General features: G+C 35.0%; 1 protein-coding gene across 1 annotated transcript; it reads right to left on the bottom strand.

Moving 5' to 3' along the window:
• Window positions 1-75,699: 75,699 nt before the first annotated feature.
• LOC131803215 (uncharacterized) lies at window positions 75,700-78,598 on the bottom strand. Its single transcript, XM_059124325.1, has 3 exons — window positions 78,479-78,598; window positions 76,041-76,284; window positions 75,700-75,976 (listed from the first exon to the last, which is right to left on the bottom strand). The coding sequence occupies exons 1-3, from the start codon at window positions 78,581-78,583 to the stop codon at window positions 75,870-75,872; spliced, it is 456 nt and encodes a 151-aa protein (XP_058980308.1). The 5' UTR covers window positions 78,584-78,598; the 3' UTR covers window positions 75,700-75,869.
• Window positions 78,599-144,179: the final 65,581 nt, after the last annotated feature.

Genomic DNA, 144,179 nt, shown 5'->3' on the forward strand with positions numbered 1-144,179 from the left:
TAGATGACCATTTAAAACCTCCTCCTCAGACAGAATAATTTGGGGGAAATAATTTAATCTACTAATATTATAAGCATAATTTTCATTATGATTGGATGAAGGCTTAGAATAAGTATTTTGAAAGAAGTCACCAAACAAATTTGCTATTTCAAGGTGATCCCCTGATTCCCTGCAACCAAGTTTCATGCTACCAGGAAATTCGCGGACTTTACGTTTTGAATTTACAAATTTATAAAAGCTTTTAGGACTCTTCTGAAAGTTATTTTTCATTTTTCTTAAATAAATCGAATAAGACTTTAAATTTTCAATGTCATATTTACTTCGAGCTTGTGAATATATTGTATAATTTAAAGTGGTATTACATTCTTTAAATTTTTTAAATAACCTACTTTTTATGTTGCGCAAGCGTCTAAGATGTGGGGTAAACCAAACTGGTCCTGAGTCAGGATAGAACTTCAATAATGGAACTAATATAGTTAACGCATTTTTAAGTACGCTATAAAAATTTGAAATTTGCAATTCAATGTCACCTTCATGAGACCAACTTGAATTGGACAATATAGAACGAAGGAGATCAATATTAGTCTTAGAAAAATTTAATTTGTGAGGCTTAGTTTGTGGTTTTGCATAATTTGTTTGAATATTAAGTTCAAGGTCTATGACAAGTGTTGGGTGATATTTATCTTCCGGTTCTACAAAAGGTGAACATTTACTTAATGAAGTATTAACGGATGAAGAAAACATTAAGTCTAATATTTTACCTTTAAAATTATAAATATTATTGATTTGAAATAGACCTTGGTCAAAAATATTTTGCCAAAAATTGTCCACATCGTTAGACTGTACTGTTGACGAAACAGGTACATAATGTGCCGTGTCATCATCAAGGATCCCACGATGTATTTGGTAAGTTAAAATCTCCAAAACAAATTAATTCAGAATTTGGCGAGTGAATATGTGAAACGTGTTTAATTAATTCAGAATGTTTTAAATAAATGTTTGAATGTATGAAATTTGAATTTGGAGGAATATACGAACATGTTATGTAAATAGTTTGGTTAATGTAAGATAATTTCACACATACAAATTCAACATCTTGACTATCAGTAAGCATAACACGCTCAGAGGAAATGGAATTGTGAACTGCTATGAGTACACCTTCACCAACTTTATTTAATCTATCATTTCTAAAAAGTTGGTATTGATCGGATAAGATTTCAGTATCACGGATATCCGGTTTAAGCCAAGTTTCTGTAAAAACGAGAATTTTAAGATCTGATTCAAAAGACTTTAAATATGTATTTTTAAGTTTAGTGTTTAGGCCTCTAACCTTTTGATAAAGCAAAGATATATATTTATTTAGTTTTTTGGGACATTCGAATCAGAAGGTAGCGTTGTTGGTTTTACAAAATTTCGCCTTTTTCTAAATTCAAATTCTTTTACCAATGTACCGTCTGGCCAAAAAGAATCTTTTAACATTAGATCATACAATTTAGAATGAACCGTTATTTTAAATGATGATAAATCACGTGGTATAGATGAGTTAAATTTCAAAATGTTATAATCATTATCAAGAACATTTTGAATTTTGGACTTGATATAATTACTAATGTTATCTACAGAATTACTAGGATGTAGTCTAGAAACAAATATACTTTTTCTGGGAGCAACTACGATTAAATCGTTATTACTAGTAGAAGGAGCATTTTCTGGAGCACATATGATTATTGAAGGCGGAATCTGTGGATTATTTGGGGTAACTTCTGAAGATTGGACTTCAACCGGAGTCTTTACACTAGGACTCGAAGCTGTTACAGGATTTAGATTAGAGCATACAGATGAGTATAGCGTCGGAGGCGCGAGTTGATTCTCTGTGTGTAAAGTTCCCAGGTTTTTGCGTGGCGGAGCCACAGATGGTGAATTTAAAGTTATTAAATTTTCACCAGAAGCAACTGCCTAGGACTTTTTACGTTTTGGGGAACCATCAACATACTCAAAGTTCATAAAAAGCTTTTCAAAATTTTCAAGCCTTGTGTGAACTCCGTTGAAGTCCTTCTTCATGGCAGCTTTTTCATTTTTAGACTCTTTGAAAAGACGATAAAAGTCAACTTCTAGAGACCTACAATTGATACATGCCCAACGTAGCCCATTTTTACGATCAGTTATTAAGTCAAAAATATCTACCGGTAAATCCTGCACATTTTAAATGACCATGTTTGTCACATAGCCAGCAGGTTAATACTCTTTTGTTTAGGTTTGTTATGTTACATTTGTAAACACACTCCATTTTAATTGTGCCTTAAGTTATGCTTTACAGGTGTGAAATTATTTAAAGAAGATTATTATAAATTTACTTAGCTGCCGAAAAGTATGCTTTAATTTCAATTATTTAAATCAAATTTTAATTGTTGTTTTCAAACTGTATAGGGCAGTATTAACAACAATGAATAACAAACTGTATAACACAAACGACACGACAAAGCAAAGCAAGACAAAACAATAAGTAAACACACTAAGCTAACCAAAAAATTCTAGTTGCTTATTTATTTAAATAACACGTCTTATCACTGATTATCACAATGCACTTGTAGGGTGACTCAAAAATTCACAAAATTTCACAAAATCACTAACAAGTCACTATTGACAATGTTAAAAACACTTCTAAACACAATAATAATTTTGCAAAAAATTTAGCAATTTTAAAATTTCAATTACACCAATCGATGGGGAATTTGATTCACATTAAAATGACACTGCACAACAATATTTTATTTTCAACAGAAATTCCAAAAAATACACTTTTATACCCTCCACCATACTATGAGGGTATATTAATTTTGTCATTCCGTTTGTAACTCCTCGAAATACTCATGTCAGACCCAACAAAATATATATATATATTCTTGATCAGCGTAAAATTCTAAGACGATTTAGCCATGTCCGTCTGTTTGTCTGTCTGTCTGTCCGTGTGTCCGTCTGTCTGTCTGTTGTAATCATGCTATCTTTCGAACGAATTGAGATAGAAGGCTAAAATTTTGCACATATGTATATTTTGCCAGTAGGCAGGTTAAGTTCGTAAATGGGCCATGTAGGTCCAAGTTATCATATAGCCCCCATATAACGGTACCTCCCTATATTCGGTATTTTGATGATTAAAGCGACATTATTCACCGGAATTGTTTCCAATTTGGCATTTGAAGTTCGTAATGGATACTGTAGCATAAAAAAGAAAATGGGCCATGCAGGTCCACGTCTTCGTATAGCCCCTATGTACCGTGCCCCCCGATATTTCACATTTGATATACCATGTTCGTAATGGATGCTACAGCCTAAGACAGAAAATTATCTGTACAGGTCGACGTCTTCGTATAGCCCCCATATAACGGTACCCCCCGATATTCCGTATTTTGATGATTTTAGCGACATTATTTACCGGGATTGTTTCAAATTTCGCATGTGAAGTTCGTAATGGATACCTCAGCCCATGCCAGAAGATTGTCTGTGCAGGACCACGCCTTCGTATAGCCCCTATATAACGGCACCCCTATATTCGGTATTTTAATGATTTTAGCTACATTATAAACAGATTTGTGTACAAGTTTCGCATTTAAATATTGTAATAACTTATGACAAAAGTTGCCTATGCAGGTCTACGTCGTCGTATAGGCATTCGGTATTTTTAAGATTTTAACAGAATTTTAAACGGATTTTATTTTTTTTGGAAATTGGCAAATTTGTACCAAATGGTGGATGGTATTAAAAGTTCGGCCCAGCCGAACTTTCAGCTTTTTTACTTGCTTTTCAATTATTTTGATTTTTCTTTATTTTCAATTTGCCGTCGGCAAAACAATATTTGCAAACTATACGGAGGGGCGGGGTAAGCGACGCGTTGTAATACGGCCACAAAGAATATCAACGACGCGGTTGTTGTTTTAACATAATTTGTTTCGATTTTTCTTTTCTCTCTTCAATAATATTATTTATTTTAATTCACCGGCACTTTTTTCACTGTACGTACCTGATTGTTTTTGATGGAAACACGATGATGATGTTTAGCTTTGCAGTTAGAAGAAAAAAAGAAGAAAACGATTACTTCTTTTGCCAACAGCTGGTTCGTAATCCGGTACGAATGGACCAATGTTTGCGCCAACGCGGGGAAAGATGCAAAGCTCAAACCAATAAATAAATAAAAACACAATAGGGGGTTTTAGTTTTAAAAATAATGGCAAAGGCCGTATTTATTAATAATAATAATAATAATAAATAATTGGTAAGACAGATTACCTGATTTGCACAATAGCGGGGGAGCGCGACTTCGTATCGAGAGATAGAAGAGACGAGTGTGAAACCAACGATCAAAACATGAAGGAAGGTGGAGGCTTTGGCGCCACTCGTTGAAATCTGTTTACATTTACGTTGACAGATCTAAACGAGGTTAATCATTTACAAATTAATTATGCGTTAATAATTACCATTCTAAATTAAACAATCATCAAAATACCGAATATCGGAAGGTACCGTTATATGGGGGCTGTACGACGACATGGACATGCACAGACAATTTTCTATCTTAGACTGTAGTATTCATTACGAATTTCAAATACCAATTTTGAAACAATTCCGGTGAATAACGTCGCTAAAATCATCAAAATACCGAAAATAGGGAGTTACCGTTATATGGGGCTATACGAAGACATGGACGTGCACAGACAATTTTCTGTCTTAGGGTGTAGTATCCATTTTGAACTTCAAATACCAAATTTTAAATAACTTCCGGGAAAAAGGTCGCTAAAACCATTAAAATACCGAATATCGGGAGGTACCGTTATAGGGGGGCTGTACTAAGACATGGACTTGCACAGACAATTTTCTATCTTAGGGTGTATTATCCATTTGGAACTTCAAATACCAAATTTGAAACAATTCCGGTGAATAATGTCGCTAAAATCATCAAACTACCGAATATAGCGAGGTACCGTTATATGGGGGCTATATGAAAACGTAGACCTACATAGCCCATTTACGAACTTCACCTTCCTATTGGAAATATAAACATGTGTGCAAAATTTTAGCCATCTATCTCAATTCGTTCGAAAGTGATTACAACAGACAGACGGACAGGCAGACAGACAGACGACGAATCGACTTAGAATTGTATACTGATCAAGAATATATATACCTTGTTGGGTCTACATATATAAATTTTTTCCCCGCTTGTTTGCTTTCCACGTACGCTCCTCTATTCTGTGGGGGTCGCCTCCTGTATTTGCGATGCTTTAGATGGATGCATAATCTTGCAGATCATTAACGCAATTAGGAAATTTTCCCGATTTAATTTGCCCATAATTTTGAACAAACCTTTGGTTTTACAATAAATTTACAAAGTTGTCCAAGTGTGAAGACCATCAATGTCCAAAAAAAAGTGTTTTTATGTTATCCAGACAAAAAAACAGCGATAAATAAATTATGCAAAATTATGGTAAATCTCTTTCGTGTTGCTCTTTAACACCGACAAAATTTCAAAACAATATATGAATTTCAAAATTATATATATTTTTTAGGTTTATGTCAAGTATTTTGAGTAACGGATTCAGCCAAAATAGTGATATCCCAGCAAACAGTTTCAGTATTAAATCATTTTGGGTCCAAAAATTTCCTAACTGTCCAGCACAAATAATTTTCAAGGGTCGTAAAGAACAAAAAAAGTCCTTAGAAATATGATGCAAGTGCAAAATGTTCAGCAAACTTTTGTAAAACATGCGCAGAAGAAAAATTAGATAAAAAAAAATTGCATTAAAAACGCTACAAGTTAAAAATTTTTTGTAAGAATTGACAAATTAAATGTGTTCGGAATACTTTTTTAGTGTGATAAGAATGTTTTGAATAAACATTTTGAGGTTACTTAAAATTCAATTGTTATCGCACGCACATCAAATTCTTGGATATGGAATGTATATGTATTGTTGTTGTTGTTTTTTTAGTCCCAAATACTATGTATTTGGAAGCAAATGTGGCGTTAATGAAAAAATAATGTACCTTATACATTTCACAAGATGATAATAAAATGTTGAGGTAGAATTTCAGGGTTAGCTAACCCTAATTTTTTTGGCGTCTGTTCACCAACAAAACAGCAACGGACTTGACAAATGTTTGAACCAATTAAAAAACATTTATGATGGCAAACAATTTTGTTACTATTTTTTATTCAACATTAGAGAAGAAATATCAAAATATTTCAAATTAGTATATCAGCCAAATAAAACGCCGAAAATTATGATACGTAAATTTTATACAATATTTTGAAAAACGCAGAACAATGTCGATATCACTGGCAATTTTTTTTTTTTAAAAATCAAAATCAAATGAATCAATACCAATTCTTAAATATGGATCTCTTTAGAAATGTTCGAAGTTTTTTTTTCAATTTCTAAGTTTTGTAAATTTCCCAAAGTAATATGGCGATAATATCATGTATGTGTTTGTGTTAGAATGAGTTTCGCTGTGAAGTTCTAGTTTTTCCAAAAAAAAAACCTCCCGATTTTTGCCCAAGTGTTTGATGTTTTCCGTTATATTATTGTGTCTGGAGCATTTTGGAAAGCGCTTGCTTGATGTGACCGACACTTTGGTATTTTAAGTGTCGGTCACATCAAGCAAGCGCTTCGCCTGGACGGTTTCATTGGCCGTTTGAAGGCCATAATTCGTGCCAAATTCCAATTCAAACAAATCTAAACGTATTCTAAAATTTGATGCTAATTCCGACACGTTTTGCTTTCATTCAATAAATTTAAAACAATAAATAAAAATTTAGGCGTTTGACTTTGTTGTAGTTACTTTAACTCACCCTGTATATATATAGAACGCGAAACTAAGCAATGTTTAAAAACTCTTTCATTTGTCACAAGACTGACCACGCCTACTTTTTAATCTGTATATAAACCAATTGTTGTTCGTTGGTAACTGGTAATCAGTTGAGACCGGCTGGCACCATTTGGATATTTTTTTAAATGTTAGGACGAACATTTAGGTTTAAGTTTTTATGCAAAGAAATAGTGTCCACGCCCAATTTTGAGCCCATTTTTCGATTTATCTAAAATCATTATATTTGCCAAAATCATGCAGATATCTGTTACACATTTAGTATACGACGTAATCTTTATTCTCCCTCCAACCCTAGGTATCTGTTTGGGGTCAGAGGAACTGGCTACACCTACTTCTTTAAATATATATGTAAAATATTTGAAAAAGTATAGTAACACATCAGTTGAGTTGGCTGGACCGATTTGACTCAAATTTTCTTTTGGTATTTGGAAACGTTTTCATTAAAGAAAATTGAGAAAAATCGCGGGATTGAAAACATTGACTGTTCTATTATGATGTGGAATTTTGTGTAGAATAGTTTCAGAATGCCTTTTGGAATTAAAAATACTTATTGAAAAAAAAAAACCGAAAAAATCGAGAAAGTTTGCATATGTTCTATACATGCTGTTATATGGTTGCCATACCCAAATTTTCGATTTTGATTAGATATGGAAGTAATCCATCCCATGAGAATTCAAAATGCAAAATTCATTGGAACTTCAATCAGTGAAATATGAAGAAGCATTGTAATATGCGGACTGTACAAAATAGTGGAGTGAATTGAAAATATAGCATGAAAAGTATTCATATGCTCGGAAAATTCTTCCGAACCCTTAATTACACAGCGCCGCAGACAATCTTGGGGTTAAGAAATTTTTTGGTTGGTAAGTAAAAATTCCAAAAGAGGTTCCTGGATCTAACATTTTTAGGGTATATTTTATATAGCTTAATCATACACAAAGGGCCGCAAATATTTTGCCCCATACTCCGCAAAAGTTACGATAAAGTTTAAAATTTTATACAGTCCTAGGGGTTACATCAGAATCATTTGTATAAAATATGTATCAGGTTGGTCTACATTATGATATCAGGTTGGTCTACATTCGTGTCAATTTCGAATTCAAACAAAACTAAACTTATTCTAAAATTTGATGGTTTAAATTGGCTTTTTGATATTTCCATTTGTGTCTCTTATGAAGTTCACTTAGAATTCATCTGTGCATCTATAACAAAATTGTTGGTAAGTAACCTTGAGCTGTTTCCAACAATTTTATACGAAAGTTCAGAGTCGGAAATGCCTGGTTTAGCTGGTTCAAGCAGAGGTCCAATGCGAAAATGTTCTGGTGCAACTGAGGAATTTCATTAGCGTCGTCACTAGCAGGGCTCAAATTAAGATTTGCCAAGGTTTTTTTCGTAAAGAGTTTTAAAGGCTTTAACACGGGTGTACCAAAATCCACCCACGGGCGGAGAGCCAAGAAAGGAATAAATTGTCAATCTAAATTGTGATGGACATTTTGATTAACAGCTCGAGTTCTAAGCTTTTTGAAGAATTCTGCTATATAATTTTTTGAGGATTTAGCGGCACATGCAAGGCCCTGCCGTTGTCTGAATATGCCTAGGAGGAAAATACTCTTCGACATTTAAATCCAGTGAAAGCGAAACCATTCTATGGAAACATCACTGGTTGCTTCTAAGTAGATTCCCTTTGTGGCTAAATATATAAAAATACATATGTATCTTTTGTAATGAGGCAAGCGCGGCCTGTGAAGTTGTTGGATCTAACAAGACCATCTGTGTCTAGATACGGATTTAAAGATACCAGATAGCAGCTAGATGGTGCGGCAAATAATAATTTAGGGTCTGATCTATTTACTCAAGTGAAAGTTTTCTCCTATGTCAAAAATCTAGGTATTCTAATATCGCCTTGTCGTATGATTCTTTAATTTTAGGAGTCTTTTAAATATTTATCACCTTTCTAAAAAGAGGGCTATGTGTCGAGAAACTCCCTCACAGTTGTCAAAAAATATATATCACCCATTTTTATTTATCTTTGCTGTTTCTAGGTAGTTTTGGTCACTAATGGAGTCTTATTCTGACCTCAAAACTTTTTTGAGAGCTCTTCCACATTTAACGTCATTATGAGCATTTCTATTTAGTTTTGAGCATTTCTAAACGATTTTCTAGCAGTCTAATGTAGGAATTAAGGGTCCTATATACATCCCTATGAGAAGATCGACAAGTTGACTTATGTGGAATTTAGAGTCTGCTATTATATATTTGTAAGTTAAGTCTCTTTAATTTTTTGTGTTGGTAAATTAGACGGAAGGGTTTTCAAAACTGTCGCCCATATATCTAAATCAAAACTAAGTCCTACTAATTTTTCGGTTTTACTGAGATAAATGTAGATTGAGATCCAATGTTTATAATTGCTCTGGCATCATAAATGTAATGTTGTGCTAGGATTGTTTTCAAAAAGTCTATATTCTTGTAGGGTTAGGACTGTGATATTTGCGGATTCTGTGGACGGTATTGTTGTGTTGAGAACTGAATCACTAGTAATAGGGCGCACTTTATGATGGTTCTCTGTTAACTTATGTAGCATGAAGAAAGGCAATTATAACAGAGGTGTGGAACTGTCATTCACTGACTATTTTATAAAATTGTTTGCTTTACATAGTCGACAAATCAGTGTAACATGAGTCCCTTGCGATTGATTCGAAGTTTTTTACTCCCTGTGCCTGAGAGTTAGACCATGTGTTGGTCTGTAAACTATTGTAAATTTCAACTTCACTAAATTCCGTTTTTTGTGAAGTATATTCTGGTTTAATGTGTCTAATATTATCGCAGATTCTAAGGATTTGAATTTGTGAATCAAATAATTGTTCAGCTGATCCTAATTTTCATGTTTTCTAAAGAGTTTTGAAATGTTTCTAAGAAAGTTCGTGGTAATTTGAGGGACAAAGATAAATAACGAGCGGGTCCAAGCCCTTTACAACAACTTCTAGACTCTATAAAGCCCGATTGCAACTATTTACGGTACGTTGTAGTTTTTGTATTATGCTACTTGAATCATATGTTACCTGGAGTAGTTTAGTTTAGAATTTTCAGTTGCCCGTTTACCTGAATTCTTTTGTTTCTATAACGGTCTGTAAGATTTGTGCACACCAAATCGAAACCATCATGACTGATTACATTTCGCGTGTCTTCTGCCGTATTAGATCCAGGAACTCCTCTTTTGTAATTTTTATTTACCAACCAAAAAATTCCTAACCCCAAGATTGTCTGCGGCGCAGTGTAATTAAGGGTTCGGAAGAACTTTCCGAACACTTTTCATGCTATATTTTCAGTTCACTCCACTATTTTGTATAGTCCGCATATTACAGTGCTTCTTTATATTTCACTGATTGAAGTCCCAATGAATTTTGCATTTTTAATTCTCATGGGATGTATTATTTCCATATCTAATCAAAATCGAAAATTTGGGTATGGCAACAATATAACAGCACGTATAGAACATATGTAAACTTTCTCGTTTTTTTTTTTCAATAAGTATTTTCAATTCCAAAAGGCATTCTAAAACAATTCTACACAAAATTCCATATTATAATAGAACAGTCAATTTTTTCTGACAACGTTTCCAAATAACAAAAGAAAATTTGAGTCAAATCGGCCCAGCCGTTCTCAACTGATGTGTTACTATACTTTTTCAAATTTTTTACGTATAAATTTAAAGAAGTAGGTGTAGCCAGTTCCTCTGACCCCAAGCAGATACCTAGGGTTGGAAGGAGAATGAAGATTAGGTCGTATACTAAATGTTTAACAGATATCTGCATGATTTTAGCAAATATAATGATTTTAGATAAATCGAAAAATGGGCGCAAAATCCAATACATATACATTCCATATCCAAGCGTTTGATGTGCAAGCGGTAATAATTGAATTTTAAATAACCTCAAAATTTTTATTCAGAGCATTCTTATCACACTATAAAAAGTATTCCGAACACATTTTGTTTAGTTTTGTAGAAACTGTACATGTTGCAAAAATAGTTTGTGTGTTGAATGTTCTTCTTTAAATTCTATTCTTATTATGTAAATTAGTTAAATAAAGAAAACACTTAAGATGTATGTGTTTTCCATATGCTATGTTTATGGTCGGTAATAAATAATGTAAAAAATGTCACGGCCATAAATAGAAGATAAGAAAGGGTCGATCACAAATTAGGTACGTTTCATTTTCTCCCGCAACGTAATGTGTGCGTTAACGCACAGCGTGCATTAGTAAATAAAATGCATGTGTAAATGTATGAGATGTAAGCGTTAGTTTTAAGAATATGTTGTAAATAAATTGAGTTCCCTTCCAGCCACGGAACGAGAAAGATCATCTCGCGGCGTTTCTTTTTCTTTCGTTAGTTACATCGCTTTGTGATGAGGTTAGGAGTCGACCTCATCACATTTAATTTGTCAATTCTTACAACAAAAATGCAATTTTTTTCGTATCCAATTTTTCCTCTTCGCATGTTTTACAAAAGTTTGCTGAACATTTTGCACTTGCATCATATTTCTGAGGACTTTTTTGTTCTTTAGGACCCTTGAACATTATTTGTGCTGAACAGTTTGAAAAATTTTGACCCAGAATGATTTAATACTGAAACGGTTTGCTGGGATATCACGATTTTGGCTGACTTCTTTACTCAAACTACTTGACTTAAACCTAAAAAATATATTGTTTTGAAATTTTGTCGGTGTTAAAGAGCAACACGAAGGAGATTTAGCATAATTTTGCTTAATTTATTTATCGCCGTTTTTAATTTTTCTTGTCTGGATAACCTAGAAACACATTTTTTTTTCGATTTATTTCTGGACATCGATTGGTCGTCACTCTTGGACAACTTTGTCAATTCATTGTAAAAGCAAAGGTTTGTTCTAAAGTCAAACAAAATTATGGACAAATGAAATGGGGAAAATTTCCTGATTGCGTTAACGATCTGCAAGATTATGCATCCATCTAAAGCATCGCAAATACAGGAAGCGACACACATAGATTAGAGGGATAGAAAATTCAGGTCAAAAGAGCGTACGTGGTATGCAGTGATAATTTTCCTCAAGAAGGAAAGAAACCTGTAATTTTTCTCCACTTGTTTGTTTCCTTCTTGTACAAACGTACAAAAGCATTATGGTGAGAATTTCCCAAAAAAAGGCAATCCTTATGGAATTCAAGCGTCATAGTGTGATTCCTTTATTTTTGGCTTATGTCTCGTTACCGTGATACTGGTAGTTTACCCCAACGTCAAGGAAATGGACGGAAAATACAGCAGCTTCAGCAGAAATTGTTCGAAAAGTAGAGAAGAGACTTGCTCGAAACTCGCGTCGCGTGAAATTCCAAAAATTGCAAGAATTTACACTGCAACTGAAAGCAAATAGACTCAAAGAGCTAAAGAGTTACTTCGCTTGACCGAAAGTGGTGAACTGCCTAATTTGTTTTTTTTTTTTTCGATGAGAAAGCATTCGTTGTCCAGCAGTTTGTAAAGAAAGAAGATGATCATGTTTACTACCCAAAGAGGTCAGCGGAAAATTTGTACCTTCGGTTGGCCATCAGAATAAATGCCGAATATTATCGTGAAAATATTCTAGAGGGTGAATTAAAGCCTTGGGCATGCAAACATTTTGAGCGCAGACCTTGGACATTCCAACAGGACTCAGCACCAACGTACTCAGCATGCGCCACCTAAGAATGGTTACAAAATGATATTCCTCGATTTATTTCCAGCGCACAATCGCCCCCAAAATTCCGGATACCAATCCGTTGACTATTGTGTCTGGTGTATTTTGGAAAGCAAGGTTGGCACTAAAAATAACAAAGTGTCGGTCACCTCAATCAAGCGCTTCGCCGGGAATGGGCCAAAATACCGCAGAGCAACATTCGGACTGTGTGTGACGGTTTCAGTGTCCGTTTCAAGGCCATAATTCGTGCCGAATTCCAATTCAAACAAATCTAAACTTTTTGCTTTCAATCAATAAAATTAAAAAAATATAAACGGGCAACTGAAAATTCTCTGTAAATTACTCCAGGTAACATATGATTCAAGTAGCATAATACAAAAACTACAACGTTGTAAAGGGCTTGGACCCGCTCCTTATTTATCTTTGTCCCTCAAATTACCATGATCTTTCTTAGAAGCATTTCAAAACTCTTTAGAAAACATGAAAATTAGGTTCAGCTTAACAATTATTTGATTCACAAATTCAAATCCTTAGAATCTGCGATAATATTAGACACATTAAACCAGAATATACTTCACAAAAAGCGGAATTTAGTGAAATTGAAATTTGCAATAGTTTACAGACCAACACATGGTCTAACTCTCAGGCACAGAGGGGTAAAGACTTCGAATCAATCGCAAGGGACTCATGTCACACTGATTTGTCGACTTTGTAAAGCAAACAATTTTATAAAGGATACTCCGCGATTTATTGAATAGTCAGTGAATGACAGTTTCACACCTCTGTTATAATTGGCTTTCTTCATGCTACATAAGGGAACAGAGAACCATCATAAAGTGCGCCCTATTACTAGTGATTCCGTTCTCAACCCAACAATACCGTCCACAGAATCCGCAAATATCACAGTCCTAACCCTACAAGAATATAGAATTTTTGAAAACAATCCTAGCACAACATTGCTTTTATGATGCCAGAGCAATTATAAACATTGGATCTCAATCTACATTTATCTCAGAAAACCGAAAAATTAGAAGGACTTAGTTTGGATTTAGATATATGTGCGGCAAAATCGTTTAGAAATGCTCAAAACTAAATAGAAATGCTCATAATGAAGTTGAATGTGGAAGAGCCCTCAAAAACGTTTTGAAGTACATAGAAACAGCAAAGAGAAATAAAAATGGGTTATATATTGTTCGACAACTGTGAGGGAGTTTCTCTACACATAGCCCTCTCTTTAGAAAGGTGAAAAATGTTTAAAAGACTCCTAAAATTAAAGAACCATGCGACAAGGCGATATTAGAATACCTGGATTTGTGACATAGGAGAAAACTTTCACTTGAGGAAATATAGCAGACCCTAAATTATTATTTGCCGCACCACCTAGCTTCTATCGGGTTTCTTTAAATCCGTATCTAGGCACAAATGGTCTTATAAGATCCAACAACTTCACAGGTCGCGCTTGCCTCATATGTATTTTTATATATTTACCAGAAAGGAAATCTACATAGAAGCAACCAGTGATGTTTCCATAGAATCGTTTCGCTTTCACTGGATTTAAAGGTCGAAGAGTATGTTCCTCCTAGGTATATTCAGACAACGGCGGGGCCTTGCATGTGCGGCTAAATCCTCAAAAAATGATATGGCAGAATTCTTCAAAAATCTTAGAACTCGAGATTGACAATTTATTCCTTTCTTGGCCCTCCGCCCGTGCGTGGATTGTGGTACGCCCGCGTTAAAGCCTTTAAAACTCTTTACGGAAAAGCTTCGCAAATCTTAATATGAGCCCTGCTAGTGACGACGCTAATGAAATTCCTCAGTTGCAACAGAACATTTTCGCATTGGAGCACCTCTGCTAAACCAGACATTTCCGACTCTGAACTTTCGTATAAAATTGTTGGAAACAACTCAAGGTTACTTACCAACATTTTTATTATAGATGCACAGATGAATTTTAAGTGAACTTCATAAGATACACAAATGGAAACATCAAAAGGTCATTTTAAAGGTTGATTATATAGTGGTCATAAGGGATAACTGAGAACTGAGACCCCAAAACAGGTGCGAACAACAACAGCAAGTAACTCCAACCAGGCGTAACAATCAACAGACACAACATCAGCAGGAACATCAAAAGCTAGATCTCAAGAACAATGACGACAATAAAAAAACAGATCTGGGCGGCGGGAGAGTGCTCGAGTTTCCGGCAGTAGGTATGCCGACTCTGTCAGAAGACCGCCATCATGACATGACCCAAGTTTAGAGAACAATTGAAAAGCTTTTACATCTTGTAAAATATAACGATCTTAACTTATGTTATTACAAACGGGCCTTTGAATTTTGGCATACATTTTTTAGACGTCCCTATGGTAGCGTCAATATTTTTATCACGACATAAAAGACGTATCATAATACGTCTGTACATTATTGGTTGTTTTCTTTTTCGGTCTGTATATATTTTTTATATTGTATTGTTGTGCGGCACATTGCTTGTCATCTGCATGTTGTCTTATTAAGTTCAAATCTCTATCATCTTCGTTTATATTTTCTCTAATTAGATCTGGAATTTTCCCTTTTTGATTTACACCAAATAACATTACGCTTGGGTGTTCTTTAATCATTCTGTGGCAGGAATTGTTTAACGCAAACTCTACTGTTTCTAATGTTTTCACCCACGTAATATTAGTTTTTGCGTCTACAAGTTAAGCATCATTGGACCTAAACTTCTGTTAACCCGTTCTACTTGACCGTTTACTTGTGGGGAGAACGATACTATTTTAATGTGTTGGATGTTACAGTCTTCTAGGAACGTCTTGAAGTCATTAGAAGTAAAACAAGACCCTTTGACAGAAACAATATATCGCGGTTGGCTGTAATATCGGAAGTATTCTTGTAATTCATTTATGACTTCTTTAGTGGCGGTAGTTTTAGTAGGGTATAGATTGACAAACTTGGAACAAGCATCAATAACAACAAATATATGTTTTTTTTAGAATTGTCTCTATCTACGGGTCCATAATGATCTACGTGTCTCATTTTGAAAGGTTTCGTTGGTTTTTGAATGTTGTGTAAAAATCAGCTCTATAACGTTGTTAATTCAAATGTGTCCCATTTCATCGTGTTACTTAAAGAGGACATGGAATTCCATATGGACTGGGACGACAAAAAGTAATTTTCCGTTTTTAAATTTTCTGTACAGCACAAAATTTCTCATTTCATAATATTTGTGATTTGTTGTCTGTAACATTTCTTTAAGCTTAACGATGTCGGTATCTTTATTTTGTGCAAAAATCAGATTTTCTTCAAAAGGATAGGTATCTACAATCAAAATGTCTAACGACCTGCTTAACGCATCTACATGTTGCATTCTTCGTCCTTTTCTGTTTTCGCCCTAGGGTTCAGACCCTTTTTGTTAAATGTTAAAGTTAGCGAGTTGCAATCAGTAATTATTGTAAATATTTTTAACAAGCAAGTAAACCCGAAATCTACGAAGTGCATAAACTATAACTAAAATTTCCAACTCATAGCTGTGAAACTTGGACTCAGCCTCTGACGCTCTTTTAGAGAAGCAAAATACAGGATGTCATCTATTGTCCTGCTTCTTTTGCATAACCATAGCACCGAAACCTAATGCGCTAGCATTGCAATGTAATTTTGATTCTGCGGAAGGATCATAACGAATTAAAATTGGTGATTCTAGAAGTTTACTCTTTAACAATTCAAATGTTTAGAGCTCAAGTTTTCCGAGCGAGAACTTTTTGTCTTTTCTGGTTAAGTCATAAAGTGGTTTAGCGAGAATTGAAAAGTCTTTAATGAAACGTCTAAAGTAGGAACAAAGACCGATTAAACTTTGTACGGACATTACTTTTGGAACAGGGAAATTTTGCCTAAACGAAGTTCTAACTTGCCTGAACGAAGTTCTAACTTGTTTTGTACCAATTACAACATAACTTTTCTTAATATATGTTGTTGGAAGTCAAACGTCGCAATCATTACATCATCCAAATATATTACTTCGTCTCCCGTTCTAATTAGGTCTTTGAAAACAATGTTTATAAATATTTGGAAAATTGCTGGGGATTTTTTAAACCAAAAGGCATACGTACGAAATCATGTGTCATGTCTTCATAAGTTTCTTTAAACTATGCATAAAATTGAAATTGTAGTCTGTAAAATTCGAAGAGGCATCTATTGTCAGTATATCGTTTTTTGTTCTAACCTGTTCATAATTTCTTTTGATTCTGTAGGTATTAATCTTTTTTCCAACTCCAATTTGTTCGCAATTTCTTTTGATGTACTAACTATCAGTTTGTTATCTGGCTTTAATTTGTTTGAGTTATGTTGGTGGGGTTATGTATCAATTTCAACACCGAACAACAGTCTGCCTGGTCTATTCCAAAAAATCCCTTCCCAACAATACTGAGTACTTCATAGAATGTTTGTCTACCACAAACATTTTTAGATGAAAACATTTGTTTGAAAATTTCAAAAATGAAAAGCAATATCGAATTGCTTTTAATAAAGTAAAGTTTAAACCATAAAAAATTGTGTTTTGAACGGGAAAAATTTGTGTTCCATGTGGCAATGCGTCCTCTCTATTGAGCTACCCGAGTCCATTACGCTTTATTTAAATTAAAGGATTAAAATTATTTCTGAAATTAAATGCATAGGTATCTTATATATCTTACATAAGGATTCTGTTATTTTTTATTATTTTGTTGGCAGACAGACACTGTGTGGTCGCTGCCACCACAAGCATAACACGTTCCAGGCTGTCCACAGTCAGCAGCCAAGGCTGTAACAATTTTAATAGCGGGCATCCAACTTGGTGGTTGAAGAGGCGCTGCCACTGTCACTCGACTTAGGCAACGGAATTGCTGCCAATGTTTTGCACATCTCCGTCACACTTTTGTATAGCTGCAACATTGCTTGTCGTCGAAGCTGAATGTTGGTATGTCCTCGATGACATATTCTAACAATTCGTCTTCCTTTAATTTTATTTTGCTTGCCAAACGGACTTTATCATGGCAGTAGTCATTGAATTGTTTATCAGACTTCCAAAGTCGACGTTCAAATTTTTTACGCAACTCCAACTTGCTTTCGTTGAAAACGAAAACCAAGCAAAATTGCTGAAGCATTTCAGTCACTGTTTCTGTTATGGTCTACCAACTAGCTTCTTCGCAAAAGGAACACGAGACATTTCATCGGTCAACTTGTATGTTTGCTGCAAATCTCTCAGCTGCTTTACCCAAAACTTTGCGTCAGTCGTACCGTCGAATTCTGGCAAGAAGTTTCTGATCAGAGACAAAGAAACACCATTGTCTGCCGGTTGTGCGTTGTTGTTGTTACCTGAGAATAGTTTTAGGAAATTATTCTCTCTCTCTCGCCAACAATTCTCTCTCCTTTAATAATTTATTTCTTTTCGTAACAACTGCTCCTCTCGTTCTCTTATTTCTGCCGCTGTGCTGGAGCGGTAATTTTTTTTCGGTGTTTTATTGTTTCGGTAAATGTAGATTTGTTTCACATCAGGTGGTGTCAATATATACATATATGTAGATTTGTTTCACATCAGGTGGTGTCAATATATATATATATATATATATATATATATATATATACATACATACATATATATATATATATATATATATATATATATATATATATATATATATTAGGAAATTACATATTTTCCAGCCTCCATAAAATACTACATGTGAACAATTCATGATCTTGTGCGTGACGCATACGATAATGTGTGAGATAATAAAGGTTATAACTCGGTGAATGCACAAGACACTTGAATGAAATAACAAGCAGCCCTGCAATGTTCTCCATTCAGTATTAGAATAGATAAGAAACATTGTGTGGCTGCGATCAGGTTAAGTTTGATTAGTTTTTGTTGTTTGCAAAGATAACTTCGGCCCAAGAGACAGCAGCCATTCAACGTTTTTGGATGTGTCAATCTTTGTTTTATTGACGAATAAGGTATATTTATTTGACAAGTTGTGGTTGTTTAAGTGAGTCTAGTTTGTGGATGTGTACGGATTTCTGTTTTGTGCTTTGAGAGTAGGAAATGTTATTCTCACTTTCTATGTGTAATGCTAAGTCGCTTTTTCAAAGTGGTCCATAAGTGTAGCTTTAATATTTGTTTTGCCTTCTTCTGCTCAAGTACTTTTGGAATTGGAATCACGACGTTTTTAGATTTGGTGTTATTTGCTTATTCGTTTTAAATATGAAGCATACATTCTTTGTTTTTTGGGAAATACAATTTTGGATTATAAAATTGAATATGTATGTCAAACAACTACGTTTCATTATGTATCGAATCCAAACAAACATTCCACCCAATAACACATCATACGTCGTGTATAAGATTAAATGTGAAGGAGGTCCAACGTATGTCAGAAGACATACGTTTGCAAAAAAAAATCTAAATTTCAAACGAGTATTAGCTCTTATAAATCGAATCAAAAGTAAAAAACAAGCCCATTGTTTAATGTTCTATTCTGAATGATTCTGTTGCTTTATCAGTTATTGGAAATGATACATTATCTACGTTACTATGTATGTCCCATGTTGTATGGTGATTACGTTTTGTAGTAGATTATTACAGGTTCATGAGTTCTTCCACCTATTATTTTGATTCCTATTGTAGAAATTATTATAATTATTAATTATAATTATATATTGTTGCTTCCTATCATTGGTATTGCATAACTTAGAAATGTAACCAATTCTACTCATGAGTGTAAGAAGTGACTCTGAATTTCCGTCAAACTTTTCTATATTCCAGAATTGAACATCAACATGAGACATTTAGTTTGGTTCAGCTTTTATTTCTGTATTTCACAAGGTTAATTTGGAATTTTATAACCTGTGTAACTTCGTAGCTTGATTTGTTCTGTTTCAATTATAGTAGTTTTGTATCTTGTGCTCCGATATGTTATTTTATAAGTTTTTGTAACTAATTTTTTAGTTCATAATTTTTTCATCAAAAAAAAATGTTGATTACTATATTTAATTTTTACTTAGTTCTGCAACTTAGTTCCCTAAGTTTTCGTTGACAGCTTGAATTTGATTTAGTTAGAATTTGTTTCAATACTTGATGATTTTATGAATTTTACAACGAATTTTTATACCCTCCACAATAGTATGGAGGGTATATTAAGTTTGTCATTTCGTTTGTAACACCTCGAACTATACATTTTAGACCCCACAAAGTACATATAATCTAAATCAACATAAAATTCTATATCGATTAAGTGATGTCTGTCCTTCTGTGGAAATCCCTCTAGCTTCCGAACGAAATGAAGTAGGTAGATAAAATGTTACTCAACTGTGTACTGTGTCTGCAGGACTTTTGGTATTGAAAATGGGTGATATAGCTCCAATCCGGTACACCAAATTTGGAATTTGAAGTTCTTAATGAATACTGCAGCCTAAGACAGAAAATTGTCTGTGCAGGTCCACGTCTTCGTATATCCCCCATATTACGGTATCCCCGATATTATGTATTTTGATTATTTTAGCGATATTAATCACTGGAATTGTTTCAAATTTCGTGCTTGAAGTTGTGGTAATGGACTACACAGCCTATTACAGAAAATTGTCTTTGTAAGTCCACGTCTTCGTATAGCCCCCATATAACGGTACCTCCCTATATTCGGAATTTTGATGATTTTAGCTACATTATTTACCGATTTTTTTATTCAACTTTAGCATTTAAGTATTCTAATGGTTTATGAAACAAGTTGCCTATGCAGGTCCATGTCGTCGTATAGACCCTAATATAATGTCTACATTCGGTATTTTTAAATTTACCAGGATTCTTAACGGATTTATTTATTTTTTTTTGAAATTGCCAAAATCATTCTGAATGGTGGAAGGTACTCAAAGTTCGGCCCGGCCGAACTTACTGCTTTTTTACTTGTTACAACATAGTTTCGTTTATTCTATACCAATTGTAGTTGTTGTGCTCATGTATGTTATATTATAACTTGTTTGAATTTATTAGTTCATATTTTTTTACATAATATATGGTTTACTGTTTTTTAATTGACCTTTATTATTAAACTAAGCTAATGTGTTCTCTTACATCAATTTTTTCGTGTTGTCCAGAGATATACGAATTGGATTTAAAACTTCGCGCAAATTCTGTGGCGTAATGCCGAATTTTGCCAGGTTTTATTTTTCCAAGGCAGGTTTTCTTCGATCTCGCTATTGGTGCACACTTAATTGGATGTGCGGCTAAATCCTCAAAAAATGATATGGCAGAATTCTTCAAAAATCTTAGAACTCGAGCCGTTAATCAAAATGTCTATCACAATTTAGATTGACAATTTATTCCTTCCTTGGCCCTCCGCCCGTGGGTGGATTGTGGTACGCCCGCGTTAAAGCCTTTAAAACTCTTCACGGAAAAGCTTCACAAATCTTAATATGAGCCCTGATAGTGACGACGCTAATGAAATTCCTCAGTTGCAACAGAACATTTTCGCATTGGAGCACCTCTGCTTGAACCAGTTAAACCAGACATTTCCGACTCTGAACTTTCGTATAAAATTGTTGGAAACAACTCAAGGTTACTTACCAACATTTTTGTTATAGATGCACAGATGAATTCTAAGTGAACTTCATAAGATACACAAATGGAAACATCAAAAGGTCATTTTAAAGGTTGATGATATAGTGGTCATAAGGGATAACCGGTTAAAGAACTGAGACCCCAAAACAGGTGCGAACAACAACAGCAAGTAACTCCAACCAGGCGTAACAATCAACAGACACAACATCAGCAGGAACATCAAAAGCTAGATCTCAAGAACAATGACGACAATAAAAAAACAGATCTGGGCGGCGGGAGAGTGCTCGAGTTTCCGACTCTGTCAGAAGACCGCCGTCATGACATGACCCAAGTTTAGAGAACAATTGAAAAGCTTTTACATCTTGTAAAATATAACGATCATTTTCTAAAACTTATGTTATTACAAACGGCCCTTTGAATTTTGGCATACATTTTTTAGACGTCCCTATGGTAGCGTCAATATTTTTATCACGACATAAAAGATGTATCATAATACGTCTGTACATTATTGGTTGTTTTCTTTTTCGGTCTGTATATATTTTTTATGTTGTATTGTTGTGCGGCACATTGCTTGTCATCTGCATGTTGTCTTATTAAGTTCAAATCTCTATCATCTTCGTTTATATTTTCTCTAATTAGATCTGGAATTTTCCCTTTTTGATTTACACCAAATAACATTACGCTTGGGTGTTCTTTAATCATTCTGTGGCAGGAATTGTTTAACGAAAACTCTACTGTTTCTAATGTTTTCACCCGCGTAATATTAGGTTTTGCGTCTACAAGTTAAGCATCATTGGACCTAAATTTCTGTTAACCCGTTCTACTTTACCGTTTACTTGTGGGGAGAACGATACTATTTTAATGTGTTGGATGTTACAGTCTTCTAGGAACGTCTTGAAGTCATTAGAAGTAAAACAAGACCCTTTGACAGAAACAATATATCGCGGTTGGCTGTAATATCGGAAATATTCTTGTAATTCATTTATGACTTCTTTAGTGGCGATAGTTTTAGTAGGGTATAGATTGACAAACTTGGAACAAGCATCAATAACAACAAATATATGTTTTTTTAGAATTGCCTCTATCTACGGGTCCATAATGATCTACGTGTCTCATTTCGAAAGGTTTCGTTGGTTTTTGAATGTTGTGTAAAAATCAGCTCTATAACGTTGTTAATTCAAATGTGTCCCATTTCATCGTGTTACTTAAAGAGGACATGGAATTCCATATGGACTGGGACGACAAAAAGTAATTTTCCGTTTTTAAATTTTCTGTACAGCACAAAATTTCTCATTTCATAATATTTGTGATTTGTTGTCTGTAACATTTCTTTAAGCTTAACGATGTCGGTATCTTTATTTTGTGCAAAAATCAGATTTTCTTCAAAAGGATAGGTATCTACAATCAAAATGTCTAACGACCTGCTTAACGCATCTACATGTTGCATTCTTCGTCCTTTTCTGTTTTCGCCCTAGGGTTCAGACCCTTTTTGTTAAATGTTAAAGTTAGCGAGTTGCAATCAGTAATTATTGTAAATATTTTTAAAAGCAAGTAAACCCGAAATCTACGAAGTGCATAAACTATAACTAAAATTTCCAACTCATAGCTGTGAAACTTGGACTCAGCCTCTGACGCTCTTTTAGAGAAGCAAAATACAGGATGTCATCTATTGTCCTGCTTCTTTTGCATAACCATAGCACCGAAACCTAATGCGCTAGCATTGCAATGTAATTCTGATTCTGCGGAAGGATCATAACGAATTAAAATTGGTGATTCTAAAAGTTTACTCTTTAACAATTCGAATGTTTAGAGCTCAAGTTTTCGGAGCGAGAACTTTTTGTCTTTTCTGGTTAAGTCATAAAGTGGTTTAGCGAGAATTGAAAAGTCTTTGATGAAACGTCTAAAGTAGGAACAAAGACCGATTAAACTTTGTACGGACATTACTTTTGGAACAGGGAAATTTTGTATTGCCTCTAAGCCTTTGTCATCAGCGCGGATTCCTAAATGATAAATCATATAACTTAAGTACTTAATTTTGCTTTGCATAAACTCGCACTTGCCTAAACGAAGTTCTAACTTGTTTTGTACAAATTACAACATAACTTTTCTTAATATTTCTAAATGTTGTTGGAAGTCAAACGTCGCAATCATTACATCATCCAAATATATTACTTCGTCTCCCGTTCTAATTAGGTCTTTGAAAACAATGTTTATAAATATTTGGAAAATTTATGGGAATTTTTTAACCCAAAAGGCATACGTACGAAATCAAGTGTCATGTCTTCATAAGTTTCTTTAAACTATGCATAAAATTGAAATTGTAGTCTGTAAAATTCGAAGAGACATCTATTGTCAGTATATCGTTTTTTGTTCTAACCTGTTCATAATTTCTTTTGATTCTGTAGGTATTAATCTTTTTCCAACTCCAATTTGTTCGCAATTTCTTTTGATGTACTAACTATCAGTTTGTTATCTGGCTTTAATTTGTTTGAGTTATGTTGGTGGGGTTATGTATCAATTTCAACACCGAACAACAGTCTGCCTGGTCTATTCCAAAAAATCCCTTCCCAACAATACTGAGTACTTCATAGAATGTTTGTCTACCACATACATTTTTAGATGAAAACATTTGTTTGAAAATTTCAAAAATGAAAAGCAATATCGAATTGCTTTTAATAAAGTAAAGTTTAAACCATAAAAAATTGTGTTTTGAACGGGAAAAATTTGTGTTCCATGTGGCAATGCGTCCTCTCTATTGAGCTACCCGAGTCCATTACGCTTTATTTAAATTAAAGGATTAAAATTATTTCTGAAATTAAATGCATAGGTATCTTATATATATCTTACATAAGGATTCTGTTATTTTTTATTATTTTGTTGGCAGACAGACACTGTGTGGTCGCTGCCACCACAAGCATAACACGTTCCAGGCTGTCCACAGTCAGCAGTCAGCTGCCAAGGCTGTAACAATTTTAATAGCGGGCATCCAACTTGGTAGTTGAAGAGGCGCTGCCACTGTCACTCGACTTAGGCAACGGAATTGCTGCCAATGTTTTGCACATCTCCGTCACACTTTTGTATAGCTGCAACATTGCTTGTCGTCGAAGCTGAATGTTGGTATGTCCTCGATGACATATTCTAACAATTCGTCTTCCTTTAATTTTATTTTGCTTGCCAAACGGACTTTATCATGGCAGTAGTCATTGAATTGTTTATCAGACTTCCAAAGTCGACGTTCAAATTTTTTACGCAACTCCAACTTGCTTTCGTTGAAAACGAAAACCAAGCAAAATTGCTGAAGCATTTCAGTCACTGTTTCTGTTATGGTCTACCAACTAGCTTCTTCGCAAAAGGAACACGAGACATTTCATCGGTCAACTTGTATGTTTGCTGCAAATCTCTCAGCTGCGTTACCCAAAACTTTGCGTCAGTCGTACCGTAGAATTCTGGCAAGAAGTTTCTGATCAGAGACAAAGAAACACCATTGTCTGCCGGTTGTGCGTTGTTGTTGTTACCTGAGAATAGTTTTAGGAAATTATTCTCTCTCTCTCGCCAACAATTCTCTCTCCTTTAATAATTTATTTTCTTTTCGTAACAACTGCTCCTCTCGTTCTCTTATTTCTGCCGCTGTGCTGGAGCGGTAATTTTTTTTTTCGGTGTTTTATTGTTTCGGTAAATGTAGATTTGTTTCACATCAGGTGGTGTCAATATATACATATATGTAGATTTGTTTCACATCAGGTGGTGTCAATATATATATATATATATATATATATATATATATATATATATATATATATATATATACATATATATATATATATATATATATATATATATATATATATATATATATATATATATATATATATATATATATATATATATATATATATTAGGAAATTACATATTTTCCAGCCTCCATAAAATACTACATGTGAACAATTCATGATCTTGTGTGTGACGCATACGATAATGTGTGAGATAATAAAGGTTATAACTCGGTGAATGCACAAGACACTTGAATGAAATAACAAGCAGCCCTGCAATGTTCTCCATTCAGTATTAGAATAGATAAGAAACATTGTGTGGCTGCGATCAGGTTAAGTTTGATTAGTTTTTGTTGTTTGCAAAGATAACTTCGGCCCAAGAGACAGCAGCCATTCAACGTTTTTGGATGTGTCAATCTTTGTTTTATTGACGAATAAGGTATATTTATTTGACAAGTTGTGGTTGTTTAAGTGAGTCTAGTTTGTGGATGTGTACGGATTTCTGTTTTGTGCTTTGAGAGTAGGAAATGTTATTCTCACTTTCTATGTGTAATGCTAAGTCGCTTTTTCAAAGTGGTCCATAAGTGTAGCTTTAATATTTGTTTTGCCTTCTTCTGCTCAAGTACTTTTGGAATTGGAATCACGACGTTTTTAGATTTGGTGTTATTTGCTTATTCGTTTTAAATATGAAGCATACATTCTTTGTTTTTTGGGAAATACAATTTTGGATTATAAAATTGAATATGTATGTCAAACAACTACGTTTCATTATGTATCGAATCCAAACAAACATTCCACCCAATAACACATCATACGTCGTGTATAAGATTAAATGTGAAGGAGGTCCAACGTATGTCAGAAGACATACGTTTGCAAAAAAAAATCTAAATTTCAAACGAGTATTAGCTCTTATAAATCGAATCAAAAGTAAAAAACAAGCCCATTGTTTAATGTTCTATTCTGAATGATTCTGTCGCTTTATCAGTTATTGGAAATGATACATTATCTACGTTACTATGTATGTCCCATGTTGTATGGTGATTACGTTTTGTAGTAGATTATTACAGGTTCATGAGTTCTTCCACCTATTATTTTGATTCCTATTGTAGAAATTATTATAATTATTAATTATAATTATATATTTTTGCTTCCTATCATTGGTATTGCATAACTTAGAAATGTAACCAATTCTACTCATGAGTGTAAGAAGTGACTCTGAATTTCCGTCAAACTTTTCTATATTCCAGAATTGAACATCAACATGAGACATTTAGTTTGGTTCAGCTTTTATTTCTGTATTTCACAAGGTTAATTTGGAATTTTATAACCTGTGTAACTTCGTAGCTTGATTTGTTCTGTTTCAATTATAGTAGTTTTGTATCTTGTGCTCCGATATGTTATTTTATAAGTTTTTGTAATTAATTTTTTAGTTCATAATTTTTTCATCAAAAAAAATGTTGGTTACTATATTTAATTTTTACTTAGTTCTGCAACTTAGTTCCCTAAGTTTTCGTTGACAGCTTGAATTTGATTTAGTTAGAATTTGTTTCAATACTTGATGATTTTATGAATTTTACAACGAATTTTTATACCCTCCACAATAGTATGGAGGGTATATTAAGTTTGTCATTTCGTTTGTAACACCTCGAACTATACATTTTAGACCCCACAAAGTACATATAATCTAAATCAACATAAAATTCTATATCGATTAAGTGATGTCTGTCCTTCTGTGGAAATCCCTCTAGCTTCCGAACGAAATGAAGTAGGTAGATAAAATGTTACTCAACTGTGTACTGTGTCTGCAGGACTTTTGGTATTGAAAATGGGTGATATAGCTCCAATCCGGTACACCAAATTTGGAATTTGAAGTTCTTAATGAATACTGCAGCCTAAGACAGAAAATTGTCTGTGCAGGTCCACGTCTTCGTATATCCCCCATATTACGGTATCCCCGATATTCAGTATTTTGATTATTTTAGCGATATTAATCACTGGAATTGTTTCAAATTTCGTGCTTGAAGTTGTGGTAATGGACTACACAGCCTATTACAGAAAATTGTCTTTGTAAGTCCACGTCTTCGTATAGCCCCCATATAACGGTACCTCCCTATATTCGGAATTTTGATGATTTTAGCTACATTATTTACCGATTTTTTTATTCAACTTTAGCATTTAAGTATTCTAATGGTTTATGAAACAAGTTGCCTATGCAGGTCCATGTCGTCGTATAGACCCTAATATAATGTCTACATTCGGTATTTTTAAATTTACCAGGATTCTTAACGGATTTATTTATTTTTTTTTGAAATTGCCAAAATCATTCTGAATGGTGGAAGGTACTCAAAGTTCGGCCCGGCCGAACTTACTGCTTTTTTACTTGTTACAACATAGTTTCGTTTATTCTATACCAATTGTAGTTGTTGTGCTCATGTATGTTATATTATAACTTGTTTGAATTTATTAGTTCATATTTTTTTACATAATATATGGTTTACTGTTTTTTAATTGACCTTATTATTAAACTAAGCTAATGTGTTCTCTTACATCAATTTTTTCGTGTTGTCCAGAGATATACGAATTGGATTTAAAACTTCGCGCAAATTCTGTGGCGTAATGCCGAATTTTGCCAGGTTTTATTTTTCCAAGGCAGGTTTTCTTCGATCTCGCTATTGGTGCACACTTAATTGGATGTGCGGCTAAATCCTCAAAAAATGATATGGCAGAATTCTTCAAAAATCTTAGAACTCGAGCCGTTAATCAAAATGTCCATCACAATTTAGATTGACAATTTATTCCTTCCTTGGCCCTCCGCCCGTGGGTGGATTGTGGTACGCCCGCGTTAAAGCCTTTAAAACTCTTCACGGAAAAGCTTCACAAATCTTAATATGAGCCCTGATAGTGACGACGCTAATGAAATTCCTCAGTTGCAACAGAACATTTTCGCATTGGAGCACCTCTGCTTGAACCAGTTAAACCAGACATTTCCGACTCTGAACTTTCGTATAAAATTGTTGGAAACAACTCAAGGTTACTTACCAACATTTTTGTTATAGATGCACAGATGAATTCTAAGTGAACTTCATAAGATACACAAATGGAAACATCAAAAGGTCATTTTAAAGGTTGATGATATAGTGGTCATAAGGGATAACCGGTTAAAGAACTGAGACCCCAAAACAGGTGCGAACAACAACAGCAAGTAACTCCAACCAGGCGTAACAATCAACAGACACAACATCAGCAGGAACATCAAAAGCTAGATCTCAAGAACAATGACGACAATAAAAAAACAGATCTGGGCGGCGGGAGAGTGCTCGAGTTTCCGGCAGTAGGTATGCCGACTCTGTCAGAAGACCGCCATCATGACATGACCCAAGTTTAGAGAACAATTGAAAAGCTTTTACATCTTGTAAAATATAACGATCATTTTCTAAAACTTATGTTATTACAAACGGCCCTTTGAATTTTGGCATACATTTTTTAGACGTCCCTATGGTAGCGTCAATATTTTTATCACGACATAAAAGATGTATCATAATACGTCTGTACATTATTGGTTGTTTTCTTTTTCGGTCTGTATATATTTTTTATGTTGTATTGTTGTGCGGCACATTGCTTGTCATCTGCATGTTGTCTTATTAAGTTCAAATCTCTATCATCTTCGTTTATATTTTCTCTAATTAGATCTGGAATTTTCCCTTTTTGATTTACACCAAATAACATTACGCTTGGGTGTTCTTTAATCATTCTGTGGCAGGAATTGTTTAACGCAAACTCTACTGTTTCTAATGTTTTCACCCACGTAATATTAGGTTTTGCGTCTACAAGTTAAGCATCATTGGACCTAAACTTCTGTTAACCCGTTCTACTTGACCGTTTACTTGTGGGGAGAACGATACTATTTTAATGTGTTGGATGTTACAGTCTTCTAGGAACGTCTTGAAGTCATTAGAAGTAAAACAAGACCCTTTGACAGAAACAATATATCGCGGTTGGCTGTAATATCGGAAATATTCTTGTAATTCATTTATGACTTCTTTAGTGGCGATAGTTTTAGTAGGGTATAGATTGACAAACTTGGAACAAGCATCAATAACAACAAATATATGTTTTTTTAGAATTGCCTCTATCTACGGGTCCATAATGATCTACGTGTCTCATTTCGAAAGGTTTCGTTGGTTTTTGAATGTTGTGTAAAAATCAGCTCTATAACGTTGTTAATTCAAATGTGTCCCATTTCATCGTGTTACTTAAAGAGGACATGGAATTCCATATGGACTGGGACGACAAAAGTAATTTTCCGTTTTTAAATTTTCTGTACAGCACAAAATTTCTCATTTCATAATATTTGTGATTTGTTGTCTGTAACATTTCTTTAAGCTTAACGATGTCGGTATCTTTATTTTGTGCAAAAATCAGATTTTCTTCAAAAGGATAGGTATCTACAATCAAAATGTCTAACGACCTGCTTAACGCATCTACATGTTGCATTCTTCGTCCTTTTCTGTTTTCGCCCTAGGGTTCAGACCCTTTTTGTTAAATGTTAAAGTTAGCGAGTTGCAATCAGTAATTATTGTAAATATTTTAACAAGCAAGTAAACCCGAAATCTACTAAGTGCATAAACTATAACTAAAATTTCCAACTCACAGCTGTGAAACTTGGACTCAGCCTCTGACGCTCTTTTAGAGAAGCAAAATACAGGATGTCATCTATTGTCCTGCTTCTTTTGCATAACCATAGCACCGAAACCTAATGCGCTAGCATTGCAATGTAATTCTGATTCTGCGGAAGGATCATAACGAATTAAAATTGGTGATTCTAAAAGTTTACTTTTTAACAATTCGAATGTTTAGAGCTCAAGTTTTCCGAGCGAGAACTTTTTGTCTTTTCTGGTTAAGTCATAAAGTGGTTTAGCGAGAATTGAAAAGTCTTTGATGAAACGTCTAAAGTAGGAACAAAGACCGATTAAACTTTGTACGGACATTACTTTTGGAACAGGGAAATTTTGTATTGCCTCTAAGCCTTTGTCATCAGCGCGGATTCCTAAATGATAAATCATATAACTTAAGTACTTAATTTTGCTTTGCATAAACTCGCACTTGCCTAAACGAAGTTCTAACTTGTTTTGTACAAATTACAACATAACTTTTCTTAATATTTCTAAATGTTGTTGGAAGTCAAACGTCGCAATCATTACATCATCCAAATATATTACTTCGTCTCCCGTTCTAATTAGGTCTTTGAAAACAATGTTTATAAATATTTGGAAAATTTATGGGGATTTTTTAACCCAAAAGGCATACGTACGAAATCATGTGTCATGTCTTCATAAGTTTCTTTAAACTATGCATAAAATTGAAATTGTAGTCTGTAAAATTCGAAGAGACATCTATTGTCAGTATATCGTTTTTTGTTCTAACCTGTTCATAATTTCTTTTGATTCTGTAGGTATTAATCTTTTTCCAACTCCAATTTGTTCGCAATTTCTTTTGATGTACTAACTATCAGTTTGTTATCTGGCTTTAATTTGTTTGAGTTATGTTGGTGGGGTTATGTATCAATTTCAACACCGAACAACAGTCTGCCTGGTCTATTCCAAAAAATCCCTTCCCAACAATACTGAGTACTTCATAGAATGTTTGTCTACCACATACATTTTTAGATGAAAACATTTGTTTGAAATTTCAAAAATGAAAAGCAATATCGAATTGCTTTTAATAAAGTAAAGTTTAAACCATAAAAAATTGTGTTTTGAACGGGAAAAATTTGTGTTCCATGTGGCAATGCGTCCTCTCTATTGAGCTACCCGAGTCCATTACGCTTTATTTAAATTAAAGGATTAAAATTATTTCTGAAATTAAATGCATAGGTAAAATATTTTACATAAGGATTCTGTTATTTTTTATTATTTTGTTGGCAGACAGACACTGTGTGGTCGATGCCACCACAAGCATAACATGTTCCAGGCTGTCGTCTTGGTTTACCGCAGTCAGCTGCCAAGGCTGTAACAATTTTAATAGCGGGCATCCAACTTGGTGGTTGAAGAGGCGCTGCCACTGTCACTCGACTTAGGCAACGGAATTGCTGCCAATGTTTTGCACATCTCCGAACAACAGTCTGCCTGGTCTATTCCAAAAAATCCCTTCCCAACAATACTGAGTACTTCATAGAATGTTTGTCTACCACAAACATTTTTAGATGAAAACATTTGTTTGAAAATTTCAAAAATGAAAAGCAATATCGAATTGCTTTTAATAAAGTAAAGTTTAAACCATAAAAAATTGTGTTTTGAACGGGAAAAATTTGTGTTCCATGTGGCAATGCGTCCTCTCTATTGAGCTACCCGAGTCCATTACGCTTTATTTAAATTAAAGGATTAAAATTATTTCTGAAATTAAATGCATAGGTATCTTATATATATCTTACATAAGGATTCTGTTATTTTTTATTATTTTGTTGGCAGACAGACACTGTGTGGTCGATGCCACCACAAGCATAACATGTTCCAGGCTGTCGTCTTGGTTTACCGCAGTCAGCTGCCAAGGCTGTAACAATTTTAATAGCGGGCATCCAACTTGGTGGTTGAAGAGGCGCTGCCACTGTCACTCGACTTAGGCAACGGAATTGCTGCCAATGTTTTGCACATCTCCGCCACACTTTTGTATAGCTGCAACATTGCTTGTCGTCGAAGCTGAATGTTTGGTATGTCCTCGATGACATATTCTAACAATTCGTCTTCCTTTAATTTTATTTTGCTCGCCAAACGGACTTTATCATGGCAGTAGTCATTGAATTGTTCATCAGACTTCCAAAGTCGACGTTCAAATTTTTTACGCAACCCCAACTTGCTTTCGTTGAAAACGAAAACCAAACAAAATTGCTGAAGCATTTCAGTCACTGTTTCTGTTAGAGTATTGCGGCATGTGTGTGTAGCCATGTTAATGGTCTACCAACTAGCTTCTTCGCAAAAGGAACACGAGACATTTCATCGGTCAACTTGTATGTTTGCTGCAAATCTCTCAGCTGCGTTACCCAAAACTTTGCGCCAGTCGTACCGTCGAATTCTGGCAAGAAGTTTCTGATCAGAGACAAAGAAACACCATTGTCTGGTTGTGCGTTGTTGTTGTTACCTGAGAATAGTTTTAAGAAATTATTCTCTCTCTCGCCAACAATTCTTTCTCCTTTAATAATTTATTTTCTTTTCGTAACAACTGCTCCTCTCGTTCTCTTATTTCTGCCGCTGTGCTCTTCTCGGTATATTTTTGCTGGAGCGGTAATTTTATTTCACCAAAGGTTTCATCATTAATTTTTCACTTTTTCGGCTTTTCGTTTTTTCGGTGTTTTATTGTTTCGGTAAATGTAGAGTTGTTTCACATCAGGTGAATATATATATATATATATATATATATATATATATATATATATATATATATATATATATATATATATATATATATATATATATATATATATATATATATATATATATATATATATATATATATATATATATTAATCTAGGAAAAAATTTGAGATGAACACATCAAAATATATATATATATATATATATTTTTTTTTTTTGATGTGTTCACTCGTTATTTCCGAGTCTGCACTTTGTTCTTCTTCGTTATCCACTAGCAACGGCATAATAATTTTTTTACCGGAACGTGACATTGTCGGTGCTTTTATTTTCTCCATCACCAACTGTACAAAATACTTTGTACATACTTTTGATTGCGGTTAAGGCTCTGGGAAAAATCTAGCAATAAACAATAAATATTAGGAAATTACATATTTTCCAGCCTCCATAAAATACCACATGTGAACAATTCAGTGATCTTGTGCGTGACGCATACGATAATGTGTGAGATAATAAAGGTTATAACTCAGTGAATGCACAAGACACTTGAATGAAATAACAAGCAGCCCTGCAATGTTCTCCATTCAGTATTAGAATAGATAAGAAACATTGTGTGGCTGCGATCAGGTTGAGTTTGATTAGTTTTTGTTGTTGGCAAAGATAACTTCGGCCCAAGAAACAGCAGCCATTCAACGTTTTTGGATGTGTCAATCTTTGTTTTATTGACGAATAAGGTATATTTATTTGACAAGTTGTGGTTGTTTAAGTGAGTCTAGTTTGTGGATGTGTACGGATTTCTGTTTTGTGCTTTGAGAGTAGGAAATGTTATTCTCACTTTCTACGTGTAAAGCTAAGTCGCTTTTTCAAAGTGGTCCATAAGTGTAGTTTTAATATTTGTTTTGCCTTCTTCTGCTCAAGTACTTCTGGAATTGGAATCACGACGTTTTTAGATTTGGTGTTATTTGTTATTCGTTTTAAATATGAAGTATACATTCTTTGTTTTTTGGGAAATACAATTTTGGATTATAAAATTGAATATGTATGTCAAATAACTACGTTTCATTATATATCGAATCCAAACAAACATTCCACCCAAGAACACATCAAACGTCGTATATAAGATTAAATGTGATGGAGGTCCAACGTATGTCAGAAGACATAAGTTTGCAAAAAAAATCTAAATTTCAAACGAGTATTAGCTCTTATAAATCGAATCAAAAGTAAAAAACAAGCCCATTGTTTAATGTTCTATTCTGAATGATTCTGTCGCTTTATCAGTTATTGGAAATGATACATTATCTACGTTACTATGTATGTCCCATGTTGTATGGTGATTACGTTTTGTAGTAGATTATTACAGGTTCATGAGTTCTTCCACCTATTATTTTGATTCCTATTGTAGAAATTATTATAATTATTAATTATAATTATATATTGTTGCTTCCTATCATTGGTATTGCATAACTTAGAAATGTAACCAATTCTACTCATGAGTGTAAGAAGTGACTCTGAATTTCCGTCAAACTTTTCTATATTCCAGAATTGAACATCAACATGAGACATTTAGTTTGGTTCAGCTTTTATTTCTGTATTTCACAAGGTTAATTTGGAATTTTATAACCTGTGTAACTTCGTAGCTTGATTTGTTCTGTTTCAATTATAGTAGTTTTATATCTTGTGCTCCGATATGTTATTTTATAAGTTTTTGAAATTAATTTTTTAGTTTATAATTTGTTTCATCAAAAAAAAAATTTGATTATTTAATTTTTACTTAGTTCTGCAACTTAGTTCCTTAAGTTTTCGTTGACAGCTTGAATTTGATTAAGTTAAATTTTGTTTCATTACTTGATGATTTTATGAATTTTACAACGTATTTTTTACCCTCCACAATAGTATGGATGGTATATTAAGTTTGTCATTCCGTTTGTAATACCTCGAACTATACATTTTAGACCCCACAAAGTATATATAATTTAAATCAACATAAAATTCTATATCGATTAAGCGATGTCTGTCCTTCTATGGAAATCACTCTAGCTTCCGAACGAAATGAAGTAGGTAGATAAAATTTTAGTCAAATGTGTACTATGTCTGCAAGACTTTTGGTATTGAAAATGGGTGATATAGGTCCAAGTTTCGGTATAGACCCCTTATAATGGTACTACTACTTATTTTTGGTACACTGGAATTGTTTCGAATTTGGAATTTGAAGTTCTCAATGAATACTGCAGCCTAAGACAGAAAATTGTCTGTGCAGTTCCACGTCTTCGTATATTTTGATTATTTTACCGATATTAATCTCCGGAATTGTTTCAAATTTGGTTCTTGAAGTTGTGGTAATGGACTACACAGCCTATTACAGAAAATTGTCTTTGTAGGTCCACGTCTTCCTATAGCCCCCATATAACGGTACCTCCCTATATTCGGAATTTTGATGATTTTAGCTACATTATTTACCGATTTTTTATTCAACTTCAGCATTTATGTATTGTAATGGTTTTGTGAAACAAGTTGCCTATGCAGGCCCATGTCGTCGTATAGACCCTAATATAATGTCTACATTCGGTATTTTTAAATTTACCAGGATTTTTAGCGGATTTATTTATTTTTTTTTTTTCAAAATTGCCAAAATCATTCTGAATGGTGGAAGGTATTCAAAGTTCGGCCCGGCCGAACTTACTGATTTTTTACTTGTTACAACATAGTTTCGTTTATTCTGTATCAATTGAAGTTGTTGTGCTCATGTATGTTATATTATAACTTGTTTGAATTTATTAGTTCATAATTTTTACATAATATATGGTTTACTGTTTTTTAATTGACCTTTATTATTAAACTAAGCTAATATGTTCTCGTTACATCAATTTTTTCGTGTTGTCCAGAGATAACCAAATTGGATTTAAAACTTCGCGCAAATTCTGTGGCCTAATCCCGAATTTTGCCAGGTTTTATTTTTCCAAGGCAGGTTTTCTTCAATGTCGCTATTGGTGTTCACTTAACTGAGTGTTCTTTCTAGCATATCAAGTTGGATCAATTTTAATTTCCATTATACTATGGAGGGTATATTAACTTTATCATTCCGTTTGTAACTCCTCGAAATACTCATATCAGACCCAACAAAGTATATCAATTCCTGATCACAGTAAAATTCTAAGTCGATTTTGCGATGTCCGTCTATCTGTTGTGATCACGCTATCTTTCGAACGAATTGAGATAGAAGTCTAAAATTTTGCACACATGTGATATGTGTGATTTTAGCGACATTATTAACCAGAAAATGTTTCAAATTTGGTATTTGAAGTTCGCAATGAATACCATAGCCTAAGACAGAAAATTGTTTGTGCAGGTTCGAATAGACCCCGGTATTTTTTAAAATTCAACAGAATTTTTCAAGGATTTTATTTTTCGAACATTTCCAAATTCGTTCCAAATATTGGAGGGTATTCAAAGTTCAAAGAACTTACTGTTTTTAACTTTTTTTTGGGGTTTCATAACCTTTGTATCTTCAGTTTCAATTATAGTTGTTTGTATTTGATGTGCTCTAATGTATTATTTTATAAGTTCTTTAAATTATAATTTAGTTAATATTTTTTCATATAATATAATCCATACTATATTTAATTTTTGTATATGGATATTTGTAGTTTCATTCATTCTGTTTCAATTATAGTTGCTTGCATATGTTTTGCTCTTACGTATTATTTTATAAATTTTTTAAATAAATTTTCTAGTTCATATTTTTTTCGTATAAAATATTTGTTACTATATTTAATTTTTACTAAGTTCTGCATCATATTTCACTAAGTTTACATTGAAAGCATGATTTTGATTTGTTTTGATTTTGTTTCAATATTTGATGCCGCTTATTCCAATTATATATTGCTTTTTCACAACGTAGTTTCGTTTATAATGTATCAATTATAGTTGTTGTGCTCATATATGTTATTTTATAACATGTTGAAATTTATTTCTTAGTTCATATTTTTTGTTATATAATGTTTGGTTCACTTATCGTAGTTTTTACTTGATTATGCATCTTAGATTACTATGTTCTCGTTTCATCACGGCAATTTTTTGCTGTCCAGATATAAACGAATTGGATTTAAGAACAGGCGCAAATACTGTGGCGTCTTCTCGAATTTTATAAGATTTTAATTTTCGAGATAGGATTTCTTCGATCTCGCTATTGATACTTAATTGGAATTGGACACTCAAACGACGTATGGAACATAAGCGGGTACACCAAATTACTGATTTGAATTTCAACAACAACCATAACCGGAGTAGAAAAGGCCAGAATTTGCAGCGTCAAGTTTTTAGTACAACTTACCATGTCGTTACTTCATCTCAACTATTTGGAGTTTTTTACTAATGATAAGAAAGTGGAGGACGTTGGCTTTTACGTTTTGGTGTAATCTGTTTATATGTAATATGTTTTTTGAATGTCACTGATAAAAAGCTTAAGATAAGTATCGGCCGTGGCCAAACTTGTGGTACACTTTAAATATGTTGGTAAAAATTTTATTGAAATTGACATGAAAAACTGTAAAGTTCTACGATAGAGCACCCTCCACCATTTGGAAAGCAATACTTTTAAACATTTGTCTAAAAGTGCTGAAATCTAGCATTCAGAAATCAGTAAAACTCCGATCATCGGTAATTACCACCACATGACTATGGGTGAACTTCTAAGGACAGGAATCAATATTTTATCGAATATCGGCAGGTACATATGTAGAATTCATAGCGAAGACAATATTTACTTTTCAGTGCGAAAATGATTTTTTAAAACAGTTACGAAAGAAATGGCAAACATAATACATATTCTGGATATAAAGAGGGTGTATAAGTTAGATGCTTTGTCCCTCAACTTCCTTTGCTTGATCAATCACGGATGCTGATTGGCGCACTGGCATCTCCTCTACAACTCCCCTGGCGGAGACCGTAGTGAGCGGATCGCCGCTGGGCATTGGTTGTTGTCGGGTAACTCACCTTATTACACATGCTCTCATTAGAAGTAGTTACATATGTAGTAGTAGACGACATGAGACCCTCAGCTGTCACTCAGAACCATTGCGTTCAATTGCCATTAGTCTTTGGAACAAAACCCATCACGGCCACTGTCGCCAACAATCATATTTGAAAAGAGGTAACCTTATTGTCGAAAAAATAAACATCAAAGCAATTCAATAAACCAGCAAATATTGCAAGAAAAGAAATTAATCCTATTTGTTTTATTTCTCATTTCGTTTCTTTTCCCCATTGCTCTACATAAACATATTGGTCGCATCGAGCCGGATTTGCCAAGTTGAAAAGTTTGCCTGGCTATTAATTGCTCTATTTTGTTCTCTTTTTGCAAAGGAATCAACTCTAACAACACACATCCCCCCTCATTAATCGCACCACCGCATCAACATCATCTTTATTCTCACCATCAACATAAAAAAGGTACGTAAGTTCAGTGAATTTTGTTATTGTTAACTTGGAGTGTAATTTTTTTTGAAAAACAAGTGAAAATTGTTAGTTTTTCTTTGCTTCGCGGTACTGGTCCCCTTTGTTTTACTCTTATTCGCGGTTTCTTTAAATGTACAGTGCACAATAGACTTATTCGCATTATTTTCCATTTTCACGCGAAATAATCGAATTTCCAGATCTATTTGTCTTTCAATAATTCAAATTTATTCCAAAAATATCAATTTGTTAATAAAATAATCTATCGCCGTAGTGTGCATAATTTTGTTTTCGGCTACTGCAATATTCCCCACACATTTCTGCATTGCCGAGTGATCTCTTTTACATCTCACCAATTCGGTATTACTCTCATGTGCCGCTTTTTCTAATTAACATACAAACATACTGTTTGCGTAGCAATTAAATGAAAAAGAAGAAAATAGAAAATAAACAAGTAAAAAAGCAGTAAGTTCGGCCGGGCCGAACTTTGAATACCCTCCACCATTTGGAACGAATTAGAAAATTTTCAAAAAAATAAAATCCAATAAAAATTTTTTTAAAATCTTTAAAATATCTAATATAGGAAGGTGCCGATATATGGGGGGATATACGATATTGTGGACCTTTAAAGACAAATCTATGTCTGCGTGTAAAGTACTCACAAGGAACTCCGTGTGTGGATTTTCAGACAATACGATTGGAAAATGTGGCTAAAATCATCAAAATACCGAATATCGCGGGGTACCGTTATATGGGAGCTATACGTTATCATTAACCTATATAGAGAATTCTCTGTCGGTGGGTAAAGTGCTCAAAAAGAACCCCTTGTGACCATTCCGTTGAAAAATATGGCTAAAAACATCAAAATACCGAATATCGGGGGTACCCTTATATGAGGGCTATACAATATCGTGGATCTATATAGATAATTCTCTAATTACCACCACATGACTATGGGTGAACTTCTAAGGACAGGAATCAATATTTTATCGAATATCGGCAGGTACATATGTAGAATTCATAGCGAAGACAATATTTACTTTTCAGTGCGAAAATGATTTTTTAAAACAGTTACGAAAGAAATGGCAAACATAATACATATTCTGGATATAAAGAGGGTGTATAAGTTAGATGCTTTGTCCCTCAACTTCCTTTGCTTGATCAATCACGGATGCTGATTGGCGCACTGGCATCTCCTCTACAACTCCCCTGGCGGAGACCGTAGTGAGCGGATCGCCGCTGGGCATTGGTTGTTGTCGGGTAACTCACCTTATTACACATGCTCTCATTAGAAGTAGTTACATATGTAGTAGTAGACGACATGAGACCCTCAGCTGTCACTCAGAACCATTGCGTTCAATCGCCATTAGTCTTTGGAACAAAACCCATCACGGCCACTGTCGCCAACAATCATATTTGAAAAGAGGTAACCTTATTGTCGAAAAAATAAACATCAAAGCAATTCAATAAACCAGCAAATATTGCAAGAAAAGAAATTAATCCTATTTGTTTTATTTCTCATTTCGTTTCTTTTCCCCATTGCTCTACATAAACATATTGGTCGCATCGAGCCGGATTTGCCAAGTTGAAAAGTTTGCCTGGCTATTAATTGCTCTATTTTGTTCTCTTTTTGCAAAGGAATCAACTCTAACAACACACATCCCCCCTCATTAATCGCACCACCGCATCAACATCATCTTTATTCTCACCATCAACATAAAAAAGGTACGTAAGTTCAGTGAATTTTGTTATTGTTAACTTGGAGTGTAATTTTTTTTGAAAAACAAGTGAAAATTGTTAGTTTTTCTTTGCTTCGCGGTACTGGTCCCCTTTGTTTTACTCTTATTCGCGGTTTCTTTAAATGTACAGTGCACAATAGACTTATTCGCATTATTTTCCATTTTCACGCGAAATAATCGAATTTCCAGATCTATTTGTCTTTCAATAATTCAAATTTATTCCAAAAATATCAATTTGTTAATAAACTAATCTATCGCCGTAGTGTGCATAATTTTGTTTTCGGCTACTGCAATATTCTCCACACATTTCTGCATTGCCGAGTGATCTCTTTTACATCTCACCAATTCGGTATTACTCTCATGTGCCGCTTTTTCTAATTAACATACAAACATACTGTTTGCGTAGCAATTAAATGAAAAAGAAGAAAATAGAAAATAAACAAGTAAAAAAGCAGAAAGTTCGGCCGGGCCGAACTTTGAATACCCTCCACCATTTGGAACGAATTAGAAAATTTTCAAAAAAATAAAATCCAATAAAAATTGTTTTAAAATCTTTAAAATATCTAATATAGGAAGGTGCCGATATATGGGGGGATATACGATATTGTGGACCTTTAAAGACAAAGTAAACTACTCACAAGGAACTCCGTGTGTGGATTTTCAGACAATACGATTGGAAAATGTGGCTAAAATCATCAAAATACCGAATATCGCGGGGTACCGTTATATGGGAGCTATACGTTATCGTTAACCTATATAGAGAATTCTCTGTCGGTGGGTAAAGCGCTCACAAAGAACCCCTTGTGACCATTCCGTTGAAAAATATGGCTAAAAACATCAAAATACCGAATATCGGGGGTACCGTTATATGGGGGCTATACGATATTGTGGTCCTATATAGATAATTCTTTGCCGAGGTATAAATTACCCACAAGGAACTCCTTGTGTGGATTTTCAGACAATTCCGTTGAAAAATGTGGGTAAAATCATCAAAATACCGAATATCGGGGGGTACCGTTATATGGGGGATATACGATATTGTAGACCTATATAGATAATTCTCTGCGGTGGTATAAAGTGCCCACAAGAAACTCTTTGTGTGGATTTTCAGACAATTCCGTTGAAAAATGTGGGTAAAATCATCAAACTCCCGACTATCGGGGGGTACCGTTATATGGGGGCTATACGATATTGTGGACCTATATAGATAATTCTCTGCCGAGGTATAAAGTACCCACAAGGAACTCTTTGTGTGGATTTTCAGACAATTCCGTTGAAAAATGTGGGTAAAATCATTAAAATACCGAATATCGGGGGGTACCGTTACATGGGGGCTACACGATATCGTGGACCGATATAGCCCATCTTCGAACTTGACCTGCCTGCAGATAAAAGAGAGATCTGTGCAAAATTTTAGCTTCCTATCTTAATTCGTTTAGACTGTAGCTTGATTACAACAGACGGACAGACGGACGGACAGGGCTAAATCGTCTTAGGATTTTACGCTGATCAAAAATATGTATACTTTGTTGGGTCTAAAATGATTATTTCGATGAGTTACAAACGGAATGACGAACTTAATATACCCTCCATACCTTTTTTGGTGGAGGGTATAAAACACAAGAGGTTCTAGTATGGATGTGTCAATTATGACTTGGGTTTTATTTAGTAATGTTGGTAATATTATCGTAGATAATAGTTAACCTTAATTTTGCTGGTGCAGTGAACGTAATCCAGAAACGATTTTTTTGATTCTAATCGTTACGATGTAACGAGAAAAGCGTTAAATCACAAAGTTGTATTCAAACGAATTACAAGGTATCCGAATAAAATAACATTAACGAGAAAAATAAGAACAATAATGATTCTTAATTAAACATTGCCGCCAAGCTTGCAACATCTTGCTTTGTTGCAATAAAGTAATTATGTGTTCAAAGCTATAATCCGTGATACAAGGCAATTTAGTATTGCATTTGTGATAGAGGAACAAATTGGATTGGTCGCGGCACACCGTATGGCTGCACTCAGAAAGAGACCAAACAGGTCACCTTTCGGAAGCAACCCCAACCAATCATAGTGAGTTGTACCGAATTTGGGAAGCCTGTTTCACCCCTTTATATGCTTTCATAGGTATTACACTGGGTCCTGATTCTTTGATTTCCTCTGAAAGAGGGGCAGGTCCAGTGCTCCCGGTCTAGTTTGGCTCCTTTATAAGTTGGGAAGAGAGCGCTGACGGAATGTACTACATGGGAGTGTCAGCTGCCGATTTGTCATCAATAGGAACTTGGATTCAAAGCCGGTTGATTCCTTAATTTCAATTTGTGTTGCTTGCATTGACTGTACCTTGTTCGTCATTTCCGAGTCTGCACTTTGTTCTTCTTCGTTATCCACTAGCAACGGCATAATAATGCTTTTATTTCCTCCATCACCAACTGTACAAAATACTTTGTACATACTTTCGAGTGCGGTTAAGGCACTGGGAAAAATCTAGCAATAAACAATAAATTTTCGGAAATTACATATTTTCCAGCCTCCATAAAATACCACATGTGAACAATTCAGAGATCTTGTGCGCTGACGCATACGATAATGTGTGAGATAATAAAGGTTATGACTCAGTAAATGCACAAGACACTTGAATGAAATAACAAGCAGCCCTGCAATGTTCTCCATTCAGTATTAGAATATATAAGAAAAATTGTGTGGCTGCGATCAGGTTAAGTTAGATTAGTTTTTGTTGTTGGCAAAGATAACTTCGGCCCAAGAGACAGCAGCCATTCAACGTTTTTAGATGTGTCAATCTTTGTTTTATTGATGAATAAGGTATATTTATTTGACAAGTTGTGGTTGTTTAAGTGAGTCTAGTTTGTGGATGTGTACGGATTTCTGTTTTGTGCTTTGAGAGTAGGAAATGTATACATTCTTTGTTTTCTGGGAAATACAATTTTGGATTATAAAATTGAATATGTATGTCAAACAACTACGTTTCATTATATATCGAATCCAAACAAACATTCCATCCAAGAACACATCAAACGTCGTGTATAAGATTAAATGTGATAGAGGTCCAACGTATGTCAGAAGACATAAGTTTGCAAAACAAAATCTAAATTTCAAACGAGTATTAACTCTTATAAATCGAATCAAAAGTAAAAAACAAACCCATTGTTTAATGTTCTATTCTAAATGATTCTGTCGCTTTATCAGTTATTGGAAATGAACCATTATCTACGTTACTGTTGTATGGTGATTACGTTTTGTAGTAGATTATTACAGGTTCATGAGTTCGTTCCACCTGTTATTTTGATTCCTATTGTAGAAATTATTATAATTATTCATAAGACGTGACATAGAATTTCCGTCAATCTTTTCTATATTCCCGAATTGAACATCAACTTGAGATATTTAGTTTGGTTCAGCTCTTATTTCGGTATTTGACAAGGTTTATTTGGAATTTTATAACCTGTGTAACTTCGTAGCTTGATTTGTTCTGTTTCAATTATTGTAGTTTTATATCTTGTGCTCCGATATGTTATTTTATTTGATTATTTAATTTTTACTTAGTTCTGCAACTTAGTTCCCTAAGTTTTCGTTGACAGCTTGAATTTGATTAAGTTAAAATTTGTTTCAATACTTGATGATTTTATGAATTTTACAACGTATTTTTATACCCTCCACAATAGTATGGAGGGGATTATTAAGTTTGTCATTCCGTTTGTAATACCTCGAACTATACATTTTAGACCCCACAAAGTATATATAATTTAAATCAACATAAAATTCTATATCGATTAAGCGATGTCTGTCCTTCTGTAGAAATCACTCTAGCTTCCGAACGAAATGAAGTATGTAGATAACATTTTACTCAAATGTGTACTATGTCTGCAGGACTTTTGGTATTGAAAATGGGTGATATAGGTCCAAGTTTCGGTATAGACCCCTTATAATGGTACTACTTATTTTCGGTACACTGAAATTGTTTCGAACTTGGAATTTGAAGTTCTTAATGAATACTGCAGCCTAAGACAGAAAATAGTCTGTGCAGTTCCACGTCTTCGTATATTTTGATTATTTTAGCGATATTAATCACCGGAATTGTTCGAAAATTTGGTTCTTGAAGTTGTGGTAATGGACTACACAGCCTATTACAGAAAATTGTCTTTGTAGGTCCACGTCTTCGTATAGCCCCCATATAACGGTACCTCCCTATATTCGGAATTTTGATGATTTTAGCTACATTATTTACCGATTTTTTATTCAACTTCAGCATTTAAGTATAGTAATGGTTTATGAAACAAGTTGCCTATGCAGGTCCGGTATTTTTAAATTCACCAGGATTTAACGGATTTTTTTTAAATTGCCAAAATCATTCCGAATGGTGGAAGGTATTTAAAGTTCGGCCCGGCCGAACTTACTGCTTTTTTTCTTGTTACAACATAGTTTCGTTTATTCTGTATCAATTGAAGTTGTTGTTCTCATGTATGTTATATTATAACTTGTTTGAATTTATTAGTTCATAATTTTTTACATAATATATGGTTTACTGTTTTTTAATTGTCCTTTATTATTTAATTAAGTTAATATGTTCTCGTTACATCAATTTTTTCGTGTTGTCCAGAGAAAACCAAATTGGATTTAAAACTTCGCGCAAATTCTGTGGCCTAATCCCGAATTTTGCCAGGTTTTATTTTTCCAAGGCAGGTTTTCTTCGATCTCGCTATTGGTGTTAACTTAATTGGAATTTAACACTCAGCGTGTTCTTTCTAGCATATCAAGTTGGATCAATTTTAATTTCCATTATAATATGGAGGGTATATTAACTTTATCATTCCGTTTGTAACTCCTCGAAATACTCATATCAGACCCAACAAATTCAATTCCTGATCAGCGTAAAATTCTAAGTCGATTTTGCGATGTCCGTCTATCTGTTGTGATCACGCTATCTTTCGAACGAATTGTGATAGAAGCCTAAAATTTTGCACACATGTGATATGTGTGATTTTAGCGACATTATTAACCGGAAATGTTTCAAATTTGGTATTTGAAGTTCGCAATGAATACCATAGCCTAAGACAGAAAATTGTTTGTGCAGGTTCGAATAGACCCCAAAATAAGGGATATATTCGGTATTTTTTAAAATTTAACAGAATTTTTCAAGGATTTTATTTTTTGAAAATTTCCAAATTCGTTCCAAATATCGGAGGGTACTCAAAGTTCAAAGAACTTACTGCTCATAACTTTTTTTGGGATTTTATAACCTTTGTATCTTCAGTTTCAATTATAGTTATTTGTTGTTATTTATTCACCGGAATTGTTTCAAATTTGGTATTTCAAGTTCCAAATGGATACTACACCCTTAGACAGAAAATTGTCTGCGCAAGTCCATGTCTACGTATAGCCCCCATATAACGGCACCTCCCAATACTCGGTATTTTGATGATTTTTGCGACATTATTCACGGTAATGTTTCAAATTTGATACTTGAAGTTCAAAATGGATACTACACCCTAAGACAGAAAATTGTCTGTGCGAGTCCTCGTCTTCGTATAGCCCCCATATAACGGTACCTCCCTATATTCGGTATTTTGATGATTTTAGCGACATTATTCACCGGAATTGTTTCAAAATTGGTATTTGAAGTTCGTTATGGGAACTACAGTCTGCGACAGAAAATTTTCTGTGCGGGCCCAGGTCTTCGTATGGGCCCCATATATCAGTACCTTCCTATATGCGGTATTTTGACGATTTCAGGTACAATACCCACCGAAATTGTTTGAGATGTGGTATTTGAAGTTCGTAATGGATGCTACAGCCTGTGACAGAAAATTGTCTATACTGGTCCAGGTCTTCGCAGAGCTCCAATTTAACGGCACCTATTTATATACGATATTTTGATGATTTTAGCTACATTATTCACAGTTTATTTTAAGTTTCTAATTTGAATATGGCAATGGCCAATGACAAACATTGCCCATGTATATACACGTCGTATAGACCCCAATATAACAGCTATATTCGGTATTTTTAAAATTTTAATAAATAATTTTAATTTAATTTTTTTATTATTTTAAATTATGTATTCAAAAAATATGCTTGGTGAGCCAAGTCAATTTAGTGTTGCATTTGTTAGACCAAACAGGTCACCTTTTGGAAGCAACCACAACCAATCATTGTGAGTTGTACCGAATTTGGGAAGCCGGTTTCACCCCTTTATATGCTTTCATAGGTATTACACTGGGTCCTGATTCTTTGATTTCCTCTGAAAGAGGGGCAGGTCCAGTGCTCCCGGCCTGGTTTGGCTCCTTTATAAGTTGGGATGAGAGCGCTGATGGAATGTACTACATGGGAGTGTCAACTGCCGATTTGTCATCAATAGGAACTTGGATTTTATAACTCCTGCGATAGATTTAGCCGGAAGTTCTTCTCCCTCCTCATAATCGGGAAGAGTGGCGGCCATCATACAAAAATTTTCCATTCTGTGAAAAGATAGAGACGCCGCGAAGTGAGAAGAACTAGCAATTTAAAATGGCAAAATTGACCAACTAGTCTACTGGTCGTCTTAAAATTTTGTTTTTAAATAGGCGACGAGGGCGCGACCGTCGGTGCCGGGATAAACGTGAGTTACACGACCTAATATCCACGTTATGGCAGGTAATTGTTCGTTATGATCTGCTATAATATCATCCGTTTAAATATCGAGCTCTAGCTACTGCCATTTATACCGTTTATTTGACGTACTCTTCTTACTGCTGTAAGTAGATTTGAGTAGACGTTTTTCTACAATGTCGAATTACGATATTCAAAGGGGTTTCATCTATTAGAGGTTCAGGATCAGAGACCCTTATAAAAATGACCTAGTGTTAATGCCATACGATTTTCTGGACAAGTCGCTGCTGTAAGCTTTCTGACACAAATGATGCTTCGGAAGCAGAGCCTATAAGAGCACGGGCTGTATACGTGACACCATGATGAATAATGTGGACCATAGCTGTGGTCAGTAGGTCCGATCTATTTTGCGGTTATGGAATACCTGCCTACTTAAAGCACTCGAAGTTTGACCCGAAGATGTCGAAGGCGTATTTAGGTTAGAAGTAGTTAGTTGGGGGGAGCGTGGAATACAATCCGATTGAGGAGAAGTCTGTGACGGAGTCGTAGAACTATTATTTGGTGCCGTATCATGGTGAAGAATTGTGTGATGACATCTATGACATTTCGAGCAACTATGGGAACTTGTCCAATACCTAACATCATGACTTCGAGATAGGCAATTAACGCAAAGTCTGTGCAGTTTTGCAAGTGAATAGCGGTCTGCTGAAGTGCGCTTTCTAAATTCTTGGCATACACGTAAATGATGGATTTGCCTAGGACAGAATATACAGAATTTATCAGAGGAAGATTGTGAAGGCTTGGATGGAGCAGCATTCGTAAAATGTGTCCTAAATTTATTTTGCTCTGATTTTGTATTGAAATCTATTTTCTTGATATCTTTAAGGCAGGTGAGCGTCTGAATTCTTTCCGTCAATAAAAGATCTAAGTCTTTCCAAGAAGACAACGCTGATTTATCTTTAATGCCTTGTTCCCACAGCGTAACTGCATTTTTGGGAAACCTTTGTAAACAAAGAAATACTAAAATAGGATCACAATTACCAGTAGCAACATCATAAATTGACATAGAAGAGACACACTCATTAATACCTCTTTGCAAACCTTTTAACCCTGCGCTAGTTTCGATATCGAGCACGGGAAGATCAAAAAGAGCCTTAAGTTGGTTGTTAACCAGAATTCGAATATTATCATACGCTTCTTTTAATGATTTCCAGGCTAAGCTAAAACTTTTATGAGTAAGCGGGAATCTTATTACAATTTCTCGGGCGTCGCCTCTAGTTTTCTTGAGAAGATGGCACAATTTCTCTATATCACTAAGGCGAGAACTATTAATGTAGACCGCAGAAAAGAAATCTCTAAAATTTGGCCAAGTAAGAATGTCACCATTGAAGACATAGATACCACATGGGGGAAGGTTGATACTATGTAGGAAACTATCATTCACCGAACCAGTGGAGACATCTGAAAGATTTACTGATTGATGTTAAACACCTGAAACAGAAATAGTTTCCTCAAATTGCGACAAATTTGCACGTGGAGTGCTTGATGTATTTGCTACTCTAGGAGAAGTTTGAGCTTTCGGCGAAGTCCGAAGCTGGTCAACTTTCCTATTTATAGCCGATAACACCTTTACATATGCTTTAAATGCGACATCGTACTTACCGTCAACCGATGTTAATTCTTCTGCAGATGAAGTATCAGACGACTGAATGTCGTTTAAACACTTTTACTTTAACCCAAAGCTCCCTTGCTTCAGCTCCTTGAATTTCTAAAGAAGTGAAGTTGGCTTCGAATTTTACAAGAGCATCAGTGGCTCTGATGAAGAAATCGAGAGGAGTCAAAGGCATGTTGAGGGTATAATTTATGTAAAACAGCTCAAAAAGTCAAAAAACCAGTTAATTATCGTAGATAAAAATTCAAATGGCACAAAATGGCAATAGTTTTCAAAGTTTAAAGAAATCAAAATTTCCAACAAAGGTAATAAAATAGAAAAAGAGCAAACAGAAATGCGAAAAAACCCAATATTTAAAACTTTTGCAAAAAATTGCAAGTGAATAAAAATCTTGTAAAACAACGAATTAATTTAATAAACCAAGAAAGTTATCTATTTTTGTTACGTACCGTAAATACAACACAATTTTGTCAATATGTAGCGAAATCTACTTAAAATTTATAAAAGTATGAAAAAAAAAGCAAAAAACGAACTTTTAAAGTGTATTGAAAATACCAAAAATGTCTCTCATTGTATACGTAATATACAAAGTTTTAATTATAACACTAAAGTGTCCAAAAATATTAAAACCTTTCCTGAGAGAAGAAATATTTTCTTAAAAAATCTAAGATATTAAAAGAGTAATGTTTTTTAATTACCAGATGTAGTGTGCATGGACTATAAGGTACATACGACCAAATTTTTTTTTTAAATTTTAAAAATATATCAAAGTAAATAAAAATCAATAAAATATCAAATTTTAAGATATATAATAAAATATCATTAATAATATGTATGAAATATATATTCACTACTAAGGTAGATCGATTGTAGGGTGCACGACGATTTTCTAACAATTTTTTATTCTGGTATATGTCAAAATAATATTTTATCTAAAATCGTACAAAAAAAAATCCGAACAAGTTAGTTAAACCAATCTTATCAAACGCGATGTCAACCCTATTTGTGTGTGTTATTGGTGGTGAGTGGCAACAGTGAGAAGACCATCCAACATTAACAACAACAACAATAATGGTCACTGCTGATAATGCTGCTGTGTGGTTCGACGACTGCCTGTGCATTTATTGTTGTTTTTATACCCTCCACTATACATAGTATGGTGGGTATATTATGTTCGTCATTGTAACTCATCGAAATAATCATTTTAGACCCAACAAAGTATATATATTCTTTGTCAGCGTAAAATTCTAATTCCGTCCGTCTGTCCGCCTGTTGTAATCACGCTACAGTCTAAACGAATTAAGATAGGAAGTTAAAATTTTGCATAGATCTCACTTTTGTCTGCAGGCAGGTCAAGTTCGAAGATGCGCTATATCGGTCCACGATATCGTATAGCTCCCATAGAACGGTACCCCCCGATATTCGGTATTTTGATGATGTCAGCCACATTTTGCAACGGAATTGTCTGAAATTCTACATAAGGAGTTCTTTGTGATTACTTTACCCCCTGAAAGAGAGTTGCCTATATATGTCCACGATATCGTAAAGCCCCATATAACGGTACACCCCGATATTCGGCATTTTGATGATGTCAGCCACATTTTTCAATGGAATTGTCTGAAATTCCACACAAGTAGTCCCTAGTGGCTACTTTATACCTCGGAAGAGAATGATCTATATAGGTCTACGGTATCGTTAGCACCCCATATAACGGTACCCCCGATATTCGGTATTTTGGTGATTTTATTTACATTTTTCAACGGAATTGTCTGAAATTGTTCACTAGAGGTTCTTTGTGATCACTTTACCGCCTGACAGAGAATTCTCTATGTAGGTTAACGATATCGTATAACGGTACCACCGATATTCGATATTTTGATGATTTTAGCCATGTTTTCCAACGGTAATGTCTGAAAATCCACACAAGGAGTTCTTTGTGAGCACTTTAACCCCTGAAAGTTAATTGTCTATATAGGTCTACAATATCGTATATCGCCATCTTCCGATATTCGATTTTTTAAAGATTTTAACAGAATTTTTAATAGATTTTATTTTTTGAAAATTTTCTAAATTGTTCCAAATGGTGGAGGGTATTCAAAGTTCGGCCCGGCCGAACTTACTGCTTTTTACTTGTTTTTATTCTTTTTATTTATTAGTAAATTCGTTCATAATATTCTTATAAGTCTTTAAATCCTTTGCAACATAAATCTTTACTTTTTTACTTGTTTACTGCTTTTATGCTTTAGCCTGTTTTTCTTTTGTTATTGAATCACTGTGTATGCTTTTTTTATTATGGAAAGAATATTAACAACCACTGCATTTGCTTTTAGGCACTTTTTCACTGTTCTCACTTATAATTATTAGAATTTTTTGCTCTCTGGGAAAAAAACCAGCACCGTTTGCACAATCGATTGAGTTTCAGACGATCGAGAAAAAAACAACAACAACGAGACGCGTATTGTAAGACGATCGTAGGTTTCTTTGTTTGTTTGGGAATTTATTTTGATGATAAAATAAAACGAAAAACTTATCCGGCTCGCTCAGGACCAAATGTTTGCGTAGCAATAAAAATGAAAAGGAGGAACATGGAAAATAAAAACACAAGAGGTTTTAGTATTGATGTGTCAATATTGACTTGGGTTTTATTTAGTAATATTGGTAATATTATCGTAGATAATAGTTTACCTTTATTTTGCTGGTGCAGTGGACATAATCCAGAAACGATATTATCACTTTGAGTTAAATTAGGAAGTTGTATTCAAACGAATTATAAGGTATTCAAATAATATGAAACAAACGAGAAAAATAAGGACACTAACGATTCTTAATTAAACACATATCTACATTTGCTAAATCCCCCCGTACCTCCCGTGTTTTTGGACTTTTTTAATTTTTGTTACCCGACATTCGACATTCTATACGTACTTTAATTATGCTCTTCTGCAGGAAAAATATCGATATTTTATAAATATAATTTAAATAGTTTTGCTTCTTTTTAAAGAAATTAACAGTACCCGTGTACACCGATACTTGATAAATTTTTCGCTTTTTTTCAAAATTTTCGATTTTTTTCCTCATTTACAATATATATCGCCTATTTAAATATATTTTGATTATTATTTGGATATTTATATACTCTTTTTATTTGCATTTCCTGATATATTCGTTTTAATATTTTTTTACTTCGTTTTTGCTATTTCTTTTGTCAATTTTGAGAAGTTTTTTAATCTTTTCTCCACTGAATTAGTTTTCCTTTGGGATTTTCAAATATTTCGCATTTTATTTTGAAATTTTCTTCGCTTATACATTTCTTTGGGTTTTTTTTATTAATATTACGTCATTTGCTTCACTTTAGTTGAATAGTATTTTTTTAAATCGAATTCCGAAACAATGTCTGTCACTCCACTTACTCAATTTATACGAGCATCCGATAATGTTGTAAAATTTGCCACTGCTTTTAATTTGATTAAAGCAGAAACTCCCACGGTTTTCAATTTAGAAAATCGAAACATCGAACTTTAGGATTTGTGGTACAAGGTCAAGGATACTTATGAAAAGTATCGTGATTATTTAATAACCGTTGTGGTTATCAAATTGCTTCTGCTGATGAAAAATATCAGTCCACGGGGCACCTACAAATAGCTCTTCTTTAAATGTGACGCCTTCATTCCGAGTCCCAAGAACTGCTTCCAATTCTAATTTAGATAATGTGGCCTCTACATACACTGGTGCTAATCCGACTGTAGTAAACCGTCAAGTGTTTCGCACATCGCATAATTCGTGAGTCCTTTTCGGTACCGCCATGGTAAATATTGTTCACGAAAGAAATTCTTACCCAGTTCGAGCCCTCATCGATCCTGCATCTGAGGGTAGTTTTATAACTGAGCCCTTATAAAATATATTAAAATTATTGTCTCGATCCAATCTTGCAACTATTCCTGGTGTAGATGGTTCGTCCTTCGTTACATCTAGAAAAAAATTGTCGGCTTTGTATAAGTTCTCGGTTGAATGCTTCAATTTTCTTAAGAACAGAAGCTTTTGTTCTCACCAAGATTTCTAGTCGTTTTCCATCCTTTTCTGTTGAACCTGTTTTAGATAGTTCTCTGCCAAATCTTCGGCTGGCTGATCCAAACATTTTAGATTATCGTTCGGTAGATATGTTGTTTTATCCCTAAGGTCTGTTTGTCTGACTATGACGAGGATGTCTGATCGAGAAGTTGAAGTGGAGTTGGGGGCAACTAAGGATGCGCTTAGGGAGCCTGCTCCTCAAAACGTGGATACCACGTTACCCCCTGAGCCTATAAATAACCAAGCTTTAGACATCCAGATTCAACCGCCTCAGCCTTTAGCTCCCCAGGTTCTACCCCTTAGTCAACAGGACAACAATTGATAGCTGCCCAAAATGCTGACACGTCGCTCGCAACTTACCACCCTACAGCCCCTAAACACCCTAAAGTGGTCAAGGTCATCGTTTCAGTGTCGGTTATGTTCCAAACACCATCCACTACATAAATGTATGGCCTTTTGAAGGATGTCTGTGGAGAAACGTGTACATACTGTCGTTTACCATCGTTATTGTTATAATTGTCTGTTATAAATGTTCAAGTGGTGTAATTATTGTGATAAGAAGCATCACTCAATTTTTCATGAGCATCAGCAAAATAGCTCCGACCGGACGCAAAATTCATCGATATGGTTAGTTCCCCGAGGTATCTATCCCGCGCCACCACCCCGCGTATTACCAACATCAGTCTTACCAATAAGTCGCCATTGTACTTGAGTCCCACCTTACGTTTAAATGTAGGTCTGCCTAACTCTTCCATTCCGGTTAGGGCATTATTGGACCCATGTTGTCCAGTTAGTCAGTTATGCGCGTCCTTAATAGCTGACCTTCGGTGGCCCACCACCAAAGTCAATCATAAGTCTTACGCTGACTTTATAATTACTTCTCTTTTTGACCCGGGTCAAAGATTTTTTGTTACTGCAAGCGTCGCGAACATCACTTGCGGGGTAACACCCCCGATGTCTGTTCCTTCTACCGTACGCGAAGCCTTTGTGGGCCTGGAGCTTGCAGACCCATCGTTTGATTGTTCTGGTCCAGTAGCGATGGTATTGGGCCCAGAAATTTTTTTATAAAATCATTAAGCCACGAATGATCCAACAACCTGCTCTTCCTACAACGCAATATACCTCGTTTGGTAGGGTAATTTCGGGCAGCGTCAATTTGTAATTATCGCTGTTTTAAATATTTAATATAAATGAATTATAATTTACATAAAACGCTCACATAATAACTGAACTTACGTCCTAACATATTATTACTATAATTTGTAAATATTATTGTATATGAATTTATATTTCACATAATTCTTTTTAGATTTATTTAATTGATACACATGCATGTATATCAAGGTGGGTGGCAATGTATAAGTTAGATACTTTGCCCCTCAATTTCCCTTGCTCGATCAATCACGGATGCTAATTGGCGCACTGGCATCTCCTCTACAACTCCCCTGGCGGAGAACGTAGTGAACGGACCGCCGCTAGGCATTGGTTGTTGTCGATAAACTCACCTTATTACACATGCTCTCATTGGAAGTAGTTACATATGTAGTAGTAGACGACATGAGACCCTCAGCGGTCACCCAGAACCATTGCATTCACTTATCATAAGTTTTTGGAACAAAACCCATCGCGGCCACTGTCGAGAACAATCATATTTGAAATGAGGTAACCTATTGTCGAAAAAATAAACATGAAAGCAATTCAATAAAATAGCAAATTTTACAAGAAAAGAAATTAATCCTATTTGTTTAATTTCTCATTTCGTTTTTTCCCCCCATTGCTCTACATAAACAGAGGGTATAATAGAAACAAAGAAAAGTCTTTAGACCATTCAAATGCCGAGTTACTGGGGTTTATATGGGTATATTTTACAGACAATTATCACTCTACTTTATTCCGACTTCCATAACTGAAGGTAAACGGTGTGGTGTCTAAAATGCTTATTTCAAAGAACTGAAATGGGGTCGCGAACGAATCTATATTCTGTCGAATTCAAACATATGACGTGTCACGCCCTAAAGTAGTTCAAATTTTCTACATTTGTGTAGAATTAGTAAATTTGCTAATTTAAAAACTCGAAGTGCATTATCCCACCTACCTCACTGGCGATTGCCTTTAAAGTTGACGCCGTTCCTTTACCTCATGTTGGACGGCATTTAAGCTTTTTATGCCCTCCACCATACTATAATGTGATCTAAGTCTTCAAAATACCGAATATCGGCAGGTATATGGGGCTATAAGAAAACGTGAACATGTATAAACAATGTTCTGCCACAGAATGTGGAATCGCTTACAAACTATATGTACCGGATTGAATTATCCAAATACCGAAGAGCAGGATATATTGTTATATGGAGGCTATACCAAAAGGGCATGTTCCATTTACGAACTTGATTTGTCTACAGATAAAGTAGGTATAAGTGCAAAATATTAGCCTTCTCTCTCAATAACGTGATTACAACAGACATACACAAAGACAGGCAGGTATCTTTTATCAATTTAGAATTTTACCATGTTTAAAATTATATATAATTTGTTAGGTCTAATATTTCGAGGAGTTACAAACGGAATGACAAAGTTTATATACCCTCCACAACATGGTGGGAAGTATAAAAAAGGCTCTTATAGAAGCTGATACATCAAATGAGAAGCCAATACCAAATATTCGAAGGCACCGCCTTATGAGCGATAAAGGAAGTGATGAACTTATTTCAGCAGTATACTCCAACAGAAGCTAGAGCCCAATACAAACTTTATGTGCCGAGTTTTAAATTATCCCCGTTAAAAAATGTGGCTAAAATCATCAGCATACCAAGTATCGAAATGTATTGTAAAATGGGAAGGGGGCTATATGCAAATGCGAACCTATACAGGCAATGATCAACCTCAGGGGGACAAAGAAAAAGTGAACTTATGTACCCAAGAATATAAGAACATATATAGACAAAGTTCTGCTACAGGTGGTAGAGTATCTTTACAAGATACAATTTTCAAGAATTTTAACGAAATTTAAACAATAAAATTACACAAAAACTGAGTGAGCATTTAAAAAATTACATACAATATATATTTAAATAAAACAATTTGAAAAAAAAAACAACAAATTAATATAAATATACTTACGTAGAAGAAACTAGACACTTAAGACCCAGCGAACGGAAGTAGGCTAAAACCCCCCACAATCCTCTTTGGAGAAGATAAAATTAGTATAAATACAGCTTTCTACATAATTTGTTTTATTTCTCATTTCGTTTCTTTCCCCCCATTGCTCTACATAAACAGAGGGTATAATAGAAACAAAGAAAAGTCTTTAGACCATTCAAATGCCGAGTTACTGGGGTTTATATGGGTATATTTTACAGACAATTATCAATCTACTTTATTTCGACTTCCACAACTGAAGGTAACGGGGTGGTGTCTAAAATGCTTTTTTCAAAGAATTGAAATGGGGTCGCGAACGAATTCAAATATATGACGTGTCACGCCCTAAAGTAGTTCAAATTTTCTAAATTTGTGTAAAGTACAGGTTTTATAGTATTATATGGATTCTCGCGCCGGTGATAAAATATTGTTTTACAGGTTTATGGTTTATTTTGTTTTATATTTTATTAAGATCATCGAGAGGAGCTGTTTTATGGTCGCTATATAAAACAGCTCCTCTCGATAATCTTTATTTTCATGATTTTATACACATTTTCTATTGAATTTATACCGACAGTTCTTAATGGTTCTACCAATAGTTCTTAGTGGTTCTACCAATAGTTCTTAATGGTTTTACCGCTGGTGTCAAAACACTGTGAAGTAATTCTACCAGCATTATGCTAATTTAAAAACTCGAAGTGCATTATCCCACCTACCTCACTGGCGATTGCCTTTAAAGTTGATGCCGTTCCTTTACCTCATGGTGGACGGCATTTACGCTTTTTATGCCCTCCACCATACTATAATCTGATCTAAGTCTTCAAAATACCGAATATCGGCAGGTATATGGGGCTATAAGAAAACGTGAATATGAATAAACAATGTTCTGCCACAGAAAGTGGAATCGCTTACAAACTCTATGTACCGGATTGAATTATCCAAATACCGAAGAGCAGGATATATTGTTATATGGAGGCTGTACGAAAAGGACATGGCCCATTTACGAACTTGACTTGTCTACTGATAAAAAATATGTATAAGTGCAAAATATTAGCCTTCTCTCTCAATAGCGTGGTTACAACAGACATACACAAAGACAGGCAGGCATCTTAATATCAACTTTGAATTTTACCATGTTTAAAATTATATATAATTTGTTAAGTCTCATAATTCGAGGAGTTACAAACGGAATGACAAAGTTTATATACCCTCCACAACATGGTGGGAAGTATAAAAAAGGCTCTTATAGAAGTTGATACATCAAATGAGAAGCCAAATAAGAAATATTCGAAGGTACCGCCTTATGAGCGATAAAGGAAGTGATGAACTTATTCCAGCAGTATACTCCAACAGAAGCCAGAGCCCAATACAAACTTTATGTGCCGAGTTTTAAATTATCCCCGTTAAAAAATGTGGCTAAAATCATATAAAAATGTGGCTATATGCAAATGCGAACCTATACAGGCAATGATCAACCACAGGGGTTTTGCATTAGGTGGAAAGAAGAGTTATGGTTTAATTTAAACGTTAGTCGACGTCGGAATTGCTCAGGGTATTGTGAGGCGACCAGTCGTCAAGTTAGTCGTGTTACATAGTTGTATCTGTTGTTTGCTCTTTCTTTCGTGTTGTCCTCTTTCGTTTGTGTGTTAGTTACGATCTTGAGCTTTTCCCTGAGGTATGTTTGTCCCACTATGACGAGGAGATTATGTCTGATCGAGAAGTAGAAGTAGAGTTGAGGGCAAGTAAGGATGCACTTAGGGAGCCTGCTCCGCAAAATGTGGACCCCACGTTACCCCCTGAGCCTATAAATAACCAATCTTTTTACATCCAGGTTCAACCGCCTCAGCCTTTAGCTCCCCAGGTTCTACCTCCTGAGTCAACAGGACAACAATTGATTGCTGCCCAAACAGTCTCTAAACCAATAATTAGCTCAGCGTCTTCGCGTGTGGCATCGTAGTCGTCAAGGTCATCGTTTCAGTGTCGGTTATGTTCCAAACACCATCCGCTACATAAATGTATGGTCTTTCGAAGGATGTCCTGCTCTTCCTACAACGTAATATACCTCGTTTGGTAGGGTAATTTCGGGCAGCGTCAATTTGTAATTATCGCTGTTTTAAATATTTAATAAAAATGAATCTTAATGAATTTTGTTTTGAATAAAATGCTCACATAAAAACTGAACTTAAGTCCTAACATATTATTACTATATTTTGTAAATATTATTGTATATGAATTTATATTTAACATAATTCTTTTTAGATTTATTTAATTGATACACATGCATGTATATCAAGGTGGGTGGCAATGTATAAGTTAGATACTTTGCCCCTCAATTTCCCTTGCTCGATCAATCACGGATGCTAATTGGCGCACTGGCATCTCCTCTACAACTCCCCTGGCGGAGAACGTAGTGAACGGATCGCCGCTAGGCATTGGTTGTTGTCGATAAACTCACCTTATTACACATGCTCTCATTGGAAGTAGTTACATATGTAGTAGTAGACGACATGAGACCCTCAGCTGTCACTCAGAACCATTGCGTTCACTTGTCATTAGTCTATGGAACAAAACCCATCACGGCCACTGTCGCCAACAATCATATTTGAAAAGAGGTAACCTTATTGTCGAAAAAATAAACATCAAAGCAATTCAATAAACCAGCAAATTTTGCAAGAAAAGAAATTAATCCTATTTGTTTTATTGACAAATACAAAATATATTCAAATAAAACAATTTGAACAAACAACAAAATAATATAAATATACTTACGGAGAAGAACCTTGACACTGAAGGCCCAGCGAACGGAAATAGGCTGAAACCCCCCACAATCCTCTTTGGAGAAGATAAAATTAGTACAAATACAGTTTTCTACATAATTTGTTTTATTTCTCATTTCGTTTCTTTCCCCCATTGCTCTACATAAACAGAGGGTATAACAGAAACAAGGAAAGGTTTTTAGACCATTCAAATGCCGAGTTACTGGGGTTTATATGGGTATATTTTACAGACAATTATCAATCTACTTTATTCCGGCTTCCACAACTGAAGGTAAACGGTGTGGTGTCTAAAATGCTCATTTCAAAGAATTGAAATGGGGTCGCGAACGAATCTATATTCTGTCGAATTCAAACATATGACGTGTCACGCCCTAAAGTAGTTCAAATTTTCTAAATTTGTGTAAAATTCAGATTTTATAGTATTATATGGATTCTCGCGCCGGTGATAAAATATTGTTTTTACTGGTCCATGGTTTACTATAGCGACCATAGAACAGCTCATCTCGATAATCTTTATTTTCATGATTTTATACTCATTTTCTATTGAATTTGTACCGACAGTTCTTAATGGTTCTACCAATAGTTCTTAATGGTTTTACCGCCGGTGTCAAAACACTGTGAAACAGTTCTACCCGCAGTATGCTAATATAAAAACTCGAAGTGCATTTTCTCACCTACCTCACTGGCGATTGCCTTTAAAGTTGACGCCGTTCCTTTACCTCATGGTGGACAGCATTTACGCTTTTTATGCCCTCCACCATACTATAATGTGATCTAAGTCTTTAAAATACCGAATATCGGCAGGTATATGGGGCTATAAGAAAACGTGAACATGTATAAACAATGTTCTGCCACAGAATGTGGAATCGCTTACAAACTCTATGTACCGGATTGAATTATCCAAATACCGAAGAGCAGGATATATTGTTATATGGAGGCTATACGAAAAGGGAATGGCCAATTTACGAACTTGACTTGTCTACTGATAAAGTATGTATAAGTGCAAAATATTAGCCTTCTCTCTCAATAGCTTGATTACAACAGACATACACATAGACAGACAGGCATCTCTATATCAACGTAGAATTTTACCCTGTTCAAAATTATATATAATCTGTTGGGTCTTATATTTCGAGGAGTTACAAACGGAATGACAAAGTTTATATACCCTCCACAATATGGTGGGAAGTATAAAAAGAGCTCTTATAGAAGTTAATTCATCAAGTGAGAAGCCAAATACCAAATATTCGAAGGCACCGCCTTATGAGCGATAAAGGAAGTGATGAATTTATTCCAGCAGTATACTCCAACAAAGTTTACATGCCAAATTTTATATTATTCCCGTTAAAAAATGGGGCTAAAACCATCAGCATAACAAGTATCGAAATGTATTGTAAAATGGGAAGGGGGCTATATGCAAATGCGAACCTATACAGGCAATGATCAACCACAGGGGGACAAAGAAAAAGTGAACTTATTTACCCAAGATTATTAGAACATATATAGACAAAGTTCTGCCACAGGTGGTAGTATCTTTAGCAAGATACAATTTTCAAGAATTTTAACAAAATTTAAACAATAAAATTACACAAAAACTGAGTGAGCATTTAAAAAATTAAATATAATATATATATATATATATATATATATATATATATATATATATATATATATATATATATATATATATATATATATATATATATATATATATATATATATATATTTAAATAAAAAAATTTGAACAAACAACAAAATAATATAAATATACTCACGGAGAAGAACCTTGACACTGAAGGCCCAGCGAAGTAGGCTAAAAACCCCCCACAATCCTCTTTGGAGAAGATAAAATTAGTATAAAAACTGTTTTCTACATAACCAGCAAGCATTGCAGGAAATTAAAGTATCTATAAGTGCAATATATGAGCCTTCTCTCTCAATAGCGTGATTACAACAGACATACACATAGACAGACAGGCATCTCTATATCAACGTAGAATTTTACCCTGTTCAAAATTATATATAATCTGTTGGGTCTTATATTTCGAGGAGTTACAAACGGAATGACAAAGTTTATATACCCTCCACAATATGGTGGGAAGTATAAAAAGAGCTCTTATAGAAGTTAATTCATCAAATGAGAAGCCAAATACCAAATATTCGAAGGCACCGCCTTATGAGCGATAAAGGAAGTAATGAGCTTATTCCAGCATATATGTACATGTATACTCCAACAGAAGCCAGAGCCCAATACAAACTTTATATACCGAGTTTTAAATTATCCCCGTTAAAAAATGTGTCTAAAATCATCAGCATACCAAACATCGAAATGTATTGTAAAATGGGAAGGGGGCTATATGCAAATGCGAACCTATACAGGCAATGATCAACCACAGGGGGACAAAGAAAAAGTGAACTTACATACGCAAGAATGAGAGGACATATATAGACAATGTTCCGCCACAGGTGGTAGAGCCCGTTAAAATCTTTCGTTATGTTATTTTTAACAATTCTTCAAGGATAGGTGAGTTAAGTCGTTGAAATACCGAACATCGGAAAGTACCGTTACATGAGGGCTATAGGAAAGCGTAAACACATATAGACAATTGTGCATGAATGTACCATTGTTTGATTATCTTTGACCATAATTTTATTCCCACCACAGTGGGTTCTATTTTTTTTTTTTTTGGATTTTGTAATGTAGCGGTATGCATTTCGCTCATACACTTATACACACAAATAAGCAAATAAGCAGGGGAATATTGTTTGAGTGTTTTGCGTTCCTCTTACCCCCCATTGAGATAATGTGATAAACGCAAAAATAGTAAAGTGATGAATTTGTAAATAAATTGAAGATAGTGAAATAAAAGCACTTAAGCAAATTAACAATTTTATAATGAAATTGAAACTAAATAAGAAAGTGTAATACTCACCTATCCCATACCCATGTATTTACTGAATAAAATATGATCTAAAATTGAAACTAAAATTTATCTTTTGAAAAATTAACAAAAACTTTATGAATGAATTTAAATCGTGCCCAAAAAGATTTTTAGCATTGGGGTAAAAAGTGGAAGTTTCTTAAATTTGGAAAAATGAGATTTTTGCGAACTCATCAACATTAAACCAGAAATAAGTTTTCCAGAAGTCTTTTTTTTTGTTTGTGAAAAGGCAAGTACAGTAAAATACAACATATTAAACAACACAGTGGTATCTTTAATAAAATGCAATTTTCAATAATTTTAACAATACAATTACAAAATAACTGAGTGAGCATTTCAAAAATTAAATAAAAATATATTCAAATAAAACAATTTCCACAAACAACAAAATAATATAAATATACCTACGGAGAAGAACCTTGATACTGGAGGCCCAGCGGACGAAAAAGGCTGAAACCCCCCGCACTCCTAAACAACCCCTTTTTGAAGAAGATAAAATTAGTACAAATACAATTTTCTACAAAACCCGAAAGCATTGCAGGAAAATTTTCGAAAACCAATTCAGGGACACTGCGGATTTCTTTGGTTCCCAAATAATTTGACACATTGCACCTTTTGTAAATCCTATTGGGAGACCTTTTGCCTGTCAACTTAAGTTCACATAAATGGTAAAGAAAGAATAAACCAATACATACAGCTTTGTCCGCCATCATCTTTTGGGAAACATTTTGGAGGTTTTTGGATAACAAAAAAAAATTTTTTTTTGTGGAAAAATAGAACTTCACAACGAAACCCATTTTAACACAAACACATACATGATATTATCGCCATATTACTTTGGGAAATTTACAAAACATAGAAATTGGAAAAAAAAAACTTCGAACACTTCTAAAGAGATCCATATTTAAAATGACAAAAAATAAAAAAAATATTTTTTTAAATCATTTGGTTTTGATTTTGAAAAAAAAAATAAATTTTGCCAATGTTACCGACATTCTTCTGCGTTCTTAAAAATATTGTATAACATTTACGAATCATAATTTTCGGCTGATATACTAATTTGAAATATTTTGATATTTTTTTCTAATGTTGAATCAAACATAGTAACAAATATGTTAGAATATTAGACACACAAACCCAAAAATATACTTCACAAAGAGGGTAATTAAGTGAAATTGAAATTTACAAATATTTTACAGACCATGGTCTAACTTTCAGACACAGGGGGTTGAAAAACTTCGAATCAATCGCAAGGGACTCATGTCACACTGATTTGTCGAATTTGTAAAGCAAACAATTTTAATTGACTGTGCAGGTTTACGTCTTCGTAGAGCCCCCATATAACGATACCTCCCAATATTCGGTATTTTGATGATTTAAGCGTCATTACACACTGGAATTGTTTCAAATTACGTATTTAGAGTTCGTAATGGGAACTAGAGTCTGTGGAAGAAAATTGTTTATACAGGTCCAGGTCTTCGTATAGGCTCCATATATAAGTACCTCCCTATGTTCGGTATTTTGTCGATTTTGGGTACAATACCCACCGAAATTGTTTGAGATGTCGTATTTGAAGTTCGTAAAGAATGATACAGCCTGGACAGAAAATTGTTTATTCTGGCCCAGGCCTTCGCATAGCTCCGATAAAACGGTACCTCCCTATATACGATATTTTGATTATTTTAGCTACATTATTTACCGGCTTATGACAAACAATGGCTATGTAGGTCCACGTCGAATAGACCCCAATATAACGATTATATTCAGTATTTTTAAAAATTTAACAGAATTTTTTAAGGATTTTATTTTTTGACAATTTCCATATTCCTTCCAAATATTAGAGGGTATTCAAAGTTTAAAGAATTTACTGCTTTTAACTTTTATTGGGATTTTATAACCTTCGTAGTTTTATCTATTCAGTTTCAGTTATATTTGTTGTGCTCTAATGTATTATTTTATAAATTGTTTAAATTGTTATTTAGTTTATATTGTTTTTTCATATAATATATTCCCTACTATATTTAATTTTTACTAAATACGGCAACATAGTTCTCTTGTTTTCCTTGCAAGCTTGATTTTGATTTGGTTTAATTTTGATCAATATTTGATGCCGTTTTTTTCAATTTTATATCGCTTTTTCACAGCGTAGTTTGGTTTGTACTCTATCAATTATAGTTGTGTGTGCTCATATATGTTATTTTATAACTTGTTTAAATTTATTTCTTAGCTCATATTATTTAAATAGCATATGTTTCACTCTTTTTAATTTTTACTTGATTATAAAACATAGTCAACTATGTTCTCGTTGCATTTTGCGGCAATTTTTTGCTGTACAAATATAGCCGAATTGGATTTAAAACCCAGCGCAAATTCTGTGACGTGTTCACGAATTTGGCCAGGTTTTATTTTCCCGAGGCAGGGTTTCTTCGATATCGCTATTGGTGCCACTTAATTGGAATTTAACACTCAGTGTGTTCTTTCTTGCAAATCAAGGTGGACCAATTTTAATTTCTATTTATGATAATTTTTTTGTGCAATTTTATAATCTTTGTATATTTGTAGTTTCATCTATTCTGTTTCAATTATAGTTGTTTTTATATGTTTTGCTTTTATGTATTATTTTATAAGTTGTTTAAATTAATTTTTTAGTTCATTTTTTTTTTTTGTAAAAAATATTGGTTACTATATTTAATTTTTACTAAGTTCTGCATAATAATTCACTAAGTTTTCGTTGCAAGCTTGAGTTCTTCGATCTTGCTATTGATACTTAATTGAAATTGGACATTCAACCGACGTATTGTACCTAAGCGTCATCAACAAAACAAACATCAAATTACTGATTTGAATTTTAACAACAACCATATCCGGAGTACAAAAGGTGCAGAATTTGCAGCGTCAATTTTTTAGTACAACTAACATTGTCGTTACTTCATCTCAACTATTTGGAATTTTTAACGAATGATAAATATGGGGATGACCTTGGCTTTTACGTTTTGGTGTAATCTGTTTATATGTAATATGTATTTTGAATGTCACTGATAAAAAGCTTAAGATAAAGATCGGCCGTGGCCAAACTTGTGGTACACTTTAACACAAGATTCCCGCTATATGGCAATGAAAATAACATTCAGCCATATGCGGGTTTCGATTACCAAAACCTAGCAGTCAATCTTTTTAACGTGTCATTGCATGTTACAATTAGAAACTTTAAACATGTTAAATATGTTGGTTAAAAATGTTATTGGAATTGACATGAAAAACTGGCTTTGGACGTTGGCTTTTACGTTTTGGTGTAATCTGTTTAAATGTAATATGTATTTTGAATGTCACTGATAAAAAGCTTAAGATAAAGATCGGCCGTGGCCAAACTTGTGGTACACTTTAATACAAGATTCCCGCTATATGGCAATGAAAATAACATTCAGCCATATGAGGGTTTCGATTACCAAAACCTAGCAGCCAATCTTTTTAACGTGTCATTACATGCTACAATTAGAAACTTTAAACATGTTAAATATGTTGGTTAAAAATGTTATTGGAATTGACATGAAAAACTGTACCTACGTAGAATTCATAGCGAAGACAATATTTACTTTTCACTGCGAAAATGATTTTTTGAAACAGTTACGAAAGGAATGGCAAACATAACATCTGGATATAAAGAGGGTGTATAAGTTAGATGCTTTGTCCCTCAACTTACCTCACTTGATCAATCACGGATGCTGATTGGCGCACTGGCATCTCCTCTACAACTCCCCTGGCGGACACCGTAGTAAACGGATCGCCGCTGGGCATTGGTTGTTGTCGGTAAACACACCTTATTACACATGCTCTCATTGGAAGTAGTTACATATGTAGTAGTAGACGACATGAGGCCCTCAGCGGTCACTCAGAACCATTGCGTTCATTTGTCATTAGTCTTTGGAACAAAACCCATCACGGCCACTGTCGCCAACAATCATATTTGAAAAGAGGTAACCTTATTGTCGAAAAAATAAACATCAAAGCAATTCAATAAACCAGCAAATTTTGCAAGAAAAGAAATTAATGCTATTTGTTTTATTTCTCATTTCGTTTCTTTTCCCCATTGCTCTACATAAACATTTTGGTCCCATCGAACCGGATTTGCCAACTTGAGAAGTTTGCCTGGCTATTAATTGGTCTTTTTTGTTCTCCTTTTGCAAAGGAATCAAATCCAACAACACACATCCCTCCTCATTAATCGCACCACCATCACCATCAACATAAAAAAGGTACGTAAGTTCAGTGAATTTTGTTATTGTGAGTTTAGAGTGCAATTTTTTTGAAAAACAAGTGAAAACTGTTAGTTATTCTTTGATTTGCGGTACAGGTCGCCTTTGTTTTACTCTCATTCGCGGTATCTTTAAATATACAGTCCACAACAATTTTATTTTGCTGAAAAATATATTAAAAATTCCTTTAAATCGAGACTTATTCGCATTATTTTGCATTTTCTCGCGAAATAATAATTTCCAGATCTATTTGTCTTTCAATAATTCAAATTTATCCCAAAAAATATCCATTTGTTAAAAAAATAATCTACCCCTGTAGTATGCATAATTTTGTGTTCGGTGACTGCAATATTCCCACACATTTCTGCATTGCCGAGTGATCTCATTTACATCTCACCAATTCGGTATTACTTTCATGTGCCGCTCTTTCTATTTAACCTGCAAACATACTGTTTGCGTAGCAATAAAAGTGAAAAAGAGGAAAATGGAAAATAAAAACACAGAGGTATTAGTATTGATGTGTCAATATTGACTTGGGTTTTATTTAGTAATATTAGTAATATTATCGTAGATAATAGTTTAACTTAATTTTGCTGGTGCAGTGAACGTAATCCAGAAACGAATTTTTTGATTCTAATCGTTACGATGCAAAGAGAAAAGCGTTAAATCACAAAGTTGTATTCAAACGAATTATAAGGTATCCAAATAAAATAAAATTAATGAGAAAAATAAGAATAATAATGATTCTTAATTAAACATTTCCGCCAGGCTTGCAATATCTTGCTATGTGCAATAAAGTAATTGTGTATTCAAAAAATATGCTCGGTGGGCCAAGGCAATTTAGTATTGCATTTGTGATAGAGAGGCCAAACAGGTCACCTTTCGGAAGCAACCCCAACAAATCATGGTGAGTTGTACCGAATTTGGGAAGCCTGTTTCACCCCTTTATATGTATTCATAGGTATTACACTGGGTCCTGATTCTTTGATTTGCTCCCGGCCTGGTTTGGCTCCTTTATAAATTGGGAAGAGAGAGCAGACGGAATGTACTACATGGGAGTGTCAGCTGCCGATTTGTCATCAATAGGAACTTGGATTCAAAGCCGGTTGATTCCTTAATTTCATTTTGTGTTGCTTGCATTGACTGTACCTTGTTCGTCATTTTCTTCTTCGTTATCCACTAGCAACGGCATAATTATTTTTATTTTACCGGAACGTGACATTGTCGGTGCTTTTATTTTCTCCATCACCAACTGTACAAAATACTTTGTACATACCCTTGAGTGCGGTTAAGGCACTGGGAAAAATCTAGCAATAAACAATAAATATTCGGAAATTACATACTTTCCAGCCGCCATAAAATACCACATGTGAACAATTTAGTGATCTTGTGCGCTGACGCATACGATAATAAAGGTTATGACTCATTGAATGCACAAGACACTTGAATGAAATAACAAGCAGACCTGCAATCTTCTCCATTCAGTATTAGAATAGCTAAGAAAAATTGTGTTTCTGCGATCAGGTTAAGTTTGATTAGTTTTTGTTGTTGGCAAAGATAACTTCGGCCCAAGAGACAGCAGCCATTCAACGTTTTTGGGTGTGACAATCTTTGTTTTATTGACGAATAATGTATATTTATTCGACAAGTTGTGGTTGTTTATGTGAGTCTAGTTTGTGGATGTGTACGGATTTCTGTTTTGTGCTTTGAGAGTAGGAAATATTATTCTCAATTTCTATGTGTAATGCTAAGTCGCTTTTTCAAAGTGGTCCATACGTGTAGCTTTAATATTTGGAAGATTATCTCTTCTAATGTTGTTGCCTTGCCTATGTTTCTGCTCAAGTTCTTTTGGAACTTGGTCTCACGACGATTTTACATTTGGTGTTATTTGCTTATTCGTTTTAAATATGAAGTATACATTCTTTGTTTTATGGGAAATACAATTCTGGATTATAAAATTGAATATGTATGTCAAACAACTACGTTTCATTATATATCGAATCCAAACAAACATTCCATCCAAGAACACATCAAACGTCGTGTATAAGATTAAATGTGATGGAGGTCCAACGTATGTCAGAAGACATAAGTTTGCAAAACAAAATCTAAATTTCAAACGAGTATTAGCTCTTATAAATCGAATCAAAAGTAAAAAACAAGCCCATTGTTTAATGTTTTATTCTAAATGATTCTGTCGCTTTATCAGTTATTGGAAATCAACCATTATCTACGTTACTATGTATGTCTCATGTTGTATGGTGATTACGTTTTGTAGTAGATTATTACAGGTTCATGAGTTCGTTCCACCTGTTATTTTGATTCCTATTGTAGAAATTATTATAATTATTCATTATAATTATATATTGTTGCTTCCTATCATTGGTATTGCATTCTACTCATGAGTGTAAGAAGTGACTTCGAATTTCCGTTAATCTTTTCTATATTCCCGAATTGAACATCAACTTGAGATATTTAGTTTGGTTCAGCTCTTATTTCTGTATTTGACAAGGTTTATTTGGAATTTTATAACCTGTGTAACTTCGTAGCTTGATTTGTTCTGTTTCAATTATAGTAGTTTTATATCTTGTGCTCCGATATGTTATTTTACAAGTTTTTGAAATTAATTTTTTAGTTTATAATTTGTTTCATCAAAAAAATGTTGATTATTTAATTTTTACTTAGTTCTGCAACTTAGTTTTTGTTGTTGGCAAAGATAACTTCGGCCCAAGAGACAGCAGCCATTCAACGTTTTTGGGTGTCACAATCTTTGTTTTATTGACGAATAATGTATATTTATTTGACAAGTTGTGGTTGTTTATGTGAGTCTAGTTTGTGGATGTGTACGGATTTCTGTTTTGTGCTTTGCGAGTAGGAAATATTATTCTCACTTTCTATGTGTAATGCTAAGTCGCTTTTCCAAAGTGGTCCATAAGTGTAGCTTTAATATTTGGAAGATTATCTCTTGTAATGTTGTTGCCTTGCCTATGTTTCTGCTCAAGTTCTTTTGGAACTTGGTCTCACGACGTTTTTACACTTGGTGTTATTTGCTTATTCGTTTTAAATATGAAGTATACATTCTTTGTTTTCTGGGAAATACAATTCTGGACTATAAAATTGAATATGTATGTCAAACAACTACGTTTCATTATATATCGAATCCAAACAAACATTCCATCCAAGAACATATCAAACGTCGTGTATAAGATTAAATGTGATGGAGGTCCAACGTATGTCAGAAGACATAAGTTTGCAAAACAAAATCTAAATTTCAAACGAGTATTAGCTCTTATAAATCGAATCAAAAGTAAACAAGTTAAAAAGCAGTAAGTTCGGCCGGGCCGAACTTTTAATACCCTCCACCATTTACAACGAATTTGGAAATTTTCAAAAAATAAAATCCTTAAAAAATTCTGTTAAAATTTTAAAAATACCGAATATAGCCGTTATGTTGGGGTCTATACGACGTGGACATACATATGCATTGTTTGTCATAAGCCATTACCATATTCAAATTCGAAACTGGACCCGCACCGACAATTTTCTGTCACAGACTGTAGTTCCCATAACGAACTTCAAATATCAAATTTTAAACAATTCCGGTTAATAATGTCGCTAAAATCATCAAAATACCGAACATAGCGAGGTGCCGTTATATGGGGGCAATACGAAGACGTGGACCTGCACAGACAATTTTCAGTCTTAGGGTGTAGAATCCATTTGGAACTTAAAATACCAAATTTGAAACAATTCCAGTGAATAATGTCGCTAAAATCATCAAAATACCGAATATAGGGAGGTACTGTTATATTGGGGCTATACGAGGACGTGGACCTGCAAAGACAATTTTCTGTCTTAGGGTGTAGTATCCATTTGAAACTTCAAATACCAGATTTGAAACAATTCCCGTGAATAATGTCGCTAAAATCATCGAAATACCGAATATCGGGAGGTACCGTTATATGGGGGCTATACGAAGACATAGACTTGCACAGACAATTTTCTATCTTAGGGTGTAGTATCCATTTGGAACTTCAAATACCAAATTTGAAACAATTCCGGTGAATAACGTCGCTAAAATCATCAAAATACCGAATATAGGGAGGTACCGTTATATTGGGGCTATACGAAGACGTGGACCTGCAAAGACAATTTTCTGTCTTAGGGTGTAGTATCCATTTGGAACTTCAAATACCAGATTTGAAACAATTCCCGTGAATAATGTCGCTAAAATCATCAAAATACCGAATATCGGGAGGTACCGTTATATGGGGGCTATACGAAGACATAGACTTGCACAGATAATTTTCTATCTTAGGGTGTAGTATCCATTTGGAACTTAAAATACCAAATTTGAATCAATTCCGGTGAATAACGTCGCTAAAATCATCAAAATACCGAAAATCCGGAGGTACCGTTATATGGGAGCTATATGAAAACGTGGACCTACATGGCCCATTTACGAACTTAACATGCCTACTGGAAAAATAAACATGTGTGCAAAATTTTAGCCATCTATCTCAATTTATTCGAAAGATAGCGTGATTACAACAGACAGACAGACAGACGGACAGACAGACAGACGGACATCGCTAAATCGACTTAGAATTTTACGCTGATCAAGAATATATATACTTTGTTGGGTCTGACATGAGTATTTCGAGGAGTTACAAACGGAATGACAAAGTTAATATACCCTCCATAGTATGGTGGAGGGTATAAAAACAAGCCCATTGTTTAATGTTTTATTCTAAATGATTCTGTCGCTTTATCAGTTATTGGAAATCAACCATTATCTACGTTACTATGTATGTCTCATGTTGTATGGTGATTACGTTTTGTAGTAGATTATTACAGGTTCATGAGTTCGTTCCACCTGTTATTTTGATTCCTATTGTAGAAATTATTATAATTATTCATTATAATTATATATTGTTGCTTCCTATCATTGGTATTGCATTCTACTCATGAGTGTAAGAAGTGACTTCGAATTTCCGTTAATCTTTTCTATATTCCCGAATTGAACATCAACTTGAGATATTTAGTTTGGTTCAGCTCTTATTTCTGTATTTGACAAGGTTTATTTGGAATTTTATAACCTGTGTAACTTCGTAGCTTGATTTGTTCTGTTTCAATTATAGTAGTTTTATATCTTGTGCTCCGATATGTTATTTTATAAGTTTTTGAAATTAATTTTTTAGTTTATAATTTGTTTCATCAAAAAAATTTTTGATTATTTAATTTTTACTTAGTTCTGCAACTTAGTTTTTGTTGTTGGCAAAGATAACTTCGGCCCAAGAGACAGCAGCCATTCAACGTTTTTGGGTGTCACAATCTTTGTTTTATTGACGAAAAATGTATATTTATTTGACAAGTTGTGGTTGTTTATGTGAGTCTAGTTTGTGGATGTGTACGGATTTCTGTTTTGTGCTTTGCGAGTAGGAAATATTATTCTCACTTTCTATGTGTAATGCTAAGTCGCTTTTCCAAAGTGGTCCATAAGTGTAGCTTTAATATTTGGAAGATTATCTCTTGTAATGTTGTTGCCTTGCCTATGTTTCCGCTCAAGTTCTTTTGGAACTTCGTCTCACGACGTTTTTACATTTGGTGTTATTTGCTTATCGTTTTAAATATGAAGTATGCATTCTTTGTTTTCTGGAAAATACAATTTTGGATTATAAAATTGAATATGTATGTCAAACAACTACGTTTTATTATATATCGAAATCAAACAAACATTCCATCCAAGAACACATCAAACGTCGTGTATAAGATTAAATGTGATGGAGGTCCAACGTATGTCAGAAGACATAAGTTTGCACAACAAAATCTTAATTTCAAACGAGTATTAGCTCTTATAAATCGAATCAAAAGTAAAAAACAAGCCCATTGTTTAATGTTTTATTCTAAATGATTCTGTCGCTTTATCAGTTATTGGAAATGAACCAATATCTACGTTACTATGTATGTCTCATGTTGTATGGTGATTACGTTTTGTAGTAGATTATTACAGGTTCATGAGTTCGTTCCACCTGTTATTTTGATTCCTATTGTAGAAATTATTATAATTATTCATTATAATTATATATTGTTGCTTCCTATCATTGGTATTGCATTCTACTCATGAGTGTAAGAAGTGACTTCGAATTTCCGTTAATCTTTTCTATATTCCCGAATTGAACATCAACTTGAGATATTTAGTTTGGTTCATCTCTTATTTCTGTATTTGACAAGGTTTATTTGGAATTTTATAACCTGTGTAACTTCGTAGCTTGATTTGTTCTGTTTCAATTGTAGTAGTTTTATATCTTGTGCTCCGATATGTTATTTTATAAGTTTTTGAAATTAATTTTTTAGTTTATAATTTGTTTCATCAAAAAAATTTTGATTATTTAATTTTTACTTAGTTCTGCAACTTAGTTCCCTAAGTTTTCGTTGACGGCTTGAATTTGATTAAGTTAAAATTTATTTCAATACTTGATGATTTTATGAATTTTATAACGTATTTTTATACCCTCCACAATAGTATGGAGGGTATATTAAGTTTGTCATTCCGTTTGTAATACCTCGAACTATACATTTTAAACCCCACAAAGTATATATAATTTAAATCTACATAAAATTCTATATCGATTAAGCGATGTCTGTCCTTCTGTGGTAATCACTCTAGCTTCCGAACGAAATTAAGTAGGTAGATAAAATTTTAGTCAAATGTGTACTATGTCTGCAGGACTTTTGGTATTGAAAATGGGTGATATAGATCCAAGTTTCAGTATAGACCCCTTATAATGGTACTACTTTTTTTCGGTACACTGGAATTGTTTCGAATTTGGAATTTGAAGTTCTTAATGAATACTGCAGCCTAAGACAGAAAGTAGTCTGTGCAGTTCCACGTCTTCGTATATTTTGATTATTTTACCGATATTAATCACCGGAATTGTTTCAAATTTGGTTCTTGAAGTTGTGGTAATGGAATACACAGCCTATTACAGAAAATTGTCTTTGTAGATCCACGTTTTCGTATAGCCCCCATATAACGGAACCTCCCTATATTCGGAATTTTGATGATTTTAGCTACATTATTTACCGATTTTTTTATTCAACTTTAGCATTTAAGTATTCTAATGGTTCATAAACAAGTTGCCTATGCAGGTCCATGTCGTCGTATAGACCCTAATATAATGTCTACATTCGGTATTTTTAAATTTACCAGGATTTTAACAGATTTTATTTTTTTTCAAAATTGCCAAAATCATTCCGGCCGAACTTACTGCTTTTTTACTTGTTACAACATAGTTTCGTTTATTCTGTATCAATTGTGGTTGTTGTGCTCATGTATGTAATATTATAATTTGTTTGAATTTATTAGTTCATATTTTTTTACATAATATATGGTTTACTGTTTTTTAATTGTCCATTATTATTAAATTAAGTTAATATGTTCTCATTACATCAATTTTTTGTGTTGTCCAGAGATAACCGAATTGGATTTCAAAACTTCGCCCAAATTCTGCGGCGTAATCTCGAATTTTGCCAGGTTTTATTTTTCCAAGGCAGGCTTTCTTCTATCTCGCTATTGGTGCTCACTTAATTGGAATTTAACACTCAGCATGCTCTTTCTAGAAAAACAAGTTGGATCAATTTTAATTTCTATACATGATATTTTTATACCCTCCATTATACTATGGAGGGTATATTTATTTTATCATTCCGTTTGTAACTCCTCGAAATACTCATATCAGACCCAACAAAGTATAGCAATTCCTGATCTGCGTAAAATGCAAGGTCGATTTTGCGATGTCCGTCTGTCTGTTTGTTGTGATCACGCTTCTTTCGAACGAATTGAGATAGAAGTCTAAAATTTGTGATGTGTGTGATTTTAGCGACATTACTAACCGGAAATGTTTCAAATTTGGTATTTGAAGTTTGCAATGAATACTATAGCCTACGACAGAAAATTGTCTGCGCAGGTTCACGTCTTCGTATAGTACCATACCATATATCAGTACCACCCTATGTTCGGTATTTTGTCGATTTTAGGTACAATACCCACCGAAATTGTTTGAGATGTCGTATTTGAAGTTCGTAATTGATGCTACAGCCTGTGACAGAAAATTGTTTATGATGGTCCAGGCCTTCGCATAGCTCCGATAAAACGGTACCTCCCTATATACGATATTTTGTTGACTTTAGCTACATTATTTACCGGCTTATGACAAACAATGGCTATGTAGGTCCACGTCGAATAGACCCCAATATAACGGCTATATTCCGTATTTTTTAAAATTTAATAGAATATTTTAAGGATTTTATTTTTTGAAAATTTCAAAACTCGTTCCAAATGTTGGAGGATATTCAAAGTTCAAAGAACTTACTGCTTTTACCTTTTTTTGGGATTTTATAACCTTCGTATCTTCGTAGTTTTATCTATTCAGTTTAAATTATAGTTGTGTTTATTTGTTGTGCTCTAATGTATTTTTTTATAAATTGTTTAAATTATTATTTAGTTTATATTTTTTTTCATATAATATATTCCTTATTATATTTAATTTTTACTAAGTTCGGACACATTGTTCACTTGTTTTCGTTGCAAGCTTGATTTTGATTTGGTTTAATTTTGTTTCAATATTTCATGCCGTTTTTTATACCCTCCACCTTGGAAAGGAGGTATATTAACTTTGTCATTCCGGTTGTAACATCTTTAAATATTCGTCTTATAGCATGTTTATATTAAAGCTTTTTTCTGGATTAACCCTTATTATCAACATATATTTGCTAAATCTGGATTTATTCAACAAGATTTGTCACACAAATTTAAATCTTCTCATAACCGGATTTATTTGAAATCTTCCACAAAATCTTGATACTAATGCTTTGCAACACTGATTAATACGAAAAAATGCAACTGTTGCAACTGTTAAAATACCGAATGAATCAAGTGTTTCTATAAACTATTTGTTTAAATTTCCTTCATTTGTGTCAAACGTTAGCAAGCATAACCAAAAGAAAAAAAAATCTTCCGAAAATCAGAGGCGTGCGTAAAAACTCTCACATATATAGTGAGATGTCCACAGAATTGGCAGCAAGTGGATTTAACTATGATGGGAAAGAAGTAAAAAACAAAATACACAATATTACAAACAGATACCGGTAAGAAATGTTGATGAAGATGCAGTCTTTATACGGACCTGTACCGTACTCTTGTCCAATGCAAATTGTGGCGGTTGTTTCATCTCGACCGGTTGTTTGTGCAGAATCGTTGCACCGACCTGGTGCACCGACATTTATATATATGAAACGAAACCTAAAATTAAGGGATATGGCTATTTATAAAAATGTTGGTTAGTGTTTGTTGACCATTACCTATAGTCCACTAAAGCCAACAGGACCATGGAGTACCAGCCTTTATAATTATAGTGGTCATATGCCTCATTTTTTTGGAGGTTTGACTTCAATGTGGCATCCATCTAAGGTAATTTTAAAGCATTAAATGGTCTCTTATAGAATATATTTTATTTTAAAAAAAACTTACCAAGGGCTCCAAAGCATTGAGGAAAGCCCATTGCTTCGAATCCTTTGACATTTTCATCTATCTTGTTCTCTGTTGCAATGTTGCAGGGTAGGTAGTCCGAGGATAAAACTTCCCACACCTTTACACAAAATTCAATAAATATTACACAGACAGTAGCTTTGGATACCCCAAATAGGCGTCCTATTGTAGCGTATTCGGCGGAAGACCTCAAAGTGTACAAAGCTATAGCTACCCTTTTTATACCCTCCACCAAAAAAGGTATGGAGGGTATATTAAGGTCGTCATTCCGTTTGTAACTCATCGAATTAATCATTTTAGACCCAACAAACTATATATATTCTTGATCAGCGTAAAATTCTAAGACGATTTAGCCCTGTCCGTCCGTCTGTCCGTCTGTTGTAATCACGCTACAGTCTAAACGAACTAAGATAGGAAGCTAAAATTTTGCACAGATCTCTCTTTTGTCTGCAGGCAGGTCAAGTTCGAAGATGGGCTATATCGGTCCACGATATCGTATAGCCCCCATATAACGGTACCCCCCGATAGTCGGGATTTTGATGATTTTATCCACATTTTTCAACGGAATTGTCTGAAAATCCACACAAAGAGTTCCTTGTGGGCAATTTATACCTCCGCAGAGAATTATCTATATAGGTCCACAATATCGTATAGCCCCCATATAACGGTACCCCCCGATATTCGGTATTTTGATGATTTTACCCATATTTTTCAACGGAATTGTCTGAAAATCCACACAAGGAGTTCCTTGTGGGTAATTTATACCTCGGCAGAGAGTTATCTATATAGGTCCACAATATCGTATAGCCCCCATATAACGGTACCCCCCGATATTCGGTATTTTGATGATTTTACCCACATTTTTCAACGGAATTGTATGAAAATCCACACAAGGAGTTCCTTGTGGGTACTTTATACCTCGGCAGAGTATTATCTATATAGATCCACAATATCGTATAGCCCCCATATAACGGTACCCCCGATATTTGGTATTTTGATGATTTTACCCACATTTTTCAACGGAATTGTCTGAAAATCCACAAAAGGAGTCCCTTGTGGGCATTTTACCTCCTCAAAATGAAGTGTCTATATAGGTCCACGATGTCTTATATCCCCCATATAATGGGAATGGCTTCATAAGATATTCCGAAAGTTGGAAAGCGGAATCCCCAATGATGAAAACTGGAACATTAACACCATTTATGTCTCTGCAATTCCTTTGAAAATCTGGACTTTGAAGCATTGACTTAAGTGTACTATTTTCATATATATAAGAATCGTTGCACCGACCTGGTGCACCGACATTTATATATATGAAACGAAACCTAAAATTAAGGGATATGACTATTTATAAAAATGTTGGTTAGTGTTTGTTGACCATTACCTATAGTCCACTAAAGCCAACAGGACCATGGAGTACCAGCCTTTATAATTATAGTGGTCAAATGCCTCATTTTTTGGAGGTTTGACTTCAATGTGGCATCCATCTAAGGTAATTTTAAAGTATTAAATGGTCTCTTATAGAATATATTTTATTTAAAAAAAACTTACCAAGGGCTCCAAAGCATTGAGGAAAGCCCATTGCTTCGAATCCTTTGACATTTCCATCTATCTTGTTCTCTGTTGCAATGTTGCAGTGTAGGTAGTCCGAGGATAAAACTTCCCACACCTTTACACAAAATTCAATAAATATTACACAGACAGTAGCTTTGGATACCCCAAATAGGCGTCCTATTGTAGCGTATTCGGCGGAAGACCTCAAAGTGTACAAAGCTATAGCTACCCTTTTTATACCCTCCACCAAAAAAGGTATGGAGGGTATATTAAGGTCGTCATTCCGTTTGTAACTCATCGAATTAATCATTTTAGACCCAACAAACTATATATATTCTTGATCAGCGTAAAATTCTAAGACGATTTAGTCCTGTCCGTCCGTCTGTCCGTCTGTTGTAATCACGCTACAGTCTAAACGAACTAAGATAGGAAGCTAAAATTTTGCACAGATCTCTCTTTTGTCTGCAGGCAGGTCATGTTCGAAGATGGGCTATATCGGTCCACGATATCGTGTAGCCCCCATGTAACGGTACCCCCCGATAGTCGGTATTTTAATGATTTTACCCACATTTTTCAACGGAATTGTCTGAAAATCCACACAAAGAGTTCCTTGTGGGTACTTTATACCTCGGCAGAGAATTATCTATATAGGCCCGCAATATCGTATAGCCCCCATATAACGGTACCCCCCGATATTCGGTATTTTGAAGATTTTACCCACATTTTTCAACGGAATTGTCTGAAAATCCACAAAAGGAGTCCCTTGTGGGCATTTTACCTCCTCAAAATGAAGTGTCTATATAGGTCCACGATATCGTATATCCCCCATATAACTGTAACCTCCGATATTCGGTATTGGAACGGAATTGTCTGAAAATCCACACAAGGAGTTCCTTGTGGGTACTTTATACCTCGGCAGAGAATTATCTATATAGGCCCGCAATATCGTATAGCCCCCATATAACGGTACCCCCCGATATTCGGTATTTTGAAGATTTTACCCACATTTTTCAACGGAATTGTCTGAAAATCCACAAAAGGAGTCCCTTGTGGGCATTTTACCTCCTCAAAATGAAGTGTCTATATAGGTCCACGATATCGTATATCCCCCATATAACTGTAACCTCCGATATTCGGTATTGAAACGGAATTGTCTGAAAATCCACACAAGGAGTTCCTTGTGGGTACTTTATACCTCGGCAGAGAATTATCTATATAGGTCCACAATATCGTATAGCCCCCATATAACGGTACCCCCCGATAGTCGGGATTTTGATGATTTTACCCACATTTTTCAACGGAATTGTCTGAAAATCCACACAAAGAGTTCCTTGTGGGCAATTTATACCTCCGCAGAGAATTATCTATATAGGTCCACAATATCGTATAGCCCCCATATAACGGTACCCCCCGATATTCGGTATTTTGATGATTTTACCCACATTTTTCAACGGAATTGTCTGAAAATCCACACAAGGAGTTCCTTGTGGGTAATTTATACCTCGGCAGAGAATTATCTATATAGGTCCACAATATCGTATAGCCCCCATATAACGGTACCCCCCGATATTCGGTATTTTGATGATTTTACCCACATTTTTCGACGGAATTGTCTGAAAATCCACAAAAGGAGTCCCTTGTGGGCATTTTACCTCCTCAAAATGAAGTGTCTATATAGGTCCACGATATCGTATATCCCCCATATAATTGTTACCTCCGATATTCGGTATTTTAATGATTTTACCCACATTTTTCAACGGAATTGTCTGAAAATCCACACAAGGAGTTCCTTGTGGGTACTTTATACCTCGGCAGAGTATTATCTATATAGATCCACAATATCGTATAGCCCCCATATAACGGTACCCCCGATATTTGGTATTTTGATGATTTTACCCACATTTTTCATCGGAATTGTCTGAAAATCCACACAAGGAGTTCGTTGTGGGTACATTATACCTCGGCAGAGAATTATCTATATAGATCCACGATATTGTATAGCCCTCATATAACGGTACCCCCGATATTCGGTATTTTGATGTTTTTAGCCATATTTTTCAACGGAATGGTCACAAGGGGTTCTTTGTGAGCACTTTACCCACCGACAGAGAATTCTCTATATAGGTTAACGATAACGTATAGCTCCCATATAACGGTACCCCGCGATATTCGGTATTTTGATGATTTTACCCACATTTTCCAATCGTATTGTCTGAAAATCCACACACGGAGTTCCTTGTGAGTACTTTACACGCAGACATAGATTTGTCTTTAAAGGTCCACAATATCGTATATCCCCCCATATATCGGCACCTTCCTATATTAGATATTTTAAAGACTTTAAAAGAATTTTTATTGAATTTTATTTTTTTGAAAATTTTCTAATTCGTTCCAAATGGTGGAGGGTATTCAAAGATCGGCCCGGCCGAACTTACTGCTTTTTTACTTGTTTCTAATGGAATGCACTTCATGAATGTAGTGTCCCGCTTTTCTAAGGAACATAATCGTTCACATAGGATTCTAAAACATTCTCGACTCATCCGGAAGCTTTCTTTAAAAAACTGTCTGTGCATCTGGTTATATCCAATTCAAAAAAATTCCCTTGCCGTTCCTGCATTATTTATGTGAAAACGAGATAGAATCTATCAACCGGATAGTACCAAAATAATGCAGTACTTACGAATTTCCATATTCTCCTGGACGCTTTTGAACTGCTTTGTTGTTCGCTACGTTTTTTTTTTTATTAAAATTATGATTTTGAACAAAATTTTCCTTTGTTTCAAATTAATATATTGCAGATATTGTCTGTTTTTCTGCATTTGAGCACAACATTGGATAAAAAGATTTTTAAAATTTTAATTTTTTTCCATTTTAACGGATAGAATTTTAAATTTGAATGTTTTTCTTTTCGGTATTGTATGTATACATAAACTGTCATTTATACCCTCTCAACCAACGGTATATGTAAACAAGCAGGGTTAACCCACTAGATCTATAAAACCCACTGGATTAACCTTTTATACTGTAAACGTACTTTTAGACCCCGTAAAGTATATATATTCATAATCAGCATAAAATTCTTAGTCGACTTAACGATGTCCGTCTGTCTGTCTGTTGAAATCACGATACAGCCCACATTATTTGTCGTAGAGCGCCAAAATTTAGCAGAGCAATTTGCATTGTCTCTAGGATAGTTGGTATTGAAAATGAGATATATCGGTCCACGTTCTGGTATAGTCCCCATATAACGGTACCTCCCGATATTCGGTATTTTGATGATTTATTTGTGTGAAAATTGGTATTTGTAGGTCATAACGGGTCCCTGAGCGTGTGGCAAAACATTGAATGTATAGGTCCACGTTGTGTTATAGCCCCCATATAACGGTACCTCCCGATATTCTGTAATTCGGTATTTTGATGGTTTTTGCCACATTTTTTCACTGATTTGTCTAAAAATTGGTATTTGTGGGTCATAATGGGTCCTTGTTCGTGTGGCGAAACATTGTAATTATAGGTCTACGTTTTGGTATAGCACCCATATAACGGTACCTCCCGATATTCGGCATTTTAATGGTTTTTGCCACATTTCTACTAATGTTTCTTTTACCCTAAGGTGGAGGTTATTAAAAGTTTGGCCCGGCCGAACTTAATGTTTTTTTACTTGGTTGTTTTTCAATTTTTTATTGCTTTTTCACAACGTAGTTTGGTTTATACTCTATCCATAATAGTTGTGTGTGCTCATATATGTTATTTTATAACTTGTTTAAATTCATTTCATAGTTCATATTACTTAAATAACATATGTTTCACTTAATTATAAAACATAGTTAACTATGTTCTCGTTGCATGACGGAAATTTCTTCGATCTCGCTATTGGTGCCACTCAATTGGAGTTTAACACTCAGTGTGTTCTTTCTAGCAAATAAAGATGGACCAATGGATGTTTGTATATTTTCTGCTCTTACGTATTATTTTATAAGTTTATACGTATTATTTTATAAGTTTTATAAACGAATTGGATTTAAAAACTGGCGCAAATTCTGTGGCGTCTTCTCGAATTTTATATGATTTTAGTTTTCGAGATAGGGTTTCTTAGGTAACGCTATTGATATTTAATTGGAATTGGACACTCAAACGACGTATGGTACCTAAGCGGGTACATCAAATTACTGATTTGAATTTCAACTACAACCATAACTGGTGTAGAAATGGTGCAGAATTTGCAGCGTCAATTTTTTAGTACAACTTACCATGTAGTTACTTCATCTCTACTATTTGGAGTTTTTAACGAATGACAAGAATGGGGAGGACGTTGGCTTTTACGTTTTGGTGTAATCTGTTTAAATGTAATATGTATTTTGAATGTCAGTGATAAAAAGCTTAAGATAAAGATCGGCCGTGGCCAAGCTTGTGCTTTAACACAAGATTCCCGCTATATGGCAATGAAAATAACATTCATTCAACATTCAGGGTTTCGATTTCCAAAACCTAGCAATCAATCTTTTTAACGTGTCGTTGCATTTTACAATTAGAATCTTTAAACATGTTAAATATGTTGGTTAAAAATGTTATTGGAATTGACATGAAAAACTGTAAAGTTCTGCGATAGAAAGCAACACTTTTTAACATTTGTTTAAAAGTGCTGAAATCTAGTATTCAGAAATCAGTGAAATTCCAATCATCGGTAATTACCACCACATGACTATGGGTGAACTTCTAAGGACAGAAATCAATATTTTATCGAATATCGTTAGGTACCTACGTAGTTTGCATAGCGAAGAAAATATTTACTTTTCAGTGCGAAAATGATTTTTTAAAACAGTTACGAAAGGAATGGCAAACATAATATATATTCTGGATTTAAAGAGGGTGTATAAATTAAATACTTGTGCCAATATTGACTTGGGTTTTATTTAGTAATATTGGTAATATTATCGTAGATAATAGTCTACCTTAATTTTGCTGGTGCAGTGGACATAATCCAGAAACGAATTCTTTGATTCTAGACGTTACGATGTAACGAGAAAAGCGTTAAATCACAAAGTTATATTCAAACGAATTATAAGGTATCCAAATAAAATAAAATTAACGAGAAAAATAAGAACAATAATGATTCTTAATTAAACATTGCCGCCAGCCTTGCAACAACTTGCTATATTGCAATAAAGTAATTATGTATTCAAAAATATGCTTGGTGAGCCAAGGCAATTTAATTTTGCATTTGTGATAGAGTAACAAATTGGATTAGTCGCGGGACACCGTATGGCTGCACTCAGAAAGAGGCCAAACAGGTCCCCTTTCGGAAGCAACCCCAACCAATCATGGTGAGTTGTACCGAATTTGGGAAGCCTGTTTCACCCCTTTATATGCTTTCATAGGTATTACACTGGGCCCTGATTCTTTGATTTCCTCTGAAAGAGGGGCAGGTCCAGTGCTCCTGGCCTGGTTTGGCTCCTTTATAAGTTGGGAAGAGAGCCCTGATGGAATGTACTACATGGGAGTGCCAGCTGCCGATTTGTCATCAATAGGAACTTGGATTGTATACCTCCTGTGATAGATTTAGCCGGAAGTTCTTCTCTCTCCCCATAATCGGGAAGAGTGGCGGCCATCATACAAATATTTTTTCTGTGAAAAGATAGAGACGCAGCGAAGTGAGAAAAACTAACAATTTAAAATGGCCAAATTAAACAACTAGTCTACTGGTCGTCTTACAATTTTGTTTTTACATAGGCGACGAAAGCGCGACCGTCTGTGTCGGGATAAACGTGAGTAACACGACCTAATTTCCACGTTGTGGCAGGTAATTGTTCGTTATGAATTGCTATAATATCATCCGTTTAAATATCGCGCTCTAGATACTGCCATTTATACCGTTTATGGACAATTTGACGTACTCTTCTTTCTGCTATAAGTAGATTTGAGTAGACGTTTTTCTACAATGTCGAATTACGATATTCAAAGGGGTTTCATCTATTAGAAGTTCAGGATCAGAGACCCTTATAAAAAATGACCTAGTGTTAATGCCATACGATTTTCTGGACAATTATTTATTTGATATAACTCTATTATAGCCTCAAAGTGTATTGCTTTCGTAGAAAAGCAAACGGATACACATACGTAGCCCTTTGTAATTTCACAACAATGCCCTTTAAAGGATTTTAAACTGAAAAGACCAGCGAAATCTATGCCTGTAGTGGCGAATGTTCATAATTGTTCTCTCCAGAGGTAGAGAAGCCATAATTTGTATATAAGATATTTTTTCCTCTACATGGTTGGCATTTTCTAATTAACTTGCAAAACAACGAAGTTCATCGAGGTATCCAATACTGCATGCGTAACATGGGTATATGTGGTTTTTCTTCCAATAATTTGTCACAATGTTAGTTACTAAGCCTATTACGAGGGGAGTAAGAAATGTTTGTTGCAAATGCTTGAAGGAGTTATGCTAGTGGGGACCGGACCTGTAATAACCCAGCCGAAAAAAGTTTTTTGGGCATCTAAGGGACAAAAATATTGGATTGTAATCCTGGGAGAAGTATTTTTGGATATGAATCTGACCCTATTAATATTTCTACTGGACGACAGTCGAACAAATTTTTATCTGCCAAACGTAGTTTTGGCATATTAGAAACAAGTTCCCTTTTGATGGAAATCGAAGGAAGGTTGCCTGATATAGTTGGTACAACTAGTGCTGTCATTTCCATGAAGAGTGTATGGTCTACTCGATCCTACACACAAAGAACATGATTTTTGTGACATGATTGATACTGCTTGGCTTACTGCGGAAATTGTAGCTTGAGTAGAAATTGTGTTATACCAAGTCGCTGCTGTAAGCTTTCTCACACAAATGATGCTTCGGAAGCAGGGCCTATAAGAGCACGGGCTGTATACGTGACACCATGATGAATAATGTGGGCCATAGCTGTGGTCAGTAGGACCGATTTATTTTGCGGTTATGGAATACCTGCCTACTTAAAGCACTCGAAGTTTGACCCGAAGATGTCGAAGGCGTATTTAGATTAGAAGTAGTTAGTTGGGGGGAGCGTGGAATACAATCCGATTGAGGAGAAGTCTGTGACGGAGTCGTAGAACTATTACTTGGTGCCGTATCATGGTGAAGAAGAGTGTGATGACATATATGACATTTCGAGCAACTATGGGAACTTGTCCAATACCTAACATCATGACTTCGAGATAGGCAATTAACGCAAAGTCTGTGCCGTTTTGCAAGTGAATAGCGGTCTGCTGAAGTGCGCTTTCTAAATTCTGGGCATACACGTAAATGATGGATTTGCCTAGGACAGGATATACAGAATTTATCAGAGGAAGATTGTGAAGGCTTGGATGGAGCAGTATTCGTAAAATGTGTCCTAACTTTATTTTGCTCTGATTTTGTAGTGAAATATATTTTCTTTATATCTTTAAGGCAGGTGAGCGTCTGAATTCTTTCCGTCAAAGGAAGACATGTCTTTCCAAGAAGACAACGCTGATTTATCTTTAATGCCTTGTTCCCACAGCGTAACTGGAAGCCTTTGTAAACAAAGAAATACTAAAATAGGAACCCAATTACCAGTAGCAACATCATAAATTGACATAGAAGAGACACACCCATTAATACCTCTTTGCAAACCTTTTAAGCCTGCGCTAGTTTCGATATCAAGCACGGGAAGATCAAAAGAGCCCTCTCAACGGTATATGTAAACAAGCAGGGTTAACCCACTAAATCTATAAAACCCACTGGATTAACCTTTAATACTGTAAACGTACTTTTAGACCCCATAAAGTATATATATTCATAATCAGCATAAAATTCTTAGTCGACTTAACGATGTCCGTCTGTCTGTCTGTTGAAATCACGATACAGCCCACATTATTTGTCGTAGAGCGCCAAAATTTAGCAGAGCAATTTGCATTGTCTCTAGGATAGTTGGTATTGAAAATGAGATATATCGGTCCACGTTCTGGTATAGTCCCCATATAACGGTACCTCCCGATATTCGGTATTTTGATGATTTATTTGTGTGAAAATTGGTATTTGTAGGTCATAACGGGTCCCTGAGCGTGTGGCAAAACATTGAATGTATAGGTCCACGTTGTGTTATAGCCCCCATATAACGGTACCTCCCGATATTCTGTAATTTGGTAATTTGATGGTTTTTGCCACATTTTTTCACGGATTTATCTGAAATTTGGTATTTGTTGGTCATAACGGGTTCCAGTTCCGGTGCCGAAACATTGCATGTATGGGTCCATGATTTGGTATAGCCCCCATATAACGGTACCTCCCGATATTCGGTATTTTAGTTTTTTTGCCACATTTTTTCACGGATTTGTCTAAAAATTGGTATTTGTGGGTCATAATGGGTCCTAGTTCGTGTGGCGAAACATTGTAATTATAGGTCTACGTTTTGGTATAGCACCCATATAACGGTACCTCCCGATATTCGGTAATTTGATGATTTTTACCACATTTTTCACAGATTTGTCTGAAAATTAGTATTTGTTGGTCATAAAGGGTTCCAGCTCCGGTGGCGAAACATTGCATGCATGGGTCCATAATTTGATATAGCCTCCATATAACGGTACCTCCCGATATTCGGTATTTTGATGGTTTTTGCCACATTTTTTCACTGATTTGTCTAAAAATTGGTATTTGTGGGTCATAATGGGTTCATTTGGCGAAACATTGTAGTTATAGGTCCACGTTTTGGTGTAGCCCCCATATAACGGTACCTCCCGATATTCGGCATTTTAATGGCTTTTGCCACATATCTTCTAATGTTTCTTTTACCCTAAGGTGGAGGTTATTAAAAGATTGGCCCGGCCGAACTTAATGTTTTTTTACTTGGTTTTTTTTCAATTTTTTATTGCTTTTTCACAACGTAGTTTGGTTTATACTCTATCCATAATAGTTGTGTGTGCTCATATATGTTATTTTATAACTTGTTTAAATTCATTTCATAGTTCATATTACTTAAATAACATATGTTTCACTTAATTATAAAACATAGTTAACTATGTTCTCGTTGCATGACGGAATTTTCTTCGATCTCGCTATTGGTGCCACTCAATTGGAGTTTAACACTCAGTGTGTTCTTTCTAGCACATTAAGATGGACCAATGGATGTTTGTATATTTTCTGCTCTTACGTATTATTTTATAAGTTTATACGTATTATTTTATAAGTTTTATAAACGAATTGGATTTAAAAACTGGCGCAAATTCTGTGGCGTCTTCTCGAATTTTATATGATTTAATTTTAGAGATAGGGTTTCTTAGATAACGCTATTGATATTTAATTGGAATTGGACACTCAAACGACGTATGGTACCTAAGCGGGTACATCAAATTACTGATTTGAATTTTAACTACAACCATAACTGGTGTAGAAATGGAGCAGAATTTGCAGCGTCAATTTTTTAGTACAACTTACCATGTAGTTACTTCATCTCTACTATTTGGAGTTTTTAACGAATGACAAAAATGGGGAGGACGTTGGCTTTTACGTTTTGGTGTAATCTGTTTAAATGTAATATGTATTTTGAATGTCAGTGATAAAAAGCTTAAGATAAAGATCGGCCGTGGCCAAACTTGTGCTTTAACACAAGATTCCCGCTATATGGCAATGAAAATAACATTCATTCAACATTCAGGGTTTCGATTACCAAAACCTAGCAATCAATCTTTTTAACGTGTCGTTGCATTTTACAATTAGAATCTTTAAACATGTTAAATATGTTGGTTAAAAATTTTATTGGAATTGACATGAGAAACTGTAAAGTTCTGCGATAGAAAGCAACACTTTTTAACATTTGTTTAAAAGTGCTGAAATCTAGTATTCAGAAATCAGTGAAATTCCAATCATCGGTAATTACCACCACATGACTATGGGTGAACTTCTAAGGACAGAAATCAATATTTTATCGAATATCGTTAGGTACCTACGTAGTTTGCATAGCGAAGAAAATGTTTACTTTTCAGTGCTAAAATGATTTTTTAAAACAGTTACGAAAGGAATGGCAAACATAATATATATTCTGGATTTAAAGAGGGTGTATAAATTAAATACTTGTGCCAATATTGACTTGCGTTTTATTTAGTAATATTGGTAATATTATCGTAGATAATAGTTTACCTTAATTTTGCTGGTGCAGTGGACATAATCCAGAAACGAATTCTTTGATTCTAGACGTTACGATGTAACGAGAAAAGCGTTAAATCACAAAGTTATATTCAAACGAATTATAAGGTATTCAAATAAAATAAAATTAACGAGAAAAATAAGAACAATAATGATTCTTAATTAAACATTGCCGCCAGCCTTGCAACAACTTGCTATATTGCAATAAAGTAATTATGTATTCAAAAAATATGCTTGGTGAGCCAAGGCAATTTAATTTTGCATTTGTGATAGAGTAACAAATTGGATTAGTCGCGGGACACCGTATGGCTGCACTCAGAAAGAGGCCAAACAGGTCCCCTTTCGGAAGCAACCCCAACCAAACATGGTGAGTTGTACCGAATTTGGGAAGCCTGTTTCACCCCTTTATATGCTTTCATAGGTATTACACTGGGCCCTGATTCTTTGATTTCCTCTGAAAGAGGGGCAGGTCCAGTGCTCCTGGCCTGGTTTGGCTCCTTTATAAGTTGGGAAGAGAGCGCTGATGGAATGTACTACATGGGAGTGCAAGCTGCCGATTTGTCATCAATAGGAACTTGGATTGTATACCTCCTGTGATAGATTTAGCCGGAAGTTCTTCTCTCTCCCCATAATCGGGAAGAGTGGCGGCCATCATACAAATATTTTTTCTGTGAAAAGATAGAGACGCAGCGAAGTGAGAAAAACTAACAATTTAAAATGGCCAAATTAAACAACTAGTCTACTGGTCGTCTTACAATTTTGTTTTTACATAGGCGACCAAAGCGCGACCGTCTGTGTCGGGATAAACGTGAGTTACACGACCTAATTTCCACGTTGTGCCGGGTAATTGTTCGTTATGAATTGCTATAATATCATCCGTTTAAATATCGCGCTCTAGATACTGCTATTTATACCGTTTATGAACAATTTGACGTACTCTTCTTTCTGCTGCAAGTAGATTTGAGTAGACGTTTTTCTACAATGTCGAATTACGATATTCAAAGGGGTTTCATCTATTAGAGGTTCAGGATCAGAGACCCTTATAAAAAATGACCTAGTGTTAATGCCATACGATTTTCTGGACAATTATTTATTTGATATAACTCTATTATAGCCTCAAAGTGTATTGCTTTCGTAGAAAAGCAAACGGATACCCATACGTAGCCCTTTGTAATTTCACAACAATGCTCTTTAAAGGATTTTAAACTGAAAAGACCAGCGAAATCTATGCCTGTAGTGGCGAATGATCATAGTTTTGGCATATTAGAAACAAGTTCCCTGTTGATGGAAATCGAAGGAAGGTTGCCTGATATAGTTGGTACAACTAGTGCTGTCATTTCCATGAAGAGTGTATGGTCTACTCGATCCTACACACAAAGAACATGATTTTTGTGACATGATTGAAACTGCTTGGCTTACTGCGGAAATTGTAGCTTGAGTAGAAATTGTGTTATACCAAGTCGCTGCTGTAAGCTTTCTGACAAAAATGATGCTTCGGAAGCAGGGCCTATAAGAGCACGGGCTGTATATGTGACACCATGATGAATAATGTGCACCACAGCTGTGGTCAGTAGGACCAATTTATTTTGCGGTTATGGAATACCTGCCTACTTAAAGCACTCGAAGTTTGACCCGAAGATGTCGAAGGCGTATTTAGATTAGAAGTAGTTAGTTGGGGGGAGCGTGGAATACAATCCGATTGAGGAGAAGTCTGTGACGGAGTCGTAGAACTATTACTTGGTGCCGTATCATGGTGAAGAAGAGTGTGATGACATCTATGACATTTCGAGCAACTATGGGAACTTGTCCAATGCAAGTGAATAGCGGTCTGCTGAAGTGCGCTTTCTAAATTCTGGGCATACACGTAAATGATGGATTTGCCTAGGACAGGATATACAGAATTTATCAGAGGAAGACTGTGAAGGCTTGGATGGAGCAGTATTCGTAAAATGTGTCCTAACTTTATTTTGCTCTGATTTTGTAGTGAAATATATTTTCTTTATATCTTTAAGTCAGGTGAGCGTCTGAATTTTTTCCGTCAAAGGAAGATATGTCTTTCCAAGAAGACAACGCTGATTTATCTTTAATGCCTTGTTCCCACAGCGTAACTGGGAAGCCTTTGTAAACAAAGAAATACTAAAATAGGAACCCAATTACCAGTAGCAACATCATAAATTGACATAGAAGAGACAAACCCATTAATACCTCTTTGCAAACCTTTTAAGCCTGCGCTATTTTCGATATCAAGCACGGGAAGATCAAAAAGAGCCTTAAGTTGGTTGTTAACCAGAATTGGAATATTATCATACGCTTCTTTTAATAATTTCCAGGTTAAGCTAAGACTTTTATGAGCAAGCGGGAATATTATCACAATTTCTCGGGCGTCGCCATTAGTTTTCTTGAGAAGATGGCACAATTTCTCTATATCACTAAGGCGAGAACTATTAATGTAGACCGCAGAAAAGAAATCTCTAAAATTTGGCCAAGTAAGAATGTCACCATTGAAGACATAGATACCACATGGGGGAAGGTTGATACTATGTAGGAAACTATCATTCGTTGAACCAATGGAGACATCTGGAAGATTTACAGATTTATGTGAAATACCTGATACAGAAATAGTTTACTCAAATTGCGACAAATTTGCACGTGGACTGCTTGATGAATTTGCTACTCTACGAGAAGTTTGAGCTTTCGGCGAAGTCCGAAGCTGATCAACTTTCCTATTTATAGCCGATAACACCTTTACATATGCTTTAAATGCGACATCGTACTTACTCTCAACCGATGTTAATTCTTCTGCAGATGAAGTATCAGAGGACTGAATGTCGTTTAAACACTTTTCGAAGAAATCTTTTACGTTAACCCAAAGCTCCCTTGTTTCAGCCCCTTGAATTTCTAAAGAATAGACGTCCAAATCTTCATTCAGAATGGAAGTGGAGTTGGCTTCGAATTTTACAAGAGCATCAGTGGCTCTGATGAAGAATTCGAGAGGAGTCAAAGGCATGTTGAGGGTATAATTCATGTAAAAAAGCTCAAACAGTAAAAACCAATTAATTATCGTAGATAAAAACTCAAATGGCACAAAAGGCAATAGTTTTCAAAGTTTAAAGAAATCAAAATTTCCAACAATGGTAATAAAATAGAAAAAGAACAAACAGAAATGCGTAAAAACCCAATATTCAAAACTTTTGCAAAAAATTGCAAGTGAATTAAAGATAAAAATCTTGTAAAAGAACGAATTCTCTTAATAAACCAAGAAAGTCACATATTTGTGTTACGTACCGTAAATACAACACAGATTTTTTGTCAAAATGTAGCGAAAACTACACAAAATTTATAAAAAAATGAAAAAAGTAAGAAACTTACTTTTCAAAGTGTATTGATTTGGTTTTAATTATTATTAATTTTTATTTTCCAATCGTTCGGTCCCACGCCTCTAACACCCGCCCCTGCCGACCGAGGGGGCAACCTCCCTATAACGTAGAGAGCGCGTACACACCAAAGTCCGGACCAAGGCGGGTTTTACACCGGCTACAGAAACTACATCAACCAGTGGTTAAAATACAAAAGACATTTTAAAAGTCACACACAGATTAGTAAACATAAATTTACAAAGCAACAATCTACAAGCACTGGGCGTTGGCCACGTCTACTGTTCCGCATAGGGATTGTAGATCAGATGCCAGATGATCAAGCAGCTTGATGAAGTAATACAAACATTATATAACATGTACAACAGGTGCTCAAAGGCGAAGTTCTACTGGTTCCGCGGAGGGAGTTGTAGATAATATGCCGTAAAAATGAGCTTATAGAGTTAAGAAGACATAAATATAAGGTTACATAAACAAAATATTAGCATAGACATAGCACAACAAAAATTACATATGCAGAATACAATTTTTTATTGTGTTCAAGGGACTATATAAGCAAATAGTGTTACATAAACTGTTATAAATTACCCAAATTGATCTCAGTGGGCTATTAAGTTCATAATTTCTTCTTGCTATGGACAATTTTAACGGTTCAAAATTGCGAGTTCTACGAAAGGGAACATTATAGTTTATTTCATAAGTGAGAAAAGGGGAATCAATCAATCCACGTATTAATTTTATGATAAATAATGCTCTTAACATAAAACGTCTTTTTTCAAGAGATGGAAGATCGATTAACATTAAACGACTCTCGTATGGCGGAAGAAGTTCAGAGGGGTTCCAATTTAAACCACGCAAAGCGAAATTAAAAACTGAATTTGTATCGATTCAATTTTATCAGAATAATATTTATAAAATGGACTCCATAATATACAACCATATTCTAACACTGGACGAACTAGACTAACAAACAATCTTTTGGTTACGTAAGGGTCATTAAACTCTTTTGACCAACGCTTGATAAAGCCTAGTAAAGATGAAACCGTAGCTTAGGATCTAAGATTACGCCCAAATCAACGAAAGATTCAACATTATCCAATTTATAAGAGCCAATATAATAGTTAGATAGTAATGGCTGATTTCGAAATAGCGACAATTTTTTGCATTTTTTTAGATTAAGAGACATACCATTCGCACTACACCAATTTACGAAGGTGTCTAAATTATATTGTAATGAAATTGCATCGTTAAGTGAGTTAATGTGAAGAAAGAGTTTCACATCATCAGCGTACATCAGAATTTTAGAAAAACGAATAATTTTCGGAAGATCATTCAGGTAAAGAACAAATAGTAGTGGACCCAAGTGACTTCCCTGCGGTACACCAGATGAAACATAAATATTTTTCGAAGATGTATCATTAAAGAGAACCTTTTGAGTGCGACATTCTAAATAGGAGGATATCCAGTTTAACAGTGATGTTGCGAAACCCATTAGATCTAATTTAAGGAGCAATAACTTGTGCACTACCGTATCAAAAGCTTTGCTAAAATCCGTATAAATTACATCAGTCTGCTGTTTACTAAGTTTAATACGAGGAAAATAGTTTAATTTCTCGATATTGTAGTTATAGAAGTGTTCGACGTATAAGATGATTGAAAAAAGTCGGCAAAGAAGAATACTTTGAATAGTTCAATGCCTATTCGATTTTTTAAATTTTTTAAACAATCTACTTTTTAAATTGCGCAAACGTCTCAGGCGTAAACCAAGCGGGGCCCTGGTTTATAGTTTGCTTAACAGTAGGTACCGAATTAGATAAAGCAGAATTAAGTTGCTCGTAGAATGTTGAGACACTGGAGTCAATGTCGTCACTTATACGCCATATAGTGTTTGATAGAAAAGTGCGAAGTTCAATAAGGTTTGTTTTTCCAAAGTTACGCCTTTTAATTAAAGCATTAGTAGATAAAAATTTAGGTAAAGATGTCTTCAATTCGAGATTTATCAACAGCGTCGGATGATAGCTGTCCTCAGGAAGTACAAAGGGAGAGAATCTGGAAATCGATATATTCAACGACGAAGAGAAGACTAAATCCAATAATCTGCCTTTGATATTTAAAATATCATTCACTTCGTACAAGCAGGATTCAAATATAATATCCCAAAAGGCATCAAAACCAATTGGGTATGACAAGGGAACATAATCTACAATATTCTCACCTGAGATCCAAGAATCGCCCATACATATTAACGAAGAATTATCCGTAAGTAGAGAAGAAACTTTAGAAATTAGACTAGCATGGTTTATATAAATTTCAAGGCCAGAATTAGGAGCAATATAAGAATAAGTTAAGAATACGGTATTACCTGTGATATCTAGTTTAGCGCAGACAAATTCACTACAGGGGTCAGCTGAGACATCAATCGTTTCAGAAGGAATCGAATTATGAACTGCTATCAAAACGCCTCCTCCTTTTTTCATTACTCGATCCTTTCTATAAACTTGATAATTATCAGAGAACACCTCAGTGTCAAGAACATCCGATTTTAACCATGTTTCAGTAAAAGCGATTATTTTAAATTCACAAAAGAAGCTTTTAAGGAATACGTTTCTCAGTTTAGTATTTAATCCTCTAACATTTTGGTGGAGGATCCCACAGACATCAATTAGTTTTTTGACGCTGGTAAGGTATTCACAGATCTAGTAGAGCGTTCTCTGAACAAAAATTCTTTTACCAAGGTATCTTTGGGCCAGAATGAACTACTAACAATAATGTTAAATAATTTGGGGGGAACAGTTTTTTGAATGACGAAATATCACGCTGTTGAGAGGAACGAAATTTAAAGATGTTAAAATCTTGATCAGTTACATCGTTTAGATTTGATTTTATATAGCTGCGAATGTTGTCAGTGGAAGTATCAGGGTGAAGTCTAGATACAAATACTGTTTTACGCCGTTCTACAACGATAAGAGTGTTAGAAGTAGAGGGATCAACGCCATTCACAACCGCGGAAGAGTTTGTAGGAGTTATAGTTGGAGCCTGCATGACTACTGCAGGTGGTTTAGCTTTTTCGCCTTTTGAAGAGTTAATGCTTGCAGTCGAAGTGGAAGCATTAGAAGTTGGGTCTATGCCTTTGCCGTTATCGATTGATGGATTATTATTAGGAGGGGGAATTGGCGATATTGGAGAATTTAAACTTATTAAGTTATCAAGACCCAAGGTATTTGGGCCAAGATTGTTTGCTTCAACTAAAGTCTTTTTTCTTTTAGGAGAGTCATCAGAAAATTCAAACCTGCTGACCAATTTTTCAATTTTTTCAAATTTTTTAAATGTTAAATTAAAGCTTTTCTTTAAGTTTTCAATTTCAGCCTTAGTTTCTTTAAATAGGCAATGATAATCAACTTGTAAATCTCTACATTCAAAACAAGACCAACGCAGACCTTTAGCCTTGTCTGTAATAAAATCAAACTGAAGCCAGTGCATTTAAGATGTCAAAATTTATCGCAAATAAAGCAAGATATTAAGCGCTCATTGATGTCTCTAACAGCACAATCGTTATTTGAGCAAGCCATAATGAGAATATTAAATATCAACAATAGGGTAATGAACACAAGTAAAAAAGAATTATTATTATTATTTTTTTTATTAATTAAAATAACTCAGGAAATAGTGTAATTTTGGAAATGGTGTGGTAAGTAATTTACTGTAACTGCCTAAAAATATGCTAAGAATAGCTAATTGTTTACGTACAAAGATGTTAAGGGGAACTAGCCACAAACGTCAAAACACAAAATAACACAATGGAAGCAACAAAGGATAGAAATCAAAAAGAAGAATGTAAACACCAATGTAAACTAGGCGCAAAAAAATTATTATAACAAAAAATGGGAAAAAACTGAATGAAACGCGAAAACTTCACACAATTGGAATTTAAATAAATTCAATTATTTGGAATTTCACTGTTTAGCACTTGCAGAGACACAAAAACGCGGTAAAATTAATTTATATTTAAGATGGTTAATCGACTCACAGAAAAACACTTGTAAGCAAGCAGAGTTGCCAACTGATGTCAAAGCTTTTCAGTTTCATGTCAATATATTGTATGTTTGTTATATAATTTGTAGATCACCCTGAGGATGAAACTCAAAGAGCATCGAAATATTGGAAAATAAAAATTAATAATAATTAAAAACCAAAAAGTTTGACCTCAAGCTCAAACAATTGTTCTTATTTTATTTTATATCTTAAAATTTGATTGATTTTTATTTATTTTGATATATTTTTAAAATACTTTAAAAAAATTTTGGTCGTGTGTACCTTACAGTCCATGCACACTATATCTGGTAATTAAAAAAAGACATTTTTTAATATTTTTGATTTTTTAAGAGAAATTTCTAGTATTTTCAATACACTTTGAAAAGTTGGGTTTTTACATTTTTCATTTTTTTATAAATTTTGTGTAGTTTTCGCTACATTTTGACAAAAAATCTGTGTTGTATTTACGGTACGTAACAAAAATATGTGACTTTCTTGGTTTATTAAGAGAATTCGTTCTTTTACAAGATTTTTATCTTTAATTGCAAAAGTTTTGAATATTGGGTTTTTTCGCATTTCTGTTTGTTCTTTTTCTATTTTATTACCTTTGTTGGAAATTTTGATTTCTTTAAACTTTGAAAACTATTGCCTTTTGTGCCATTTGAGTTTTTATCTACGATAATTAATTGGTTTTTGACTTTTTGAGCTTTTTTACATGAATTATACCCTCAACATGCCTTTGACTCCTCTCGAATTCTTCATCAGAGCCACTGATGCTCTTGTAAAATTCGAAGCCAACTTCACTTCCATTCTGAATTAAGATTTGGACGTCTATTCTTTAGAAATTCAACGGGCTGAAGCAAGGGAGCTTTGGGTTAAAGTAAAAGATTTCTTCGAAAAGTGTTTAAACGACATTCAGTCCTCTGATACTTCCTCTGGAGAAGAATTAACATCGGTTGAGAGTAAGTACGATGTCGCATTTAAAGCATATGTAAAGGTGTTATCGGCTATAAATAGGAAAGTTGATCAGCTTCGGACTTCGCCGAAAGCTCAAACTTCTCCTAGAGTAGCAAATTCATCAAGAACTCCACGTGCAAATTTGTCGCAATTTGAGGAAACTATTTCTGTTTCAGGTGTTTCACATCAATCAGTAAATCTTCCAGATGTCTCCACTGGTTCGATGAATGATAGTTTCCTACATAGTATCAACCTTCCCCCATGTGGCATTGATGTCTTCGATGGTGACATTCTTAATTGGCCAACTTTTAGAGATTTCTTTTCTGCGGTCTACATAAATAATTCTCGCCTTAGCCTCTTTCTGATCTTCCCGTGCTCGATATTTAAGCTAGCGCAGGTTTAAAAGTTTTGCATAGAGGTATTAATGGTTGCGTCTTTCTATATCAATTTATGATGTTGCTACTGGTAATTGGGATCCTATTTTAGTATTTCTTTGTTTACAAAGGCTTTCCAAAAATGCGGTAAAAATGAGGTACTACCCTCAACGGTTATCAAATAATCAAGTATCCTTGACCATGTACCACATATCTTGAAGTTCGGTATTTCGATTTTCTAAATTGAAAACCGTGCGAGTTTCTGCTTTAATCAATTTAAAAGCAGCGGCAAATTTTACATTCTCGGATGCTCGTATAAATTGAGTAAGTGGAGCGACAGACATGGTTTCGGAGTTCGATTTCAAAAAATACTATGAAAATATTCAAATAAAGTGAAGTCTTATTAAAATCCTCAAATACATGTATAAGCGAAGAAAGTTTCAAAATAAAAGGCCAAATATTTGAAAATGTCAAAGGAAAACTAATTCGGTGGAGAATAGATTAAAAAACTTCTCAAAATTTAACAAAGAAATAGAAATAAGATCAAAGAAATTTTTAAAACGAATAAATCAGGAAATGCAAATAAAAAGAGTATATAAATATCTAAATAATAATCAAAATATATTTAAATATGCGGTATTTATTGAAAATAAGGAAATAAAAGCCAAAATTTTGAAAAAACGCGAAAAATTTATCAATTATCGGTGTGTGCTGAGTGTAGGATGCAAGTATTTCAGACTGAAAAATATTAATACGTACACGCGTACTCTTAATTTCTTTAAAAATAAGCAAAACTTTGTAAATTATATTTCTATAATATCGATATTTTTTCTGCAGAATGGCACAAATAAAGTACGTATAAAATGCCGAATGTAGGGTGACAAAAATGGGACTTCTTTCATTTTTTAACAATTATTTTTTTTTTTAACAATTATCAAAAACAAATTAAAAATTATTTTTCAAAATTTCATTTTTTTATAATTTAGAATTTTTTCACTTGAACCCACTGCAGTGGTGAATAACGAATACCGCACAAAGAAGAATAAAACACAAGCAGCGTCAGCAGAGCGCTCAATACGTGGACGTAAGCAACTGCCTCGCTACGAACTAACCTACGACGACGAACCAATAGTGAGAGTTGGAGATATAAATAAGTTGTTGGTTAGTAGACTGACGCTAGAAAAAGGCGCTTGGAATTTTAAGGTATTATTGTTATTGCAATGACAATACAAACCGACCAACGAAAATGACCCAACAGAGTGTTTTGGGGCGAGGTACGGGGGGATTTAGAAAATGTAGATATGTGTTTAATTAAGAATCATTATTATTATTTTTATTTATTTATTATTTTTCTCGTTAATTTTATTTTATTTGGATACCTTATAATTCGTTTGAATAAAACTTTGTGATTTAACTCAAAGTGATGATGTCAAAATTATAACTAACGAATTAAGCATTGAGCGCCAATTTGCAACACCTACGCTTCACCAGCAAAATTAAGGTAAACTATTATCTACGATAATATTACCAATATTACTAAATAGAACCCAAGTTAATATTGACACATCAATAAAAACCCATACAAACAGAGAAACCTACGGTCGTCTTACAATACGCGTCTCGTTGTTGTTGTTTTTTTCTCGATCGTCTCAAATCAATCGATTGTGCAAACGGTGGTGGTTTTTTCCCAGAGAGAAAAAAATATAATATTAACAAGTGAGAACAGTGAAAAAGTGCCTAAAAACAAATGCAGTGGTTGTTAATATTCTTTCCATAATAAAGAGAAGCCTACACAGTTATCCAATAATAAAAGATAAACAGGTTAAAGCTTAAAAAGAATAAAAAACAACAATAAATAGACAGGCAGTCGTCGAAACACACAGCAGCAGTGACCATTATTGTTGTGGTGATCTACAAATTAAATAACAAACATACAATATGTTGAAACTAAACCTTCCGTTAGAACAAAACACACGACCGTATTCAGTGAATTCGTTTATTGTACTAAACAGTAGTAGAAAACATAAGACAATATAAAGCTAAAAAGGAATTAGGATAAAACAAATATGCGATTGGGTTGCAGAGTCGTATTCGATGTTAAGATCGAGTTGCCAATACAATGTAACATCCGTTACAATAATCTAATTACCAACATATCCCGGCTCAACCCAAATGCATTTACAAAAATTCATTTCAATTTACTTTAAAATTCCTCAATTCAAATTCAAAATTAATTCCAATGTAATAAAATTCCAATTACAATTCTAATTTCAAAAGTTCACATGCCACAACATGTTTCTGCTTCATCAAGACTTTTGTGAATATGTCAGCTGCGTTCTCCTCTGAAGGTATATATTCCACATCAACAGAACCTTCGTTGTATTTGTCTCTTATGTAGTGGTATTTGATATCAATATGTTTACTGCGTTTATGTACAGCCGGATTTCTGACCATAAAATTTGCCCCTTGGTTGTCGCAGTAAATACTCGTAGGTTCTCGAATATATTCAGCAAAACCCATTTCACGAAGCAGACTTCTCGTGAAAATTACTTCCTTGGCCCCTTGACATAGAGCCACGTACTCAGCCTCCATTGAACTAAGTGCGACTACAGATTGCTTACGGGACTCCCATGATACTGCACCGTTTGTTAGGAACATAACAAACCCATAGAATGACCTGCGGTCGCATGAGTCGCATCCCCAATCAGCATCTGTAAAACAGAAAACATTCTGACCATTTTTAGTGTAAGTGATCTTACCACCAGGATGTTTGACTAAATAACGCAACAAGTATTTTGCTGCCTGCATATGTTCAGCATGAGGGTGGGAGTTAAATTGTGACAGCCTTGACACAACATGGGATATATCCGGCCTGGATATAACAGCCAAGTACATAAGACTTCCAATCAAGCTTTGATAGTCTTTCATATTGTACTCGCACCCGTCGCCTTCACATTTGCCTAAAGTTGTGCCATTAGCCCATGGTGTTGATACAGGTTTCGAATTCTGCATCCCCCAATTCTGTAGCAATTGTTTTGTGTATTCCTCCTGATGAATGCGAATAGAGCCTCTTTCTCCATCTCTCTCAATTTGCATTCCAAGATAAAAAGAAATCGGACCGCGATCATCTGCTTCAACTTCATTATTAAGTTTTGTTATGATTTCGTTTATCTTCTCTTTCGTCGACGCAGCCAGAATCATGTCATCCACATACAGAGCAATTATAACAATGCAGTCACCGTCCCTTTGAAAGTAAACACAGTTGTCCGTTTGGCATCGTTGAAAATTCATTGAGAGAATAATTTCCGTTACTTTTCTATTCCACTCTCTACCTGCCTGACGCAAACCATACAATGCTTTTTTCAATTTGCATACTTTGGGATCTTTAAAACATTGGGATCTTTAAACATTGGTGGTTGCTCCTTGTAAACGTCATCCTCGAGGTCGCCGTTTAAGTACGCTGCCACTATGTCTATATGATGAATCAACAACTCATGCTGAACAGCCAAAGCCAAAACAATTCGAATGGTTGAGTGACGTACCACAGGCGCAAATGTTTCATGGTAGTCCACTTGATATCGCTGGGAACACCCCTGAGCTACCAACCTCGCCTTATATCTCTCCACCGTTCCGTCAGCTCTTCTTTTTATGGAAAACACCCATTTCGAACCAATAATATTTCCAGATTTTGGCCTGTCAACCAAATCCCATGTTTTGTTCTTTATTATCGACTGATATTCGGTATTCATGGCTTTTTTCCACTCATCAGCCTCGTCTGACTTCAATGCCTCTTTCAGCGTTTGAGGGTCTTCTACGATGGTATTGAGTAATTCTCTGTCTGTTACATACACTTTTCTCGGGCGTTCTTTCATTTTAGTTCTTATTAATTTTGGTCTTCCCCGTCCTCTTTTCAATTGAGTTTCGTTACTCTGTGTACCGCCAGCATCGCTTTGCTCTATTTCGGTTTCACTCTCATATTGTGTTTCTTCTTCGCTTGCCGTTTCGAAGTTGTCGTCTTGCTGTACATCGTCTGTTGCTACGTCATTGCTAGCATCGCCACCATCAATTTCGTTTGCGGGGTAGAAAATATTTACATTCAACTCATCGACGGTTTTGCTAGTGCTCTCCGCATTCTCGAATGAGCTCTCAAAAAATATAACGTCTCTTGCCTTGACGATCTCTCTTCTCTCCGTGTTGAATAAACGATACCCCTTCGAAAAATTTTCGTAACCGACAAACTTCATTTTTACTCCCTTCGGTTCTAATTTTCCTCCAGTGCGTTGTTTCTGCAAGACTACAGCGTCGCAGCCAAACGTCTTAAAATGCGCAACCGACGGTTTTTTGCTGTACCATTTTTCATACGGTGTTACCTCTCCTAAAACTTTCGTTGGGCTTCTGTTTCTAATGTATGCAGCTGTGTTGACAGCCTCTGCCCATAAACTCGGCGGCAGACCCGATTCATGCAGCATACACCGAGCCATTTCGATCAACGTTCTGTTTGCGCGCTCTGCCACGCCGTTCTGCTGTGGCGTGTGACTGATGGTCGTCTGGTGTAGCACTCCGTTTTTTTCGAAGAATTCTTTGAAACGACTGTTTAAGTACTCTTTTCCATTATCGCTTCTCACTTTCATCAATTTGCGGCCACTCTGCTTCTCCGCCATCGCAGTAAAAAGTTTGAAAACCTCAAAGGCATCACATTTATTTTTCAAAAAATAAGTAAATATAAATCTGGAATATTCATCCGTGATTGTCATTAAATACAAAGCACCACCTTGAGAGCGAACTCTAAAAGGCCCACACAAGTCAGTGTGTACCAATTCCAGAACCGCCTTATTATTTACTTGAGAGTACGAAGGGAAAGATTTCGTTGAAATTTTACCAACAGCACAGGTCATACATTTAAAATCTTTGGGCATTTTTAAATCCAGCCCCCTGACCATACCCTTGCTGCTCAGAGAATTCAAATCTCTGCTATTAAGATGACCGAAACGAGAATGCCATCTCTCAAAATCACCTCCCTCTCCGACGTTATTCAAACACTCAGCCGTGTTTACTTTTTCGTACTCTTCAAAAAATATACCGTTCTTCTTTGACGCTTACATCATTTTTCTATTTGCCTTGCTCATGATAGTCGCACCGAATTTTGCAAAGTGTACCGTATGACCAGCCTCGATAAATTTGCTAATAGACAAAAAATTTGAGTGTAGAGAGGGAACAAACAAAACATTCATCAGGGTTAGTTTCATATATTTCGTTTTCATAACGACCGTTCCTCTTCCCTCTGCGTACACTTCGTCTCCGTCAGCCAACAAAATTGTTTGTCTCTTTTGCTCAAATTCTTGAAAATATTCTCTGCGACTGCTCATATGCGATGAAGCACCGCTGTCCAAAATCCATGCGCTGTTGCTTACATTTTTGTCAACAGCATTAAACGCCGACGCAACCGACTCATCATTGCTTTTCTTGCACTGAGCACGAATGTGGCCTAGCTGTCCACATTTGTAGCATTTAACGTTGCTGCGCTTAAAGTCTTTCTCAGCCTTTGCGTTGTCATTTTTCCCCCGAATTTGTTGCTCCGATTACGCTTGTCGTGTTTATTTCTCTCGTTTGCCGAAAACACCTTGTCCTCACCACCGTTCTTGTCGCCTTGTCGACGTTCCTCCTCAAGAACTTTTGAAATGAGCTGCTCTATACCAGGCAACTCGTCTCTGCTCTCGACAGCAACAACAAAATTTTCCATCTCTTCTGGTAGAGCGCACAGCAGCAATACAGCAACAAAATCGTCGTTCAACTCCAAAACAATACTTTTCAGGTCGTCTATTATGCCTCGGAATTCTCCGATTTGTGATGACAGCCGTTGACCAGAGCTAATTTTGAAACGTACCAATCTTTTAAAGAGATTTACTTTTCTACATGCCGTGTTGGCCTTGTACAGTCCACACAAAGTGTTCCATGCACCCTTGGCAGTTGTGCAATCTTTAATGTTTATTAACTCACTCGGCTTCACACTTAAATTAATCACTGCCAGAGCCTTTTGATCAATTGCTATCCAATTGGCCTTTTTGGATTCATCCGTTGGACACTGTTCCTGAATCACATTCCACATATCCAAAGTTATCAGCAAACTTTTCATTTGTATGGACCATGTTGTATAATTTTCACTGTCCAATTTTTCCACGTTAGCTACTGAATTCATTTTCTTTTTTTTTTGTTATAAAAACAATATTCTTAATCAATATTTTTCTCACAGTATAACGCGTGGCTCTGGGCCCATAACCTTTGTTGAAACTAAACCTTCCGTTAGAATAAAACACACGACCGTATTCAGTGAATTCGTTTATTGAACTAAACAGTAGTAGAAAACATAAGACAATGTAAAGCTAAAAAGGAATTAGGATAAAACAAATATGCGATTGGGTTGCAGAGTCGTATTCGATGTTAAGATCTAATCTAATTACCAACACAATATATTGACATTATCACAGCATGTTAGGACATAACACGTAAAAAATCGCTTACTTGCAAATAATTAAAATAATAAACTTAAACCTAGCGTATTGTGGCTACTACGGTCAAGTGTTACTATTGCACTAATAATTATTTGCTTATTGCACGATCTCTTTTCGTCAAATGCCTGTAGCGTGCATAAGCAAATAATTATCAGTGCAATAGTAACACTTGACGGCAGTAGTCCCACTACGCTAGGTTTAAGTATATTATTTTAATTATATACATGCTGTGATAATGTCAATATGTTGAATGTTTGTAATTTAATTTGTAGATCACCACAACAATAATGGTCACTGCTGTTAATGCTGCTGTGTGGTTCGACGACTGCCTGTGTATTTATTGTTGTTTTTTACTCTTTTTATGCTTTAGCCTGTTTTTCTTTTGTTATTGAATAACTGTACAGGATTTTTTATTATGGAAAGAATATTTACAACTACTGACTTTTTTAGGCACTTTTTCACTGTTCTCACTTCTTAATATTAGATTTTTTTTCTCTCTGGGAAAAAACCACCACCGTTTACACAATCGATTAAATTTGAGACGATCGAGAAAAAAAACAACAACAACGAGACGCGTATTGTAAGACGACCGTAGGGTTCTCTGTTTGTTTGGGAATTTATTTTGATGATAAAATAAAATGAAAACACGTGCGGTCACACTCCTAGATTAAATTCGTACCTTGATATTTTAATGATGATTTAAAGATGATAATGAGGAAAATGAGGGATGCAAATGAGAGGATTGATGATGTTGAGTTAAAGAACTTCTATGGAGATAGAAGAAGATATGAATTTGTTATTTGTCGTAAACAAAAACTTATCCGGCTCGCTCAGGACCAAATGTTTGCGTAGCAATAAAAATAAAAAAGAAGAAAATGAAAAATAAAAACACAAGAGGTTTTGGTATTGATGTGTCAATATTGACTTGGGTCCTATTTAGTAATATTGGTAATATTTTCGTAGATAATAGATGGTTGCAAAGGTGTTGCAAAGTGGTGCTCAATGTTTAATTCGTTAGTTATAATTTTGACATTATCACTTTGAGCTAAATCACAAAGTTGTATTCAAACGAATAAAATAAAATTATAATAAAATAAAATTAACCTGAAAAATAAGGACAATAATGATTCTTAATTGAACACATACCTACATTTGCTAAATCCCGCCGTACCTCGTCCCAACACACTCTGTTGGGTCATTTTCGTTGGTCTGTTTGTATTGTCATTGCAATAACAATAATACACTAGAATTCCAAGCGCCTTTTTCTAGCGTCAGTCTACTAACCAACAACTTAATTATTTCTCCAACTCTCACTGTTGGTTAGTTCGTTACGAGGCATTTGCTTACGCACACACATTGAGCGCTCTGCTGACGCTGCTTGTGTTTTATTCTTCTTTGTGCGGTATTCGTTATTCACCACTGCAAGTGGAAAAATTCTAAATTATAAAAAAATAAAATTTTGAAAAATAGTTGTTTAATTTTTGATTTTGATAATTGTTGATAAAAAGTGTTTTTGGACTTTTTTAATTTTTGTTACCCTACATTCGACTTTCTATACGTACTTTAATTGTGCCCTTCTGCAGAAAAAATATCGATATTATAGAAATATAATTTAAAAAGTCTTGCTTATTTTTAAAGAAATTAACAGTACGCGTGTACATATTAATATTTTTCAGTCTGAAATACTTTCCTTCGGGATTTTCAAATATTTCGCCTTTTGTTTAGATACTTTCTTCGCTTATACATTTATTTGGGGTTTTTTAATAAGACTTTGCGTCATTTGCTTCACTTTATTTGAATTTTTTCATAGTATTTTTTTAAATCGAATTCCGAAACAATGTCTGTCACTCCACTTACACAATTTGTACGAGCATCCGATAATGTTGTAAAATTTGCCACTGCTTTTAATTTGATTAAAGCAGAAACTCACACGGTTTTCAATTTAGAAAATCGAAACACCGAACTTCAGGATTTGTGGTACAAGGTCAAGGATACTTATGATAAGTATCTTGATTATTTGATAACCGTTGAGGGTACTACCTCAGACGGAATTGCTTCTGCTGATGGAAAATATCATTCCACCGGGGAAAACTACGTTGAATGTTTATCGGAAATAACAGAACTGTTGCAAAAACTCAAGTCTGCGAACACACCTCCTTCCACCCCAGCTGAAATTCGGGTAAGTACCCCCCAGAATGTCCAAAATCAGGTTTCTGAGGCGCGGTCATGCAATAGGTCGAATACTTCACAGTCAGGTACTGCCAATCCAAGCAATGTACTAAATTTTAGTTTGCCACCCTTATCCAATATGGTTTATCCAGATAATCAGAGTACTGCTAATATATCAATTTCGAATTGGAGTTTATCGCTTTGTGGTTCCGACACCATGCATAATCTTAATTTACCGCCGTGCGATATAGATTATTTCCACGGAGATTTTGTTTCGGGATCTATTTCCTGCAATGTTTATAATTAATTCCCGATTAACTGATATTGAGAGGTTGTGTCAAACTGAAGGTGAGGCTAGGGAAAATGTGTCGAAGTTTCCACTCACTCATAAAAGTTTTACTCTGGCTTGGAAAGCTGTCTGGGATGCTTATGACAACAAAAGAATTCTAGCCAACAGTCATTAAAAAATTCTGTTCGATCTTCCATCGTTAGCTAATGAAACGAGTTCAGGTCTTAAGACTTTACAAAGAGGCATAAACGGTTGTTTATCTGCCATGTCCGTCTATGACATTGTCACGGATCATTGGGATCCTATTTTAGTTTTTATTTGTATCCAGCGTCTGCCAAAACTTACGGTGCCACTCTGGGATCGCAGTCGAACTCGATTCGTTCCTTACGAAGAGAATTCAGTAGCTTGCCTGTTTGAGGGACATAAAACGTATAGATTCATCAAAATCCCCAAACAAACGGTTGGATCCTTTCGAGTCCAATTCCCTCCTCTCCTTTGCAGGTCTTTACGACCACTTTGAGCTTCATTGACGAAGACCGCGGTTTTGGGAACTTGAGGAGTTCCCCAAACGCAAATTACTTTCGCCATCAGACAAGTTCTGCAAGGGCAATTACCAGTCCACAACTACTACCCAAATTCAGAGGGTCGTTACGTTGTCCCACTTCCCATCGTCGTGAAGGTCATCGTTTCAGTGTCGGTTATGTTCCCATCACCATCCACTACATAAATGCATGGCCTTTCGAAGGATGTCTGTGGAGAAACGTGTGCGTACGGTCGTTTACCATCGTTATTGTTATAATTGTTCGTTCGTTCTGATCACGTCTCAAAGTTCTGTCCGGTTCCCAAGCAGTGTAATTATTGTGATAAGAATACATGAGCATCAGCAAAATAGCTCCGACCGGACGCAAAATTCATCGAGATGGTTAGTTCCCCGAGGTATCTTTCCCGCGCCACCACCCCGCATATTACCAATATCAGTCTTACCAATAAGTCGCGTATTATAATTGAGTCCCACCTTACGTTTAAATGTATGTGTTTAATTTAGATTGGTAATTATTGTTTTGTAACGTTAACAATGGGTTAACGCATAATTAATTTGTAAATGATTAACCTCGTTTAGATCTGTCAACGTAAATGTAAACAGATTTCAACGAGTGGCGAATGGCGCCAAAGCCTCCACCTTCCTTCATGTTTTGATCGTTGGTCTTACACTCGTCTCTTCTATCTCTCGATACGAAGTCGCGCTCCCCCGCTATTGTGCAAATCAGGTAATCTGTCCATTATTATTTATTATTATTATTAATAATAAACACGGTCTTTGCCATTATTCTTTAAAACTAAAATACCCCTATTGTGTTTTTATTTATTTATTGGTTGCGCATTGGCGCAAACATTGGTCCTTCGAACCGGATTACGAACGAGCTGTTGGCAAAAGAAGTAATCGTTTTCTTCTTTTTTTCTTCTAATTGCAAAGCATAACATCATCATCACCATCTATACAGTCCACCACATCATCTCCTTAACATCATCTTCGTGTTTCTATCAAAAACAATCAGGTACGTACAATGAAGAGAGTGCGGGTGAATTTAAATAAATAATTTTCTTGAAGAGAGAAAAAAATGTCGAAACCAATTGTGTAAAAACAACAACAATCGCGTCGTTGATATTCTTTGTGGCCGTCTTACAACGCGTCGCTTACCCCGTCACCTCCCTCTAGTTTGCAAATATTGTTTTGCCGACGGCAAATTGAAATTAAAGAAAAATCAAAATAATTGAAGAAAAGTGTATTTTTTAGAATTTCTGTTGAAAATAAAATATTGTTGTGCGGTGTCATTTTTAAGTGCATAAAATTCCCTATCGATTGGTATAATTGAAATTTTAAAATTGTTAAATTTTTTACAATATTGCATTTTTAATATTTAAAATACTTTTCACAAATCACCCCCAAATCACTTACTTCAATTGCATTGGTTTTGTTGTAATTGGCGAAAACATTGGTCCTTCAAGCCATAGAAATCATACGGTTAATATCGTTGCTTAGTCGGTCAGCCGCTTTACACACATATACGTACTTACGTTTGGTATTGTCTGTTGTGTTACAGGTGACCCTCGATAAACGGAACCAACATAAAATAGTAAAAATTTTCAAATTTTATTTTTGATTATTATTGCATGATAATTAGGTGTTAGAAAACGACGTTTTTGGAAAATTAATAACGCGTACACCCTACGATCGGTCAATACGGCTTTTTTAAATAAAAAGTGTTAAAATTGATTTTTTTTCGTGTGGAATTTCAAGATTTTAATAACTTTTGGAGATTTTGATTAAAATTTTTATTTTTTAAAGTATATTTTTTGAGAATACGCTACATTTGGTAGTTTGATTGCCTAAATAGTAGGTAAACGGTGGAAATAAAAATAATAAAATCTCCATATTTTCGGTAGAAAATAATAAAAATTTGAATATTTTGAATTGATTGTGCGCGAAAATACGTTTTTTTTTTTTTGGAAACTTACACAATTTTATTGATATTTCTATGAATATATATTTGAAATTATTATTATTTATTTGAACATTTTCACATATTTTTCATCGTATATTTGCATTTGGTTGCTAAATATCTCATCGGAGATTACAATTTTGGTGATTTTAGATCGTTTTTTTGATATTTCACTATTGTGTGAGAGGTTCAAGGTATTTATTTTTCGAAAATTTTCGATTTCGTTGGCCCTATAATGCGGTTTTGTTAGACTTTCGGAAGGTTTTCGGTATTTCTCTCGAACTTTTGAAAAACTCGGTTGATTTTTTGAAACAAACAGAGAAACCTACGGTCGTCTTACAATACGCGTCCCGTTGTTGTTGTTTTTTTCTCGATCGTCTCAAATCAATCGATTGTGCAAGCGGTGGTGGTTTTTTCCCAGAAAGAAAAAAATCTAATATTAACAAGTGAGAACAGTGAAAAAGTGCCTAAAAACAAATGCAGTGGTTGTTAATATTCTTTCCATAATAAAGAGAAGCCTACACAGTTATTCAATAATAAAAGAAAAACAGGTTAAAGCTTAAAAAGAATAAAAAACAACAATAAATAGACAGGCAGTCGTGCAGCAGCAGCAGTGACCATTATTGTTGTGGTGATCTACAAATTAAATAACAAACATACAATATATTGACATTATCACAGCATGTTAGGACATAGACAGGTAAAACAAGTAAAAAAACATTAAGTTCGGCCGGGCCAAACTTTTAATACCCTCCACCTTAGGGTAAAAGAAACATTAGAATAAATGTGGCAAAAACCATTAAAATGCCGATTATGGGGAGGTACCGTTATATGGGGGCTATACCAAAACGTGTACCTATAATTACAATGTTTCGCCACCGGAGCTGGAACCCATTATGACCCACAAATACCAATTTTTAGACAAATCAGTGAAAAAATGTGGCAAAAACCATAAAAAAAACCGAATATCGGGAGGTACCGTTATATGGGGGCTATATCAAATCATGGACCCATGCATGCAATGTTTCGCCACCGAAGTTGGAACCAATTATGACCAACAAATACCAATTTTCGAACAAATCCCTGAAAAAATGTGGCAAAAATCATCAAATTACCGAATATCGGGAGGTACCGTTATATGGGGGCTATACCAAAACGTGGACCTATATTTACAATGTTTCGCCACCGGAGCTGGAACCCATTATGACCAACAAATACCGATTTTCAGACAAATCCGTGAAAAAATGTGGTAAAAAACTAAAATACTAAATATCGGGAGGTACCTTTATATGGGGGCTATACCACAACGTGGACCTATACATGCAATGTTTTGCCACACGCTCAGGGACCCGCTATGACCTACAAATACCAATTTTAAGACAAATCCGTGAAAAAATGTGGCATAAATCATCAAAATACCGAATATCGGGAGGTACCGTTATATGGGGACTATACCAAATTATGGACCCATACATGCAATGTTCCGCCACCGGAGCTGGAAACCATTATGACCCACAAATACCAATTTTTAGACAAATCGGTGAAAAAATGTGGTAAAAAAAACTAAAATACTAAATATCGGGAGGTACCTTTATATGGGGGCTATACCACAACGTGGACCTATACATGCAATGTTTTGCCACACGCTCAGGGAGCCGCTATGACCTACAAATACCAATTTTAAGACAAATCCGTGAAAAAATGTGGCATAAATCATCAAAATACCGAATATCGGGAGGTACCGTTATATGGGGACTATACCAGAACGTGGACCGATATATCTCATTTTCAATACCAACCATCCTAGACACAATGCAAATAGCTCTGCTAAATTTTGGAGCTCTACGTCAAATAATGTGGGCTGTATCGTGATTTCAACAGACAGACAGACGGACAGACAGACAGACAGACGGACAGACAGACAGACAGACAGACAGACAGACAGACAGACAGACAGACGGACATCTTTAAATCGACTTAGAATTTTATGCTGATTATGAATATATATACTTTATGGGGTCTAAAACGAATATTTAGGGATGTTACAAACGGAATGACAAAGTTAATATACCCTCCTTTCCAAGGTGGAGGGTATAAAAACGCTTACTTGCAAATAATTAAAATAATAAACTTAAACCTAGCGTATTGTGGCTACTACCGTCAAGTGTTACTATTGCACTAATAATTATTTGCTTATTGCACGATCTCTTTTCGTTAAATGCCTGTAGCGGCAGTAGTCACACTTCGCTAGGTTTAAGTTTATTATTTTAATTATATACATGCTGTGATAATGTCAATATATTGAATGTTTGTAATTTAATTTATAGATCACAACAACAATAATGGTCACTGCTGTTAATGCTGCTGTGTGGTTCGACGACTGCTTGTGTATTTATTGTTGTTTTTTTACTCTTTTTATGCTTTAGCCTGTTTTTCTTTTGTTATTGAATAACTGTATAGGCTTTTTTATTATGGAAAGATTATTTACAACTACTGAATTTTTTAGGCACTTTTTCACTGTTCTCACTTGTTAATATTAGATTTTTTTCTCTCTGGGAAAAAACCACCACCGTTTACACAATCGATTGAATTTGAGACGATCGAGAAAAAAACCACAACAACGAGACGCGTATTGTAAGACGACCGTAGGGTTCTCTGTTTGTTTGGGAATTTATTTTGATGATAAAATAAAGCGAAAACACGTGCGGTCACACTCCTAGATTAAATTCGTACCTTGATATTTTAATGATGATTTAAAGATGATAATGGGGAAAATGAGGGATGCAAATGAGAGGATTGATGATGTTGAGTTAAAGAACTTCTATGGAGACAGAAGAAGAAGATATGAATTTGTTATTTGTCGTAAACAAAAACTTATCCGGCTCGCTCAGGACCAAATGTTTGCGTAGCAATAAAAATAAAAAAGAAGAAAATGAAAAATAAAAACACAAGAGGTTTTGGTATTGATGTGTCAATATTGACTTGGGTTCTATTTAGTAATATTGGTAATATTATCGTAGATAATAGATGGTTGCAAAGGTGTTGCAAAGTGGTGCTCAATGTTTAATTCGTTAGTTATAATTTTGACATTATCACTTTGAGCTAAATCACAAAGTTGTATTCAAACGAATTATAAGGTATCCAAATATAAGGTATCACACTTCGCTAGGTTTAAGTTTATTATTTTAATTATATACATGCTGTGATAATGTCAATATATTGAATGTTTGTAATTTAATTTATAGATCACAACAACAATAATGGTCACTGCTGTTAATGCTGCTGTGTGGTTCGACGACTGCTTGTGTATTTATTGTTGTTTTTTTTACTCTTTTTATGCTTTAGCCTGTTTTTCTTTTGTTATTGAATAACTGTATAGGCTTTTTTATTATGGAAAGAATATTTACAACTACTGAATTTTTTAGGCACTTTTTCACTGTTCTCACTTGTTAATATTAGATTTTTTTCTCTCTGGGAAAAAACCACCACCGTTTACACAATCGATTGAATTTGAGACGATCGAGAAAAAAACCACAACAACGAGACGCGTATTGTAAGACGACCGTAGGGTTCTCTGTTTGTTTGGGAATTTATTTTGATGATAAAATAAAGCGAAAACACGTGCGGTCACACTCCTAGATTAAATTCGTACCTTGATATTTTAATGATGATTTAAAGATGATAATGGGGAAAATGAGGGATGCAAATGAGAGGATTGATGATGTTGAGTTAAAGAACTTCTATGGAGACAGAAGAAGAAGATATGAATTTGTTATTTGTCGTAAACAAAAACTTATCCGGCTCGCTCAGGACCAAATGTTTGCGTAGCAATAAAAATAAAAAAGAAGAAAATGAAAAATAAAAACACAAGAGGTTTTGGTATTGATGTGTCAATATTGACTTGGGTTCTATTTAGTAATATTGGTAATATTATCGTAGATAATAGATGGTTGCAAAGGTGTTGCAAAGTGGTGCTCAATGTTTAATTCGTTAGTTATAATTTTGACTTTATCACTTTGAGCTAAATCACAAAGTTGTATTCAAACGAATTATAAGGTATCCAAATAAAATAAATTTAACCTGAAAAATAAGGACAATAATGATTCTTAATTGAACACATACCTACATTTGCTAAATCCCGCCGTACCTCGTCCCAACACACTCTGTTGGGTCATTTTCGTTGGTCTGTTTGTATTGTCATTGCAATAACAATAATACCCTAGAATTCCAAGCGCCTTTTTCTAGCGTCAGTTTACTAACCAACAACTTAATTATTTCTCCAACTCTCACTGTTGGTTCGTCGTCGGTTAGTTCCTTGCGAGGCAGTTGCTTACGCACACATATTGAGCGCTCTGCTAACGCTGCTTGTGTTTTATTCTTCTTTGTGCGGTATTAGTTATTCACCACTGCAAGTGGAAAAATTTTAAATTATAAAAAAATAAAATTTTGAAAAATAGTTGTTTAATTTTTGATTTCGATAATTGTTGATAAAAAGTGTTCTTGGACTTTTTTAATTTTTGTTACCCTACATTCGACATTCTATACGTACTTTCATTGTGCCCTTCTGCAGAAAAAATATCGATATTATAGAAATATAATTTAAAAAGTTTTGCTTATTTTTAAAGAAATTAACAGTACGCGTGTACATATTAATATTTTTCAGTCTGAAATATGTGCACCCTACACTCAGCACACACTGATAATTGGTAAATTCTTCGCATTTTTTTTTAAATTTTTGATTTTTTTCCTTATTTTCGATATATATCGCCTATTTGAATATATTTTGATTATTATTTTGATATTTATATACACTTTTTATTTGCATTTCCTAATATATTTGTTTTAATATTTTTTCTTTGGGAAGTTTAGAGAAGTTTTTCAATCTTTTCTCCACCGAATTAGTTTTTCTTTGGGATTTTCAAATATTTCGCTTATACATATATTTGGGGTTTTTTAATAAGACTTTGCGTCATTTGCTTCACTTTATTTGAATATTTTCATAGTATTTTTTTAAATCGAATTCCGAAACAATGTCTGTCACTCCACTTACTCAATTTGTACGAGCATCCGATAATGTTGTAAAATTTGCCACTGCTTTTAATTTGATTAAAGCAGAAACTCACACGGTTTTCAATTTAGAAAATCGAAACACCGAACTTCAGGATTTGTGGTACAAGGTCAAGGATACTTATGATAAGTATCTTGATTATTTGATAACCGTTGAGGGTACTACCTCAGACGGAATTGCTTCTGCTGATGGAAAATATCATTCCACCGGGGAAAACTACGTTGAATGTTTATCGAAAATAACGGAACTGTTGCAAAAACTCAAGTCTGCGAACACACCTCCTTCCACCCCAGCTGAAATTCGGGTAAGTACCCCCCAGAATGTCCAAAATCAGGTTTCTGTGGCGCGGTCATGCAATAGGTCGAATACTTCACAGTCAGGTACTGCCAATCCAAGCAATGTACTAAATTTTAGTTTGCCACCCTTATCCAATATGGTTTATCCAGATAATCAGAGTACTGCTAATATATCAATTTCGAATTGGAGTTTATCGCTTTGTGGTTCCGACACCATGCATAATCTTAATTTACCGCCGTGCGATATAGATTATTTCCACGGAGATTTTGTTTCGGGATCTATTTCCTGCAATGTTTATAATTAATTCCCGATTAACTGATATTGAGAGGTTGTGTCAAACTGAAGGTGAGGCTAGGGAAAATGTGTCGAAGTTTCCACTCACTCATAAAAGTTTTACTCTGGCTTGGAAAGCTGTCTGGGATGCTTATGACAACAAAAGAATTCTAGCCAACAGTCATTAAAAAGTTCTGTTCGATCTTCCATCGTTAGCTAATGAAACGAGTTCAGGTCTTAAGACTTTACAAAGAGGCATAAACGGTTGTTTATCTGCCATGTCCGTCTATGACATTGTCACGGATCATTGGGATCCTATTTTAGTTTTTATTTGTATCCAGCGTCTGCCAAAACTTACGGTGCCACTCTGGGATCGCAGTCGAGCTCGATTCGTTCCTTACGAAGAGAATTCAGTAGCTTGCCTGTTTGCGGGACATAAAACGTATAGATTCATCAAAATCCCCAAACAAACGGGTGGATCCTTTCGGGTCCAATTCCCTCCTCTCCTTTGCAGGTCTTTACGACCACTTTGAGCTTCATTGACGAAGACGGCGGTTTTGGGAACTTGAGGAGTTCCCCAAACGCAATTACTTTCGCCATCAGACAAGTTCTGCAAGGGCAATTACCAGTCCACAACTACTACCCAAATTCAGAGGGTCGTTACGTTGTCCCACTTCCCATCGTCGTGAAGGTCATCGTTTCAGTGTCGGTTATGTTCCCAGCACCATCCACTACATAAATGCATGGCCTTTCGAAGGATGTCTGTGGAGAAACGTGTGCGTACGGTCGTTTACCATCGTTATTGTTATAATTGTTCGTTCGTTCTGATCACGTCTCAAAGTTCTGTCCGGTTCCCAAGCAGTGTAATTATTGTGATAAGAATACATGAGCATCAGCAAAATAGCTCCGACCGGACGCAAAATTCATCGAGATGGTTAGTTCCCCGAGGTATCTTTCCCGCGCCACCACCCCGCATATTACCAATATCAGTCTTACCAATAAGTCGCGTATTATAATTGAGTCCCACCTTACGTTTAAATGTATGTGTTTAATTTAGATTGGTAATTATTGTTTTGTAACGTTAACAATGGGTTAACGCATAATTAATTTGTAAATGATTAACCTCGTTTAGATCTGTCAACGTAAATGTAAACAGATTTCAACGAGTGGCGAATGGCGCCAAAGCCTCCACCTTTCTTCATGTTTTGATCGTTGGTCTTACACTCGTCTCTTCTATCTCTCGATACGAAGTCGCGCTCCCCCGCTATTGTGCAAATCAGGTAATCTGTCCATTATTATTTATTATTATTATTAATAATAAACACGGTCTTTGCCATTATTCTTTAAAACTAAAATACCCCTATTGTGTTTTTATTTATTTATTGGATGCGCATTGGCGCAAACATTGGTCCTTCGAGCCGAATTACGAACGAGCTGTTGGCAAAAGAAGTAATCGTTTTCTTCTTTTTTTCTTCTAATTGCAAAGCATAACATCATCATCACCATCTATACAGTCCACCACATCATCTCCTTAACATCATCTTCGTGTTTCTATCAAAAACATTCAGGTACGTACAATGAAGAGAGTGCGGGTGAATTTAAATAAATAATTTTCTTGAAGAGAGAAAAAAATGTCGAAACCAATTGTGTAAAAACAACAACAATCGCGTCGTTGATATTATTTGTGGCCGTCTTACAACGCGTCGCTTACCCCGTCACCTCCCTCTAGTTTGCAAATATTGTTTTGCCGACGGCAAATTGAAATTAAAGAAAAATCAAAATAATTGAAGAAAAGTGTATTTTTTAGAATTTCTGTTGAAAATAAAATATTGTTGTGCGGTGTCATTTGTAAGTGCATAAAATTCCCTATCGATTGGTATAATTGAAATTTTAAAATTGTTAAATTTTTTACAAAATTGCATTTTTAATATTTAAAATACTTTTCACAAATCACCCCCAAATCACTTACTTCAATTGCATTGGTTTTGTTGTAATTGGCGAAAACATTGGTCCTTCAAGCCATAGAAATCATACGGTTAATATCGTTGCTTAGTCGGTCAGCCGCTTTACACACATATACGTACTTACGTTTGGTATTGTCTGTTGTGTTACAGGTGACCCTCGATAAACGGAACCAACATAAAATAGTAAAAATTTTCAAATTTTATTTTTGATTATTATTGCATGATAATTAGGTGTTAGAAAACGACGTTTTTGGAAAATTAATAACGCGTACACCCTACGATCGGTCAATACGGCTTTTTTAAATAAAAAGTGTTAAAATTGATTTTTTTCGTGTGGAATTTCAAGATTTTAATAACTTTTGGAGATTTTGATTAAAATTTTTATTTTTTAAAGTATATTTTTTGAGAATACGCTACATTTGGTAGTTTGATTGCCTAAATAGTAGGTAAACGGTGGAAATAAAAATAATAAAATCTCCATATTTTCGGTAGAAAATAATAAAAATTTGAATATTTTGAATTGTTTGTGCGCGAAAATACGTTTTTTTTTGGAAACTTACACAATTTTATTGATATTTCTATGAATATATATTTGAAATTATTATTATTTATTTGAACATTTTCACATATTTTTCATCGTATATTTGCATTTGGTTGCTAAATATCTCATCGGAGATTACAATTTTGGTGATTTTAGATCGTTTTTTTGATATTTCACTATTGTGTGAGAGGTTCAAGGTATTTATTTTTCGAAAATTTTCGATTTCGTTGGCCCTATAATGCGGTTTTGTTAGACTTTCGGAAGGTTTTCGGTATTTCTCTCGAACTTTTGAAAAACTCGGTTGATTTTTTGAAACAAACAGAGAAACCTACGGTCGTCTTACAATACGCGTCCCGTTGTTGTTGTTTTTTTCTCGATCGTCTCAAATCAATCGATTGTGCAAGCGGTGGTGGTTTTTTCCCAGAAAGAAAAAAATCTAATATTAACAAGTGAGAACAGTGAAAAAGTGCCTAAAAACAAATGCAGTGGTTGTTAATATTCTTTCCATAATAAAGAGAAGCCTACACAGTTATTCAATAATAAAAGAAAAACAGGTTAAAGCTTAAAAAGAATAAAAAACAACAATAAATAGACAGGCAGTCGTGCAGCAGCAGCAGTGACCATTATTGTTGTGGTGATCTACAAATTAAATAACAAACATACAATATATTGACATTATCACAGCATGTTAGGACATAGACAGGTAAAAAAACGCTTACTTGCAAATAATTAAAATAATAAACTTAAACCTAGCGTATTGTGGCTACTACCGTCAAGTGTTACTATTGCACTAATAATTATTTGCTTATTGCACGATCTCTTTTCGTAAAATGCCTGTAGCGTGCAATAAGCAAATAATTATCAGTGCAATAGTAACACTTGACGGCAGTAGTCACACTACGCTAGGTTTAAGTTTATTATTTTAATTATATACATGCTGTGATAATGTCAATATATTGAATGTTTGTAATTTAATTTATAGATCACCACAACAATAATGGTCACTGCTGTTAATGCTGCTGTGTGGTCCGACGACTGCTTGTGTATTTATTGTTGTTTTTTTTACTCTTTTTATGCTTTAGCCTGTTTTTCTTTTGTTATTGAATAACTGTATAGGCTTTTTTATTATGGAAAGAATATTTACAACTACTGATTTTTTTAGGCACTTTTTCACTGTTCTCACTTGTTAATATTAGATTTTTTTCTTTCTGGGAAAAAACCACCACCGTTTACACAATCGATTGAATTTGAGACGATCGAGAAAAAAAACCACAACAACGAGACGCGTATTGTAAGACGACCGTAGGGTTCTCTGTTTGTTTGGGAATTTATTTTGATGATAAAATAAAGCGAAAACACGTGCGGTCACACTCCTAGATTAAATTCGTACCTTGATATTTTAATGATGATTTAAAGATGATAATGGGGAAAATGAGGGATGCAAATGAGAGGATTGATGATGTTGAGTTAAAGAACTTCTATGGAGACAGAAGAAGATATGAATTTGTTATTTGTCGTAAACAAAAACTTATCCGGCTCGCTCAGGACCACATGTTTGCGTAGCAATAAAAATAAAAAAGAAGAAAATGAAAAATAAAAACACAAGAGGTTTTGGTATTGATGTGTCAATATTGACTTGGGTTTTATTTAGTAATATTGGTAATATTATCGTAGATAATAGATGGTTGCAAAGGTGTTGCAAAGTGGTGCTCAATGTTTAATTCGTTATTGCTAAATCCCGCCGTACCTCGTCCCAACACACTCTGTTGGGTCATTTTCGTTGGTCTGTTTGTATTGTCATTGCAATAACAATAATACCCTAGAATTCCAAGCGCCTTTTTCTAGCGTCAGTTTACTAACCAACAACTTAATTATTTCTCCAACTCTCACTGTTGGTTCGTCGTCGGTTAGTTCGTTGCGAGGCAGTTGCTTATGCACACATATTGAGCGCTCTGCTAACGCTGCTTGTGTTTTATTCTTCTTTGTGCGGTATTAGTTATTCACCACTGCAAGTGGAAAAATTTTAAATTATAAAAAAATAAAATTTTGAAAAATAGTTGTTTAATTTTTGATTTTGATAATTGTTGATAAAAAGTGTTCTTGGACTTTTTTAATTTTTGTTACCCTACATTCGACATTCTATACGTACTTTCATTGTGCCCTTCTGCAGAAAAAATATCGATATTATAGAAATATAATTTAAAAAGTTTTGCTTATTTTTAAAGAAATTAACAGTACGCGTGTACATATTAATATTTTTCAGTCTGAAATATGTGCACCCTACACTCAGCACACACTGATAATTGGTAAATTCTTCGCATTTTTTTTTAAATTTTTGATTTTTTTCCTTATTTTCGATATATATCGCCTATTTGAATATATTTTGATTATTATTTTGATATTTATATACACTTTTTATTTGCATTTCCTAATATATTTGTTTTAATATTTTTTCTTTGGGAAGTTTAGAGAAGTTTTTCAATCTTTTCTCCACCGAATTAGTTTTCCTTTGGGATTTTCAAATATTTCGCTTATACATATATTTGGGGTTTTTTAATAAGACTTTGCGTCATTTGCTTCACTTTATTTGAATATTTTCATAGTATTTTTTTAAATCGAATTCCGAAACAATGTCTGTCACTCCACTTACTCAATTTGTACGAGCATCCGATAATGTTGTAAAATTTGCCACTGCTTTTAATTTGATTAAAGCAGAAACTCACACGGTTTTCAATTTAGAAAATCGAAACACCGAACTTCAGGATTTGTGGTACAAGGTCAAGGATACTTATGATAAGTATCTTGATTATTTGATAACCGTTGAGGGTACTACCTCAGACGGAATTGCTTCTGCTGATGGAAAATATCATTCCACCGGGGAAAACTACGTTGAATGTTTATCGAAAATAACGGAACTGTTGCAAAAACTCAAGTCTGCGAACACACCTCCTTCCACCCCAGCTGAAATTCGGGTAAGTACCCCCCAGAATGTCCAAAATCAGGTTTCTGTGGCGCGGTCATGCAATAGGTCGAATACTTCACAGTCAGGTACTGCCAATCCAAGCAATGTACTAAATTTTAGTTTGCCACCCTTATCCAATATGGTTTATCCAGATAATCAGAGTACTGCTAATATATCAATTTCGAATTGGAGTTTATCGCTTTGTGGTTCCGACACCATGCATAATCTTAATTTACCGCCGTGCGATATAGATTATTTCCACGGAGATTTTGTTTCGGGATCTATTTCCTGCAATGTTTATAATTAATTCCCGATTAACTGATATTGAGAGGTTGTGTCATTTGATTAAGAAAACTGAAGGTGAGGCTAGGGAAAATGTGTCGAAGTTTCCACTCACTCATAAAAGTTTTACTCTGGCTTGGAAAGCTGTCTGGGATGCTTATGACAACAAAAGAATTCTAGCCAACAGTCATTAAAAAGTTCTGTTCGATCTTCCATCGTTAGCTAATGAAACGAGTTCAGGTCTTAAGACTTTACAAAGAGGCATAAACGGTTGTTTATCTGCCATGTCCGTCTATGACATTGTCACGGATCATTGGGATCCTATTTTAGTTTTTATTTGTATCCAGCGTCTGCCAAAACTTACGGTGCCACTCTGGGATCGCAGTCGAGCTCGATTCGTTCCTTACGAAGAGAATTCAGTAGCTTGCCTGTTTGCGGGACATAAAACGTATAGATTCATCAAAATCCCCAAACAAACGGGTGGATCCTTTCGGGTCCAATTCCCTCCTCTCCTTTGCAGGTCTTTACGACCACTTTGAGCTTCATTGACGAAGACGGCGGTTTTGGGAACTTGAGGAGTTCCCCAAACGCAAATTACTTTCGCCATCAGACAAGTTCTGCAAGGGCAATTACCAGTCCACAACTACTACCCAAATTCAGAGGGTCGTTACGTTGTCCCACTTCCCATCGTCGTGAAGGTCATCGTTTCAGTGTCGGTTATGTTCCCAGCACCATCCACTACATAAATGCATGGCCTTTCGAAGGATGTCTGTGGAGAAACGTGTGCGTACGGTCGTTTACCATCGTTATTGTTATAATTGTTCGTTCGTTCTGATCACGTCTCAAAGTTCTGTCCGGTTCCCAAGCAGTGTAATTATTGTGATAAGAATACATGAGCATCAGCAAAATAGCTCCGACCGGACGCAAAATTCATCGAGATGGTTAGTTCCCCGAGGTATCTTTCCCGCGCCACCACCCCGCATATTACCAATATCAGTCTTACCAATAAGTCGCGTATTATAATTGAGTCCCACCTTACGTTTAAATGTATGTGTTTAATTTAGATTGGTAATTATTGTTTTGTAACGTTAACAATGGGTTAACGCATAATTAATTTGTAAATGATTAACCTCGTTTAGATCTGTCAACGTAAATGTAAACAGATTTCAACGAGTGGCGAATGGCGCCAAAGCCTCCACGTTTCTTCATGTTTTGATCGTTGGTCTTGCACTCGTCTCTTCTATCTCTCGATACGAAGTCGCGCTCCCCCGCTATTGTGCAAATCAGGTAATCTGTCCATTATTATTTATTATTATTATTAATAATAAACACGGTATTTGCCATTATTCTTTAAAACTAAAATACCCCTATTGTGTTTTTATTTATTTATTGGATGCGCATTGGCGCAAACATTGGTCCTTCGAGCCGGATTACGAACGAGCTGTTGGCAAAAGAAGTAATCGTTTTCTTCTTTTTTTCTTCTAATTGCAAAGCATAACATCATCATCACCATCTATACAGTCCACCACATCATCTCCTTAACATCATCTTCGTGTTTCTATCAAAAACATTCAGGTACGTACAATGAAGAGAGTGCGGGTGAATTTAAATAAATAATTTTCTTGAAGAGAGAAAAAAATGTCGAAACCAATTGTGTAAAAACAACAACAATCGCGTCGTTGATATTCTTTGTGGCCGTCTTACAACGCGTCGCTTACCCCGTCACCTCCCTCTAGTTTGCAAATATTGTTTTGCCGACGGCAAATTGAAATTAAAGAAAAATCAAAATAATTGAAGAAAAGTGTATTTTTTAGAATTTCTTTTGAAAATAAAATATTGTTGTGCGGTGTCATTTGTAAGTGCATAAAATTCCCTATCGATTGGTATAATTGAAATTTTAAAATTGTTAAATTTTTTACAAAATTGCATTTTTAATATTTAAAATACTTTTCACAAATCACCCCCAAATCACTTACTTCAATTGCATTGGTTTTGTTGTAATTGGCGAAAACATTGGTCCTTCAAGCCATAGAAATCATACGGTTAATATCGTTGCTTAGTCGGTCAGCCGCTTTACACACATATACGTACTTACGTTTGGTATTGTCTGTTGTGTTACAGGTGACCCTCGATAAACGGAACCAACATAAAATAGTAAAAATTTTCAAATTTTATTTTTGATTATTATTGCATGATAATTAGGTGTTAGAAAACGACGTTTTTGGAAAATTAATAACGCGTACAACCTACGATCGGTCAATACGGCTTTTTTAAATAAAAAGTGTTAAAATTGATTTTTTTCGTGTGGAATTTCAAGATTTTAATAACTTTTGGAGATTTTGATTAAAATTTTTATTTTTTAAAGTATATTTTTTGAGAATACGCTACATTTGGTAGTTTGATTGCCTAAATAGTAGGTAAACGGTGGAAATAAAAATAATAAAATCTCCATATTTTCGGTAGAAAATAATAAAAATTTGAATATTTTGAATTGTTTGTGCGCGAAAATACGTTTTTTTTTGGAAACTTACACAATTTTATTGATATTTCTATGAATATATATTTGAAATTATTATTATTTATTTGAACATTTTCACATATTTTTCATCGTATATTTGCATTTGGTTGCTAAATATCTCATCGGAGATTACAATTTTGGTGATTTTAGATCGTTTTTTTGATATTTCACTATTGTGTGAGAGGTTCAAAGTATTTATTTTTCGAAAATTTTCTATTTCGTTGGCCCTATAATGCGGTTTTGTTAGACTTTCGGAAGGTTTTCGGTATTTCTCTCGAACTTTTGAAAAACTCGGTTGATTTTTTGAAACAAACAGAGAAAACTACGGTCGTCTTACAATACACGTCCCGTTGTTGTTGTTTTTTTCTCGATCGTCTCAAATCAATCGATTGTGCAAGCGGTGGTGGTTTTTTCCCAGAAAGAAAAAAATCTAATATTAACAAGTGAGAACAGTGAAAAAGTGCCTAAAAACAAATGCAGTGGTTGTTAATATTCTTTCCATAATAAAGAGAAGCCTACACAGTTATTCAATAATAAAAGAAAAACAGGTTAAAGCTTAAAAAGAATAAAAAACAACAATAAATAGACAGGCAGTCGTGCAGCAGCAGCAGTGACCATTATTGTTGTGGTGATCTACAAATTAAATAACAAACATACAATATATTGACATTATCACAGCATGTTAGGACATAGACAGGTAAAAAAACGCTTACTTGCAAATAATTAAAATAATAAACTTAAACCTAGCGTATTGTGGCTACTACCGTCAAGTGTTACTATTGCACTAATAATTATTTGCTTATTGCACGATCTCTTTTCGTTAAATGCCTGTAGCGTGCAATAAGCAAATAATTATCAGTGCAATAGTAACACTTGACGGCAGTAGTCACACTACGCTAGGTTTAAGTTTATTATTTTAATTATATACATGCTGTGATAATGTCAATATATTGAATGTTTGTAATTTAATTTATAGATCACAACAACAATAATGGTCACTGCTGTTAATGCTGCTGTGTGGTTCGACGACTGCTTGTGTATTTATTGTTGTTTTTTTACTCTTTTTATGCTTTAGCCTGTTTTTCTTTTGTTATTGAATAACTGTATAGGCTTTTTTATTATGGAAAGAATATTTACAACTACTGAATTTTTTAGGCACTTTTTCACTGTTCTCACTTGTTAATATTAGATTTTTTTCTCTCTGGGAAAAAACCACCACCGTTTACACAATCGATTGAATTTGAGACGATCGAGAAAAAAACCACAACAACGAGACGCGTATTGTAAGACGACCGTAGGGTTCTCTGTTTGTTTGGGAATTTATTTTGATGTTAAAATAAAGCGAAAACTCGTGCGGTCACACTCCTAGATTAAATTCGTACCTTGATATTTTAATGATGATTTAAAGATGATAATGGGGAAAATGAGGGATGCAAATGAGAGGAGAATAAAAACACAAGAGGTTTTGGTATTGATGTGTCAATATTGACTTGGGTTTTATTTAGTAATATTGGTAATATTATCGTAGATAATAGATGGTTGCAAAGGTGTTGCAAAGTGGTGCTCAATGTTTAATTCGTTAGTTATAATTTTGACATTATCACTTTGAGCTAAATCACAAAGTTGTATTCAAACGAATTATAAGGTATCCAAATAAAATAAAATTAACCTGAAAAATAAGGACAATAATGATTCTTAATTGAACACATACCTACATTTGCTAAATCCCGCCGTACCTCGTCCCAACACACTCTGTTGGGTCATTTTCGTTGGTCTGTTTGTATTGTCATTGCAATAACAATAATACCCTAGAATTCCAAGCGCCTTTTTCTAGCGTCAGTTTACTAACCAACAACTTAATTATTTCTCCAACTCTCACTGTTGGTTCGTCGTCGGTTAGTTCGTTGCGAGGCAGTTGCTTACGCACACATATTGAGCGCTCTGCTAACGCTGCTTGTGTTTTATTCTTCTTTGTGCGGTATTAGTTATTCACCACTGCAAGTGGAAAAATTTTAAATTATAAAAAAATAAAATTTTGAAAAATAGTTGTTTAATTTTTGATTTTGATAATTGTTGATAAAAAGTGTTCTTGGACTTTTTTAATTTTTGTTACCCTACATTCGACATTCTATACGTACTTTCATTGTGCCCTTCTGCAGAAAAAATATCGATATTATAGAAATATAATTTAAAAAGTTTTGCTTATTTTTAAAGAAATTAACAGTACGCGTGTACATATTAATATTTTTATACCCTCCACCATACTATGGAGGGTATATTAACTTTGTCATTCCGTTTGTAACTCCTCGAAATACTCATGTCAGACCCAACAAAGTATATATATTCTTGATCAGCGTAAAATTCTAAGTCGATTTAGCGATGTCCGTCTGTCTGTCTGTCTGTCCGTCTGTCTGTCTGTCCGTCTGTCCGTCTGTCTGTCTGTTGTAATCACGCTATCTTTCGAATAAATTGAGATAGATGGCTAAAATTTTGCACACATGTTTATTTTTCCAGTAGGCAGGTTAAGTTCGTAAATGGGCCATGTAGGTCCACGTTTTCATATAGCTCCCATATAACGGTACTTCCGGATTTTCGGTATTTTGATGATTTTAGCGACGTTATTCACCGGAATTGGTATTTGGTATTTTAAGTTCCAAATGGATACTACACCCTAAGATAGAAAATTATCTGTGCAAGTCTATGTCTTCGTATAGTCCCCATATAACGGTACCTCCCGATATTCGGTATTTTGATGATTTTAGCGACATTATTCACGGGAATTGTTTCAAATCTGGTATTTGAAGTTCCAAATGGATACTACACCCTAAGACAGAAAATTGTCTTTGCAGGTCCACGTCTTCGTATAGCCCCAATATAACGGTACCTCCCTATATTCGGTATTTTGATGATTTTAGCGACGTTATTCACCGGAATTGTTTCAAATTTGGTATTTGAAGTTCCAAATGGATACTACACCCTAAGATAGAAAATTGTCTGTGCAAGTCTATGTCTTCGTATAGCCCCCATATAACGGTACCTCCCGATATTCGGTATTTCGATGATTTTAGCGACATTATTCACGGGAATTGTTTCAAATCTGGTATTTGAAGTTCCAAATGGATACTACATCCTAAGACAGAAAATTGTCTTTGCAGGTCCACGTCCTCGTATAGCCCCAATATAACAGTACCTCCCTATATTCGGTATTTTTATGATTTTAGCGACATTATTCACTGGAATTGTTTCAAATTTGGTATTTTAAGTTCCAAATGGATTCTACACCCTAAGACTGAAAATTGTCTGTGCAGGTCCACGTCTTCGTATTGCCCCCATATAACGGCACCTCGCTATGTTCGGTATTTTGATGATTTTAGCGACATTATTAACCGGAATTGTTTAAAATTTGATATTTGAAGTTCGTTATGGGAACTACAGTCTGTGACAGAAAATTGTCGGTGCGGGTCCAGTTTCGAATTTGAATATGGTAATGGCTTATGACAAACAATGCATATGTATGTCCACGTCGTATAGACCCCAACATAACGGCTATATTCGGTATTTTTAAAATTTTAACAGAATTTTTTAAGGATTTTATTTTTTGAAAATTTCCAAATTCGTTGTAAATGGTGGAGGGTATTAAAAGTTCGGCCCGGCCGAACTTACTGCTTTTTAACTTGTTCAGTCTGAAATATGTGCACCCTACACTCAGCACACACTGATAATTGGTAAATTTTTCGCATTTCTTTTTTTAAATTTTTGATTTTTTCCTTCTTTTCGATATATATCGCCTATTTGAATATATTTTGATTATTATTTTGATATTTATATACACTTTTTATTTGCATTTCCTAATATATTTGTTTTAATATTTTTTCTTTGGGAAGTTTAGAGAAGTTTTTCAATCTTTTCTCCACCGAATTAGTTTTCCTTTGGGATTTTCAAATATTTCGCCTTTTGTTTAGATACTTTCTTCGCTTATACATTTATTTGGGGTTTTTTAATAAGACTTTGCGTCATTTGCTTCACTTTATTTGAATATTTTCATAGTATTTTTTAAATCGAATTCCGAAACAATGTCTGTCACTCCACTTACTCAATTTGTACGAGCATCCGATAATGTTGTAAAATTTGCCACTGCTTTTAATTTGATTAAAGCAGAAACTCACACGGTTTTCAATTTAGAAAATCGAAACACCGAACTTCAGGATTTGTGGTACAAGGTCAAGGATACTTATGATAAGTATCTTGATTATTTGATAACCGTTGAGGGTACTACCTCAGACGGAATTGCTTCTGCTGATGGAAAATATCATTCCACCGGGGAAAACTACGTTGAATGTTTATCGGAAATAACGGAACTGTTGCAAAAACTCAAGTCTGCGAACACACCTCCTTCCACCCCAGATGAAATTCGGGTAAGTACCCCCCAGAATGTCCAAAATCAGGTTTCTGTGGCGCGGTCATGCAATAGGTCGAATACTTCACAGTCAGGTACTGCCAATCCAAGCAATGTACTAAATTTTAGTTTGCCACCCTTATCCAATATGGTTTATCCAGATAATCAGAGTACTGCTAATATATCAATTTCGAATTGGAGTTTATCGCTTTGTGGTTCCGACACCATGCATAATCTTAATTTACCGCCGTGCGATATAGATTATTTCCACGGAGATTTTGTTTCGGGATTAATTCCCGATTAACTGATATTGAGAGGTTGTGTCATTTGATTAAGAAAACTGAAGGTGAGGCTAGGGAAAATGTGTCGAAGTTTCCACTCACTCATAAAAGTTTTACTCTGGCTTGGAAAGCTGTCTGGGATGCTTATAACAACAAAAGAATTCTAGCCAACAGTCATTAAAAAGTTCTGTTCGATCTTCCATCGTTAGCTAATGAAACGAGTTCAGGTCTTAAGACTTTACAAAGAGGCATAAACGGTTGTTTATCTGCCATGTCAGTCTATGACATTGTCACGGATCATTGGGATCCTATTTTAGTTTTTATTTGTATCCAGCGTCTGCCAAAACTTACGGTGCCACTCTGGGATCGCAGTCGAGCTCGATTCGTTCCTTACGAAGAGAATTCAGTAGCTTGCCTGTTTGCGGGACATAAAACGTATAGATTCATCAAAATCCCCAAACAAACGGGTGGATCCTTTCGGGTCCAATTCCCTCCTCTCCTTTGCAGGTCTTTACGACCACTTTGAGCTTCATTGACGAAGACGGCGGTTTTGGGAACTTGAGGAGTTCCCCAAACGCAAATTACTTTCGCCATCAGACAAGTTCTGCAAGGGCAATTACCAGTCCACAACTACTACCCAAATTCAGAGGGTCGTTACGTTGTCCCACTTCCCATCGTCGTGAAGGTCATCGTTTCAGTGTCGGTTATGTTCCCAGCACCATCCACTACATAAATGCATGGCCTTTCGAAGGATGTCTGTGGAGAAACGTGTGCGTACGGTCGTTTACCATCGTTATTGTTATAATTGTTCGTTCGTTCTGATCACGTCTCAAAGTTCTGTCCGGTTCCCAAGCAGTGTAATTATTGTGATAAGAATACATGAGCATCAGCAAAATAGCTCTGACCGGACGCAAAATTCATCGAGATGGTTAGTTCCCCGAGGTATCTTTCCCGCGCCACCACCCCGCATAATACCAGTATCAGTCTTACCAATAAGTCGCGTATTATAATTGAGTCCCACCTTACGTTTAAATGTATGTGTTTAATTTAGATTGGTAATTATTGTTTTGTAACGTTAACAATGGGTTAACGCATAATTAATTTGTAAATGATTAACCTCGTTTAGATCTGTCAACGTAAATGTAAACAGATTTCAACGAGTGGCGAATGGCGCCAAAGCCTCCACCTTCCTTCATGTTTTGATCGTTGGTCTTACACTCGTCTCTTCTATCTCTCGATACGAAGTCGCGCTCCCCCGCTATTGTGCAAATCAGGTAATCTGTCCATTATTATTTATTATTATTATTAATAATAAACACGGTCTTTGCCATTACTCTTTAAAACTAAAATACCCCTATTGTGTTTTTATTTATTTATTGGTTTGAGCTTTGCATATTTTCTCGCATTGGCGCAAACATCTTTCAACGCGTCGCTTAACCCGTACCCTCCCTCTAGTTTGCAAATATTGTTTTGCCGACGGCAAATTGAAAATAAAGAAAAATCAAAATAATTGAAGAAAAGTGTATTTTTTAGAATTTCTGTTGAAAATAAAATATTGTTGTGCGGTGTCATTATAATGTGCATAAAATTTCCCATCCCATCCCAAATTTCCCAAATTTTAAAATTGTTAAATTTTTTACAAAATTGTATTTTTAACATTTAAAATATTTTTCACAAATCACCCCCAAAAAACACACTTACTCAATTGCATTGGTTTTGTTGTAATTGGCGAAAACATTGGTCCTTCGAGCCATAGAAATCATACGGTTAATATCGTTGCTTAGTCGGTCAGCCGCTTTACACACATATACGTACATACGTTTGGTATTGTCCCTTGTGTTACAGGTGACCCTCGATAATCGGAACCAACATAAAATATTAAAATTTTCAAATTTTATTTTTGTTTATTATTGAATGATAATTGGGTGTTAGAAAACGACGCTTTTGGAAAAATTAATAACGCGTACACCCTACGATTGGTCAATACGACTTTTTTTTAAATAAAAAGTGTTAAAATTTGATTAAAATTTTTATTTTTTAAAGTTTATTTTTTGAGAATACGCAACATTTGGTAGTTTGATTGCCTAAATAGTTGGTAAACGGTGGAAATAAAAATAATAAAATCTCCATATTTTCGGTAGAAAATAATAAAAATTTGAATATTTTGAATTGTTTGTGCGCGAAAATACGTTTTTTTTTTTTTGGAAACTTACACAATTTAACAAATCTCTTATTATTATTTATTGATATTTCTATGAATATATATTGGAAATTATTATTATTTATTTGAACATTTTCACATATTTTTCATCGTATATTTGCATTTGGTTGCTAAATATCTCATCGGAGATTACAATTTTGGTGATTTTAGACCGTTTTTTTTGATATTTTACTATTGTGTGAGAGGTTCAAGGCATTTATTTCTCGAAAATTTTAGATTTCTTGGCCCTATAGTGCGGTTTTGTTAGTTTTTCGGGAGCTTTTCGGTATTTCTCTTGAACTTTTGAAAAACTCGGTTGATTTTTTGAAACTTTTGGAGTTTCTGTATAAACTGTTTTCTTCGTATATTGTGCAAAGAAGAATCAGTAATTAGTGGATTTTGTATAAATTATATAAGCAAATCGTGCTTTAGTCGTTCCCTTCTTGCTTTTTGTAGTACAGATTTCGGGAAATTTATTCACAATGTCATTCACCCCAATTGATATGTTCACTAGAACTTCGGATGCGGTCATCCAGTTTAATGCTCGTTTCAATACGATGCGTGATGACCAGATACAAACTCCGCTTTCCTCTATTGTGAGAAATAATAGTGCCAGTTTGAGGACTACAGAGGAAGTTTCTCATTTGGATTGTGTCCATAACCTTGCCTTACCGCCGTGCGATACGGACATATTTGAAGGTGATTTTCACTCATGGCCAACATTTAGGGATTTGTTTACGGCTATATATATTGTTAATGGTCGTCTTACCGACGTTGAAAAACTTTGTCATCTGGTTAGAAAGACTTCTGGTGAAGCTCGCGAGATTGTATCGAAGTTCCCCTTAATTAATCGTAGTTTCGAGCTCGCGTTGAAGGCGCTAGTTGAAACTTATGATAACCCTCGGCTTCTGGTTCATAACCAATTGAAAGTTTTGTTTGATATTCCGGTCCTCTATAGTGAAACTAGTTCGGGATTAAAGTCGATCCAATCATCAATGGATGCCTGTCTTCGATGTCCGTGTATGATGTCAATACGGAAAATTGGGATCCGATAATTGTATTTTTGTGTCTCCAGAGTTTGTCAAAAATTACTAAGACTCTTTGGGATCAGAGTGTTAAGGATAAATCTTCTCTTTCGTCCTGAATGGATTGGATGCCTTTCTCACTGAGCGCATACGTACGCTCATGTGCCTCCATGATATGCGTGCTACAGATCAGTCTAAGCGGTCAAATAATAGTAAAGTTCAAGCGCATCATTCAAATATCAGAATTCCAGAGCCACCGCGTTCTCGCCGCGCTTCGAAAGGTTCAAATTGTTTAATTTGTCAAAATCAGCGTCATAAATTGTATGACTGACCCCGCTTTAAGAGTTTCACACCCGCTGATCGATACAAAGTAATGAAACGTCATCATCTTTGTATCAACTGTCTTAGGAACGATCATGAAGTTAAGAATTGTGATAGCAAACGTCGGTGTTCGAAGTGTAACAATTCCAACCATACGTTGTTGCATCGGGATGATATTACCTCTAGTAATTCCAATAGAAATTCCACCATTACTAGCAATGCCCCCAAAATTCGAGTGTTACACCTTCGACTGTCCCCCAAATTCAGAAAACTGCGCGCCATGCACATCCGTCGGTTGCTTGCCCCGACAAGTATTTCACGCCGCGCAGAACAAGGCTGGGTACCGCAATGGTGAATATTGTTCATCTAGGCGTTTCTTTTCCTGCCAGGGCGTTAATAGATTCCGAGTCCTCTTTCATTTCAGAGAGACTCCAAACTCGTTTGAAGCTCCTTGCGCGTTCTGCGGATGCTGTAATTTCAGGAGTTAGTTGTTCACTCTCGGCCACGGCTAATAAAGCTTGTCGTATACAAATTAGCAGTCCTTTCGACCCTTCGCTGAAATTGGAAACTAACGTTTAAGTTTCGCGTGCCATTTCTGGAAATCTTCCCTCGTTTGTGGTTAATTCCGACTTAAGGTTACAAATTCCCGATCTTCGCTTGGCAGATGTTAATCTTTTCGAATCTCGTCCCGTCGATCTGCTGTTAGGTGCTGATCTTTATCCAAAAATATTGTTAGATGGTTGTCGTCCCATTTTGTCCGGAGCATTGCTTGCTTAAAATACTGTATTTGGTTGGCTTGTTACGGGTCCTATCCCAGCCACACAAGTTCGAACATTTGCCACTACTATCGAGGTAGCAGAGGAAGACAAAATCCAGCAGACCCTTTGCGATTCTGGGAAATCGAAGAGCCTCCTAAACGCAAAATATCATCCCCATCGGACCGTTTTTGTGAGGAGAATTACGTCCGGACTACTCGTATGGACTCAGAGGGTAGGTATATCGTTACGCTGCCACTTAAATCTGAGATTAGCGCTATCGGGTATTTGGCAGATACTCGCGCGAACGTCCTCAAACAATATTATCGGAATAAGAATTCTTTAGTGAAAAAGCCTGAATTAAAACCAGTTTACGACCAGGTATTATCGGAATATTTAGAACTTGATGTTCCTTCGTGTTATCTACCACATCGCCCTGTAATAAACCTAGCAAAACAGACCACGAAACTTAGAGTAGTGTTTAATGCCTCAAATAAAACTTCGAATGGGCAGAGTCTTAACGACAAATTGCACGTAGGTCCAACGTTACAACAAGATTTAGTTCTTTTGATCCTCCGTTGGCGTATCTTCAAATTCGTGTTTAAGTCGGACATTACTCAAATGTATAGGCAATTTCGTGTAGATTCAAAGCATTCGCCCCATCAGAGAATTCAACAACAAAACAGGTCCTAGAGTACGAACTACAGACAGTGACGTTCGGTGTAAATTGTGCACCATATTTAGCGATTAGAACGCTTCTTCAACTGGCCGATGATACTGAGTCAGAGTTTCCACTCGCGGCGCATATATTGCGAAAATGTATGTACGTTGATGACGTTTTGGCAGGAGCTCACGATATCGAGACTGCATTGGCAGCTAGGGACCAGTTGATTAGGGCACTATCGTCGGCAAAGTTCGAGCTGCGAAAATGGACAGCGAATAATAGAGCTACTTTGGATCGCTTCCCCCCTGAGCATTTAGTAGATGCTCAGCTTTTATCGTTTGTAGAAGCTAGTATTTCTAAACCCCAGGGTATTAGGTCGAATGCGCGTTTAGATTGTTTTATCTTCGAAGTGAGTCCAATTGTCAATAAACACTTCACTAAAAGGGAAGTTCTTTCGGCAATCGTGAAATTGTTTGACCCTGTCGGTTGGTTGGCCCCTGTGATTGTAAGGGCGAAAAAATCATGCAGAAGATTTGGCTGGACAACATTGGTTGGGATGATCAACTTCTGTCAGCTACTGAGGCTGAATGGAGAAGTTTTGTCGAAACATATCCGCATGTTAACTCGATTAGGATACCTAGATGGGTTCAATATGTTCCAGGATTTTCTGTTGAGCTTCACTTCTCTACTACTATCCCACTAGACGCATTTCCTCGGCAGAGATTATTGACGCACGTAATTATTGTGCAATTACGGTTCAAAAAATATATTTCGTCAGCGATTATAAGAATCTGTTAGACAAGAAGGCTTTAGATAGTAAGAGTTTGTTGGCTCCTCTCAATCCTTTCAAAGATGACAATGGTGCCATGCGAATGAATGGTAGACTAGTAAATTCGCCCACACTTGCCCCTTCGGAACGTAATCCTATAATTGTCCCCTATAGGAGTGCCTTTGCTCTTCGGTTGGTAGAATATACCCACCAAAAATCTGTTCATGGTGATATCCAGTTAATGATGCGAACTTTGAGATTGGAATATTGGATTCCGCATATGAAAAGTTTGGTTCGGCTGGTTGTTCGTCGCTGTAAAGTGTGTCTTCTGTTAAAGAAACGTGCTTGCAGTCAATTTATGGCTGCCCTTCCCCCTGAGAGAACATCTCTTAATCGACCTTTTACAAACACTGGCGTGGATTTCGCAGGTCCGTTTATGTAAAATCGTATCTAGGTCGGTCTTGTAAAATAACAAAAGGCTACGTATGTGTCTTTGTATGTTTCTCTACAAAGGCAATTCATTTGGAAGCAGTGTCCGATTCGACTGCTAATTTTATGACTTCGTTACATAGATTTGTTGCTCGACGTGGTTGTCCCCATTCCATTTTTTCGGATACAAATTTTGTTGGAGCATCGCGTGAACTTCAAAGAAATTTTAAAGATTTCCTCCATAAAAGCGCTGACTCCGCTTCCTCGTCTTTATCAGACAAGGGCCTATCATGGCATTTTATACCTGCTGGTGCCCCTCACATGGGAGGGTTATGGGAAGCTGGAGTCAAGAGCTTCAAGTTACATTTTCGGAAGCAATGTCGAAATTTAAAATTCATGTTTGAAGAATTAGCAACGGTATTGGCTAGAATCGAAGCTTTTCTTAATTCTCGGCCGTTGTGTCCAATGTCGGATAATCCAGGAGAAATCGTTGCATTGACGCCAGGTCACTTCTTGATTGGTGCGCCCTTGTTAGCCCCGCCTGAACCTCTCATCACAGAGCAACCATTAAGTCTAATTAATCGGTTTAGGAAAGTTCAGGCTCTTGCCCACCAGAAGTGAGTCCAATTGTCAATAAACACTTCACTAAAAGGGAAGTTCTTTCGGCAATCGTGAAATTGTTTGACCCTGTCGGTTGGTTGGCCCCTGTGATTGTAAGGGCGAAAAAATCATGCAGAAGATTTGGCTGGACAACATTGGTTGGGATGATCAACTTCTGTCAGCTACTGAGGCTGAATGGAGAAGTTTTGTCGAAACATATCCGCATGTTAACTCGATTAGGATACCTAGATGGGTTCAATATGTTCCAGGATTTTCTGTTGAGCTTCACTTCTCTACTACTATCCCACTAGACGCATTTCCTCGGCAGAGATTATTGACGCACGTAATTATTGTGCAATTACGGTTCAAAAAATATATTTCGTCAGCGATTATAAGAATCTGTTAGACAAGAAGGCTTTAGATAGTAAGAGTTTGTTGGCTCCTCTCAATCCTTTCAAAGATGACAATGGTGTCATGCGAATGAATGGTAGACTAGTAAATTCGCCCACACTTGCCCCTTCGGAACGTAATCCTATAATTGTCCCCTATAGGAGTGCCTTTGCTCTTCGGTTGGTAGAATATACCCACCAAAAATCTGTTCATGGTGATATCCAGTTAATGATGCGAACTTTGAGATTGGAATATTGGATTCCGCATATGAAAAGTTTGGTTCGGCTGGTTGTTTGTCGCTGTAAAGTGTGTCTTCTGTTAAAGAAACGTGCTTGCAGTCAATTTATGGCTGCCCTTCCCCCTGAGAGAACATCTCTTAATCGACCTTTTACAAACACTGGCGTGGATTTCGCAGGTCCGTTTATGTAAAATCGTATCTAGGTCGGTCTTGTAAAATAACAAAAGGCTACGTATGTGTCTTTGTATGTTTCTCTACAAAGGCAATTCATTTGGAAGCAGTGTCCGATTCGACTGCTAATTTTATGACTTCGTTACATAGATTTGTTGCTCGACGTGGTTGTCCCCATTCCATTTTTTCGGATACAAATTTTGTTGGAGCATCGCGTGAACTTCAAAGAAATTTTAAAGATTTCCTCCATAAAAGCGCTGACTCCGCTTCCTCGTCTTTATCAGACAAGGGCCTATCATGGCATTTTATACCTGCTGGTGCCCCTCACATGGGAGGGTTATGGGAAGCTGGAGTCAAGAGCTTCAAGTTACATTTTCGGAAGCAATGTCGAAATTTAAAATTCATGTTTGAAGAATTAGCAACGGTATTGGCTAGAATCGAAGCTTTTCTTAATTCTCGGCCGTTGTGTCCAATGTCGGATAATCCAGGAGAAATCGTTGCATTGACGCCAGGTCACTTCTTGATTGGTGCGCCCTTGTTAGCCCCGCCTGAACCTCTCATCACAGAGCAACCATTAAGTCTAATTAATCGGTTTAGGAAAGTTCAGGCTCTTGCCCACCAGATTAGTTTAAGGTGGAAAGATGAATATCTCAAGCAGTTGCATATGAGATATAAGTGGAAATTTCCCAAAAGAGAAATGGCGATTGTCTAGTCGTTGTTCGTCATGATCAGCTTCCTCCAACGTCGTGGAAATTAGGGCGTATAGAAAATGTTTTTCCGGGCACCGACGGTCATGTTAGAGTCGCGGACGTTCGAACGGAAAACGGCGCTGTAAGACGGCCCATTACAAAGTTGGTCGTTTTGACCGACCATACTCCCGCAAACGAATAATATTGTTCTCTTCTCATTATATAGTATGTCGGTGAAAATCTATTCGGAAGAAGAACTTTTGAATGTTGATGACGGTATTGATTACAATGAACCTCGGCCCACCGATCCCCAAGCTGGAATGTCGTCAGCTGCAGTGGAAGCAGCCCTTGTTGAGCCGATCGCGGCTGTAAAAATATCAGAACGAGGGTCCGAATCCGATAAAGCGGATTCATCTGCGGCCCTCGCTGAACAGATGCAAACCGAGTACGAATCCATAGCAACGGATTCATCTGCGGCTCCGGTCCTTGATTCATCCCCCCAAAATGTTACATTACAAACCGAGTCCAGATCTTCGGGTCCATCTGCGGCTCAGGTTGCCACACCTCATTTGGAGGAGTCGGAAAAGAATTTAAGGTCCGAAACCCATAAGGTTTCATCTGCGGCCTCACATAAATGTCGACTTTGTGATCGCATGCACCCGCTGGATAGATGTAGTGACTTCCGGATTATAAATGTTGACATGCGACGTCGCATTGTCCTAAAATACAATGACTGCATACGGTGTTTATCTAAATCCCACCAAGCTAGGGACTGCCGAAGCAAAAGAAAATGTGCCCTATGCAATGAAGGTCACCACACCCTCCTTCATGAAGATACGAAGAGCGCGGTTAAACCCACTAATAATCGTCAGCGTCCTCCGCGAACCGAGTATAGATATCGGTCACGTAACAGTCCGTATAGTCGTCCGTCTGATAACGCTCCAACCTCGCAGATAGGATTGGTCGACTTGTTGTCCCTCCAGACAGGTATCTGCCTATCCCCGACTTTGATAGTCAAAATTATGTCGTCCGATCGACCCACTATTGTGAGGGCGGTTTTGGACCCGTGTAGTAAGCAGAGTCAGATATGTTCCTCTTTGTATAATCTTAGACTCCCTACTTCCAGTCCATTTCAATTGTGGCTGTGGTAACTAATTTGCGCTTACGCCTACAGCGGTAATCCCCGATCGCATTCGTGACTCATTTTTAGGTCTTCCTTTGGCAGATCCCGATTTTAATAGGCCTGGTCGGTTGCCTGGGTACTCGGGCCGGAAGTTTATGCCAGGGTCGTAACTCATCGGGTGCAAGCGACGCCAGGGTTGCCGATAGCCCACTACACCATATTTGGTTGGGTATTGTCGGGCATATGTAACATATAGTGTTACACAATGTTTTTTTTTTTTTTAAATGATATGAATTGAGAAATAAAGAAACAAAAAAAATGAATTAAATTGAAATTAAATTGAAAAAAAGTTGAAAAAATGTATTTATTATTGTATTTTAATTACAATATCTCAATATGTTGCATGGTGGGCGGCATGTTTAATTCAGATTGGTAATTATTGTTTTGTAACGTTAACAATGGGTTAACGCATAATTAATTTGTAAATAATTAACCTCGTTTAGATCTGTCAACGTAAATGTAAACAGATTTCGACGAGTGGCGAATGGCGCCAAAGCCACCTTCCTTCATGTTTTGATCGTTGGTTTTACACTCGTCCCTTCTATCTCTCGATACGAAGTCGCGCTCCTCCGCTATTGTGCAAATCATGTAATCTGTTCATTATTATTTATTATTATTAATAAACACGGCCTTTGCCATTATTCTTTGAAACTAAAACCCCCAATTGTGTTTTTATTTATTTATTGGTTTGAGCTTTGCATATTTCCCCGCATTGGCGCAAACAGTACCTACCATTCCGGTTAGGGCATTATTGGACCTATGTTGTCCAGTTAGTCAGGTGTGCGCGTCCCTAATAGCTGACCTTCGGTGGCCCACCACCAAAGTCAATCATAAGTCTTACGCTGACTTTATAATTACTTTTCTTTTTGACCCGGGTCAAAGATTTTTTGTTACTGCAAGCGTCGCGAACATCACTTGCGGGGTAAGACCCCCGATGTCTGTTCCTTCTACCGTACGCGAAGCCTTTGTAGGCCTGGAGCTTGCAGACCCATCGTTTGATTGTTCTGGTCCAGTAGCGATGGTATTGGGCCCAGAAATTTATTATAAAATCATTAAGCCACGAATGATCCAAAAACCAGCTCTTCCTACAACGTAATATACCTCGTTTGGTAGGGTAATTTCGGGCAGCGTCAATTTGTAATTATCGCTGTTTTAAATATTTAATAAAAATGAATCTTAATGAATTTTGTTTTGAATAAAATGCTCACATAAAAACTGAACTTAAGTCCTAACATATTATTACTATATTTTGTAAATATTATTGTATATGAATTTATATTTAACATAATTCTGTTTAGATTTATTTAATTGATACACATGCATGTATATCAAGGTGGGCGGCAATGTATAAAATAGATACTTTGCCCCTCAATTTCGCTTGCTCGATCAATCATGGATGCTAATTGGCGCACTGGCATCTCCTCTACAACTTCCCTGGCGGAGACCGAAGTGACCGGATCGCCGCTGGGCATTGGTTGTTGTCGGTAAACTCACCTTATTACACATACTCTCATTGGAAGTAGTTACATATGTAGTAGTAGACGTTATGAGACCCTCAGCGGTCACTCAGAACGATTGCGTTCACTTGTCATTAGTCTTTGGAACAAAACCCATCACGGCCACTGTCGAGAAAAATCATATTTGAAAAGAGGTAACCTTATTGTCGAAAAAATAAACATCAAAAGCAATTCAATAAACCAGCAAAGTTTGCAAGAAAAGAAATTAATCCTATTTGTTTTATTTCTCATTTCGTTTCTAGTAGAAACAAGGAAAAGTCTTTAGACCATTCAAATGCCGAATATCAGATGGCAGAGTTACAGGGGTTTATATGGATATATTTTACAGACAATTACAAATTCCGAATTCCACAAGTGAAGGTAAACGGTGTGGTGTCCTTATGATCAAAGAATCCTTATTTCAAAGAATTGAAATGGGGTCGCGAACGAATCTATATTCTGTCGAATTCAAACATATGACGTGTCACGCACTAAAGTAGTTCAAATTTTCTAGATTTGTGTAAAATTCAGGTTTTATAGTATTATATGGATTCTCGCTCCAGTGATAAGATATTGTTTTTACAGGTTACATAAATGTTTCCTTTACCTTATGGTGGCCGGCTTTTACGGTTTTTATGCCCTCCACCATACTATAATGTGATCTAAGTCGTCAAAATACCGAATATGGGCAGGTATATGGGTTATAAGAAAACGTGAACATGTACGAACAATGTTCTGCCACAGAATATGGAATCGCTTACAAACCTTATGTACCGGATTGAATTGTCCAATTGATTACAACAGACATACACATTGAAAGGCAGGCATCTTTATATCAACTTAGAATTTTACCCTGTTCAAAATTATATATAATTTGTTGGGTCTTATATTTCGAAGAGTTACAAACGGAATGACAAAGTTTATATACCCTACACAGTATGGTGGGAAGTATAAAAAGGGCTCTTATAGAAGTTAATTCATTAAAGGAGAAGCCAAATACCAAATATTCGAAGGCACCGCCTTATGAGCGATAAAGGAAGTAATGGGCTTATTCCAGCGGTATACTCCAACAGATGCCAGAGCCCAACACAAACTTTATATGCCGAATTTTAAATTATCCCCGTTAAAAAATGTGGCTAAAATCATCAGCATACCAAGTATCGAAATGTATTGTAAAATGGGAAGGGGGCTATATGAAAATGCGAACCTATACAGGCAATGATCAACCACAGGGGGACAAAGAAAAAGTGAACTTATATACGCATGAGAGGACATATATAGACAATGTTCTGCCACAGGTGGTAGAGCCCGTTAAAACTATTCGTTATGTTATTTTTAACAATTCTGCAAGAATAAGTGATTTAAGTCGTTGAAATACCGAACATCGGGAAGTACCGTTACATGAGGGCTACAGAAAAGAACCTGAATGTACCATTGTTTGATTATTTTTTACCATAATTTTATTCTATTTTTTTTTTGGATTTTGTAATGTAGCGGTATGCATTTGGTACATACACTTATACACACAAATAAGTACATAAGCAGGGGAATATTGTTTGAGTGTTTTGCGTTCATCTTACCCCCAATTGAGATAATGTGATAAACGCAAAAATTGTAAGGTGCTGAATTTGTTAATAAATTGAAGATAGTGAAATAAAAGTAACTTATAAACTTATATGCACTTCAGCAAATTAACAATTTTATAATGAAATTGAAACTAACCAGTAATAAGAAAGTGTAATACTCACTCGAAAACATTTGGTCTATGTCGAGGAGGATGAAATGAAGTTAAAACGTGCCCAAAAATAATTTTAGCATTGGGCTAAAAAGTGGAAGTTTCTTAAATTTGGAAAAATGAGATTTTTCCGAACACATCAACATTAAAACAGAAATAAATTTCCCAGAAGTTTTTTTTTTGTTTTTTTTTTTTTTTTGAAAAGGCATGTACAGTAAAATACAACATATTAAACAACACAGTGGTACCTTTAATAAAATACAATTTTCAAGAATTTTAACAATACAATTACACAATAACTGAGTGAGCATTTCAAAAACTAAATAAAAATATATTCAAATAAAACAATTTCCACAAACAACAAAATAATATAAATATACTTACGGAGAAGAACCTTGATACTGGGGGCCCAGCGGACGGAAGTAGGCTGAAACCCCCCGCACACCTAAAGCACCCCTTTTTGAAGAAGATAAAATTAGTACAAATACAGTTTTCTACAAAACCCGAAAGCATTGCAGGAAAATTTTTGAAAACCAATTCAGGGACACTGCGGATTTCTTTGGTTCCTAAATAATTTGACACTTTGCACCTTTTGTAAATCCTATTGGAAGACCTTTTGCCTGTTAACTTAAGTTCACATAAATGGTAAAGAAAGAATAAACCAATACATACAGCTTTGTCCGCCATCATTTTTTGGGAAACATTTTGCAGGTTTTTGGATAACAAATTCTTTTTTTTTACATGAAATTATCGCCATATTACTTTGGAAATTTACAAAACTTAGAAATTTGAAAAAAAACTTCGAGCACTTCTAAGGAGATCGATATATTAGAATGACAAAAAAAAGTAATATTTTTATACCCTCCACCATACTATGGAGGGTATATTAACTTTGTCATTCCGTTTGTAACTCCTCGAAATACTCATGTCAGACCCAACAAAGTATATATATTCTTGATCAGCGTAAAATTCTAAGTCGATTTAGCGATGTCCGTCTGTCTGTCTGTTGTAATCACGCTATCTTTCGAATAAATTGAGATAGATGGCTAAAATTTTGCACACATGTTTATTTTTCCAGTAGGCATGTTAAGTTCGTAAATGGGCCATGTAGGTCCACGTTTTCATATAGCTCCCATATAACGGTACCTCCGGATTTTCGGTATTTTGATGATTTTAGCGACGTTATTCACCGGAATTGATTCAAATTTGGTATTTTAAGTTCCAAATGGATACTACACCCTAAGATAGAAAATTATCTGTGCAAGTCTATGTCTTCGTATAGCCCCCATATAACGGTACCTCCCGATATTCGGTATTTTGATGATTTTAGCGACATTATTCACGGGAATTGTTTCAAATCTGGTATTTGAAGTTCCAAATGGATACTACACCCTAAGATAGAAAATTGTCTGTGCAAGTCTATGTCTTCGTATAGCCCCCATATAACGGTACCTCCCGATATTCGGTATTTCGATGATTTTAGCGACGTTATTCACGGGAATTGTTTCCAATCTGGTATTTGAAGTTTCAAATGGATACTACACCCTAAGACAGAAAATTGTCTTTGCAGGTCCACGTCCTCGTATAGCCCCAATATAACAGTACCTCCCTATATTCGGTATTTTGATGATTTTAGCGACATTATTCACTGGAATTGTTTCAAATTTGGTATTTTAAGTTCCAAATGGATTCTACACCCTAAGACTGAAAATTGTCTGTGCAGGTCCACGTCTTCGTATTGCCCCCATATAACGGCACCTCGCTATGTTCGGTATTTTGATGATTTTAGCGACATTATTAACCGGAATTGTTTAAAATTTGATATTTGAAGTTCGTTATGGGAACTACAGTCTGTGACAGAAAATTGTCGGTGCGGGTCCAGTTTCGAATTTGAATATGGTAATGGCTTATGACAAACAATGCATATGTATGTCCACGTCGTATAGACCCCAACATAACGGCTATATTCGGTATTTTTAAAATTTTAACAGAATTTTTTAAGGATTTTATTTTTTGAAAATTTCCAAATTCGTTGGAAATGGTGGAGGGTATTAAAAGTTCGGCCCGGCCGAACTTACTGCTTTTTAACTTGTTTTGATTCATTTGGTTTTAATTTTGAAAAAAAAAAATAAATTTTGCCAATGTTACCGACATTCTTCTGCGTTTTTAAAAATATTGTCTAACATTTACGAAACATAATTTTCGGCTGATATAATAATTTGAAATATTTTGATATTTTTTTCTAATGTTGAATCAAACATAGTAAGAAATATGTTAGAATATTAGACACACAAACCCAAAATATACTTCACAAAGAGCGGAATTAAGTGAAATTGAAATTTACAAATATTTTACAGACCATGGTCTAACTTTCAGACACAGGGGGGTGAAAAACTTCGAATCAATCGCAAGGGACTCATGTCACACTGATTTGTCGACTTTGTAAAGCAAACAATTTTATAGAGGACAGAAATAATTTTGTAAAGTTTCGCATCTCTGTTATAATTGCCTTTCTTCATGCTACATAAGAGAACATAGAACCATCATAAAGTGCGCCCTATTACTAGTGATTCAGTTCTCAACACAACAATACCGTCCACAGAATCCGCAAATATCACAGTCCTAACCCAACAAGAATATAGAATTTTTGAAAACAATCCCAGCACAACTTAGCTTTTTACTGCAATTGTACAAGTCCAAAATGGAAGACACTCATATGATGCCACAGCAAGTATAAACATTGGATCTCAATCTACATTTTTCTCAGAGATCTCATATAACGGTACTTCCCGTTATTCATTATTTTGATGATTTTATCGACATTATTAACAGGAAATGTTTGAAACTTAGTATTTGAAGTTCGCAATGGATACCATAGCCTAAGACAGAAAATTGACTGTGCAGGTTTACGTCTTCGTAGAGCCCCCATATAACGATACCTCCCAATATTCGGTATTTTGATGATTTAAGCGTCATTACACACTGGAATTGTTTCAAATTACGTATTTAGAGTTCGTAATGGGAACTAGAGTCTGTGGAAGAAAATTTTTTATACAGGTCCAGGTCTTCGTATAGGCTCCATATATAAGTACCTCCCTATGTTCGGTATTTTGTCGATTTTGGGTACAATACCCACCGAAATTGTTTGAGATGTCGTATTTGAAGTTCGTAAAGAATGATACAGCCTGGACAGAAAATTGTTTATTCTGGCCCAGGCCTTCGCATAGCTCCGATAAAACGGTACCTCCCTATATACGATATTTTGATTATTTTAGCTACATTATTTACCGGCTTATGACAAACAATGGCTATGTAGGTCCATGTCAAATAGACCCCAATATAACGATTATATTCAGTATTTTTAAAAATTTAACAGAATTTTTTAAGGATTTTATATTTTGACAATTTCCATATTCCTTCCAAATATTAGAGGGTATTCAAAGTTTAAAGAATTTACTGCTTTTAACTTTTATTGGGATTTTATAACCTTCGTAGTTTTATCTATTCAGTTTCAGTTATATTTGTTGTGCTCTAATGTATTATTTTATAAATTGTTTAAATTATTATTTAGTTTATATTGTTTTTTCATATAATATATTCCCTACTATATTTAATTTTTACTAAATACGGCAACATAGTTGTCTTGTTTTCGTTGCAAGCTTGATTTTGATTTGGTTTAATTTTGATTCAATATTTGATGCCGTTTTTTTCAATTTTATATTGCTTTTTCACAGCGTAGTTTGGTTTGTACTCTATCAATTATAGTTGTGTGTGCTCATATATGTTATTTTATAACTTGTTTAAATTTATTTCTTAGTTCATATTATTTAAATAGCATATGTTTCACTCTTTTTAATTTTTACTTGATTATAAAACATAGTCAACTATGTTCTCGTTGCATTTTGCGGGATTTTTTTGTTGTCCAAATAAAGCCGAATTGGATTTAAAACCGAGAGCAAATTCTGTGACGTGTTCACGAATTTGGCCAGGTTTTATTTTCCCGAGGCAGGGTTTCTTCGATATCGCTATTGGTGCCACTTAATTGGAATTTAACACTCAGTGTGTTCTTTCTAGCAAATCAAGGTGGACCAATTTTAATTTCTATTTATAATTTTTTTGTGCAATTTTATAATCTTTGTATATTTGTAGTTTCATCTATTCTGTTTCAATTATAGTTGTTTTTATATGTTTTACTTTTATGTATTATTTTATAAGTTGTTTAAATTAATTTTTTAGTTCATATTTTTTTCGTATAAAATATTGGTTACTATATTTAAATTTACTAAGTTCTGCATAATATTTCACTAAGTTTTCGTTGCAAGCTTGATTTTGATTTGGTTTGATTTTGTTTCAATATTTGATGACGTTTTTTTTTTTTTAATTGTATATTGCTTTCTGACGCAAATTCTGTGGCGTCTTTCCGAATTTCATAAGATATTAATTTTCGAGGCAGGGTTTCTTCGATCTTGCTATTGATAATTAATTGGAATTGGACATTCAACCGACGTATTGTACCTAAGCGGGTACATTAAATTACTGATTTGAATTTTAACAACAACCATATCCGGAGTAAAAAAGGTGCAGAATTTGCAGCTTCAATTTTTTAGTAAAACTAACATTGTCTTTACTTCATCTCAACTATTTGGAATTTTTAACAAATGATAAGTATGGGGAGGACGTTGGCTTTTACGTTTTGGTGTAATCTGTTTAAATGTAATATGTATTTTGAATGTCACTGATAAAAAGCTTAAGATAAAGATCGGCCGTGGCCAAACTTGTGGTACACTTTAACACAAGATTCCCGCTATATGGCAATGAAAATAACATTCAGCCATATGCGGGTTTCGATTACCAAAACCTAGCAGTCAATCTTTTTAGCGTGTCATTGCATGTTACAATTAGAAACTTTAAACATGTTAAATATGTTGGTTAAAAATGTTATTGGAATTGACATGAAAAACTGTACCTACGTAGAATTCATAGCGAAGAAAATATTTACATTTCAGTGCCAAAAATGATTTTTAAAACAGTTGCGAAAGGAATGCCAAACATAATATATATTCTGGATATAAAGAGGGTGCATAAGTTAGATACTTTGTCCCTCAAATTCCCTTGTTACATATGTTGGTTAAAAATGGAAAGCAACACTTTTAAACATTAATCTAAAAGTGCTGAAATCTAGTATTCAGAAATCAGTAAAATTCCGATCATCGGTAATTACCACCATAGTACTATGTGTAAACTTCTGAGGACAGGAATCAATATTTTGTCGAATATCGGCAGGTACCTACGTAGAATTCATAGCGAAGAAAATATTTACTTTTCAGTGCGAAAATGAATTTTTTAAAACAGTTTCGAAAGGAATGGCAAACATAATATATATTCTGGTTATAAAGAGGGTGTATAAGTTAGATGCTTTGTCCCTCAACTTCCCTTGCTTGATCAATCACGGATGCTGATTGGCGCACTGGCATCTCCTCTACAACTCCCCTGGCGGACACCTTAGCAAGCGGATCGCCACTGGGCATTGGTTGTTGTCGGTAAACTCAAATTATTACACATGCTCTCATTGGAAGTAGTTACATATTTAGTAGTAGACGACATGAGGCCCTTAACGGTCACTCAGAACCATTGCGTTCACTTGTCATTAGTCTTTGGAACAAAACCCATCACGGCCACTGTCGAGAACAATCATATTTGAAAATATGTAACTTTATTGTCGAAAAAATAAACATCAAATCAATTCAGAAAAACCAACGAATTTTGCAAGAAAAGAAATTAATCCTATTTGTTTTATTTCTCATTTCGTTTCTTTCCCCCCATTGCTCTGCATAAACAGAGGGTATAATAGAAACAAAGAAAAGTCTTTAGACCATTCAAATACCGAATAGCAGATGGTAGAGTTAAAGGGGTTTATATGGGTATATTTTACAGACATTTATCAATCTACTTTATTCCGACTTCCACAACTGAAGGTAAACGGTGTGGTGTCTAAAATCCTTATTTCAAAGAATTGAAATGGGTTCCCGAACGAATCTATATTCTGTCGAATTCAAACATATGACGTGTCACGCCCAAAAGTAGTTCAAATTTTCTAAATTTGTATAAAATTCTGGTTTTTTAGTTTTATATGGATTCTCGCTCCGTTGAAAAAATATTGTTTTTACAGGTCCATGGTTCACTATATCGACCATAAAACAGCTCACCTCGATAATCTATATTTTCATGATTTTTTTATTGAATATGTACCCACAGTTCTTAATGGTTCTACCAATAGTTCTTAATGGTTTTACCGCATTATGGTAATTTAAAAACTCGAAGTGCATTATCCCACCTACCTCACTGGCGATTGCCTTTAAAGTTGACGCCGTTCCTTTACCTCATGGCGCACAGCATTAACGTTGTTTATGCCCTCCACCATACTATAATGTGATCTAAGTCGTCAAAATACCGAATATGGGCAGGTATATGGGTTATAAGAAAACGTGAACATGTACGAACAATGTTCTGCCACAGAATATGGAATCGCTTACAAACCTTATG

Source organism: Musca domestica, unplaced genomic scaffold (genome assembly GCF_030504385.1).
Source record: "Musca domestica strain aabys unplaced genomic scaffold, Musca_domestica.polishedcontigs.V.1.1 28, whole genome shotgun sequence".
Taxonomy (NCBI): domain Eukaryota; kingdom Metazoa; phylum Arthropoda; class Insecta; order Diptera; family Muscidae; genus Musca; species Musca domestica.

Coding starts and splice junctions, on each gene's coding strand:
- LOC131803215 (XM_059124325.1), bottom strand. CDS start 78,583: ATGAGTCGAGAATGTTTTAGAATCCTATGTGAACGATTATGTTCCTTA. Junction 76,285..78,478: donor TAGAAACAAGTAAAAAAGCA/GTAAGTTCGGCC, acceptor TTTTTGGTGGAG/GGTATAAAAAGGGTAGCTAT. Junction 75,977..76,040: donor TCAATGCTTTGGAGCCCTTG/GTAAGTTTTTTT, acceptor AAATTACCTTAG/ATGGATGCCACATTGAAGTC.